Below are 121,896 nucleotides of genomic sequence, written 5' to 3' on the forward strand. Positions count from 1 at the left end.
CAAATATTTCTCTCATTCATCATCAAACAGACCTCTGATCTCATCATCCATAGAAATTGTTTCTGCTAAACGGGGCCACACACCTAAGGATTTACAAAACCTTAAGTGTCACTGTGATCAGCCTGAGACCCCACACATGAGGATGATCAGCCACTGTACTGTACTTTATATCAGTACTGCACATCAATATTGTTACGCAGCACACCTCACATGAAGGTTCTGTCTCTGCACCGATCACAAGGCTCGAAGACCAAGTGGAAACTTACAACATAAAAGCGCATCTGGTAATGGTGGTTCGATATTTTTTGTTTTTTAATCAGAGGAATACCAAATGAAACTAGACAGACAGACAGACAGACAGACAGACAGACAGACAGATAGACAGACAGACAGACAGACGGACAGACAGACAGACAGACAGACAGATAGATTATCGTATTCAAGATGTTTGATGGACTCCCAGTCCCTTGATTCTACACTGGAATTGCATGAGGGCTAAACAATGGGTTAATGGAGAGACTCCATTACTCTGGGCTTGTGGACACCCAGGATGTGCCCCAAGAATCCTCCCAAGATGATGTCACGTCGCTCCTCTTATTACTCCGAGCAGTTCATACAACATCTCGCTTATTTGCATGTCAATCTTCCACACTCTGCATATTAAGATCCCACCAGTCCTCAGAATCCCTGACCCTTTCAAGCAAAACTTCTGGCCCCTAGGTGTCCGTTTGCAGCCCCGTGCGGCCCCTTCCCACCAGTCAGCTAGCAGCCATCTGTCTGTTCATCCATCTCCGTGCCCGGCTCATTTGGCCGCCCAGTAGGACCGTGTTGATTCTTCAGTGCTGGTGAGCTCTGCTTATCAGACCCATGCGGAGGGCATAATTAGTTGGTGAGCTTTTGGAAGAGCCTGGCGGGTCCCGGAGCAGCCCGTCATACGCAGGATCTGGGGTTAAGAGGTGGCCAGCAGGGCTTGAGAGGTGGTCCCATTATTCCCTGCTAGCAAAGCAAAACCGGGATGCAGCAGATTGATGACAAGATCATGAATATTCTGACATTTCTAATGAAATCCAGCTGCGTCAAGAGTTTTGTCTAATTTCAAACTTGGCTGTTGGTCAGATTATTCCGTTACACGGCTATGTTTTTATTTGCTGAGGTTCAATTGGTATCAGATATTGTCCACAACATGTCGACAATGGCCCTCTGGAAACGTTTTGATGCCACATCAAAAATGTGTTTCGGGACAAACTTCAGTAAACGTGAACTGAGCTACTAAGGGTCTGTCAAAGCGGAATATTGTGTGTATCAAATATTTTCGCACTGTTTTGTAAAGTGGTGTTCTGGATACCTATTGCAGAGTGAAAGTGACTGTTTCCATCATCATTTAAGTTGAATGAAAAAAATCTAGTAGTTCCATTAAGAAAGGCGGGAGGCAGAGCCGGAGAGGGGGACCTCACTTGAACAATTAGGTCACTTGAGTGAAGCATTATAAAGAAAGGGGTTTTGGGGTCATGTGTTGGAATGGATGAATGTAGATCTGTGTCTGTATGTGATGTATATGGTTCTTTTCTAATTAGCCGGAGAAGGGCATCGCAGAAAACCTCTTTGCCTAAAAAAGTCATGCAAACATCCGCTCAGCCAAAAATGTGATTTGACAGAACAAAGCCAAACATGCCTCATTTATATTAGTTTTTGGGATGGTCTGTTGTTGGCACAGATTTATATCCATCTTTGCATCTCTTGTTGAAGCTCCTTTAAATTGGCCCTGTCAAAATAGCAGCCTGAGAACCATTAGCCTGAAACAAGTCTGCCGTGTTGAGACATCCTGACAGGAAATCTGAGTGGAATTCATGGAAAATGACTTTGACAATGAAAAATGCATTTACAGTAGTTCACACAGTGTCACATCAGCCTCCCATGTTTCCATAAACATATTTATTGAATGCCCAATGAACCAGAAGCAAATAAATGATGAAATTATGTTTTTCCCGTATAGTACTCAAAGACCTCTCAATTGCATTTTAGCATATCAAGGGACAAGCAACTCCTTGCAGTACTTCTATTGGGTTTTCCCACATTACCATGTACTTGGGCATTAGGATGAATGCCTAGGTGGAATACTGCACAGCAGCTCCAGTGGAGCATTTACACAGCAGTGAAGCAGACAAGCGCTTCCACTCGAGAAACCTTTTTCAAAAGTTGCCGGATTCGGCAGAGACGTGTTTTTTGATCTGCTTTTTGTCTGCGTCTTGTGTCCGCCCCCTGACACCAATGACACCTGGCAGGGACCACTCAACACACCTGTCAACAGGATTCACCATTTAGCGTTCCCGAATATAAGCTGCACCCACTATATCAAAGAAGAAAAAAGATGGCAATATATTTATACGAGCAACGCAAGAATCTCATGGACTTTCTGACCACTTGCAACACAGTCTATCCCAGCAGTCATGAGGCAAGAGGTGTGAATCCACCCTGGACAGTTCGCCAGTCCATTGCAGGACACACCATTCCCACACAGTGATCAATGAACCTAGTCTTTGGACTGTAGGAGGAAACAGGAGAACCCGAGAAAACCCACGCAAACATTTGTTTACTGCAACCCAACATAGTTCTGTCAAGAACATTCTTTAGGATAACCTCAGAGGCTCCGAAGGCTCTGTAAGCTCTCAAAAACATGCCAAAAGCAGAGCATTGTCAACATGAATGGTCCCTCTTGTGCTGATAAAATCTTAGCTTTACAATAGATACAAAATAATAATAATTAAATCTACTGACAGCCCCCAAACAATCTTTGACTATTTGCAATACAGTGAAAATGTTTCATTGTTGTCCATGTTCAAAACTCTTCTTGTCCAAAACTCAGGTATTTTTCAACATCCTCACACCTGTGAGCCTCCCCGAGTGTCTAAGTGGGACTTGGTGTATTTGTACATAAGAAGACCTTGGAGACGCACGCACTGTGGCGAACAAGAGCTTCGCTTAACCTGAGTGTGAGCACCGTTCTGACTGGGCCCACCGCCCCGACAGGCTCCATTGAAGAGATGAATGGCTGCTCAGCGCTTCACTCAGCGGTGCGCTCATCTCAGCGCCACCGTTCATGTGGCTTCAGGTGTGTTTGTTCATGCAACAAGGTCGCCCAATTAGGTATTTCTTTTTCTCCCCCTCCTCCCCGTATCTACATCACCCTCTCCACTCCTCCTCCTCCATCCCCAGGCCCACAGGCAGGTGATTATAAAAGACCAGTCCTTCCGCCAATTTTGCAAATTTGAAATGAAGGATGACTTTTGGTAAGTGGTCCCTTCATCTCGGGAACAAGAGGTGGCTGTTTTCGAGGGACTTTGAGACGGCAAACTATTGACAGAACCATGTCATGGGACGTGCTGAAGGGTGAAGTTGATTATTATTCTTTCAAAGGCCTTTTAGTTGACGGCATCCCTGACAATTCAGTGAATCCCACTGCTTGTAATTGTGTGACCAGATCAGCACATTTTGTACACACATACCGATGCTCAGGGCATCTTTGACAGACTTTACTCATCCTTCTTTTCTCAAATCTGTATAGTGTAAAACTTTACTTCTTCAGATGTTTCATGATAAAAGACTCACAGCAATAGCACGGTTTAAAAGGAGCGGGTGGATTTTACCTGAGGAATCAAAGACTTTGGAAGCCGCAGCTCGGAGCAGGACATGCAAGGCGCCATGCTGGCGAGGTGGGGATTGATTTGAAGGGGATCGTCCGCCTTTCAAGCCTTTTTGCACAAACGCGCACGTCATAAAACATGCACACACACTCGCGGTAATCATTCAGCGGAGACGTGTGCAGGTGGCTCAGGAGACTCTCGGAGGAGAGAGTCAAAAATCCGAACTTAAATGAGAGGGAATGACCGCTGGCACTGCGGCACGGTGTTGGGGTTTGACAGCAGCCCCAACACAGGCCACTCTGACTAATTGGGCTAATTTGGCAGCAAGGGAAGAAAAGAAGTCTCAAAGGAGCAAGTGGCTACTCTTTTCATCATCTATCTCGCCTCATCTGAACCCACGCTCGCTGCTAACTTAGTCCTTTCTTTCCTGCTCGCTGGCTCCACTGCTCACTCCCCCATTTCACTTTCTCTTTGGCCTTGCTTCGTAATTGAGCCTCATGTTCGACTGAGGGGGCTCTAAAGTCACCGCACTCCTTTTCTCAGTCGCCATCTGATGAGAGTGGTGGTACTTAATGAGCCCTCGATCACATCTATATCTCTATCTATCTATCTATCTATCTATCTATCTATCTATAGTTGTATGACATTTATAGCTTTAAACACCTTGGTATATAATAGTATTCAATAGAAAAAGTTGCTTAAAAACGCAGACAGATTGACATCGTGTATCCTATACAGCAGTATCTATAACCCTTGTGTCTGGCATTTTGAATGGCATTCGACTTATGTCCAATCTGACTTACAACCGGTTACGACGGATCCCACTCAGGTATATATATATATATATGCAGTGGTACCTCGGTTCTCGACCACAATCCGTTCCAGACGGCCGTTCAAGAAGCGATTTGTTTGAAAACTGAATCGATATTTCCCATTACAATGAATGGAAAAAGAAATAATGCGTTCCAAGCCTTAAAATAGTCTTTTGTAAGAGTAAATGTAGAGTGTCTGCTGCAGGTGCGCTGTTCCTCTATGTGTGTGGCCGCTGCATGTGGGAGGGGTTGCCGAGTGAGTGACGTCTCTCCAGAAGTGAAGAGGTGCCCGGTGCTTGTCTAGCTCTGAATGTGCGCTTCTGTGCAGTTTGGCTGTGACAAAGTCATAAACCAAGTCACACTCTGTCTGAGACTCGCCTCATCCCTGTCCCAGCTCCAGCCGACAACAGGACATCAAACCCTGGAGTGAGCGCTCCAGCCTTGGATGTGACGAGGAGCACCTCCCCTGTGACACTCTACCGCGGTCCAATGCAGAGACAGGAAAGGTTTTACACCTATATGAAGAAAAAACAGCCAGTAAATGTAGCTAACGGGACACATCTGCATACAGAGGCTGCGTTATACACAATAACAGAGTGCGTTGTGGGTCAGCTGATCCACGTTATGTTTTTTCCGACTTTTTTCGGGGGCGTTCGAGATCTGGATTTTCATTCGACATCCGAAGCAAAAAAATCTCAATTTTTTATTTTTTTTTTTTTCTCAGAAACATATTAAATACATTACAAATATTGCTTGCAAAAAAATCCATCTCTCATGTTTTTATTGCAGCTCAGGTCAAAGTTCTAAACTGTGCTCGAAAAGTTGCGATAAAATCAAATCCTGGACTAAAGACTTTTCTGCCAACTATTTCTGACCTAGCTGGGAAAACCCATTTTACTTATGAACATATAACTTCCCTCTTCCTTATCCATGCCACACAGCGCAAGTGAGCCGTATAACAGCGCTACAGGAAGTCAGCGGTTGTGAGTGAGATACACTGGGGAAACTGTTGCATATAATTCTTGTTTGAAGTAGTTTTTGTGTCACATCTACTTCTCAAACTGATAAAACCAGCAATTATGGTGATGATCATAAATTGTAATAAAATTAAAAATGATAATGGAGTCAAACCTGACCAATATGCATCTTTTATGGGAAGAAAATGTGTATACATTTGGGACAGCTATATTTCTGTAACATTTTTATTGACTGTGAGGCTGCATTCATTTTTTTTTTCTGGTTGATGCCAGCATGGTCGGAAAGCTTGGTGTTTGGTGAAAGATTGGCATGGACACCACATCCCATAAAACATGAGATTGTATATAAAAATACGGGGAGATATAAACACACACCCTCCTAGAAAGCAAGTTGGAGTTCATGCCAAGGGAAGAAGATAATCTGCTTTGCGAAGGTTCCTCAAGGCAGTGCAAAGTCTATTCTCCTCCAATATCAATAAAGCACACAGGCAATACATTACAGATGCGTGTTTGGTGGTGGAGCTGCTCTGAATTTAATGTAATATGGCTCCTTTTCTGTCTTTTGATGCGAAGGATTCATATCATTTTGCTCCTCACTCCGTAGATGAGTGATAGTCTTTGTGACATGCTTCCCGAACGCTCTGCTCTCCTTCCTCTTCCTCCTCTTCGTCCCGGTCCTCTTCAGCCGTTGGCACTGGCAGACTCACTGGTCATCTGCACCAGTGGGATAAAGGGGAGGAAGGGTGAGTTTGAGACACAACATATGTTATTCGCTTTCCCAATAGTGTGATGCCTCGCAGGGAAATTTGTGCTATCGCATTATGACACAGAAAATGAAAGAGGCTCCATTGTGCCCCTAGATGGAGTGGCGACAGCCAGAAATAATATCCAGAGTGTAGACATTGTGGGCTGGTGACAGCTGGACCGCATGGAGACATCACAAACAATATATCCGACTTCAACTTCAAAAACAATCATAGCAAAGAATGGAAGAAAAAGCAACACTTGGAGAGTAAAAGATGCATGCAGAGGAAATTACAAATTGTAAAGTCTTTTGTTCTTCTCGGTCTGTCGTTTTGAATTTGTACATGGGAAAAAAAAAGGAGAAAAATACACATCAATACAAGCAGGGGAATAACAGATGATGTAAGGTTGGGAGATGGGGATGGAAATGGCCTGGAGCGCTTACTCCCAACCCCATCCAGTCACAGTTTCTGGCATATTGTCACTGCTCGCTATTCTTAGTGGCCGCTTCTTTAAACAGGCGACGGGAGATTAGCCCATTTCACTCACAACATCCAGAGCAAATTACTACATTAATTAAAATCGTACTTCATGAAACGAAGCGACGGAGAGGTGAGGAACTGAAACACTCCGTATATATTGGGGAGCTCTGCTCTTTCTCCAGACTGGCAGTTAAATGAAAGAAAGTTCAGTGTTGACAAAGCTGGCTGCCAGCCCAAACACTGAAAGCACTGTGCAGTACAAATGTAATCCGTGTATTTATGCACATACGTGATCACACAGATGTGACACGTGCAGGCGATGTACAGGGCTTCTGTAGGATAAGCACTTGTAATCACCCCCTTTTTTGTGAGGCACGGGGCATGATGTGCATACATATTTACATCCATGTATTTATACATGAACTCAAATCTTTGCACAGAGAGCATGAAAGCTCATCATCGGAGCCATGAATTTACAATTACTTGAACGCGTGGATGTAGCGTGTTGTGTGATCTGGTGGATTAAAGCGTGAATGGGGAGGTCAGGAAGTCACGCTTGCGTTCAGCTTTAATGTGCGGGTTACGGGTAAAACAAAAGCCTTTCTCAAGTTAAAAAGCATCTTTGGGATTTTTTAAGTCTGAGAATAGCAGGAAGATGTGTCCTTATGAAATCTTTCAGAGTTCAATAGTTCCTTGATCGATACCACGGTTTAACTGTGGTATGTTCGGCGTGCCAAAATCTGGAAATGAAATTGATTTCCAAACTATTTACACATATATTTCCATTTATTTATCCTTTTTATTCTGAATTGTGCATTCCACTTGTATTTCCATGATTGTTTCCTTAAGTAGTTAGTTATTATTTACAAAATTATGGTACTGCAAATATTCTTTGGGCTGCCGCCTATAATATTGATAAATTAAAATGTAATACAAGGACAGAGTAAAGTCTTTGCGTCAACTCTTAAATACAAGTAGTATTAAGTAAGAGCTAAAAGAAATCAAACAAAATGAGGGAGATATTTTCTCCTCAAACACTGGGCAAACATGTTTGGGCCGCTTAGCAACAGAGAAGGTCGTGTCGGACTGAGAGCTCCTCAGAAGAAGCAGCAACAACAATAGCAGTTTGCCAGCTCCTGCAACAACGCGGTCACCTGCGCTGATTTTCTAGCATCGCGGCCAGAGTTCTCGCACCTGGGGATCTCCAGCACAAGTCAGTCGTCCATAATAGTGCTGTGCTGCCAAAAGCTTCTGTTCGGTGTCACAGATCTGAATTTAGCAGAGTCAAACAAACAGAGGTGAGGAGAGAGGTTCAGGTGAAGGAGACAGCAAAGAGAAACACACTGCAGCAGCGGCAGAACAGGTACAGAGAGAGCGTGTGAGAACTTTCTCTTTTCTTCTAAGGTAGTTTTGACTGTTGAATTTAGTTTCTTGTGAGTTTCTTTTATCACCTTTTATACATTGTATGACAACATGTAGAAACTGTCTATGTATTTATGCTTTTGACTGAAGTAGTGTTTTGTTCTTAAATCCTAACATGCTGATGGATATATAGGTATAATTACTTTTTTAACATTATTAATGTCAGTCATGAATTCAAACTTCAAAAATAAAATAAATAAAATCTAATGTAATCAATTTAATCTAAAATACAATACACACTCAGTGTTGAGGAAGCGCTTTATGTTTTTGATCCAAGAACGATAACAAATTCAGGGCCAAATCTTGGGAGAACTATATGAACAGTCAGCAGTTGTGATGTCTTAAGCACATTGAAGACCTCTACGAAAGTCTTGCAAACAGGTTCACCAATTCTTTTAGGGCATTTTTTTCAATTTCAATTTCAGAAGCTCAACCTTTTGAGTGCATTTGTTTTATTGATTATTATTGTCTATATGGCGCATGCTGGATAGACAAAGATAGAAATATTTTCAACATCTTTAAATGTCTTGCTTCTAACACCCACATATCTGGATAATCCCACCATGGTTGCCGGCAACCATTGTTTATGAGACGTGGTTGCTGCTCTTCTTGGATAACGCCACTTGGTGAAAAAGTGTTAGCAAGGCCACATTAATGTGGAGGAACGTTGGAATGTTTTTGCAAACATAAATTATTTAAGGTGTACGATATAAAAGATACATTTTCCATGTATACGTGTTACATATTGTTACATAGAACAGTTGCCACCAATGATTGCCACTGAAAAAAACGCAATTGAATCAGAATTTACTTATGAGCTAGGATAAGATTTAAGAATTGGATTTATGAACAGGTAGTTTTCACCCTACTGATGATTTCTGACCATCCGATCGTGACCACTCCCCCCCTCAGTGGCATGGGCTGTCGAGGGATAACCAGCCTGCGCAACCTCAATATCGCTACGTACACGCAGAGCGAAGGGGTCTTCAGTCAGTCCGATGCAGGGTCCAGGTCGCCCCCTCGCCTGTCTCCGCAGAGACGGCAGGAGCAGATGTGATGAGCTGTGACAGACCTTTGACGAGTAATTGCTCTAATCACTTGACGGCTGAAACCCCGCACCCCAGTCTCCGTGCACATCTCCCCCTCGCTGCTTACTCGCCAACGCTTCAACAACACCCGGGTGTCGGCGAGCCAAGCGGCGCCGGGACATCTCTTCCGAGATGTCAGGCAGTGATCAAACCGTGGCTGTTGACACACACGGAAGGGTCTCTGCAGAAGATGTGACCTCTTGGTGCACTGGCTGGGAGACGGTGTGAAGGCTTGCACTCACCCACCAAGGTTTTAAGCGTTGCTACTGCGTGTTTGTCCAAATAAGCACATCCTAGTCAGTCAATCAAGAAAAACAAAAACACCTGATACATTGTCAGTTAATACATTTATTCACTTATGTGAGCCCGACCATGGACTGTCGCCTGCCAGAATCACGAAGCCGCATTAGTCATCTATAGAGAGTTTTTGCTGGCTTCCATTGCTTGACAACTTGGCAATGCTAGGAAAATTTGAGAAATTTCAGACTGTGGAATGGGCAAATGATACTCCATGTTACTACTAAAATGCAGTCTACCAGTTTATACAGATAGTTTTAATATTTTATACCACATGCCATAATTGTAATAATTTATACTAGTTTTACAGATGTTTTATGTTTTCTGAAGATGTTTCATGAGTCGGTGGTGTCCAGTGCAATACTGTTCGCTGTGGTTTGCTGGCGCAGCAGATTAACCGTGGGGGACACCAACAGGCTCAACGAACTCCTCCGAAGAGCTGGTGACGTGGTGGGGGTGACACTGGTTATGGAGAGAAGGATGGTCCGGAAACTAAGGAGCATCCTGGACAACATCACCCACACCTCTATGAGCTCCTGGTCCAATACAGAGGCACATGGACCAACAGACTGAGACGACCCATCTCAAAGACTGAGCGCCACAGAAGGTCCTTTCTCCCTGTGGCAATAAAACTGTACAATTCATCCCTGAAAAAATTACAATGAAGGATTTTTCTTGAACTGCATTTTTCTTGCAAATTGTTTCTAAGCTCTTTTGTGTAGCTTCTTTGCACTTTATAATATTATTTCTTTTTTTTTGTCCTGCAAAGTCCTGCCTTGGCCCAACCAGAGCCATGGACTATGAAACAATCATTTTCTTCATGAGCACCCTTGGGCTTCACCTATCGCCAAAATGAGCTGCTGCTCAACTAGTGCAACGGAGATGGAAGACTAGAGTGGGACTATAGGTAGGCCTCTCGCTGTCAGCTCCACTCATAGGTACCTCTGCTCTCATGGCCTTAATTATATGTGGGTTGTCAGTGCTGGTAGCTCAGTCAGCCAGTGAGAGCCCGCGCCATGGAGGAGTATAGTTAGTGAGATTGGGGGACGTGGACGAGACAGAGATGACAGGCAGGCTACCCGTTCAGTTGCTGCGAAGACATCCCCCGCCCCCATCGTTCCTCGTTGGACTGGGCCAGTTGACCGGGAAGGTGAGGTGCTCCATCTCGCCGGGTAATGATGGAGCTGTCTGTCTCGGTCAGTTACCTCCCGCCTTCAAAACGGAACACCCCAAAAAAGGGAAATCGATATAATGCAGCCCCATTACATTCTCTTTTTTTGGCGGGGTCCTGGGTGATTTGTGTGTACTTAGTCATGCCCACTGCACACATAGTGGGGTCGTCCTCAGACAGGTCACGTCGGGTAATATGTGAGATTTTCTTCCACTCTGTTATCACTTTATTGCGATATACCGAGACATATCTTGATAATAGGGCCAACAAATTTCTGGTTGCCTTGTTCGAGAGAACCTTACTGGCAGATGGGGAATAATAACATCAGTAAAGAGTTCACAAAAACATTCATTTTAATCACATTTTCCATTGTGAACTGAACTGTGAACTGTGTATTTAGATAGTCTATAAAGAACTCTTTCCCTGCAGCTCTGGGTGCCATTTCACCATTCTCCCCAACACATTCAGAGTATGGAGGAACTCTCGTTCCAGCAGTTGATATCTTTTGTCATTGAGAAGATTGTGAAGTCCTTCACAAGTCTCTCTGCCTGTGCAGGCTTCATTAAAACATTGCAGTGCTCTGTGTGCATGTGGGCTGCTGACACTGGTTGTTCCCTCCCACAATATGACCTGACTAGGCTCACAACTTAGATGGTCACAGTAGCTCGTGGTCGTAAGTGTCTTCCCTCTCTCAAAATAGTGGATGTTACTTTGAATGTTACAGAATTTTACCAATGTAATCTGAGTTGCCTCTTGAGAACCCTCAATCACTGTGTTTACATGGACCACTCTTATCAGAATAAATGTCTGATCAGAATGAAAATTCTTCATGTATTGTAAACACGTATTTCCGAAATCTGCTTCTGAATTAAGTCTTATTTGGATCAAGAGGGTGGCAAATACTAAACAACACAATTAATATTAATATTATTATATTAATATTCATATTGTTATAAGTTTTGACTTCCAACTTATCATATTTTTGTTCATAGCCAGCGAGAGACAAAGATAGTATTTAAACTAGATGAAGACAGAGTGATGTTTTGAAGTTGGATTAGTTCACTTTAAGACAGCAAAATTAGGACACAGTAGATTCAACATCTGGAGACTTGCTGCTTTCGCAACGCAACCGGTAGACTGAACATCCTGGTAACAGAAAGTGAAAATTATACTTAATATATATAATGAATACTGCTATATACTGTGTATATATACTATTTATACATTATATACTGTGAAATATAATGAAAAGATGCCGATGGTCAGGTCATCCTAACAGCAAGCACTGGTGCTGAACACAGACGATTGTTAGCTTCTCCACCATCAAAATAAATAAACGAAAAACAAACAAGTAACGTGAATTTCTCTGCAAATAGGCATTGTTTCGCTCCAGGAACTTTGGGCAAACACCACAAAATTCAAGCAGGAGTGACGCGGATGGTGATTTTTCCTCAAATAAATCTTCCCTCTGAACCCCGCCAGCCACAACTGTACCCCAACACAACCCTCAGGGGCTCAGACCCCTAACAAGCGAGCAAGCACCTGATTCTTCACTGGTCATCAAAGGAATTTAGTTTTTGTTTCTAAGCGTTATTGGCAAAATGGTTCGGTGTAGCGATGTAAACGAAAAATGCACCGACAAAAACAAGCAAAATCTAACAGCAAAACCAAGTTTGCTTGAGTTAACGTGAAAACCAGCAAACTTTTCAAAATGAACTGTGGCCTACAAAACAATTTAAAATGTATTTTTATTTTTGTTATTTATGCAACAAGTTTATATTATCTTCTCCTCTTTCAACCAACCATGGACACACAGATACAATTTTGGTTGTTCTGTGTGTTCTATACTATTGTGATAAAAGGTCACATTGGTGAAGAGTAAAAGTATAATTCTGTGTACATCACCAGAATATAACTATAGTGGTTAAGATACATAAAATCTGCCAAATCACTTCCACCTGCTCTTGAGTTTGTTTGTGGTCAGCATTTTAAATTTGGCCGCTGACATTGACCCAAATAGAGTCAAATGAACAATATCAGTTCCGGGTCATTACACTGCTAACTGGGGTGTCAGACTGAAGGCTACTCAAATGATGACATGGTTGGACATCTATTTATCCAACTATTGATGTCACAAATAAATACCATCCAATTTCTGGCGCAGTATGTTCATGTCTTTGTCTTAATACCTGTCTTGATATGTTTATTGCCGCTGTTTGTCTTCCCTCCTACGAAATCCCTTGTTTCTGAGGCGAATACATCCCATAATAAATCACGATGGCTCAAGATTAACAGTAGCAAATTACTCATGAAACAAAGGTCTCCCGGACAGGAATAGTGCAGCGGCCTGGGCGACGTGTCATAAAGCATCAGGGTTAACGCAATCACTCACACGCGCACAGATCCTGTTAAAATATTGCAACTCTAACAGATGGTTGGCGAGGATTCAAGGGATTTTCCCTACAATGTGAGAATGAAATTATAGCGCCATAAGGTAATGGCAGTATTCATTTTTCAATATGTGACATTTCAGTATCAGTTGTATATCAGTTTGTCTTGTGTTGTTTGATAGCTTGTGACTTCATTTTTTATATGTGTATGCTGATGCTTTGTGGACATCTTTGATGTTTGTTGTGCATCTTTTATGTCTTAGTGTGACTTTATGACTTTGTATCTGTGACTGCCTCTGTTGTCATTGGCTGCTGTGACACATTGAATTTCCCCACTGTGGCACTAATGAAGGCCTTCTAATCTAATCTAATCTAGTCTAACAGGAATAAAGAATAGGAACAAGTAGAAGAAGATTAATCAAAGTCATGGAAGACTCCTTTAGGGAGAAAATGAAGCAGGTGGCCTTTATTAGATGGAGAACCTTGAGACTGTGGTGGAATGATCTACTATCCAGGGTGTCCACCGACTTTCACCAGTCGAAGCTCCGGCCCATTGCAACCCCGTTGCTGCAACCCCATTGCACCAGGAATAGAAAAGTAGGGCGTGGATAAATTGCACAAAGGCATTTGCGTCAATATAACAATTTAGTTATCAGAAATCCAAATCCATTTGTGTCGTGCTGTAATAATTCCCCTCACCTTCAGTATTTAAACACACAATACATGAGGATACAAACCAACATTGGTTATTTTATATCTACACATGTCAATATTTCACCCCAGTGTCTCGATTTCTGCCTGAAAAAAACGGGAAGCTCTCAAAGGGAGTATCCATTTAGCAATGACCATCCTCTCCTGCACCGATTCCCCAGTAATAAGCTTTGAGTTGGGCTCCCATCGGAGAGTTTGCTTGACAATTTGACAAAGTTATCTCAAGATAAATGGGTTACGGGTCGTAGGTGGCACGAAGGGATAGAAGCGGGAAAGCAATGTGACTTTTTTGCCGCTGATGTTTTGATGGAGGATGTGTGTAGCCTCCAGCTTTGGCAGGTCACTGCAGGTAGTTTGTTTCTGGCTGTATCTGCAAACAGAACCCCGTTGTGTGCGTGTTTTCCCCTATTTGTAAATCTGATAGGTTTATTAAGAGTCAGATTTGCAACGACAGAACATGGAGCATGAAGCGCCACCAGCAAATTTGGAGAAACCTGCGGCAAAGGTCATGAAGTCAAGCTAATAGATGGACACAATTGATAGGCTCGGAAAACTGTGCGCTTCATATCCGCCGTTCATACGCCATTTAAGTAATAACCAGCCCTGTCTCTCACACACACACACACACACACACACACACACGTGTGCAGGGCAGCACCTAGTGCCCATCCAGACCTCTTTTTGAGCTTTTAAACCCTCAGATAAACAGGCTTTTTCTGATCCCGTCAGTTCATGTTATCTCTTCTGACGGTCAGCCAGTCCGCCACTGTGGAACAAATTAGGCCCTTAAATGTCAGAATTGCTGCTCTTTATTAAGTTAATTAGATGCTGTGTGTACTTGGAGGACAGGAAAGGACGACAAACACTGAAGAGGACTGACATCATGGTAAATAGTGGATAACACACATGCTGACTTGCACGATTATGGGATTGTAAAAGAAAATATGAGATGGTCATTATACTTACAAGAGCAATGTGTTGTAGAAAAGCCATGTTTGAAGTCAGAATTACATTGTGGTACATGTCAGGACTTAGAATAGAAAGGTCATTTAGTTTTCCAGAGAATGAAATTCACGATATTAAATTGACGTATCTAGTCTGAAAGCAGATTGACTGCAGTCAAATTTGCAAGTAAAAACATATGATAGATTAATGCATTCAATCTTACAAAATAATTTCAAACTCCCACGCCCTGTCTACATATCCAGAGGGGGCGAATATATTCTTTATTTATTTTTGTTTTTTACATAAAGATTGTATTTTCCGTCCATATTTGGCTGTGAACTCGGGGTCATGGCCGAAAGAGCAAGCCCATAGACCCAAACAGGGAAGAGGATTTCGATCATCTGATTCATGGCTAACATTGGTTGGTAGAAGATGGTTTTACACAAAATGGTGCTTCTCTAAGGTGCAACCATGCAGTCCGTCTGTTGGAGAGGTTCACCATTTCACCCTGGTTTTGCAGCATCTCATTGTCTGGTCTAAAATAGCAGAGGTTCCGGAGGTTAGCAAAGAAGGATGACAATGAAAAACCGTATTGAGATCAATATTTGTAATTACAACAGTGATGATCATTTTGATTTTGGAAATCGGAAAGAAACATATTGAGAAAACCAGTTAGGGATGCTGCTTGACGTGTAGAAATGACAATAACACAGACAACAGCCAAGACGAAGATGGAAGTTGACAAATGGTAATGGAAAAATGGAAGCAACCACCATCTTTTTTTTATGAAACACACTGCCGCAGAACATGTACGACAATACATCAACATGCAACACTGAAGGCTGCTTATCTCAAAGTGCCAAGGTTCCGAGAATCCAGAGAATCCAAACAAAAACCATGCCAGCGTGAAAGGCCTCTCCATGGTTCAGTTGGCCCAATCCTCCCAGACTCACGAACAAAATCACCAAATTATGGACATTAAACTTCTCCCTTGTCAGGTTGCCGGCAATGAACAAATATAAATACCAGTAACACCATAAACCTTTACAGTAATCTCTGAAGATCTCAGGTTGACGGAGCCAACATCACCCCTCCTTTCGCAAAGAGCAGGTCCTCAAAACATCAAAACTAATGGTGAGACTTCAGAAAAGAACAGTGAAATAGATCATCTATTTTAATATTATAATATATATAATAGTTTGAAATGTACTAGTACTTGAATATAAGTTAGTTATATATTTGTTTAATTTTGTCTCATTCCCACAACTGAAAGCGGACAACTGATCAATGCCTCACAGACTGTATTAATCGGTTAGCAGTGAACAGAAGAGGGCGGGTCTAATAGCTGGTACTGACTGAACCGACCTTCTCATATGAGAGCAATCGTTCATTACAGAGCTATTTCATGGTGTTCGTCACTTTGCAAGCTTCTGTCTTTCATTCAGCTGTGCGTTGGAAGGAGGAATGGCCTCAGGATATATTGTCTGCTCAGAGCTTGAATGTTGTCATGCTAGTTCCCAGTGATTTGCCTTGTGCGATTCAAGACTTTGAAAAATGGGAAATGTGTTTCGCAGACTGTGAGAGAGAGCTGAATGCGATATCAGTGTCAGCCCGTACAGGATGTTGCTGCAGAAGAGCAGACTTCTTTTGCAGTTCAAGTAGAATCTTAAAGCACATTTTATGGCTCATATTGGCGGAAACGTTACTTTGAAATCTGACCGTTAATCTGGGTTTGAGAAATCATTGAAATGTTTTCGATAAAAAAGTATGCATCACCCTTTTTAAAGAATAAAATATTAGCACATAAAAGATAAGTTAATTGATAATGTACAGAAATGTGGTCGCACAATTATACAAAAGAACATTAAAACATCGAGCTAATAATAACAGTCTTTATCTTTTGACTCAGCAATGGACTTTGTGACACCATTCAACACAACATCAGCCACAATGGTCATGCAGGCTTCATGATGACACTTATAAATGCTATTCAAAAGGTGAAATCACTGAGTGCAACACTGAACAGATCTACTGTAGTTTCAGGTCGTGAATGTATGCGCTTGTCTAGTGAGACGATCGTGTGGGAGGAGTTGAAGTGGTGCTGTTAAATTAAAACAAATAAGTAGTGGACTATTAATCATCATGACTATGATATTTTGTAGAATAAAAGAACATTTTCAATACAATCTATATGACATTCCTGCTTCAGACACCAGTCCTGTCCTACACTTTTGTTTTTGTTGAAATATGTTTTTGACCGTTACCCTGATTTGAATTATTCACCCTACATTTCTACAATATGTAAAGTATCCAAACCTTCATGATGGCAACGCGCCTGCAACACAGCTCTGTGATTCTCTCCATACTAAACAGAGACCTCTGGGCATGACAGCAGCCATACATTATCGGCAGCGCAAACACACACTTCATGCCTGGTACGTCTGCAACCCTCACACGGCACATAGCTCCACATATAACCTCTGTTGCATTATTTTTCTCCTTCAGTGCGCCAGTCACAGGTGAGTCCTGAGCGCTTTCATCATCGCCCGGCTGTCCAGCCGACTGGCTGCAGTCTCATCTGTCCCTGAGTTGAAATTGCCAATAAAGAGGGTCTCATATAGATCACCCCCGACGGGGCTGGCGACCTGTCATGCAGACCATGATTCCTGGCTCACAGACAGTGGAAGAGGGACAAATAACCCAGTGAATCTCTCTATATCTATTTCTCCACCCTCCCTGCTTCTTTCACTCGCCCTCCTCACTAACTGACACACACACACACATTCACACTCACACACACACGTCCACTCCACCATCTCAAGAAGGCCATAAAGTGCCAAACGGAAGGGATATACAGGACATGGTCATAGGAGAGACAAGTGTCGGCCTGAGCTTTTACTTTACGGCCTCAGAGGTAGTGAATCAACTAAATGGCTTAAAGATATGAAGATAGATGAGAGGAGAAGAATCGCTCTTAGCTTTTCTGTGAGTTATCCTAAAGTATAATTTTGAGTCCACAATAAACCACACCGTCTACTTCTAAAATTGAAGACATTTCATTTAATTTTTTTTTCTTTATAAGACACAGAAAACAGACACACTTCGATAATGATATATATATATATATATATATATATATATATATATATATATATATATATATATATATATATATATATATATATATATATATATATGCGCATTTAGAGGATTTACAAGGTTTGGATCTTAGACCCTTTCTGAATACATTTCCACATTCCAAACCAAAACTGGTCTATTTATATTGTCAAAGCATGGCGAGATAAATAAGAACCTCCGATTCCATTCTTTTATATATAATTAATCATAGGTGGATGTTATACAGCACTTCCTTAGATTCCAGTTAAAATGGGAAAATACTTTTGGACTTCCACTCAAATTTGTTTATTTGGAAGCTGAAGTTGGTTTGATGACATATTTTTAAAATCACTAATGCCTTTGCAGTAAAAAGAGATCGATTTTTAATGCAGTTTTCAATTCTGCCCCCTTTGAAATCATGAAATACAAACTGAATTGAAAATGGAATTATATGGTACTGACATGGAAATCTGAAAATCCAAAAGAGTGAATGCACTCTTACTGTACAGAACATGGCCTTGGACATATGAAAATTGTTATTGTTGTAATCTATGAGATAAACGTGGAATAATAGATGAAAACTTTTCGACAACTTCTATGTCCAGATGAAAATATCAGCGAACGAATAGACGTAAACGTGGTGCTTTTCCTCTTTTTTTGATTGACTATAACGCTAAACAAGACATCAACGGCTCTTTTTAATCCCATTCCAGATTATTATCTTCATTTTCCAAGGTTTCAATCAGATTTTATGAAATTCAGCTGTTGATCGGCGTGGTCTCTGTTTTCTTTGACAGACCCACAGTGCATCCTGCTGGTGGAAAGAAGAACAACACTCTCGTTTTGAAAAGCGAGAGCGTGCGTGTGTTTGTTCACGGCATAATCCCAGATGAGTCGCATGACTTTTTGCCCAAAACGAGGTGGGAGTTTCTCACAATAGTGCACCTCCACATTACAGGTATAACTGATCTTGTGTGAATCATGGACAAGAGCCTGATGGAAACCTGCGTGGCCATTGGGCAGCTTCAACAAAAGACAATCTGACTTTTCAGAAGCTATAATGATCAAGATCTTCCCTCTGTGGTTGTTTGTCTAAGGGGGACATGATAACTATGATGAGCAGGAGGAAATTCACTGCTGTAATTAATAGTCTTAAGTGACTTATGCTGGCTGGGAGGCAGGAACTAGGTTTGTTATTACTGTGAGCTGGTGCTGTGTCCCCCAGCATGTCCCTCAGTCCTCTGGGTTGGCATGTAAGCAGAGGATGAGGAAATGGAGAAAGTGCTTTATTAGTCCTCCGTTTGTCTTGGGGGGCTTCTCCTGATCAGACTATCTCTGCCCCGCACACACACTCCAGCCTTCCAATGTTAATCTCGTGTTAAGGAAAAGACATGAAATGCCGCAAAATGTCACCACTCCACCCTTGTCACTGGCTTGTAAACCTTTCATTCCCGTTGTAAACATCGCCTAACAAACACTCATTTGCATGGGAGCGTGTGTGTATGAGACGGAGTGGGGGGACCAGCTTGTTGTTTTTAGCCTTTGGGTGCCAGATTCTACAGCAGCAGGGTGGTTCCTTATAATCCCATCACTGTTGTCGTCATGAAGGCCCAAAGGCCGTGCCGGGAGATGCCACATTTCTGGCATCCTCTGACTCTCCGCCACTGTAGGAGCCAGCAGCTGCACAGCCAGAAGAATGTGGACTCTGAGTGGTCTACAACAGCTCAAAGTGGCAGGGTAACAGATTCGGTCTGGGGAAGGTATCAGTCATGTCAGTCAGGTATCAGCTATGTCATGAAGACAGGACTTAAAGATGCAACTTCGTTTGGTCTTTCAGATTAAAAGGATGTAAATGAAAAGATTATGATCAATTGATGATCATCTGAGACTTATTCCCGATACCTGACTGTAAATCCCAGCATGATATTAATGATATTCTTGATGGTTGTTCCTAATTATTGACTTCTTATGCCAAAATAATAGTGTAAAAAAAGCATATAAAATCCAATCTATTCATATCTATGATAATAATTAAAATGTGTTCATCCAGAACAGAAACTCTTTCCATGTCAAGAAGCACAGGTTCTTCTTTTCGTCTACTTCACGTATCCAACTCCAGGCTCTGGGGCCAAATCTTGGCCTGCCTAGTTATTGTGTGTGGCCCACAACAGATACGTCTGTCGTAAAAATCTAATTTAAAATTAATTGAAAGTGCTTTGAAGAAGCATGACAATATTGTGACCTTGAAGATGTTTTATGAACTGGTGGCATTGCCTTCAGTGATTAAAAGGGACATAATAATAAGTACATAAAATACAATAAACAACAAAGTTTGTTCAGCATGTTACTTGGTTACTGCTGAAATTTTGGCCACCGGCGTGTTTGAGTTTGACATCCCCACACCAACAGGGTGAAGACCTTGTTGCATTACACCTGGCATGTCATGACCTGTTGGCCAGGGGTCAGGATCAGAGCAATGAGTGTCTGCAATGAAGGTCTTTTTTTTTTTTTTTACTTTGGCCTCTGCTGTTCCAGATATGCTATGCTAAAGCAGCACCGACACAACAGAAGATTGCTCTCCAACATCTACTTTTCCTTTCGGCTTCTCCCTTCAGGGGTCGCCACAGCAGATCATTTTCCTCCATCTCACCCTGTCGTCCCCTTCCTCTTCTCTCAAACCTACAAACCTTCATCTCCTCCAATCTGTCCCCAAATCCTCTTTGTTTTTAACATCTATAATGGCAGCAAGTGTGCTCTCTTGATTGTGAAACACCAGACTTTATATCTGAAAAAGGTCAAGACCAAAGTGCACTGATATTCTTAGTGATTCTAACTTTCAGCGTTTGAGGGCAGAGGCGGCAATTTGACTGCTTACATCTGCATTTTGTCATCTCGCAGCTTCTTCCCGCACCCAGCCGCTTCACGCCTGTCCCTGGGTTTGCTTTTCGATGGGGATGCAACCGAGCACCAATATGCAATTTCAGCGATCTCTCCTGACAGCGTTCACGTTTAGCGCTCACAGCTGATCCCCCCCCCCCCCTATTTTTCGTTTGTGTAGTTAAAATACAATCGCAGGTCAAGAAAGGTAAAGGAGGAGACAGCACAGCCCAGCCAGACAAATCAGTGTAACAGCATATTGTGGGTTGCAGACCAGGAAGAGGTAGATATATGGACTGGGACTGGGGCTGTGTTTATGGCTATGCCTGCTCTGGGAAGCCCTGCAGCGGTATCCCTGACCCCCCACTGTAGATTTCCTTACTAATGTGACCCCATATTGCGTATCACAATCGACAAACTCCCACAGGCTACAGTTAGTCCTGGGTACTGAGGATCGCTGTCCTCAGCTCGCCTGAGTACAGACAGGATGTGGCAGCTTCAAGGCATTTAGTTAAAGGAGACGCTCTTTAGCGCTGCGGGCATGTATTTATGGAACTCCTAGTCGGTTAAAAGTGTATGACGTGCTACAGCCTATAACCCATCTGGGGAAAACGGGGAAAAAAATAGTGAAGTAGACTCACATTGTTCTGTGGCATCTAATCATTTGTGATAGTATGTGTACTCATTCTTCTAATTAATCTGTTTTCTGGGACAGCGAGATCTCAACAAATTGGGTTTAAAAATATCATCTGTTCTTTTATATTAAGTGTGCACAGTGAAGGGCCCGCGAATGAAAGTAGCTCACATGAAGCAAAGCAGCAGCCTTTATTAGCGTGAAAAGACCAGAAATTCAATTTCAATTGTGGTGAATGACCTATAGCATGACACTCGCGATAATTGTGTAGAAGCTCTTAATTAAGTGTGTAGAATGACTTTGATTCAGAGTGGCAGGAGGACTGACAGACGCATCTCCTCCTTCAGTACTGTGTTAATGATAGGTTTATGAACAGGGATTTTAACAAAAACACTTAATAATTTAGATTTTGTCAATTATGTGTGTGCGTGTGTTTGTGTGTGTGTGTGTGTACCTGGTTGACCCTCACTTGTGGGGACCAATTCTTGACAAAAACAAGTTAAGTTAAGGATGAGCTGATAAGGAAGAGCATTATGGCAATGAGAGGTCCTCACAAAGATAGAAATACAAACATGTGAGTGTGCGTGGATGTGTGTGTGTGTGTGCGCGCGTGTGTTTGTGTGTGTGTGTGTGTGTGTACCTGGTTGACCCTCACTTGTGGGGACCAATTTTTGACAAAACACTATCATTTTGAAGACCTTACAGCATTTTTTCCTGGACCCCACAAATCCTAGGCTCAATTTGAAGATGTAGACTTCAAAATAACTTGGTCATTACAATTAAGTTTAACGTTGGTTCAGAGTCCTGGTTAATGTTAGCCATTTGTTTAAGTTAAGGAAGAGATGCTATGGAAGCGCATTATGGCAATGAGAGGTCCTCACAAAGATATAAATACAAACATTTGAGTGTGTTAGGATGTTATACCAGCTTCAATTTGAGAATAAATAACTATGTCATTGTAATTAGGTTGCTGTTTGGTTCGAAGTCCTGGTTAAGGTTGAAGGTTGTTTTGGGTGGTTAAGTTAAGGATGAGAGTCCGGGGAAAGCATTACGGCAGTGGGTGGTCCCCACAAAACTGAAAAATACAAACGTGTGTGTGTGCGTGTCTACTGATACTTGTGACTACTTTTTGATTCGTGAGGACATTTTTTATTTGTGGGGACATTTTTGCCAGTCCTCACAAGGCAAAGCTTGAATTTCAGGATGAAAACTTCAAAATAGCTGGTTCAACATAATTAATTACTAAAAATAATCTTGTTTTGGATGGTTAGGTTTAGGGTGAGAGGGAAAGGGAAAGGTCCTCACAAAGACTGCAGTACAAGCGTGGTTTATCTATAATCCTGCGGACCAATTCTTGGCAAAACACCTCCATGTGAGGTGTATTTAGGGTAGTGCAGTGTATAAACATGTTCAGTGTAAGCCTCACTTTTAGGATGAAGACTTCATAATAACTAGGTTATTACAATTGGCTTTTCATTTAGTCAAGTGTCCTGGTTAAGTTTAGCAATGTGTTTTGGGTGGTTAGGTTGGGTGAGAGGCTGGGGAAAACAGGTCCTATGTAGACATAGATATAGATATAGATATAGATATACAGTAGATATACAGGGTAGATATAGATATACAGTAGATATAGATATACTGAAGATAGAGATAGAGATATAGATACGGGACGACTTTTTCAAACATGTTACATATATTTAAACGTGTGACTGCTGGCTGTCTGCCAAACATAAGTAATACACTTGACTTAGACATAACAGAGTTGTCAAATTATTGTTCTTCTGTAATTCCAAGTGTTGTGACCCATTTTATTCGTCCTCACAACAGGGGGCAGCAAAAACGCCCTAAAACATAACCAGGGTGGGATTCTTCCTGTCCACTTTGGATGTCACTTCTAGAGGGACAGTTAATGTTTGTTTCGAATTACAGTCTATACTACTGTCTAAATTACATTTTCACGTCAAGCCTCTTAAATTTTAAAACGAACCGCATGAATGATGTGCATATGATTGAATATCTGATTATAGGGCCCTGGGGTTATTGACTGGACCATTCAATTGTATCTTTTGTCTGCTTGAAACTATTTTGAGTATTTGTTTTTTTTTGTTTGTTTTTTTTTGTATTTTGGAATAATCTGCATTGGTTGTGTATTTATTACCATGCTGTTGCATCAAAAAGACAATACTGTTGAGCCGTAGACTTCGAAGTCAACTGTAAACTGTTGCTTTGCAGTCACTATTCATCTAAACACAGAAATACTTGAAACACAGTTGGACAATATGAGTACTTTGGAGTGAATTTGGATTGTCAGGTGACATTTCACCTGACAGTCGTACACGAACAGCCCTGCGTAATGTCATGGGCGGAAAACTCAAAAGTTTAACGTACAATTTGAAGATGTATTGCTGCAGGACTGAAACGTCATTCTTCAACTTGACATTTGATTTTATTTCAGTGAAGACATGGTACTTTCATTTTGAAAAAATCCAGTTTCCAGAGTAGATTTATTTTATACCTATTTATACATGTATTTTTTGTACTTTTCGTTATTATAATTTCAATTACAGTTGTGACGTTGGGTATGTATTTACTCTACATAGAGTAAATATAGGATTTGCTTAATTCTTTTCCAGCGTTCTCATTGGAAACAAAATGTAGAATAAGGTTAAAAGTATCACGTTTTCCTTATTGTAAATTATTCCATCAAATTGTGCTTTAATCTCTGATGCAATGTAACAAAGACTCGCACGCCGTTGTTATTGGTTAAACCTGGGGTCACTCAACTTCAAGTGGGCTGGACTTAGAGGCCGCCTGTTCAATCAGCGCAGTCGCCGTCTGTACCGCTCGTCGAACAGTCACAAACATGGCGTTACGAGAGCTGTCGTCGCTGGAGAAATACTTAGGATTAAAAAAGCCGAACAAATACAGCACCCAGGGGGATAAAAAGGTGACACGACATAGTTTCATGGTGGTGGACGTCATTGTTTTTAACTGCTTCTGGCTACGAGCGGGAGGTTGACAATGCAGTAGTACACTTGCGATGTCTGCTAGGCGACAAATGCTAACAGGCTAGTGAAGCCTCCGGATCCTGCCGGGAGTTTGAATGAAAGGCACATTGCGGGAGATGTAAATTAAAGCCGCTACCTCAGGTATAAGCGCATATTGAGCCTTTTATTTGAGTTTCATGTGCGAGCACAATGTGGACGTGGTTTAAGTATTGCGCATGCGTGCTGCGCTGTTGGAATGGTGAGAGTGGGTCGCTGTCACTTCTGAGCATCCGAAAGTGATAACAGGATCAACTGGCTTTATTGCCTTGGTGCGCGTATTCATGAAGGGTTTGGCTTTTTGTTGAGCTACTGTTTCGTCGCCAACAATCTGCCCCTCCCTTTTCACAAATAACGAAGTAACCTCATTATAGTTGACACGCCGCTTTATCCGGTAATGAACCAGAGAAGTATTCGACACATTTGCGGATTTATTCCCATGTACTTCGATAAATATTTATAAGTGGTGGTGACTTTCTCATTTCAATATAGCTTGTCGAAGTATGTGCCATGTCAGTATATCAAATTATTGCAGGTGGCAATTTGAATGGAAGTTACATTACTTTCCAGTGGAGGTCCAACACTCTGCCAAAAAAAAAAGAATAAATTATTAACTTAACACCCTTGTATATTTATCAATCTGAATTGTTTGAGACAATCCAGTGTAATGGTTTGGTAGTCCAAAGCATCACCAGGCTTCAACGCCTGGGAATTACCTATTTCAAGTCACCAAACGTATAATGGCATCATTGGTTGGATGAAAACTGGTAAAAATTAACACCCATCCCGCCATGGCTGATCTGTACAAGTCATCTCATCTAATGTTTCCCTGGATAAAATGTTTTCATGGTCTTTGTCTTTTTAGACTCCTGTGCTTCAGAAAAATAATGGCCCTGCTCTGACGGGACTGGTCACCATCGCCTGCCATTTGGCAAAAGAAGCCAAGCGTCCAGACCTTTTGGGAGACTCTCCTGAGCTCAGAGCTGTGGTTCAGCAGTGGTTGGAGTTTAGAGTCACCAAGCTGGATGGCTGTCCCAAAGAAGATATTAAAACTATACTAAAGGTAATTCTGCACACAGTTGCACTTAAGGCTTCACCCAATGTATAGGAGTTAAATTCAGTATTTGTTATTCAGTGTAATGAGGCAGCTTTTGTCTGTTGATGATTGCAAAAATGAGTGTTGGGGAAAAACATCACTATGTCGTGAAAGTTTGTGTGCTTTCAGACCAAATGTATCTTTATTTTTTTTGGAATGTTTAGTTTTGTTGGAGACTTGTATAAAAATTCATTTGGTCCACTAGGAACTAAGATGGTCACGATACAAAAATTTAAAACTCACTATCGCTAATCGAAAATACTCATACCATAGGATTAAAAAGGAGACATTCATAAAAAGGCCAAAAAAATGTACATGAAAAATAGAACCACATATCAATAAAATATATACATCAAATAAAATAACGATTAGAAAATGTGGAAAATAATCATAATAAAACACATGACAAACAAGCTTTCACTTACAGGTTACTTCAACAAACACTGCTAGAATTGGCTGCAACGACTTCAACTTCTCTCTACTTCAGTCTGCATCTTTAATAGAAGAAAATATGTTTGAGTGACATCAGGGCGCTGAAGGCACGTGGCTGTGGCTAACTGCTACTAACAAAACCAGCATTACTGCGGACCACCGTACAGACAAACATCAGTTATCATTTGAAAACAGTATGAAGCAAACAGGAGCTTTACTGACTTGCTGGAAACCGTCATGATGTGGTGCCACCTGAGTCTGTTGCTGACACTGCTGTCAGCACTGCACGCATGTTCGCTGTGCCGGTTCCCTGCATGCATAGTAGTATGATACCATTTCAAATGAGTAGCCTGTCCAGATTTGATGTTTTAGTAGTTGTACGATACCTTTGACAACCTAACCAGAAACCGAGGGGTTCTATTTTCACCACACCAGGGATTCCCAAATTTCATCTTAAGTCATTTCCCTCCAATTCACTGTAAGTTCTCCAACACGCTCTCAAAGCATTTAAATAATTTTTCGATGGACTGGTGACCTGGTCAGGGTTTCCCCAGTCTCCTGCCAAATCTGCTCCGGACTCACTCGAGCATCAATGTTTTGAATTAAATGGCAGCCAACAAACTTTGAAACCTCTGTCTTGTAACAACACACGGCAGTAAGGGACTGATGTGACATGGCCCCCCTGACAGGGAAGTGCCTAAATGTGCCGGACACCAGTCATTGAGAAATGGATCTTCAGCCACTGGTCGGCTGGACACTTGGCGCCTCTTGGCACTGTCCTGTCAGTGTTAAGTGTCTGCATTGGTGTGTGCGCGCGTCTCTGTGTGGCACGTTCCGCGGCTTCGTTGAGGAGTCATGCTGTGTGGCAGCATGTTATCTGGACAGGCCTTTTAAACATTTTAATGGTGCCACTTACAGAAGGAAGTCGCCGTGAGCAGCTTCACTCTGGCGCCCGGTGGCTCCCTGTCCTGCTACTTTAGCTGCAACTTTAACACTTGTTTCCTAAGCAGCCGTCAGTGTGCATTATATTATGGAAATGACGATAAAGATGGTTACTCCTCACCTCAGGATGTAGATAAATTCTGAAGGTCATTTGTGTGTATCATCACAATTCAAGTCATGCATTATAATTGTTTCCATGGCAACACTGCTCTTTTTTTTGAAGCTTAAGTTGGAAATTTGAATAAATTTGATAAATTAAATTGTAACAATATATAAAAAATAAACAATCTCTTGGCAAAGTGATTTTGTATAAAGTTAATTTGATTTGAAGTCAATTTATCGGAAGAATAATCTATAGAACAAGTTAGAATAATCGAACTCAATGGGGAGTCACCACATTATAAAGTTAGTTGTGATCCAGGTGTGAGTTATAGCTATGAAGAAAAAGTAATAGAAAAACATTCAGAAACAGTTCCCACGGTGTCTTTGCATCCTTTTACATTTAAATCCTATTGTTTGCCTAACTGAACACTGGCGTCTCCAGCTTCTGTGTGACCTGCATGCCAGGCGGGGGTAGTTGGGGAACTGCTGCTCCTATGATGGTCGACTGGGCTTCCACTGAGTTGCTGTAGGCTAAAAAAAAGGCAAGGATCTGATTGCAGAAGAAAAGGAAGTCTGCAGTGTTCATGCCTTGTTTGGCATCATCCACTCTTGCCGCACAATAACTCCATTTGCCCCCAAGATGCTCAGTGTGCGTGGAGTGTTCCCCTCACACAAGTGCTAAAGATGGTCCCTTCCCCTGGGACCAGCACTTCCATGCACGACTTTGGACTGAGGAACACACATCGTGCCGCCCAAGTTTAGGAGGGCTTCATTAGATTCGCAAGTGAGGATTGAATTCATTTAGTAGTGGCGTAAACAAACAGCATCTGTGCTTAGTCGACAGTTATGGGTAGAGATGCTCTACACCCTCAGGTTACACATTATTCCTAGTCACATAGCACACGCACACCAAGATCCAGACTTATACCTCACGCACCCACAGACATGTAGGTTAACACACCTGCTGTTGTCCTCTCGCCGTTGTTTTGTTAACCAATGAAGGACGTCAGAAAACAACAGGATTGTTTATGGGCATATTAAACCCTATATTTGGTTTCAATTCTTTACGTGCTAACATCTTTCAAGGTTAATGCTTTTCAAGATCCCAATCCTCTAAAAAGTTTTTCTTTTTGTAAATATGAGTATTGATTTTCTGGGTTTGCACACATGCAATTATTTGTTCTGGTTCACTCAACGTGTCTGTTTTGCAGGACCTCAATTGTTACCTGCAAGACAAAGTTTACATGGCTGGAAACCACTTTACCCTGGCTGACGCATTCATGTATTATGGGATTCACTCACTAATGGTAAGCTGTTTCTGTTTTACCCGACGACTTGAAGTTCACTTTGTTGTGAAGCATTTGAAATGTTCAAGAACAACAGATCTAACACTCAATATTTTTGACAACATGTGCGTGTGATCTCCAGTAATGGGCACCTCTTCCTCTTTATTTTAATACAGCTTTGATTCCTACATTCCTTTTTTTCTTTGATTTATGTGCAGTCATCACTTAAATTTAGCTGAAGTAGGATCTACCAACCCAAATGAAGCGCTTAACTGTGAGCAAGGACTTTAGACACAGCCTGAAGACAAACGCGTGGTAAATTATAAAAAGCTTAATAAAACAAATCGAGGATATCACATGCAAACCATGTCTGTGTTTGTGGCGGAGATGGACAGCCGCTACAGCCACCAGGCAGAGCAGCGTCACTTTAGCTTGCGATCACCGTGCTTCTTAACCTCAGGGACAAGAGGTCGCAGAAGCCAGCCCTTAACCGCAGCCTGTCCTGATGTTCAATTCACGGACGTAAGATCACACAAACATTCAACCTGACTGATGACAACATGGTTGGAGGCTGGGAAGCTGTCTGCCTGGGGACGAGTTTCCAAAACCTACTTCATTAAAAAATGAAACGAGTCTAATTGGATTTAGTTTGCAAGGACAACCTGATAAACAACATGACAAACAACAGTTCTTTGGTTATGATTCTTCAAGTATAATCACCCAGTGTTATGCACATCAGAACTTTTTTTTTATCCTGTTACTGAATCTTTACATGTTGACCAAATAATTCCACTTAAGGGAAATAATTTACTTGAAGTTGAAAATACTTATGTACGTTTGTGGGGAAGAATGTGATAAAAGAGGAAATATTTGATGTGATGTTATCAGGACATTTGTAACTTTGGTATGCTCACTCAAAGTCATCTGTATTTTTGAGTATGAATCATTCTACATAGTCTATTTGCCTACAGCAACTGGAAAAGGCTTTCAGCTACCCATGTGTGATGATACTTAACAGTTAGTATTGGAAGAAGCCAAGTCACATGCTGGAAAACATCAACAGTTGTGTTGCCATCATGTCTTTTATACTCAAATATTTGCTTCTCAGTTGTGTTTTTTTTCTTCCCCCCCCACACAAGGTGGACTTGAGCATCCAGGAGAAGGAACAGTACCTGAATGTGACACGATGGTTCGACCACATCCAACACTACGCCGGCGTCCGTCATCACCTTCCTCCAGTAGTTGTGCTGAAGAACCGCATCTACCACAGTAGACACCACTGACGGGCCACTCATAAATACCACATTGGATTCAGACCGCCGAATGTGTGTTGTCTGAGATGACTTGGGATGTGTTTTTTATTTTCAAAATTCACTGTAACGTCCTTCCATATTGCTTCATTCAACTTGGTTACTTCCCTTACATTGCTTCCTGTGAACAGCCGCCTGGAAACACTTGTGGTACCAACATTTCTTTTGATTTCAAACACACAAAGCTCTCCAGGGTTAATGAAGGGAACATTTTTGCTCACAATAAAATATTTATAATGGTTTTATTGTCTTAAACTATTAACACGTGTCATGGAACGTTGGTTTGTGAAATACTTTCATGCGAGCAATTTGATTTGTGTTGAGCAAATGCTTGATTAAAAAGGGATCTTTTGTTAATGTTGTTTTTGTTTTGTTTTTTTCCCAGCCTTAGAAACATGGGGGTCGATAATGTAGTTAAGGCAGTCTAAGCTCGAGGTGCTAAGATTAGATAAAATTAGAACACCTGCTGTTTGTTTCAGAATATTAGGATCCAGGGACATGGATCCAAGATGAAGTTCAGTAGATTGTATGTTTCATTGCAAGCCTTCAGCTGTGCATTTACGGAGAATGGACGCATTAAACAATTTGAATTAAATTCTAACCAAATCTAAAAGTACGTGGTGACATTTGACAATAGTTTTCACATACATAGCTGGAAGTTTCCAAGACATGCCTGCTTGATTTAAGGAAACAACCCTTTGAATGGAGAGAAAAGGGTTTCAAAATATACAAATATTACAGATAAAGTATTATGGAACAAAAAAATATATGTTTAAGTAAATGAAAGTTTTCTCCATGATGCTGAGCTTGTTATGCTTCCTTCGTCCGACCTGCTGCCTCCAATGTTTCCTCAACTGTTGTGAATGCATCAGTGAGCTACTGTTAGAACAGACTTCCCGACACTTGCACCGTGATATTTTGATTTCACAGACCTTTTCCGTCCCTCAGATTATATCAATGATTTAACAAAGCAGCTGGTCAAATGAATGTGGTCCTTGTCAAACACCCCTGTCGTCTCAGTTGCACGAGGCAACTCTCTTCGTTTGGATTTGTTGGATTATTTGTACAGTTTGCACACAATACTACTTTATACCATTTGAACAGCTGAGTTTTCTGTCCATGTTCTTGATTACACCCCCGTCCTCCCTCACCCACTTCCTCACCACCAGCAGTGTGGGCAGCAGTGAGCAGTTGAGAGTCAGAGATCAGAGTGAGGCTCCAATCAGTCCCACTACCTCCACTGTTGATGCTGCAGGCCAGAGCGAGGGCAGCGGGCTCACCAGCTGCCACACACATCCAGCCAGCCAAGGCCAGAAGACCCAGGCCCTTGGGCGACAGTCAGCCACTGTGTGTCATTTCAACCCTCACACTCCCACGGGGCGACTGCAGAGAGAAGGACGAAGCAAGGCAGCGCGGGGAGGGAGGCCATGCGGAGAGAAAAAGAGCACCCAGAGGCCCGACAGATCTTTTTTGTGACATGAACAATGATCTGTGCCTCGGAAAGCCTCTCCGCTGGTGGCTGGAAGTCGGCTGTTCAGACCAATCCGGGGCTGAGTCATGGTGGTCAAGCGCGCACCTGTCAATGATCTCAGGAATTGGAGAGATTTGTTTATAGCCAACAATCTTTTGTCCATCGACGTGAGCAACAGCTGAGATTTTTAGCCAGATGCAATTGAAAAGTCCTCCTTAAAAGCAGTCAACTCTTTGGACCGTCATCTCAAGCCCAGTTTACCCACAAGTGTTTCCTGTGTTTGCTCCGCAGCAACCCTTAGCAAAGAGTTTATTCAAGTGTACTATGAGTCTACTTACTTTGTACTAAAAATGAGAAAGTATACTCCGAGTTTGCTTTTGACATACAACAATACTTGGACTCAAGCATACTTAATAAAGTCAACTTCAAGTATACTACCTTTTTCTTAGGTATTTTAAGCATATTATTGAGGCGCCCCAGAAGCTAACTGTGCAAAGGATCATGGGAGTGTGTGAATGGGGGTGAAAACAGAAAACATTTGTTATTATTGTTAGATACCTTTGCTGTGATGTTGCTGTGTTCTCATTTGATAGTTGTTGATAAGTGAATTGCTAAACTGTTTATCACTGTAAGTGGTAGATGATATGTATAGTCATACAGTATCTAGACATTGGATGGCAATGTACTCGGGGGACAGGCACGTTGCCATGTAGTTTTTGCTGTCATTGAGATATTTAAATATACATGAATAATTGCAAAGTGTATACCTAATACACATGTTGTATACTTCTTACTGGATACTTGGAAATATACTTTAGTGAATAAAAATATTCCATTTCAGTCCAAAGGAGTATAAAACTCTATACTTTCTAGTATACTGCTAGTGCAACATCTGGACGATACCTGTGTACTTATACTCAAGTATACTTAATACAATGAACTTCAAGTATTCCAGTTATGGGGAAATCAATGTGGCCACTCAAAATGGTGCCATCTCTGTTAGAAGTCACAGTGGAAACTCAAGGCTTCTATTCGATTTTGGCAGAGCACAAATGCATAAATTCAATGCAAGGTGAGCAGGTGAGGAAATACAGCACTGTAATAGTAGAAAACAATTGCCTTTCAAAATAAAACAATTCGTGAACTGAGCACATCTCACTGAAAACTCTAAGAAAGAAAACTAATATCAGGATGTCACTGTCTTCAACCTGTGCTGTGGAAACAGTGCATTTTGGCAGTCTGCTGTCCATTCACTGTCCATTTCCGAGGTCCCGACTGAAGCAAACTAGCTGAGCACGAATAGATACGCAACACTGCTGCAACGCATCTGGTCTAAGTTAGGCTTCATCAATGCAACCCATTAACAAGTAAATTAAAGTGGCTAAAATGGTTTGTTCTCTGACATTTTGTTTTATAAAAGTGCAGCGATTAGTTCTTTTCTGCTTTTTAAAATTGAAATATATTTAATACAAAACAAGTTGTTCGGAAGTTACACAAGGAGAAAGTCACTCGACTCCCGTGACTGTAGTTATTTTGAGATTTAACAGATTTATTTTGCCCCAGCAAAACCTGATCAGCATCTAGGATGTTCTATTTTTACATCCCTCTCTAGCAAACATGAAGATCATGGAAAGAAAGCGCCTCATGTTTGTCTGAGTTTCCTTTCCTCTGTTTCAACATCCTTCATGTTTTTGTTGTTCCCTGCAACCGAATTAAAGTGTTTATCCTTCAGAGATCTTGTCCGCTGATGTAACCGGCGTGTTCATCCTGAGCCAGGACACCAGAGAGAACCGCAGCTCATGACCCTCAACTTTCCCACGTGTGTGCTTTTCATGTTCCTGGGCCACAAGACACAGCGATTGTTCAATAAAAGTTCCGTGCGACCTCTGGCCGAGTGTGTGTGGTGTGATGGGGGAGATGAGATGGAAAAAAATAGCCCCAAGTGATTGGAGGAAACCTTGTGACTGGATGGGACAATTTATGGTCGGGTGTTTTGTTATAAAGACGCCTTTGTTCCCTTTTGGTTGTGTTAAGCTTTAATCTGATTTCTGCTTTAAATCTGCACAGTTTAACTTTTTTTTTTAAGTTTAAATCAATTTTTATGCAAAGCCATAGCAGTCGGACAAATTGTCCCCAGTCGCCGTTTTCCTCGTTAATTTTATGAGTTTAAATAATTGTTTGCGGTGAAGTAATAAATGTTTTCACACAGCTGTTTTGATGAGTTTGTACCATCTGATGTGTTTTATTTCACCCGGGCCAAAATCACATGATGGTTAAGATGGTTTCATGCAAAAACAAATTCATTAAGACATTGATTTGGCATAGATAAAGGAAATTTTGGAGAAAAAAAGTGTGCACTAACCGTGAATGCACATCCAAAGGTTAGCTTTAATAGTTAATTGTACATCTTCTGGGGGCAGAAAAAGTAATTTATTTGGGGTGGCACGGTGTGTTTCCAAGAGTGTGCACGGATGGCTGTAGAGATTGAAAGGAGACGGCGACATCACAGTGCTGAGCAGCACCTTTTCTTGGCCACACCGGAATATTTGAGACCAATCTGGGAGCAGATTCCAGAATTGGAATCCCAGAGGTGAAGGTGAAAACACAACCCTTGTCAGAACATTATTCTGTTGTATTTGTCACCTCCATCATAGCAACATGAACATCACATGTGGTCCCCCCTTCATTGGATGAACTGCTATGGATTTACAGGGCAGATAAGAGGGTGAAGCACGTTGAAGTATTGTGTGATGTAGCACGCTAATGTGACAAGTGGGACAATGTGTGAAGTTATATAACTTGTGTATGACTGCTGCACTGTTCCAATTAAACAGTGATTGTTTTTTTTGTTTTGTTTTTTGGCGGGGGACCTTAATAAACCGACCATCAGTGTACAAGACTACATGTGAATTTGCAGACTGGACAGGTTAACACATTGGTATTCAACTTATCGGATGAGTTTTTTGTCCCTCATAAATGTATTTCTTTTTCATTTAATCTGTTTTTTCTGTTTCTATTTGTTATTTACTAAAATAAACAATTGAAATACTTAGTAATAATTTGTCATATTATCTAGAGACAAAATATTTCATTACTTTTAGATATTCAATACTCATACTTCCTACTCATTGTCTTATTTATTTATTTTTTTAAGAGGAATTTTTTTTTTCAAAAACAAACTCAAACAATATCATAGTCTTCAGTTTTAGACAATTTTATATTGATAAATTCTCATTGTGGCCTTCTTGTTTAGTTTAGTAGTAGTAGTAGTAGTAGTAGCAGTGAATAATAATAGCATAATGTTACTTTAAATGTAATTATATAGAAATGTCAAATAAGGTATATAATTTTTATATAATCAATATAACTGTTACGTGTCTAAGTTATTGCTCAAGTTAACTTCACTGCTTTGTTCTGATGAAATTTTCATCATGGCTGGTGGCAATATCTCACATTACTCATGTGTCAAAGTCTCCCAGTGGGGGCCGGCTCAGTTGGAAGACCTCTGCAGGTGACAAGTGACCAGCTACAAAAGCAATGGTCAGGATAAGGGCATCGGCTGTGGACGTCGGACGTAGCCTCCTCATCTGACCCTGTCTGGTTTCCATCGGCAGCTCTGTAAATCTCCTAAGAATGGGGTCAGGCTCCCACATTTCCAGTCGTATAATAAAATGAAGATTATATCACACACTCATTTTCAAAGAGATAAGTACTCAGATTATTATTACTTTTTTTTCTTAAAAGTGATCATGTGTCCAGATCTTAACTCAACTTAATGCTGATGAATTTCACACTGACTCTTAGATGAGTCAAACCACAAAGTTAATCACAAACAATTACACAAGCATTGTGACAGATTGAGTTCAGATGTGGTTCCGTTACATCCATATTGGAGGAAATCGCGGTCAAACGGAACAGATGGGTATTGAGCCGCGATAAGTCAACGTGGATCAAAAACATGAAACGCCAAAACTTCTCTTTGCAACAACTTCTGAGAACAGTTGTTTTCGCTCCAACATAATTCATCTTCACCCAAGACCTTCAACACTTCCCAATCACATCTGCACCCCCCCTCCCGACCCCGCCGCACCCACAACAACAAACACATCTGCCACCACCCGTCATTAATTCTCCTTATCAACATCAAGCCGGAGCGAAGGCATCGGCTGCGACATCTGCTAAAAGCAGGCGGCCGTCTCTGGCTGACTGATGCAGTGGAACCATCAACACCGTGTGGTGGGGAGGCAGGCGTTAGCATGTCATAAACGCTCCTGACAGGAGCTATCGAGTCTGCCTGCCGCGCTCTGACACTTTGTGACAGTGGTACCATGTGGCCGTAAAGATGGCATCTGATTGTCTTGTGCAATTATGAGACAGAGGAGCTCAAGGACGAACGTGTGTTTGCGAGATCTCATACCTGTTAACCTATTAGCTCCGCGTTTTTATGTACTGTTTCACCTCACTGTTTTCATGTTCACCACATGATTGGCGTTTTAAAAGCCCCGCCCCACAACCGAGCAACTTGGAGAGGAGCGACAACCATCTCAACCTTCAGTGGGTGTGTGAAGGTGCTGTTTGAGTATTGGGGGAGCATTTTGCAAACACAACTTTGAACAGACAGAAGCACAAACAAAACACAAAAGAAGGAACCAAAAATAAGTTCACTACTTCTACTCATTCTTTTCCAAGAGTGTATATAATTATACTGAAGATAAACTACAATTGTTAAACAAATACATGTGTTATTTACCAAAATAATGCAGAGAAATAATGTAACAGATTTGTTCCCCATTCCCGTTATTAAAAAAAAGTCATTCAAAAATCCTTTTTTGTGTGTTTCAAAAGGTGTGACTGCATTCTGCAGACACAATTGGATATAACAAAGAATGTAAAGACAAAATGTGGAAAATGAAAGGAGGTGAAAAGCCAACTCAACATGAGGGTTTTCAAGAAAATGTTACTGACACGGCAACTATATTCAATGTAACTGAAGGTTAGCAACACCCAAAGGACTCAAACAGAGAAAAAATGTAATGCACACACACGCCCAGTCTTATGTTTTGTGAGGACCTCTCATTGCCATAATGCTTTCCCCAGCCTCTCACCCTAAACCACCCAAAACAAATGGCTAACCTTGACCAGGACTCCAAACCAAACTTAAACCCATTTATAATGATCCAGATCTTCTGCAGTTTTAATCTTCAAATAGAAGCCTAAACTTGTGGGGACCGCCAAAATGTCCCCAGAAATCCATAATGTCCTCATAAGTTGGTGTGTAGGTGTGTTCCCACAAGAAAAGTTTATTCTCAGTTCTCAAAAATATAGGATAAAAGTTAACAATTACCAGAAAATAAATGAACAAAAATAAATAAATCATCATATTGTCAAGTTAATATTTAATGTTCCTGCCATCAGCACAAATGCGAGCATGAAAACTGTTTTCCCCCACTGTACTTCATTTATCTTTGGATTTATTGTTTAAGTTTGTTCTTACTATCACTATCAAATATAGAGTTATCAAGTATAAGCGTGGTGGTAGTAGGAGGAAGAAGACAATTACACACCACCTGCCTCTGTAATATTTTGGATTACAAGCTCGTAGTAACTTGCTTATCTGGCTAAGATGCCAGGCCAGACAAATGCAGGGTTTGTTGAAGAGATAGAAAAGGAAAAAGTGTTTGGGTTACACTTTAAAGTTCTTTGAAAAGTGCTGACATGATTTACAAAAAAAGGTGCTTTCATGCTTTCATCCATTATGAAATGTAACGTTTTGCAGACTGGTCTGGAGCGTAACGTCTGCGACAATACAGTACACATTCACTTCATCACGCCTGCCTCACAGCTCTGACTGAGGTAACTCTCGTCTGTTTGTGTAAGTGTAAACATGAAACTTTTAAAATACTGGTTATATACATTGGGGATACACAAACTGAACATTTATAATATATATTTTTTAAAAACATGTAAACAATAAGTAAATATGTTTACTTATTTATGTTTAATGATCAGTCCTGCTTAACAAGATGCTAATTGGTATTTATAATGTATAATAACTGAGTAAACAGTAATACTTTCCCTAATCTTAAGTGTAAATATTGTAGATATCTTAAGTGTAAATATTGTAGATATCTTGTCCAGCTGAAATGACTTAAAACTCACTATTGCCTGAATCACTGATAGACACAAAAGAGAATTTTCCTTTTAACTGGTAGTTAAATGTGAAAATCACATGAATCATATATAAGCCATTTTATTGGGAACAAAATTGGGGATGAGCAACTTTTCTAAAGGTAAAACCTTTATACAAGCAAGACAAGTGGCTCAAAGCATCCAAACTTTTTCTTGTAGAACCACTTGTTTGTCAACAGACCTTCACACATCTATTTTTAACATTCTTTTTATGGTATCAAAATGAAAGTTTCAAAGTCCTTTTATATCTTCCCAAAAACCCCAATGCATACTTTTTTTTTCACTAAAACTCATGCAGCATGTGCCTAAATGTAAAATGAAATTCCATCATTGCAAATTGGTCTCAGTAAAAATACAAACCAAAGTCACTGGTATTTATGAAGCTTTTTTCAATAAGTCAACAATTCTTATTTATTTATTAATCCTTTCGTTTCATTTTTTTACTTTGGTGTTTCAGTGTGAAGGTTGCCAAATAAGACCTCATCCCAGGTTGCATAAGGATCCCAGGTGTGCCGCTCATCCAGAGGTTTTACGAGATGTTAGCGCTCAGCACATCAATCAGAGAGATGGTTGGCTGCTCCTGCACGTAGCTGCTAAGGTACATATGTGTGACCCCAGGCTAAGAGAGCGCACATCCACACCTCAAGACTCACTCACACACACACACACGCACACACACACACACACACTCTATAGGATTATCATTCTTGAAGCTAAGCTGGTCCACTCACAGGAGAGGCTGGGTTTAACCACCCCATTCTTTGGTTTTGGCCTTTCGCCGCAGGGTGCAGGGTCACTCCCGGGTGAGTGCCACTCAGCTGATGGCCTTCACAAGGAGCCTTTTAGAAGTTGGAATATTTAGAATTCTTCTGGGCAAGTCTGAGTTTGTGACTTCCAGGTTTGGTGAACTTGACCTCCGCCTGTTCAAAAGACTGCCGCTGCCGTGTTGTGTGACCCCAGCATGGTGTCCATCCCTTTATTCAAATGTTCTGCAAATTAGCCATACATTTACTCCCCCCCTCCTGCTCTCTCCCACCCACAGGTCATGCCACTTAAGTGCAGCTTGCCCCCCTGCTGTAATAGGTTGTGATAGGGTGCCTGCAGGGGGGTCGACTTCTCACAGAAAAGTGATTCTAAAAGTAATTGCAGCTGAAACCCTGTGACAGGAGGGAGAGAAAGGAGAGAGCTGCCGAGGGATGACGGCATTTAAAATAGGCATGGAGGTTATTTTGGAGGTGGAGGGTGTGAGGGAGAGATTCCTTGGTGGGCAGAGAGCACTGCCCTCAGCCAGGTCCTGTAATCTGACCTCCATGGGAAAAAAAAAACCCAACTCTAATTTGCATATTCTCCAGCTCATCTGCATACATCACTGAGAGAGCTGGTTTTTATTCCCCATCTTTAATGGTTATCACAGTTTGGGTTTAATCTGAGACGACTAATTTATTTAAACCTGCAGTCAGATGCTCTGCTGCCACATTCGTTTCACTTTAGACCGCGTCTCATTTCACTAATGATTAAAAATAAGCGGACTGGTGACAATTTAGACGAACATAAATACGCTCCCGCGGCTTTAGCGCCGAATATAATTCCGCTGCATTAATGACCCAAGCCACTGTAAAACTGTGTGCAGGTGATGAGGTGCGGCTTTTCATCCTGTTGTCTGGACAAAGTGCAATTGGAAATTTGTCTAGATTGGTGATTTTATTTATACATTTTCTCCATTAAATTTCTAGAAATGTTTTACATTTTATCAAAATATTGATAAAAATCAAATGCAAAAATGTTAAGTCATGATATGCTGTTTTATTGATGACTACAAGTGTCCATTAAAAATGAAAATGTAAATGTTAAAAAATGTAAAAACTGCTTTCTTCTATCATTTCTAATACTGATGTTTAGTGTGATGCTGTCACTGTTCAAGGGATTAAAATTCAAGATAAGCAGTTATCGCGATAAATGTAATTTCGGCCATAATCATAATCAGAATTATCACCATAAATACATGTTCATTCTATTCCATGTGTTGGACACATGACAGTCTCTCTCTCTCTCAGTTGTTAGTGGAGTTTGTCTCCAAAATCATTATTTGTTTATGTTTAACTATAATAGTTAACTAAGTGTAGAGATGAGAAATTCAATGTTTCACGTCTCTGGTAGAAGCCGCTGGTGTCTGACAGACTGCTCTGACAGCTTTATTTAGGGGTTAAACTGAGCCGTCTGTCTGCTCTATCTCATGTCTCTGAACAATTTATTTTAACTATGGACCAGACAGGACACATTTCCGAGATGCTATTGAAGAAATATTAGAAATAGTGTGAATAGATCATTTAGTCATGTTCTATTCTCAAAATCATGATACAAAACGTCAGTCCTTTGTCTTGGTGATGAAAAACCTTTTCACAATTGTGTCTCCTAAAATGGTTGTTTTACATTGCCTTACAGAAGATTTCACTAAGACTTTGACCGTTTCGGAATTTGTTGATGGTCCCTAACTGATGTCGGGTCGTAGCATTAGCGGTGCCTGCATGAGTGTGTCCGAGATCAGAGTCAGAGTCGACCAATGTCATTATCAAAAGGTTCCCTTTATTAAAAAAAAGTTCAAAACTACAATGGTGAACCAAAGTCCACCACACTCTCCACAACTGTCACACGGCGATATCGGCTGTCAAACGCTGCGGAGCTCGAGAGCGCGGCTCGCCGTGGCGGCCTCGTCCTGTTCACGTGTGCAAGTCCAATGTAACGAGTGAGTCGCATTTATCGAATTTATCTGCATCTCACGATAAATTCATTGTCATCGTTGAGAATGTGTTTGGCGGTATATCGTGTGCGATAAGTCAGCTCGTATTTTATGTCAAGAATAGCATGATGTGATCACGAAAACTGTGGTTCTCACCTGATGGGTCAGAGCCCAGCAGTGCATCGCTAGCTGTTTCCTGTCAAAAAAGATATTCTCTAATTTTTGTTTTCATCATTTTTTTCAATGAAAAAGGTTTGTTCTGCTTCAAAGACAGACCTGTTAAGAACCACTGCATTACATCACATGTGATTTGGACTTTGATTTTTGGGAGGTGTAAAAAAATTGCAACTGTCCATTTCAAACAAAGTTACCACCGCTGATTATAATATATCCACTAGGGGGAGCAGCCCAGAGTCAAAGGTTTATGTCAGCTACAAACTGCAAAACAAATCTGGAAGTATTGGTGGAAGTATTGATAATGTACCTCTTGCACAAAAGATGAAATGGAGCCAGCGTTGTAGAAGGCTGTTAAATATATTGCAGTTGGAGAACAGAGATTTTCCGCCACTCTTATGTCTTCTATGTCTCTCATTATCTATTGGGAAAAAACAGCAACACCGCCCCCACGGTTTCCAGTGGTACTGCTCCCTTTGGTCCGTAAGCTTTGTGGAAATGTGCAGAAATACGGACAACAAAATGCAGAGCATCTGCATCCCTACGTAACGTTGAACATTAATGGGCCTTAAGCCTTTCACAATACATACAAACAAATTTGTGTAAGATTTGTTCATTCACAAACCAGCTGGCAGCGATCTTTATTTAAAAGCAAGCAGTGTGAGCAGTGACAAGCATGAAGAAGTACAAGACCAACTCTGGCTGAAAGGTTAAAGGGAAGCCATGGGGCAAAAGTATTTCCAATAGTTACATACTATAAATGAATCGAAGCCTTTGTATGAGCGCCAGTCGCCGGTGGGTGAAGGGCCAGGACTGCGACCCGCACCCTCCAACACAAGCCAGCAGAGGTGGGACGGCGATTGATAAGCTAACATCTCAAAGTGCATCCACGATTCTGAACTCTAGACCCACAGGGGTCAAAGCAGTGATCGTCCTGGTGTTGAACATTTGATGTGAAGATGAAAATACAAAAAAACACTTTTCCTATTCAGGCTAAATTTGATGGCACATGACACACAGCTGATCGCTGGTCTCTTTGAAACCCCACCGCAAATGAGGAGACCGTGAAATCGACATTTGGACAAGAGAACACAAAGTCATCTCTGTATCTCCTGATCCACTAATCTGTTTCAGAAAATGCACGCAAACTCACATCCAGTGCAAAAATATTTCACACATTTTTGACTCGTCCAAAAACCACAGGTCTTTGAAGTGAAAAAAAAAAAAAAAGAATCTTAAGGGTACAATCACAGTCTCTTGCTCTGGACATACACACACACACACACACACACACACAGTAGCATGCGACTGCCTCAGGGATGAAGGTGGGAGGGTGAGGAGGCAATGAAAGATGCTTTTGAGACAGCGGGATGGGTGAAGAGAACAGAGGATGTGGGGTGCTGATAGATTGCTGATAGCCTCCACAATGGACGCTACTGTGTGCCGCGTGTAGCTCCAGGACGATCTGCAGACATGGAAACAAATACACACACAAGAAAAAAATAAAATAAAATAAAAAATATATATATTCAAATGTCCCGTGCTGACACACACACACAGTCAGAAACATATACATGCATACAGAGCTGCCATTATGGTCCCTCTTATAGGAACAGGTCATGGCCAGAGGAGAGGGAACTTCTTCTCAGCGCCGGAGGACTCCCCTTGTGACTTTCACGGCTGTCATCTCCCTCTTTACAGCCTTCATTCATGTACTGACCTTCAGGGTGTGGGACATGTGATGAAGCCTCACACACAAACACAGACGTAATTAATGTAAACTGATGCACAGATAGTGTAGGAGGTAATAATATGCCATGTTATTCGCCTTAATGTGGTTTCACAGTAAAACCCATTGGAAGCGACAGAAATTCCTACCAAGTGTTGAACCAAATTGTAATATCTCTAACCCCCTCTGACCTGGGAATGCTTGGGTTGAAGTTGGGGACGAGGTCACTCCATGTCTCAGATCAGTACAAACAGTTTGGTGTTGACACAAACACACAAAGTGTCCCATCATCTTTGTGGGGACCAGCCATTGACATAATGTTTTGCCAGCCTCTCACCATAAACCTAAACATTCATTCAGTCTTAACTAAACTGAAACCCACTTATAAAGTTATTTTGAAGCCCCCCATCCTCATATTGAGGCTTAACCTTGTGGGGTCCAGGAAAAGGGTCCCACAAACACTTGAGATTGGTTACACTTCTCTCTTCAGAGATCAGCCTTCAAAACCTTTGTGGATGGAAATCTTAAACCAGAACACCATCAACCACTATTCAACATCATCCGGTCATCAACATATCCTGAGAATTTCATTTTCATTGAAACCGTTCTTCCATTTTTGACTTATTCTGAGTACAGACGGAAGAAATGATAAACACCGACTATCGCGGAAGCTCCTCTCCAGGGAAAGATCATAGGTCAGAGAGCACTCGCTAAGAGGTCGGCATCAGACATCAGGTTATTTGTTTGTTTGTTTATATAATTCAAACTCCAGTATTTGTATTTCTCTACTTGAAACATGTTGTGTAGCTTGAAAAAAAGTTTGGTCATTTAATTGTTCTTAACTCTGAGCTTGTTTTTTTTTTGTCTCTAGAACAACTTGACTTACTGATATGAATCTAAAAATGATAAGCCAGTGTTGGATTACCTTATAGGTAAGAACAGTGAAACGTGCAGGACATCATTTCATTCGCAGTTTATACCTAACCAATCCATTTTGCATCTGTTTTTTCATGACACTTAAGAATATGTATTAAGGTTCATTGCATTACAATCCACCTCTTAGTTTATATATAATTTGTCACAAGATGAAAATGTTGTGTCTTTAAATACACAGCTGCTGTTTATGCATTGCTAAACAAGTTGTTGAATTGAGCAGCAACAAAACTACGGTATATTTTAACTGGTTTTTGACTCTTTCTATGTCAATATCGATTTACATTAACACTGAGTTTAAACACGCTCAGACACTTATAACAGAGTCTGAAGAGTGACAGGACCTTCCTTCAGGAGAACAGACTGTGGTGGTCATCGGTGCTAAACTCCTGTCAGGTTCTATCGTGGGCCTGACACACACACACACACACACACACTCACCAAGGAATCAACATGTTGTCACACGAGCAGCGTCGTTGCTGGCTACCTCCTGACAATTATCTGTGTCACCAACCCAAAATCCAACCAGGCCATTAGCGTTGCATCGTGTCTGTGACAGATTTGACTCTGAGGCTTTTGCCGTTCCTGAACAGGCCATCGCCATTAATTTTTGTATTTTAATAGTGACTGTGCCTGCAGCTACGGCTGTTTATCAGAACTCATGAGTCTATAAATAAGAGTGTCATGCGAAGTTTTTTTGGAAAGAAGAGCAAGACTGCTGAACAAGTTTTATAACTGTGATGAATGTCATGGTGAGTCATTGCTGAATCCCACTTTGTAGGTCAAAATTTCATGTACAGGATTTAAAGGCACTGTACATTATATAGCTGGAATGTTCATGTTTATTCTTACTTTTACTTTAGTTTATCAATTCTTTGAAGACTTTATGAACTATCCATTCATTCACCATATTTTATTTTACTAACGCACAGCCTGGTGTAAGAACAGCTTCTCTCCACACACAGGACAAGTTTCAACCAGACCCACAATGGTCGGCTCTCTGGACTGCTGCGCCCCCTGCGCTCCCTCTTCGGCTCATCTCCGCCTGAATTGCAATCATGGACTTCAGTGCAACTTTTCCCACCTGACGTCCTCAACATCTTGTAGGAGCACTTTCCCCTCCCACTTGAGCAGTTCATCAGAAAACTCTGCTTTTTCGGTTGAGCTTTTCATGATACATTTACTCTGATGTGGATGCTCACTGAGGAAACATTTAAAGCTTTGTCGAATGTCATGTTAGATCTTGTGCCTGACATTCACGGCTGTCGTACAACTGGGACGGGAGAAAGGTACGTCAGGAGAAAGTCTTGGTTCAGATGCCTTTCCCACTCAAACATGCTACATCTCTCCCAGGTGACTGCTTAACTCTGGCAGTAATTGAAAAGTTGCCCCTGGCAGTGTGTGTGTATTTATGTGTGTTACATGTGGGTGTGTGTGTGGACAAGCACGCAAGGTTCCCATGTGTGCCCGAGTAAGGAAAGGGCTTTTGTCTTTCTATCTGAGCATCTATGTATAGTGTAGCATGATATTATATGTATTACGGATGAGCACAATAATGCAAGCAAAGGACACTGCGGAGATGCTGAAACTTTTTCCGTTGGTCAAAATAAGTGCTTAATTCGGTGATTGATTTTCATGCGCGGAGAGTTTACTGTCACTGTTTGAATCACCTTGTTATTTTCATATTTATAACATTGTGCAATACAAATATATTCTTTTGAACTTCATTTATTTTTTCTCTGGAACATTGCCGGAATCCCACATGTATACTGACTGCTGTTTCATGAAACTGAGTTTTGCTTTAGTTTTTTTAAATACGTTTGCTGTCAATCGATTATTTTTTAATCTCAATTGATCGCACTAGAGCGGAGTTAACTTGCGATTAATGGCAAATAAATCGACCATTTTGTATACATTTTAAATGTAACTCATAAGAAAATTTCAACAATGTTCTGCTTTTAGCGTGTTTTTAAACCTCGTCTTAGCCTCTGAAGTGATTCTACCGAATGTTCTTAACATAATGTTGAGCTGACGTTTGCGTGAGGAAAGCATTACTGGCCACACTGGTGTTCCATACATTTAGAACAGATACAAAATGTGTCATTAATTGCAAGTTAACAGAGCTTCAGTGATATCCACTGAGATTTTAAATATTTATCTATTTATCTTATCTGTTGACTGTACTGTTTTTTGGTTTATTTTGCTCTTTTTTATCTGACTGTGCTCTGCTGCACAATGTGTAAATTCCTTCCCACCTGAATGATCCAAATTATTTTATTTTGAATTAAACGATTAAAGGGATAAAAAAAAAATATGAAGTTTGTCATAGTTTATCTAAATACTAAAAGTGTGTTGCAAAACTAAGTGGATCTTCAGGAATAGGTGCCTTAATTTACACTGTCGAAACGCCCACCACAACTTGAGCTTCAAAATTGTTCCTACTTTTTCTCAAAAAAAAAAAAAAAAAAATTAACAACAATTTAAATACTCACCCAAATCCCCCACCCCATCCACCCCCTTCTCTTTGCTCTTCCACGACGAGGGGCCAAATCTCCTCAGCATTTCCAGCCCTGTGAGCTAATTTGACAGCTCACGGGGGTGACGCTGATTCCACTTCGCAGAGACAGGTACCCTAGGGCTAGCCAGCTGGATCGCAGTGGATGCTTACAGATTTGGCTTTAGCTTCATGCTGGGTGTCATCTGTCTCTTTGGTCTGGCGCGGGATAATTTTTGTGTACGTGCGCATGAGTGTGTGTGTGTGCCCGCCCTGACATCATGTGCCTGAGCAGTTTGTGCCTGGCAGGCTTTGTCTGTCCAGGTTGGCCATCAAACACAGCCAGCATGGCCCTAATCTGACGAGGCACTGCTCCAAACATGCCACAGCAGCCCGAGAAGTGCATGTGTGTGTTACTGTGGGTGTGTTTGAGTTTGTGCGTGCGAGACCCCAGGGCAGGCCCCCCTTTTTTTTTTTAACTCCTTCCCTTTCTCTCCCGCTCTGTCCCGCATCCAATATCACCCCAATGCACAAACTGAAGCGAAACTTCAAAAACCATCAAGAGAAGCTCTGTCAAGTCTTCATCCGCCACTTCACATCCTCAACTCTGCCTCCGCTGATGTTTAAGTTTGCTGGCACCCAAGTATTCTTCTCGCATTGCCGGCACAAATACATGTTTAATTTGGAGGCTGCACATCCATCTGTCACTGCCACACTCATGCAACATCAGTTCACTTTATTTCGGAAACATCACAATTGTAAAATACAGGTGTGTGAGTTGAGGTGTGTGAGACTCTGAATTGACAACTTTAAAATAAAGAATAAAAAAACACATCCATTGCTTTTTGGACTGTGAGCTTCTCATTTCGAATGTATCATAAATGGTTTTGGCAATGCAAGAATTTGGAATCTTTCAGAGGCTGCACTCTCAGAGGTCAAAAGTGGGCAAAAAAAGTGAAAAGTGCTTTCAGGAAAATAGTTTTAGTTAAGTCCAACAATGGTTTATTATTGTCCTGAGCAGTTGCAAACCCCCATAATTCAGTCCTTCCAATATGCCACGGAGCCCCTTTATCGAGGCCTGTTCATTCAAAATGAACTATACTGTGGCTAACAGTAAGCGTTGGAACAGCTTATTCTTGAATCAGGAAGTGTCATTTGTTACACAGACAAGGACTTTCTTTGCACATCACACATTGCTCAGGGTGGAATTTGTTCACTAAAAATAGGCTGGGAGTTTATGAAAACAACTGAAAAAGCTAGCCAAATTTACTTTCACAGATGGAACTGCATTTCTTAGGCTTCTACCCTCGAGGATTTGAGCTGCTGGGGTTGTGTTGGATTTATAGACCCTAGTGTCTAAATGGTGTGTGAGCTTTGTTTGGACACGGAAAAGTCGACTTTCAGGTTTGCTGAGGTGTTGCTACCTGATATAAGTGACTTCTACACTGAATATTGCTATGATTTCTTCTTTATACATTGTTGAGTTTTTTTTCTGCATGAGCAATGAACCGTGTTAAACAGAAAAGATATAATTTGTAAATATGTGAATAAGATATGACCGATTCATGTGGAAAAGTTAAAAACAACCATCGCTACGTTCAGTCGTTTCAGTAAATCTTTGTGTTTACAGTTTTTTCACCAACATATTCAATCCTGGTAGTGCATTTTTGGGCCTTTCGAACCTTACGATCATATTTTGATTTTTAATTGGAGAAAATATTATTTGTTTTTGTTGAAGGGACATTTAAATCAAGCATTTAGAGATGGCCCCAGTCCATGCGTGTTTGCACTTGAAAGTGCAACAGCTCGGAGATACAATTTAGCCCACAACAAAAGAAGAGATATCCTGGTCTGGTTCTGCCGCAACCCAGCATCTGTCACTTTGATTGCCGGCACTTTGCGGGACACTCTGCCTCAACAGGTCTGGAGTCTCTGCCAGCCTGCTGCCCTCAGTCAACTTTCTGCCTCTTGAAAAGCGAGGCCATTCCGTCTTAATGCTGGGACAGGAGAGGACAGGGGGACAGCGCCCCGTGGGAGAAATGACATTGCGGTTCCATTTAATCTCCAGGACGAGTCTCGAAATAGAGGCAGGGCCTGCCGTGAACGCTAATCCTAAATGACACACTGGTCTCCTCAAACTAAACCCACTCTGCATCCTCCCTCAATACTGATCCCAAACTCAAATAAATGCTCACCCCTTTATGGTTTTAACATTCATCTGACAAGCTTCTGTTGTCTTTTTCTGTAAAAGGGAAGATGAAAAAGAGGGAAGAGATGTACATATGTTTTCAGAGTCCCTCCATCAGGCCTCAGGACAGAGCGTGACAGCGCCTCTTATTTTTCCACATTTCGACACCATACGTTCGACTTTGGCTTTTCAAATTCATGTTTATTTGTTTGCTAAATATTATGCTTAGATGGTGAGTATATTACTTTTATTTTTCTAGATTTTATGATAATCCACAATATGACATTATGAGTCCTCCGTGTATGGGGCTCATATCGTCTCCCTGTGCTGTGTGGGTTTCCTTCTGGCGACTCATTTTCCTCCCACAGTCTGAGACTCTTAATTGTTGTGAGTTAGTGAGAGCAGCAATTTCTGCGTTTGATGGGCTGGTGAGCCTTTCCAGGGTGTCCCCTGTCTTGTGCCTTACTCTAAATAGACGAGAGAAGCCGCAACCTTGCCACTCCAGACTCTGGAATTAGGTTCAGCAAGTGAATGAATGAATTGTTGGAGATGACAGTAATAGTATTTTAATCAGAAGCACACATTAACAAGAGAAATACACCTATTTTATATGTTTGACAAAACAAAAAGCTATTAAACAATGATTTAAAATTCAGAAGTGGAACACCCCTAGAGAGTTTCTGAGAGTCAATTGCCCAAAATAAGTCACTTATATGTGAAATATTTAAAGGAAGGGTGAGTCAAAAGGTTAGAATAACAGTGGAAACACAAAAGCCGCACTAAAAACGATTACATTTTTGCAATATATTTGGTTTCCACGCACTCTTTTGGATCCTCTGACACGTCACAATGGTCAGATGTGGAGTGTGCTGGGCACATCTAACCTGCTTAGTCAACATGAAATTGTAAAAATGAGAAAGCGTGCGAACACAGGCAGATTAGACAAGTAGGTAATACGCCACTGTAGTGTAGATTTATTCACTTGTTCTTCTCTTCCATGGAAGCATTGCCTCCAGCAGACAGAGGGACCAGAAAGTGATGGCGATGGTCAGAATGGATGGCCTGTTCCCTGTCCAGGGGAGGGAGGGAGGGAGTGAGAGAGAAGCACAGGTAGGTGGGCAGCAGGTCTTCCTCCATCTCCCCACCCCCTCTCCAGCCCAGAGGCCTTGGCATCCAGTGAGTAACACCCCTTCTCTCATCCTAACCATTTCCCCATCACCACCCCCCACCTGTTCGGAGCTGCGCTGCAGTGAGTGGCGTTCAGTGTGTTGTAAACACAAAGCAGCGGCCCCCGGCCCTCCGCCTGGACCTCGGTGTCAGGACCCACATGATCTAAGTGAGAGAGAGTCCAGGAACGGAGAGCAGAGAAACACAGAATAATTATACCCACTGGGTAATGTGAGTAGCGTCCTTACTGGGTCTGTGTGGTGGAGCTGATATACAGGAGCGTCACCGGGGCGAGCTCGAGAGGCCAGTGGGCATGTTTGGTAAAGCACACTGAGAGACCTCCCACTGCATGGCTGAAGCACCGTTTGTAGAAGTGCTGCAGGACATTCGACTGGCGAGCAGCAATACATAGGGGGCCGGAGAATGCTGATGTGGATGCAGCACTAGCTGCAGTGCGTGTGTGAAAGTGTGAGAGAATAATAAGGGAGACATAATTGAAGAATCTGAACAGATAACCATGAACATAATATGATACTATATTGTCCGGTGAAAGTAACCCCTGCTGAGAAAATACAAATACTACTATTGTATTTATCTAAGCATCAGATCAGACTTTTCAATATCTCATTCCTATTCTCATCATGGTTCTACTTATGAACATTAATCTTGTTAGTTCATAAATTTTACATTATAAAGCCTTCAAAGGTCCAAGAGGAATTGGAAGATAATTTGGTTCATATGTGTTAAATTATAATTAAAAAGAAAAATAGATGACAAGACTGAAATAATATCATGCGCAAGCATTGTGAGGCGGAAAAACTGTCTGTACTGTGTCCAAATCACCAACTTTGGTGCCTTAAATCTTAAAGGAATGAATTCAAGGATTCATATTTCAGATCCAACAGATCAGATTTGTGGGAAGTGAAACAGAATTTGCTTCTCAGAGCAGGAAACATGAGTTACTGTGCTTGAAGGCTGCACTTTTTGACCTCAGACCTCAAAAAAGTCACATGGATTCTTGTGCTCACACTTCTACCCTACTACAACTGAAGTTTGCGTACATCAAAGGTAGCACTCATCACCTTAAGTGGAGAAACATTTAAGAATTTATAAGATTAAAAACAAACTCTTTCAAAATATTTTTTCATTCACATTTATCAATGATGATCATAATTAGTTCTAAAAACTATTGCCATTGGTTTAATCTTAATGTTGTTTTAATTCTCTTTTTTTCATACCACTGCTTATATGCTTCTTTTGTTACAATGACGCATGTTTAGCTTTTGTTTGATCATCTTTCATGACTAATGGCTTATAAGCAACAAGTCACAATTTATTCACAGAATGTGAAGTAAGTTTTACATTTGATTTCAGATCGCTTTTTACATGCTCTTTGACAACATTTTTTTTATTTTTATTAAGCTTTCCAAAGACTATACGACTTAAAAAAAAAACAAAAATCTGTATAATTTGATTTTATGCTACATTTCTCCCAAATATTGAATAGTACTGCTTTTAAGCAGTGGTCATTAAAACAGAACGCGTGTTCTCATTTTCATGCCCTAAACGTTCACCCTGAAGAGCTGTGAATAACTTGCACTAATGAACAAGAGATGCATGTTCCTGTGGCAGAGGCTTGGCTGGTCGTGACATGTTTGTTGTCACCGGTCCTCTTGCACTTCTTCACACAAACACAAAGCAACAGTTTGTTTTCATCCTCTGGCTGTTGATCAATCATCTCATCTCTTTAATAGGCCCAAATCAGACTAATGGTGCATGCAAATAGGTCTTTTACTAAACAGTGTGGACAGGGAGGAAACTTAAGTGGTGTCTTGGTGAATTCTGCCTAACCAAGCATGACACTCTTAATGCTTTTAAGGCTCACAAACAAACTTTTTTACAACTCCCATGCAGCACTCGCCCCAAACAACGCCTCTCACCACTCTGCCTGAATCATCTGCATCGCTCTTCCCACAAGTCATGTCCCTATTTTATAATTTATGCCAATATATTTGCATTTTAGAGACAGCAACATAGAAAAAACATCCAGTCTGAGGCGCTGGATTTCCCTAATGCGAGGGAGACTTAGCAGCATCTAGTGGTGACTAGAGGTATGACAACTCAAAGTGTATCCCTTTTTCGAGAAACAATAAATATGGTTTCATTTCTTTTAAATTCTAGCTAAATTATCATCCATAAAATGTTTCTTATGCTATTTGATTGTATTTTATGCTATTAATTTCATTTCATACAGTTTTGTTGTCAATTACTGCCAGCACTATGTTGAATGAATCTATTGTTGGCAGCACTTTTGGCACCTTGGATTTTGTATCTGGGGCAAACAAACAACCTGATGAATAAATGAACGACATTAACACCCTTTATTATTCGAAGAAAACTGCATTACAAGACTGACCTCTGCTGCCTTTTATTTAAACTGCAGTGCATCAGATGATCAAATGAAGCGCCTCCATTTTCATCAAAAACCTATTCAATTTAAGGTAAAAAAAAAAAAAAAAAAAGTTAAATATGTGTAGTTAATTAAAAGGGCACATGGAACCGTTGTTGAATGAAGAACTAAATACATTTCCCACGCGGGTTTGGTTCCGCCTCGCCCCGGAAGTAGTAGCAGTCAATATTATGAGCGTCAGCTGACTAGCATCATGACTTATACTCTGCACTGTGGACTGAACCTAGAAAAGGTCTCTTTATTTCAGGTTTAACTATAGAGACAATAGAAACGTAGATTATACAGTCTCACATTCTCCCACAAAGCTTTCTGTTTCCTTCGAAAAGGTGAAGTTGCCAGTTAGCCGGCTAAGCTAACTGCATAACTGTGTGAAGATGGAAAAGATCATGAAAGGTAAGTCAAGCAAAACTTTACGCTGTCTCACACAATGGGATTTTACGTAGTTTACTCACAAATGAGGGGAATTTAACCATAATCTTGCGAAATACCACACTGTTGTTTGTGCACACTGTTGTTTGATAACTTAAATATGTACCATTTGCTATGTTTCATGTTTTATATTACCATTGAACGTCTTTGTGCAGATGTGGGAGACATCCAGTCTCGCCTGTTGGACCACAGGCCTGTCATCAACGCAGAGATTCGCTACTTTGTGAGGGAGTTTGAGGTAACAGACTCTTTGACTGACGAGTATTAATAGTTTTTTAGTTCCGATTTCTGATTGGTTGTTCCGTATTGTATGGACGGATCTATATGATGTAGCAGCTGGTTGTCAACATTTTTGGTTACCTCCCTTTCTTGGAAAGATGGATCACTGATTTTCGATTCCATTCTATTAAAATAAAAGGGGTAGAAAACTGCTTCATTACAATTCTATTTACAACTTTTATTATGCATCTATGTTCAAATACTTGTCTACTGTATTTGTTGTTTTTGTCGCATCGCATCTATCGAACCAAATCGAAATCGACATTAACCCCATTGATGTCTGTCTGGTCAGGATAAGCGAGGTCACAGAGAATGCAGACTGTTGGAAAACCTTGATAAAATGGCGAGGGAGACAAATGAACAGATGGTGCCTGAAAATATGGAGGGCATGAAGCAGCAGTTGTCAGATGTCATCAAACGGCGTAAGTTGTTCTGTGCAAACCATCCGTGTGTTGTTGATATAACTGAAAGGTGACCATCGCATGATGACCTTGTATTATTTGGTGTGCTCTGATCTTTATTTATTTATTTTGATGGCTCATCTCTGTATTGTGTTCTGTGAGTGCAAAACACGTACAGTAGATCACATGTACAAAGCAATTTAAACAATCCAATTTTACCTCTGCAGAACTGGTTAAATATGCACAAGTCATCTGGTATATGTATCACGACTTCACTTAGTTTATTCCTTTTCGTTTGCCCCAGTGGATGCTGCAAATCACATGGCTTCAAGAGTCCAGCAGAGGGAGCTAGAAGCACATCAGGTAAAGGCGCTGTAGGTTTTTGCTGTTGACTTGTGAAGTGTAATTGTTCTAGTAGAATCTTTTTAATGTGTCTGTGGAAGCTGTTAACGTGAAACTTGTCTGCCCCCTGTTGCCAAAGGGGAATGAATCCATACATTTTGTAGTGCATGCGAGGACACATATCAGGTCAGTGGTAAGTTGCTGTATTAGTGACTGCGTTTGTTTACACTGGCTGGCCATAAGGCAGACATGAACCACCCAAAGTTGCAGATGATCTTTTAACAGGTTGAATATCTCTTCACTGAACTAACATAAACTCAAAGGCTGTCTAATCCAATCTTAAGTAAGGATATTTACCTCACTTGCCGTGCAGTAGAATGTCACATAAATCTAAGTACCTGAATGAAAAGTAAAGTACAACGTGATAAGTCACCTAACCCACTATCATTAGTTGACTAACTAAGATGGATGAAAGGCCACTGTGAGTTTCTTCCCCGTGATGTGGTGATGAAACCACTGTGGATGCTGTTAGCTTGATGTGTATTTAGGGTCTTAAGGTGCATAGAGGAAGGACCTTCTGTGTAACACAGCCTTGTAAGTGCATTTGTTCAAAAGTGCAAGAACAGTGTGTTATGCTAAACAAACATTATGCTAGTAAATACTGATGAGAAGGAGTGAAGATGCCTTGTTTCTCAAGTCATCTATTTTTGAGTATTAACTTGGTGTCCAGATCCCGCATTGATTGTTTATCTGATCTTTATTTGGCTCCTCTGACTTTCCCTGTGTCTTGTCCTCCAGAGTGCCCAGCTCCAGACCAACAAGGAGCGTTTAATAGAGGAGTGGGCAGACTTCCTAAAAGAGCAGCAGAGACTAAAGGAAGAGGTGGACGACGAGCACGCCAGGGCGGTTGGCGAGCTCAGCACTCGGTACAGTGAGAAGAAAAAGGACTTGGACCTGCTCTCAGAGTTCTAATCACTCGAGGTGTGAGAGAAATCGAGAGACTTCACGTTGGTCACGGCAAGAAGGTTGAGAGTGAATGTGTTTTAGTGTGGCATGCATGTGTGGTCCCTGCTAAAGGCTGGTTGTGAGTTATTGCCCTATGATTGATGTCCATTTGAGGTTGGCAGAAAAAAAAAAAACATAAATCTTCGAGGTCCTGCTGCCACACAAGAGTCAACATTTTCCAAATACTGAATGTGAAAATGTGATTAACAACGTGGCATTTTCACAGGTCATCAAACTCACGTGAAGTTTTTACCGTTTTTAATGGATGCCTGCCTAAAGACGGCGGATGATAAATGAGTGCTCAGCCTGAAAAAGAACATGGGGATTATGACCAGTTCAGGCCTGATTATTGAAGGTTAGCAAAACTGCTCAGAGCCGGTGTTGCAAGCACGCAGGCAAGTGTTGTGGGAACACTCTATGCTAAAAAACACCCTCTTTCCTGCTCCCCTTTTACAGTCCGTAATATAAACACTGTATTAACTGTGACAATCCAAGAATGTAAAATGTGTAGCTGGAAACGTTTTCTTTATCTGTCCCTCTTTTAAATAATATTGTACGCACATGCAGGCTGCTTTTCTGAAATCGAGGTGGCTCAAGCCGTGAACTCAAACCCTCTTGCGTTACAGTATGTCATGGAACCATGTTTGACCAGCTCGCAGATTGTTGCAGATCTATGTTGGAGAACCATCTTCATCTACATTTTTCATATGAATGGATAGTGTTTGATGAGCAGAGCATGAGGCAGCATCTCAGGAATCCGATTCAGAACCATATCGTTGGATAGTACAGAAGATCAGGACCAAGAGTCTGCTGTCCTGACCCCACCACAAAACCAAGTCAGAACAGATGAGAAAACACCAGAACTTTAAAAAAAAGCCACAAGTCTGTGATAAGGAAAACATGGCTTCATTTAGGTTTAGATAAAGTTGCATAATCCAGCAGTCATGGATTCTCACTGGCATGAGCTGAAGTTGTCAGAAGGGATGTGTTATTATATGATGCCCCTGAAATGAAGATGATATTGCACCCATTTAATGGAAGGCTTTTTTTTAAACCTGGTGCAGAGCAAGGATCTGTGGTCCATTCAATGGTTGTTTTGTTGAACTCCAGACAATGGTTTGGGGTTAGACAGGTTAGTGGAAGTGTGGGCTCACTGGCAACATTCTCTTGCTGAAAACACAATGTCAAAAACACAACAGACTAAATATTTATGATCCATTCTCTTTCTTCGTCTCTAAATGTGCACTTGCCAGTAGGCGTGTAAAACGGCGATGACGAATAAAACCACTTGATCCTGTTTGTGACATTTGTGTCGGTTTTGTTTAGTCCACTGTTGAATGTGAGATCGCGGAAGCGCTGAGACATGCCAGCGCCAGTTCACAAAATGTTGTTCCCCACCCTAATGCAGGAACATGACCAGCAAACAAGAGGTGACAAGACGGAAATGTGGTCATCTTTGAGCCAGAAGACGCCTCTTTAATCTGCATTTTCCTGCTTTTTGCTATTTTAGAGTTCAGAGAATATTATTTGGGTTTATCTATAGTACTTGTCGCAACACTTTGAATTCTACGAAATGATTCATGGTGAAGATAAATGCTAAACATTAATAGGAAACTGCTCACATTAACTCCACGTGTCTGACTTCTGGCTGGTGTTTTCGCCCACGGTGTCTCTTGGCTAGGTTGGGTGAGCTTCCTGTTATGAAGGGATAGCAGCACTTTTGAGCCATCAGGACTCTCCTGCCTGTGCCAACATAAATGCTTTAGGGAACTAGCTGCTCCCAGCTGGAGTCCTATTGGAACACAGGGTGCTGATAAAGGGAGAATGTTGGTAGATAGAACCTGGAAAAAATGCATTACAATAGAAAAAATGAAACTTTACCTCACACCAGCCATTCCTGAGCTTGCTAGGCTCCGGAAAACTGCATTAGGAAGTTACAATCGTTCCATATTATCCATGTTACCCCGATAAAATAGTGAGATAACCTGGCTATAATCGCAAACAAATTCATGTTTTTATCTTAAGTTTTAAACACAATTTTTCAACACGCTACCAGTCCAAAAAAATGTTGGTTCTCCACCCTGGCTGGCCGCCACTCTCTCTGCTTCCACAGCTCAGTGACATCAGAACAATTCTAATTCCATTAGCTACAGCAAAGTTGCATTTTTGCCCTCTGATCATTAAGTTGTAAATGTGTGATAACCATGGAGTACACCTGTGCTTATCAAAGAATTACGGGTGAGGAAATCAATTTGCTGTGCTGGTGTCTTTGCTAATAAACAGAAGTTACCTGAGTACTGTTCGAGGTTTTAACAATGCATATTTGACTGATGTAGTAACGCCAGTGTTGAGCAGGAGAAGCTCAAACTTCCAATGTGACTACAAAGCTCAGTGAAACCAATATGTATTTTGGGTTGCCATGTGAGGCACGAGCTCAGTTTGACGACACGCCTGTTCCTCTCATCTGGATAGACGCACGCCTCGAGCTGATAAAACAAACTCTGGTGTCCGCTTTTTTTTTAAATTGGAACATTACAGGGACTAGCAACGTCGCAGACAGGTGACCTTTGACACCTTGGCAACTGAGGTTGCACTGATGAACAACCATTGAGCATTGGAGGGCTGTCGAGACCACTCTTTCCCACCTTAAAATTCATCTTAATATCATGTTTTTTAACATGTAATTTAGGTTTATTTTGTGAGATTGGATTGAGATGCATAGTCTCAATGTCAACTCTAAGAATCATAAATGTGTTTCAATTCAATTACTTTTCAACTACAACCTTAAATACATACTGGATGTCAGTATTTTAATGCATGTTAGGTTGCTCATTTAAATGTTACTTTCACAAGAGAAAATATATATATAGAATATAAAGAGCTATATAATGTAGTCTGTGGTTGTGTGGTGTTTGAATGTTCGCTTTTGTTCCTTCTGTCTGTGGACGTGGTAACAAAAGGTCATGAACTTCCTTAAAGAAACAAATAAAAAAAGAAGCCATGACCTCAGACTTCCACGGTTTCTGCAAAGCTGACAGCAAACTTTGCATTTCCAAATATTTTTCTTTAGGTCTCATTACCTTTCAGTTGAGTTGACTGATGAGAAGAAGCAGGTGTCACAGCGTTGGAACAATAGGAAGTCAGACGTCGGTCCCCCCCTCCCCTGCTCTACTGACAGCTTATGGGAGTTTCTGGCCTTGACAAGCTCGGTCACTTTATTTCTTTTGTGTTGCCAGACAGGCCCCTGTTACTCAATTACTAAGGAGTTCGAAATGAAAATGCCGATGGACAAAAGCTCAGTGCGTCCAAGTTAATAACCAGGCATAACAGCACCCTGAGGAGTCAGGGATGCTTCCTGAGCGGATGCTAATGCAGGCACTGATATGAATTCTTTGGCACTACCAAGTGTTTACCCAGCGATGGCTACATGAGCGAGGGAGTTGAAGTAAAAAAAAAAAAAAGATATTCCTCAGAGGAGTGATTGGATGGAGTGCTGGTTAGCCTCAGACTATGCTAATCCGCTCACTGAAAGCTGGGTGGTTGGAGTCCAATCCAAAAGGTTGTAATAAATTCCAAGTCAAACCACTAGCATTTATTGTTACAACAGGTTGTATTGAACCAGCGAAAGCATTTTTGTGTGTCTGCTAAGTTTCACCAGACAGTCTTGTTAATAAAAAGTCTGTTTCCTCCGAGTCAGAGAAACACAGATAAGAGTCCAGAAACAACAAACACCCTCCTCTCTCACATGGTGAACAATACGTGGAGAGGATGCCGTCGCGGGATGTCCTCAACCCCAGACCACCAGCCGCAGAAACGCGCTCAGGAATGTCTGGCCTCCCTGCCAACCACATACTCCGACAAGCTCCTGTTTTCTACACCACGCCGTTTTGTTTTAATCACGACTTCTGTCTACTCAGAGGAAATTCTGAAAGTGGTGAGGGCATGATGAGAGCTGCTGTTGTATCTCATCATCGCGACAGAGAATTGGAGTCATGTGTCGAAAGAAGAGTGGTCCTGATCACCCGTAGACCAACATGCGTGCTCATCTATGATTAGCAACCGAAGCACGAACAACCTAGCGGGGGAGTTAAGTAGTGGCAGCTGCAGCTGAATACCACACAGTAATGGTGGTGGCTACGATCATATTATGGGGGTATAGAGCTGCACCAGTATTGGCTGAGGAAGGAGGCATTTTCCTGGTTGATGGTGTTGATCTGAAACTCTGCAAGTGAGATGGTGGCATGTTCAGCAGAGTGACTGAGAGGTTACCAGTTCGATCCAAGCTCCAGGTGAATTTGTGTCGTGTCCCAGACCCATGTTTTATCCTGCTGGTTCACTGTGTTCAGTGTATGATTTTGTGGCTGTGTGGACAGCATTTTGGATTGTTAGTATGGCTGCCACTATATCACAGTCATTCATGTCTTTGCATTTTGGTCGTTGCAGTCAGTTGTGCAAATGTTCCTTATTCCCATAATATATGGACGTCAGGAAAGTTGCCTTTTCTGTCTTACACTGACGAAAAAGGCAACCATTAGCGTCGCATATTGACGCATTGGCAGCACGGCACGTGGGAAGAAAAAGATGTAAGGTGGGATTAGGGTAAGACATAGGATGGTGCTCCATTCATTCTATCTTCAACGACGGAGGTTAGTGCTGCATTCGTTCCTGGTATTGAGAGAAATTCATATTTTTTATTATTTTATAAGGATCTTTTGAGATAATTGACTGAATTGAGTCTCACGCCGATTGCTTGGCAGCCCTGTCCAACTGTGAAGTCGGGCCGAGCATACATCCAGGACATGGTTAAACTGTTCATTGAGTTCACTGAGTCGCTGTTCCCTTGCTGAGAGAATCATCTTGAAAAATGAAATCAAGTGGTGGCATGACCCAGCTCTTCAAGATCAAGTGTGATGGGTTGAAATTTAATTTGCAGCTATGTGAAAGCTTTAGGTGAATTACAACACAAGTTTTTGTTTTTTTAATCGTGAGTGGAGTGTGATTTTTTTTTTGAGGTGACACACGTTTGTCTGTGTTCTTCTGGAAGAAGAGGACTGTGTGTTTTGGCATGGTCTGGGTCCGCTGTGGATCCTTCTATATACTCACTGATAGACATGAAATATATGTAGCCCTGAGAAAACCATTAGTTTTGGACTATGCTGATCAGATATTTATAAATAAATGTCTGGACGCAGGCTGGAGAATAAGTCATATAGCAGGGATGGGAAACATAAAAGAGGATTCATGGCCTTGCTGCTGTGGTCGTAGTCTCCGGGAGTAATTTGTGCAGCAGAGAAGATGTAGAATATGTAAAACCACAGGGACTTGGCATCCGCACACTCAAAATCAGAAACTGTTCCTTGAAGAATTTAGGGGAATCTGAGGCCATGCCTACAGGGCTGTTCCAAAGTGAGACCACCACTTTTACCATTGCTAGTCTTCCTATTAAATAAAAGTGATGCAGCTGTAAAAAGATCTGGGAAACAGGTGGTTCCCACATTTCACGTACACCATCAAAAATCACAAAAAGCAAACAAAAACTTGATCCTAAAAAAAGCTAAATTCCCCACTATTGTGGGAACTCGAGGATGGGAAGTGTGAAATCACCGTGGGATTCACCACTCAGGGACAGAATTCCTCCTGGAGAAGAGCAAAAAGATAGGCATCTTGAAAAGAGGATTTACTCTAAACGTTTTGTTGCGTTTCTTTCTCTGTTGGACTTAAGCCAAAATAAAAAAAATTAAAAAAAACGTGAACATTTCAAAGTGCTAACCCAGCGTATCATTTTTTGGAGGCAAAAAACAGAGGCAACTTTTGTTCCATTGTTAGTTTGGAGGAAACCCAGACTGGAGACGATGGAATTTCTTCCCTGTTGTTCTCAGAACCTTTGCACCCCCTTAATAATCTCATGATGAGATCCCCAAGGAGCATCTAATATGCCCCCAACCTCCATCGTGAAACCAATAAATCAATCACAAGTGCTCGACAATTGTGTTTAAAGAATTGGGGAACCCCTGCGGTGGCTCTATTGACATCTGGGGACAAAAAAATGTACATTCATTTGTGTCATTGTATTTTTATACGTGACTCCCCGTCGCTCTGCTTTTCACAAGGGAGTCGCAAAAAAGAGCTTCAGCTTTACCTTTCACAAGCACCGGGCCCTTTCTGCTCTGTATTGTCTCCATATTCATGGTTCATGGTACAAAGCACATGGGTTTCTGTTGAGGTCTCTCGTTGTTCTGGTCCAAAATGCTCATATAATCTTCCTGTTACATAGTGAGTTTCAGTTATATCAAGGGTGTATTCCTGATCCTGAAATCTGAAAAACGGTCAATCTCTACAGATCACTACAGACGTGTGGTTGTGATTAAAATTGGGTGGCAGATTATCTTACAGGCACTGAAGTTGATTCAAGTCTGGAACCCACAAAATTTGGTTTGAGTTTGCGATCTGTTACATGGTGGACGTGTCGTATTCTGTAGTTTACAAATGAGCGGGAAGTCAAAAAAGGAATGGAAATTCAGTTCAATTCAATTCAATATATGCAGTGTTCACTCAGGTATAAGCCAGCTACATGTGTTCAGGCGACACTCAACACACACACACTTGCTGATAGGTGCCTTTGTAGTTGTCTTCATTGTCAGTAAGGCAACAACACTGCGTTGTTTACTCCTGCCTCAAGGTCCTTGATCACTGACGGCAACATGAATAAACGTCACAAAATTGTGTGATTCAATACATAACATTCACAGCTCGCAAGTCACAGCAAATAATACGGCCCTATGAGTTGCCACGTTCTTGGAGTCAGAGAAGGAATCGCAGAATTTACATGGAATATCGCTGGACTTGACTTAATGAGACTGATAAAATGTTTTGTGTGGAAGAGGGACGTGTGTTTAGGGAAAATGGTGCGGAGGGACACTAGTGTAATCTTGTCTTGTAGTCTGTCTTGTAGTCTTGTTATGTAGTCAAGACTGTCTTGTAGTCTTGTAGTCTTGAAGTCACCAGGAACAGTTTCGTTCCTGGTGCTGTCAGGCTGCTGAATGTTAGACAGTAGCAATACTGTTTATTTGTTTATTTTTACATCTTCTGGACTAGTATTTATCTAATATTTATTTATTTATGGACATATAGTTTTGTTTTTGGAAACCGGAGGCCTCAGACCGAAATTTCGTTGCCATAATATTGTGATATGTTTTTGTGCAATGACAATAAAGAAAGTCTAAGTCTAAGTCTAAGTCATAGAAGCTCGGCCGGTCAGCGAGAGCGCTCCGCCCTCTGTTTGTATGGAGTGGGTGGATGTTTGCATTCATCCACCTTTCAGTGCCAACCCGGTCCTCTGATTTACATGAGCGTGAAAATACACACTCTGCAGCTATTCTCCTCCAAACGTTGTTTTTGTAATTTTTGTCTATTGAGTTCTTTGTAAAGAAGTGGGTGCTGGGATATGAACACAGTCAGGCACCCTGCCATGTGTTGTTATGAGCGTTGAATGTTTTGGTATTTTACCTGCCAACGACGGTGTTTCGATTGGTCTGATGCGCTCTGGACTCAAGTCAAACTTTAGAAAAATCGGCCGCAGTCTGAAAGAATAAATGCTGCGATATCGCTCAGTGAAACAACATTACTGATGTGCATGTCTGCCTTAAAAAGCAGCAGGTTCAAAAAATTTATATAATGGGCTAAACATTTGCACGACAGATACATGTGTGGTGAGTAAGAACTTTGCACACTTTGCACCCTCCAACTTCAGTTCTGTTTAAACTTGTATGAACGCAGACTGGTTCAATAGAAAGCAAAGGGTTCTGAGGATGTACACCATTTCCAGATCTGCTGTTTTGGCTCTGAAGTTCCACTGAGGGTCACCAAAATGACCAATATTCACTACACACATTCTCTGCCGATGTGGATTTTGTGGAACAGTTTAACGTTCAGTTCGTTTTAAACCAACAACGACTTTGAATGCATCATGATAACATACACACCCTTCATCAAGGATTCTGACAGTGACCTTTTCCACATGTACCAGACACTGTCCCGTTGGTAAATGTGTCCGACAGGTTCACACCACCATTGCCTTGTGAATGAATCAGCTAGTCCTTGACACGTCTCTTTCAACGACCCATCCAATGCATAAATATTGTTCTAAACCCAAAAGTGTTGTTGAGGTCTTGCAGATGTGTGGCAGGGGGACAAGTATGCTCTCACACAGTAGAGCATGAGAAGATGGGACTGTCACATAGCCAGAGAGCCAGTGTGAGTGAGACAAAGTTGAGCAAAGTGAAGGGTGAAGAGTTAAAACCTTAATGAAGAAATGCCAATTAATAGTAGAAATAAAAGATGAAGAGATGGTATCTTGGCCTGAAGATGAAAGTATCCACCGAGCAGCACCTGTTGCAGCTCTGCGGCCAAGTCAAACACTCCAACAGGCTCGGCGCGTTTAATGGCTACTGTGGAGCGACCTTTACTGGGTCCATGACTGTCTGAGCAGATGCTCGCAGGTCGGTCACCCACACAAGGGCTTCCTTAAAATCATTACGACTTCTGAAGTTTGACACAACACCGTGTTGACAAAGATCCGTCACACCTGCATTGTGCTCACGTCTGCTCGCTCTGATGTGGCACAGGCAAGAGTTATGCTTGGACAGCAGTCAATATGCAGCAGCGAACAAATCATCCCAGGAAAAACAGTAAACATCTGTTTTGTGACTTGGCCACCTATTTTTGGCAGTGTCAGCTTGACTTCAGCAAGGTTGGGCCCCTTCTTATAATTTCCATGAGCAGGACTACCAGTAAGTGGGTGACAGCATGGGGGGAAAATAAAAGCAGCTTTACGCAATGACGGCAGGTAGTGAGGGTGCACTTAAAGTGTCAAGCTGCATGTCCAGAAGAGAAAAAAAGAAGGTTTAAAATACGCGCTTGCCCCAACAATCTGAAGACTCGTGGTTGTTGATGACCTGTGTACCTCAGCTGTAACAATTTGGTCGAGAAATATCACTGCACCACCTCGAGCTTTGTTAGCTGATGATGCAATACACACATGAAGTCACAAAAATGGCTGCTCCTCTATCAAATATAAATCTGTTCTCAAATGAAGACCAAGTTGCAGCTTCACTGTAGACGGTTCATGTCTGGAGCTGTGCCTTTTATTTCACCCAAGTAAGTTATACATTTAATAGGAATCAGTCAGAATGAGACTGAGGCATAACATTTGTGGTGAACTGTAAACAAAATGAGTAAACGGCAAACAGATAAAATATATAGATGTAAAAAAATATAAATATTTTTACTTAAATTTGAGCTCATGTAATGGTCCGAACATAAAAGTAGCCTGTTACCTTTATATAGGTTATGGTAAGCTGCGCAACTTCGAGCCGGAGTTCTAGTAAAATCCAAAAATCTAATATAACCGCCTTGCCGCTGATGCAATGAAAATATCACTCAACACATTTGGTGCAGGCAAAACAATAAGTTACTATTGCGGTGAAATGAGAAACCTTGGGTCCTCTGCTTTGAGAAACCAGACAAGAAACAAAAAAACTCAAGCACAGCTGTCATGGCAACCGTCAAACACTTGCCCCTTCATTCACTCCCGCTATTTCGACAGTGCTGCCCTTGCTCACTTTCCCAAAAATATTATTGTTGCAAAGCACTTTGTTTTCATCCCTTTCTCTCCATTTTCCGTCTCCCCCATTCCTTCCTGACTTCCTCTCACCCACCCAGATGAAAAGACAAGGTGTTTGGGAAGAGGGGGATTGTTCCAACCATGTGGGTGAGTCCTTTCCTTTCCCAGAACAGGTGTCTGCAGCGGTGGCTGTCTGCAAATGACATTGCTTCCTCTTTTGTTGGTCATATCCTGTGTCCCGGATACCATACTGTCCCGAGTCCCTATGATCTTGATGGAAACACGTCTGGTCTGATTGCACGTCCAGGTGCGGGATGCAGCTGGGAGCAGTCCTCAAAAGACTTGTACTACGGGGCAGTTGTCAGGACCGAAAAAGATTAATCTCACCGAGAGAGAATTTGTTGACTGAATTTTCCAGAAACCTACCAATAACCTGAATCATTACAAGGTGTTCTCTTTTATTTCCACAAACATGGGATTCGGATTATCACCCAGCATCTGTGGATTTATTCAACCTTCCTTTCATAACTTCATCTTATCTATAACAGCTGATATTGAGAACACTTAGAGGAGTCATGTCATCCTCCAATGTATTGTGTTCACTTAGAACAAATGCATAAACAAAACTTTAATAAAGAAGATACCAGTACTTAGTAATGAGGTCACATGAAGTCTTTGTTTCAGGATCTTTCATGAAAAGCATTCCTTGCTCAAACTCTTGAGAGCAGCAACGTGTACAGTTGTCACTCCCTTGCGTTGCTAATGAGTGTCTCATACTCTGGTTGTCCATTCCTGCCTCATGACGCTCAGTGACAACATCCTGTGATTCAGCAAAACCGTTGACGCCTGTCTTTATTTGGGAAGAGGCTCATGCAAATGAACTACACATGGGTGTTCCTGGTATAACTGTTATTTATAGTTAGAATTTTGGATCATTTTCCCCATATAAACTCAGAGATACTTTCCCTCTCTGGCCAAGCTGGGTGCACCTGAGGTGGCAGCGGCCAGCTGACAGCTGTAGATGGTTGTTATACAAGTAACATCCGACTTACGACCGATCCTATGTCGGATTGGACATAAGTGGAATGCCATTCGAAATAGCCGACACGAGGGTTATAGGTACTACTGTAGTGGGAGATGGCTGTGTGAGCGTGAGATGCTGGGATACTGTGCTGCCGTAACTGTTGTACACGTTGCTGGGATGCTACGTGCTGCGGTGCCAGACACTGAATACAAAAAATAAGCAACTGCTGGCCGTGGTCGTAAGTATGGGTGGTTGAGCCGGTTGTACTTGTATAGGGAGCAGGCCTCTATAATGGTGCATGACTGTAAAAATACAAAATGTTTATCGCATTAAAAACATTCTTTAAAAAAACAGAATTTATATTGTTATTTTCAATAAATGTGCTTTATTAATCATCGAGGAGAATTAATACACAATAGAGTTGTCAATATAACAGTTTTTGGCATGAGTGCTGGAACATTCTTTCCGTTTCATTATTCCCAATAACACCTGATTCACTCATGATTTTGTTGTTTCTGGTCCCTGTATTTCCAAACTGTTCTGTATGGCTTTGTGAAAAGTATTAGCATCTTGTTGATGAATTCACACATCGACTCCTTCTCTTGAATCGCCTGCTCTCACTCCATGTGATTAGGAAAATAAACAGAAGGGCCCTCTGGGGATCAGTAATCTTTCTTCTTACCTTTTTCACCTCACTGCAGCCTGTCTGGCGCTGTGCCAGGCAGGCTGCAGTGAGTGACCAGTGGACACCCACAAGTATGCAGCCCCCGCATCACAGCCCAAATGCAAAACATGTCCGTCGCAATTTAGTGATATCTGTGTGACACGCTGGGATTAAATAGCCATGTGTGGTTACTGGCTCGCCATGGAAACAATAGAGCCCCTCTGGGAGGGTCTGGTCCGTGTGTCGATGTTATTTATCATGTGCAAAAGTCAAGGAAAATAATCACATATATCATTTTTCACCTCCTTTTAACTGTAAAAGAGTTTGTGTTTCACTAAATGCGCAGCAGCTGGAACTTGCGGAGGAAGCTGGGAACTGAGGGTCAATGGAGGATGTCGGCTTTTTTCTTTTAATACCGCAGCTTAAATAAACGTTAGCGGGTGGGAGCCTTCGTAGTGCTGACACCTCTATGTCCGCACAGCTGAACAAAGTGGAGCAGGAGTATGATCAGATCAACTAGCAGAAATCATCGGGTCATTGGACCTCATAAGTAAGGACGGCCTCGACGTCTCAGTGACGTAGCACAGCTCAGTATTGTTCATTTATAACCACCGTCATCACGTTCTGTGGGACATTTTACACCAACACTAACCTCAAAACTAGCCATCTACACACTGAACCCAGCAGTGCTGAAACTCACATTTTGTCATTCTTCTTTCTCACGATAACTTGACTCAACCACTCAGGCCAGATCCATTAACAAGTTCCATTTTTTTTGTGGATGTATATGTTTCATGCGTTGTAAAAATGTGGTTTTAAAATGTTAAGTGTAAAGTGTTATTTCATCATGAAAATTAAATGGAAAATAGTTTATTCATGACTGTGTGGTTAATATTATTATTTTTTAAATGCATACTGACAAGTATATAACAATTGAAATCAGTTGAGGAATGAAGTGGGGATGGCATCAAAGACGCTAAGAAGACAGTAAATGGTCACCCCCTACTTCAATACACTAGTTATGCAGCCATCAACATTACCGTCTGTTTCATTATAAGATGGAAATGAATGCAATATTTGCACAGTATTACAGATAACTTTAAACAGGCCAGTCACCAAGTGTAAAGAAGGTTCACAGATGTAGAGAGGTGTTGTGAAATGGATCATTTATTACTGTAGATAAATGTGAATTATTATTATCATTAAGGTCTAATTTCTATATGAATCATTTGTTTGTTTTTGTCCTTTTTCTAAGCTGGAAAGATTGTGTTTTCCTACACGCTATTCAATTGTTCTAATGAGTCAGGCCACTTTGAAGCCCTGGTTTAATTTATCTTTGTGATGTCAACACACAACACTGACCATGTTCTCACGTAGTGAATATTCTCAGTTCAATCGCTGTGGTTTGTCCTCATTCACACACAACGTAGTGAGTGAGCTGTTTCATTGAGTAAATATGAGCTGTATTAGTCAGCAACTGTGCCAGATGACCCACACGCTAAACTGAATCAGTGCGTCAGAGCGATGGCTCAACGCCGTCACCATCCTGTGGAAGCTTTTGTGGGTCATTTTATCACCGTCAGGATCATTCGTCATTTATTCTGCATTTAATCTGTGTGATCTCAGAAAGCAGCCGACCCTAAGTACCGGCACACGCTGAAAACGCTTGAGAAAGTCCTATAAAGTCCGACCGTAGCGGGTACATGGTAGGCTCATTTCCCTCCCACTTTCAGCATATAGACATTCAATCTGGCCGGGGGCTCAGTGGAAGAGCTGAGGCAGTCTGGAATATCTGTGACAAAGTGGTGCTCCACTGTCTCCTGCAACACTGCCTCTTTCCATGCTGTAACATCTTCCCCTCCCTCATCCCACTCTTCCTGTTGCTCAGATGAAAGTGAAGAAGGTGCATGATGACTGAGAAATGCGCAGCATATGGTTCTATTTCTCACCAAGAGTATATTAAAAGGGACCAACTGTGCCAAAAGGCTGTCGATAGCCGCTCTGCGAAGGTGCCGGGACAGAACTGACAAGCTGGATTTACTGCGCAAGCAACACGACACACCGCTGCAGCCCCCACAAGAGGCTCTATTTATTCACTGTTATAAATTGGATTAATTATATTTGCCTAAAAATGTTCTCACTCTCAATCCCCTTTCCAGTCAGGTGTGGCGGCCAATGTGACTCACATCTATAACCATTGCTGTCGAAATCCAACAGTCCATCCGTCATCCAAACCGACGGTGGTGTCACCTGAGCTGCGGTGCCCATGTTTGTGTAATTTAGCCAAAACTGAGTGTTTCTTTTCACCCTTATTTTCGTACTATGTCATCCCCTCATGCATGTCTTAATAGATCTGTGACATGAAGCACTGGTTTGTTCTAGAAAGACAGTCTTTAGGTGTGAAGGAAACTTGCGCGGGCTGCCAAACACACACAGTCAGCCATAACATATTAGAGCATTCAGAATCACCTAATAAGAAATCACCAAGTGCCTTTTAAATCATGCTCTTTTGCAATAGCTTATCGTTCAAAGCCTTGAAACTCACTTACTATTACTCTTGGCCGGGATGAGGATCAGCACCTCCAAGTCTGAGGCCATGGTTCTCGACCGGAATAAGGTGGTTTGCTCTCTCCGGGTCGGTGGAGAGTTCTTGCCCCAAGTGGTGGAGTATCTCGGGGTCTTGTTCTTGAGTGAGGGAAAAGGGGAGCGTGTGATTGATAGACGGGTTGGTGCAACGGCAGCAGTGATGCGGTCGGACCGTCGTGGTGAAGAGGGAACTGAGTCACAAGACGAAGCTCTCGATTTACTGATTGATCTAGGTTCCCACCCTCACCTATGGTCATGAGCTTTGGGTAATGACCAAAAGGATGAGATCGTGGATACAAGCGGCTGGGCGCACCCTTAGAGATAGGGTGAGGGGTTCGGTCATCTGGGAGGAGCTCGAGGTGGAGCCGCTGCTCCTCCACATCGAGAGGAAAAAGTCAAGTCTAAGTCTCTCTAAGTCTAAGAGGAAGGGAAGACCCAGGACTCGCTGGAGAGATTATGTCTCCGGTCTGGCCTGGGAACGCCGCCGGATCCCCTGGGATGAGCTGGAGGAGGTTTGTGCGGATCGGGAAGTTTGGGCTTCCTTGCTCCGAATGCTGCCTCCGCGACCCGACTCCGGATAAGCGGCAGAAGAAGGTGAAGGTGAAGGTATTATTCTTGTTCCCAGTAGCACAAGCATATGGCCATTACATATGAAACATGCACCACATACAGTTTTAAAAGACGCAACAGTCTTTTAGGATGTCGTGAAAATACAATGCAACTATATTGAACCGTATTTTCACATAAAAAGCACTTATTTTATGGAGACTACCAGAGTCAGCTGAATTGCAATTTTGAGACAGGAACATTAGAAGAAAGAAAAGGGATGGAGGGATAAGAATTTTACCCTCACAGGTATCCGTCCTGGATGACGCCGTACCTCCACGTTTTCGTAGATCTACAAGTGTACGTCACTACGGGAAGCGCTTGAATCTCCATCTTCACTTGACCCATCCATTTCATATATAGCTCTGAAAAGCCTGCCAGCATAAGCGTGTCCTCCCCAGCAGCAGCCGGACACAGAGCAGCCATGGCACCAGCTCTCATTTGCACTCCTTCGGTTTTGTCTTTTATTTATTGCATATTGCTGTTTGCCGGTGTGCTCTGTGATCCTGCTACAGAAGAAGACGACCATGCCAAGCACACCTACACCGTAGACATGTTCAATGCCGCTGTGCCCACAGCGCCGCACTTTGTCATGTTTTATGCTCCTTGGTAAGTTAAGTTCTAAATGTTGCTTAAACCACTGCTGTTTTATTCATCTTAACGTGGCTCTTCGCAAAAAGCATAACGCAATGCAAACGTGGTGCAGAACTGATTCTACTGTTTGGCATTGTGCTTATTTTATTTCACCTTTGCCGGGTAGCTTTAGCAGCTTTGCTAACTAGCTTAGCTGCAGTTAAGTTTCTTTTTTTCAAACGATTGTTCGTGCTTTGCACAGTGTTTGGAATGCTTTTGTAATACGACCCAATAAAGAGTTATGTCACCACTGCTATGTAGTTCAAAGTTACAGTTGGCCATCACGGCTTACGTGGCACGCTGCAGTTGCTCGGGAGTAGAGGGGTGTAAAATGTCGGCCCGCGGACCCGACGAGGTCCTTCAGACTTGACCATAGATTAAAGAGCTTTATTGTGTCAACCACTCTATAATCGTAGGCAAGTAAGAATTATCCTCAATATTCTAACCATTTGCTGCAAACATTATGTTCCATTCCTGTTCAGCACTCCTTATATCAAGACTTATCCTGTCAATGTTTTAATTTTCTAAGGATCAATTGCATCAACCGCATTTTGAGGAGGTGCTGTCATTCTAATTTAGACAACCATTAAAACCGATCACTTACAGCAAGCCATGGTAGTATTTAATGCATGTGAACGTATTATAAATTTAATTTAAATCCATGTTTTGCCTCTGCTCCCTACAGGTGTGGGCATTGCCAGAGGTTGCAGCCGGCGTGGAATGAGTTGGCCGATAAATACAACGGTATGAACGATCCTCCAGCGTATGTGGTGAAGGTCGACTGTGTTCAGGACACCAAGTTCTGCTCCAATGTCCACGGAGTCAGAGGTTATCCAACGTAAGATGTCCAAACTCACCTGCTTTCATTTAAACATATGATGGCAAAAACAGATTGTCTTGCCCCTGCTTAGCGTGTCTAGATAGAACGAATCAATTCAGAAAAAAGGCTGGTTTTGTCTGTCATTCATTAACAATTGGCTGTTATTATCTGTCCTCCACCTTTGAGTGAAGCAACAATTAGTTAATTATTATCTCAGTTCTCCAAACACTAGTTTTATCTGTAATAAAAATTGCGGATGTCATGTTAAAAAAAAAAAAAAAAAAGATTCCCTGGCTGACATCCAAATTCATTTTGGTGTTGTGCAGGCTGAAGCTGTTCAAACCAGACCAGGATGCAGTTAAGTATTCTGGACCAAGAGATCTCCAGTCTCTGGAGACTTGGATGCTGAAAACCCTTCAGGAGGAACCTGCTGTAAGTCACCAACTTGTATTTATAGTCCTTTCACATACTTTGATTTGTGTAAATATGTGAAAAATCCCCTCAACAACGCCTCAATTGGAAAATGTATTCTTCTCACAAAAGCACATAGTTCAAGCTGATTCCCACCAGAAAGTTGAAAAGCCATGAGCTCCGTTTTGACTGGCTTAACCTTGTTTTGGTCGTGAAAGATGATTTATTGGTCCATTTCCTTTTCAGTCGCTACATAACCTTTTTAAAGCCAAGTTATGTGTTAGCTTGGTGCATCCTAATGAAACACTAGTAAATGGTTTTGGGCAGGAATCCTGATGAGTTTGCTGTTTTGTGTCCCTTCAGGAATCTCAAACTGAACTTGAGCCCCCGAAGGCTCCAGAACCAAAGCAGGGAATGTATGAACTGACTGCCAACAACTTCAAGGCTCACATTTCTAAAGGTAACACGTCTGGCATATTTATTCAAACACTGTATTCGGATTTTATCCATAAGGATGTCTTCTTTCACCCAATTCCATCCAAAGTAGCACCTTCATGCCTGTCTGGGAAGTAGTTTATATTGTTGCTTATGTATGGAAATGACGAATGTAATTGCGTACTTGACATTTGATCAGGAACCCTTCAGCCATAATTCACATCTGTCAACACACCCAGACTGTGAAACCCGTCGCCTGTCAGTCGCTTTCTTTTTTTCCCTCTCAAACAAAACCTTCCAAAATAAACACTGCTGGTGATAATTGGCTTGTTGGAATTACGGCTCATGAGTCTTGTTGAGGTTCAGTGTTTGCTTTTTGGGAAAAAAAAGAAGTTTTTTGGATTTTGAGACCAAAAATGTCATGATGTCAGCATATTGTGGTGCTGTTTATTGGTCCCGGCTATGCATCCTGGCAACGAAGCGGCAGCAAACTTGTTAATTGTTTCTCATCACTGCGGCAGTGCAGCGTTTGTTATAGGAATCCTTGCACTTCTCTGTTGCTGCGTCCTTTAAAGCTCACAGTATTCTTTTTATTGATGAAATTCTTTCTCTGCCTTCTTTAGGGGCCCATTTTGTGAAGTTCTTTGCCCCATGGTGCGGTCACTGCAAAGCCATGGCCCCAACCTGGGAGCAGTTGGCCACCAGCTTCGAGCATTCTGACGACGTCAAGATAGGAAAGGTGGGTCCTTCACTTTCCAAGTCAAGATCCACCCTGCTGTCACAAACTAGTCCATAATCCAACTTCAAGCCACTTGTGTATAAATGGGTGCAGTCCTGGTGCTTCTTATATATTGAACAGCTATCTTTGGTATGTGTCTTCAGCTGTGGCACGTTGAATTCCCCCACCAATAAAGGCCATCTAATGTCATCTGTTCAGAAATGGTACCTGTGAGATCAATCGCCATTTTGAAAAACCCATATGTATTTCCGTTGTGTTGTGCTTCACTGACTTTGGGCCACAGATTTTTTTCTTCTTTAATTTCAATTTCTGGGACAGAGGAACAGCCATCCACTGTCTAATATTGAAGGTCCTCAAATTTGGTTTGGTGCTCTTCTCTCTCCAGGTGGATTGCACACAGCACTATGAGGTCTGCTCAGAGAACGGCGTGCGAGGATATCCCACTCTGCTCTTCTTCAACAATGGACAGAAGGTAACGGCTGCTGTTTTCACTTTCATGTTCTTCTGGTGGATTGTACTTCATTTGTACTTAAATCCAGTGAAATGTGTTTAAGAAATGATTTGTAAGCCCTGTGTTGACTTGTACTTTATAATGTGATATATGAGGTTTGATTCAATATTGGTTATGAACTAGAAGGAGCATGACTTTTAAACACATAACAGGCTTAAATTGTTTGAATTAGAAAGTTGTCAAAGCGAAACACTGCTGTAGCATGCCCCTCCTAACCCATAACCAAATATTACATTGTTCATTATTACTATTTTGTACACAGTAGACACACAATAAGCCCATTTTTCGTTGTATTATTATTATTATTTTTTATTTAGAAAGGACAAGAAGCTTAATTGGTCTACATAATTTTCCCTCAAGGACCTTTCCTGCAAAAAGAGTTGTTTCTGTTTTGATGGTTATTGTCTCCAATGCTGGAGATAGGAATGCTAGATAACCACTGTTATTAGTTCAAATGGTTGGACTGTGATCATCTCTGCGTGTGTTTCTACAGGTCGATCAGTACAAGGGAAAGCGAGACCTGGACTCTTTCAAAGACTTTGTGGACAACCAGCTGAAAGCCGTAGTTGCTGAGGATGTCAAGGATGAACCTCAGGGTGAAGTCAAGTCCAATGAAATCCCTGCTGCTGACGATGACGAGGATGAAGACGATGAGGAGAAGGTTAGCGCAACTTTTCAGGCCACCAAAAAATGCTGACCGGCATCTGAATACCAACTCTCTCTTCTCTTCAGTCTGCAGTGTTGGTCCTGACAGAGGACAACTTTGAGGAGACCATTGCCAAAGGAGTGACATTTGTAAAATTCTACGCACCATGGTGAGCCTTCAAAAGTCTTTGAATGTGTACAACAGATATATGGTTGAATTCATTCAGTATGATATGACCTGAATGTGAACATCAGAACCGCGTAGCTGAGATGCAGCAATCGCATGCCTCTTCTAAAGGCTGTTTGACTGGTAGATCTTCATGCACTACTCACACTTCACTTTGAGTATGAGTTCAGTTAGACTAGTTTTATTTTATATGTCAATGCATTCACCCCACATTTTTTGTCAGCCCTAAAACACAGACAAGGAAATGAAAATGGAATTTTGGAAATGAAATGAAGTCAGTTTTCAGGTCGTATTAAAAGTGACAAAAGTCAGAACTGAGAAATCGAACGCAGGATTCAAACATGTAATAGCTTATGAAAGAGTCAGTGAAACAGGACTATTGTCCTGGTGATTCACTCGGAACAGGCTGGTTCTAGTGAGGTGTGTGTACTCGGTTAACTGCAGATTACAACGGTACACAAGTCATGTTTCCCTACATCAGGTCAATTGTTTGTGGTGTGAGAAATGAAGTGATTTATCTCACCAGGGCGCTGATCTTGTCGCACTGGGACCCATGCTTGGTTCTCACAAGCTTCTGTGTATCTCCTGCTCTTGACTCCCACAGATTTGGCTGCTGTCACTGAAGTGCTCGGTCAGGTGGTGGTCTTCACTCCTCACTGTAATTGATTATGACCATACAGTTTTGTCTGACATCTGAAATTTGAGGCAGTTAATGGTTATGAGCGTATGGCTGCGCTACTATGTTTCTGAATACTGACACTGACAAGTTGGTGACTTTATTAAAGGAAGTTAGTGGTCATACATGAGTGGCAAGCTGAGACTATTTCTCTTGTGCAACCCAACCACTCGGTTTAATTTACACCCCGACCACAGTGTGTGGGTTACGTGCGTCTCACCATGTCCTCCCTCACAGGTGTGGCCACTGCAAGAACCTGGCCCCCACCTGGGAGGACCTGGCCCTCAAGGACTTCCCCGGACTTACCGACGTCAAGATCGCCAAAGTCGACTGCACCGTGGAACGCACAGTCTGCAACAAATACTCTGTGAGTACACAAACGCTGAGTCACAAATGTCACCTTTCCTTAGCTTCATAACACCTGACTCACATTTGCAAGCAAGTTGAATTTGCAGTTCTTTATCTGTGTGTGACATCTCTGTCAATCATTGAGCTGAATTATAGAAGTGGAAACTTGAGGTCAGCTGCTCGGGTGTGTTCAGAGTTCAAGAGCTGGAAATGATAAATGTCCGCACATTACCGTGTGTCGTTTTTATTAGCCAAAATGTGTTTTTATTCAAAACTACTGCCAACAAGTGTAACATGGATAATGAGCCGTTATTGTGCAATGACTGCATTAACAGCTAGATTTGGTGCCCCTGGCTGAGCTATTTAGGGTTGTGCATTAAAACAACCTTCATGCATCATTTTTGTCCTTGGCGACCAAGTTTCTCCCCTCTGGCTCTTTGTCCATATTTCAGGCCCATTTGTTTGCATCAGAGTGTCACTGTTCACTGATGTTGGAATCACTCTTTACTTAACTCATGAAGGACTACGGAACCCTTTCCCTAAAAACCTGGTTAATCTCTAAAAACCTCCTTCATACTGATGCGTGTTTGACATAATGTCAGCACAGGAATCGCATAGTAAATTGTAAGATGTAAATGAGAAAAACATTCAAAAAAGTCCTTGTCGTATTTGGCCATGAACGTGCTAGTGTTTGTCTATCATCGCTCAGAAGTGTAGTCAGTGTACTCATGCCAAGAGGTGCAAACTGGAAGGCCATTTAATATCAAGTTTTTTTATATTCATCTGAATATCTGTGGACACGCTAGAAGTGACGTTCTTCCTTTTATGTTCAGATACAAGGATATCCCACCTTGTACATCTTCAGAGCGGGGGTGCAGGGAGACGAACACCTGGGCGGTCGGGACTTGGAGAGTCTACACAGCTTTGTGATGAAGCAAACAAGGGACGAGTTGTAAACCATGGGCTCCATCGTCCCCATTGTCCACGCTGCATATTTGGGTTGTAGGACTCCAGCTGCAACCAAACTTTCTGTTTCCACTGCTCAAGGGGCAAAATACTGTCAAAGGTTGGTGGGGTGTGGTTTTTGTGTTACTGATGTGCAACTTCAAATGGTTCTTGAGAACAAAAGTCAAGTCGTCGAGGCTGCAAACCACTCAAATAGCACTGTTCAGTCAGGGTTTCTGAAAATGGCTTGTCCCGTACAATGCTGGGGATTTGAATAAATAATACTTTTTTAAAGTAAATTTTATAAAATCGATTGTTGCAGTCACTTTAATGTGAAGCATGATGTTGAGGGTACTTCTAATCACTGCTAGCCTATGAGAGCAAACTCAGGGAAACACCAGCCAGTGAGGAGGTTTCATTTCCACCACATGTAACACACCCACCAATCACTTCCTCCTTAAACTTGCTGCTCTCAGCCTTAGACCTGACATGTTTCTTTCATCAAGCACCTGCTTCAACAGCGATGTCTGTGTTGTCTGAGGAGATGTGAACGTCAAGAGTCTGTCTGTCAGCTCAGCTGAGTTGTGTTTGTGCCAATGAACGGTCTCTCTTATACATTAGAGTTTGTTTTACCACTGAAACTCACGACAAGTCACTCTGAGGGCACTGTCATGTTATGGCCATGGTGTCGCCAGATTCTTTGACCTTTGTGATATATATATATATATACACACACACCAGAATATACAGTACATGTACGAGAATGAAACATTCAGACCAAACTTTCTTTTGTCATTAAAAACTTTATGGAAAGCACGTGGCTAAGAAACTCCAGTGACAGAAGGTTTTCTTTTTTTATTCTCCTTGTGAGTCATGGGTTGTGCACCACCCATGAGATTTGTAAAAAAAACAAAACAAAAACATAAGTGAATAATGGCGCGTTGTAACATGAGATTTCATAATAAAACTTTTTTTCCAAAATACATTATGTTCCTGCTTCTGTCTCTTTATAAGGTATGTGTTTTATCTTTTAATAAAAGGTGCAATAAATAAGCTGGAAATGTACAAGTATTTACAAAAAGAACAAACCTAACATGATCAAAAATGTAAACAGCAGCTTACCAGAGGTATATTTTGTAATTTATGATCGATTAGGCACACATGGTATCTATTAAAAAAAATGGCATCTTAGCAGTATAAAAGTTTGGGAACAAAAAGTCAGTCAAAGACCGCGAACCAGCTCACAGTAACATGTTCAATCTGGACTCAGAACGAGGCGATTTCGCGCTCTCGGAAAATGCAGCTAAATTTAAGAAAGTTGGCGTTGAAAAACTGCCTGGTCGGCTGTTTTTCACACAGAATGTTTTCCTGCAATCTCTTGATGGGCTGTCAGAGGTGGAGGTGAACATGGAAAGAGCCATTTGTGGTTTGTCGCGCGGATAAGGCCGAGTTCTTCTCTTCTTTGGAGAAAAACATCAGTTCGGCCACAACATGCATCACGATGAACCCGAAATGGTGGATGGCAGCTCGGCGTGAGGCTGGCAAATATTGACGCTGAGGGGATATTTTGGAGCGGTGCACTTCTAAAATTACATGCGGTTATTTTGGTTGTGTCCATATTATATTCTGGGGAAAGCAAATATGGCTTCAGGACATATCACATCAGCATTCTTTTTTTTTTTATATTTGCAGCATCTGGACCAAATTGGTTTGACGTTGGCTCTTAATGTCATCAGAAGTCATCTTGTTCGACCAGAAGTTGTGTGGCGAATGAAGCAGCACTTGCGAAAAGTAGTCCTGGTCCTTCCTTGCCTGCTCACACATTTAAACCCTCCCCAGTGTCCACAAAAGTTGTCCTCCACGACTAAGCTGACGGTTCAGGTGGATGTTTCCTGCAGTCTGAGGATCCACAGAACGGCTTCTAAGAGCCTGGGAATTGGGTCAGTGGCAGCCACAAGCTCGCACCACCATGTTCTTGTATTTCTTCAGTATAACGTTAGAGTTGTCGTCAAAGTAGAGCACTGATATGGCGTGGAGCTTGGTTGGGGCGCAGCATGGCTTCGGTACATTCTCGGGGTTCATCAGGTGCACCTGGAATGAACAGAAAAAAGTATTATTTTCTTTAATATAACTTTTGAAACCATGTTTGAAGTTAAACAAGGCGCTTTGGATTACGAGGTTGAGGACTATAGCGAAAAGATGTACTCAACAATTGCGCTGTAGAAGCGGGAAAAGAGAGGAAATGGCAGTGTAAACTCACAACAACCTGGTCAGTGCCAGACCTTTATTTACCAGTTGATTTAAAGGTATTTTCAATTCCAACTGGCTCAGATGTGTCGATGCAGAAAGGACAATGTGGAAAAAAAAACTCTTCGCAATTACCTTGCAGAATCTAGGAAGTGATTTTTCACTTTTTCATGATCAAATTATTTTAAGAAACTTGTTCCCCTTTCTAATATCTTTGATTTCTGTTCACGTCAAATTGGACAGTTAGTGGTTTAATGTTCATTTTTAGCCCTCATATATATGTAATTTCTCGAAAATGCTATGTACATTTTTGGGTTATTTTCGTGAGACACCTTTTGTCATAATGCTTGTCAATGAACGCTACTGAAATAGATCCGTACAACAGTTATGACATCATCTGAGCTGTTGCCTTCAAGTCAGCCATTCAGAATTGGGCTTCATAAAGTGTAGTCGTCCTCTATTTCTCTCACAGTAGGCACGAGGCTTTTCAGCATTGACTGAAAAGCAGAGAAGTGTTTGGGATGTTACTTTTATTGCTGACAAAATAAGATCACAGGTAAGTAGCCACTCCAGTTTGAAGTGCACCAACTTCTTTTAACACTAAATCTAAAATAGAAAAACGAAACCTTCAGGAGGTCTCACCAGTGTCTGAACGATGGCGTGGTTGGTCGCGTTCATGTGGGCATTGAGCGGGAAAGAGCACTCTCCGTCACAGTAGTTGGCTGCGTAGCCTTCAGGCGCAATGATCCAGTCCTGAGGGCAAAAGAGCACAGAAATTATAGCGTGTTTTGTATTCCCCAAGGTTTTATTACACTTGTGGAAGTGTAATTGCAATGGTTAAAATACTTCATTTGGACCTCTGCGCAGTGATGAAAACTCAAAGTACAATAAACGGAAGGTATTTCAGTTCTTTATAAACGTATTTTTACTTTTCTGAGACGTTGACCCACATGTTCCACATGAGTCCATCTGCCGTCTGCGGAGAGGTTCGGCGTTCACCTCGTCTCTGAGGACAAATCCCTGCACAAACACTTGTGTCTGTAGAATCACTCAGGGAAGTAATACTTCTCTCTTCCTTCCTCCCGCTTCACTCTGATAAATTCCCTGCATGCATGTTTCACCTCTTTCGTACTTGTTTTCATGGCTTTTATCAAGTGTACCTTCCTGTCTGTCTCAATAACACGTTTGTCTTTCACGTCCCCTTCTGTCCCACTCCTTCTTGCCCAGCTGGTTTCCTGTGTGTGTGTGTTGGCACTTTCCCTGGAGATGTCAGTACTGGGTTAATGGCTTTTAGCTTCTGTGGAAGAAGGTACGCAACTTTCCCCTCTTTGTTGACTTATTCCAGTGCCGGGCCTTGGTAAACACTCAAAAAGGACAGAAACAAAAGGAGAGACTGGAGCCTCCTGGAACTGCAGCTCACGCCCATACAATCTAAAAATAGAAGCCGTTGTGTGTGTATAATTAAGAGATCCTGTTTTATTGCTGAACACTTGACGGCTTGAACAGAGTATTTCTGTAAACATCACATTCCTCTCCGAGTTTCTCCCTGAGATTCCAGTCGTGCTTGTCATTTAAAGGGCCCCATCCAACAGTTCCAGCTCCTCCAACTTGTGTACACGTCTAAGTTGTTGTGTTCCGTGTGTCTTGGTGTCATATCACAAGGTTGCTCCCATTTAATTCCGACCCGAAGTCGACCTCTATTATCAGATGTATGATGTCACAACTTGTGACAACCTTCTGCGACGGCTGCTCATAGGTAACCTCGGCCATGATGCTTACACGTCGCTGCGTATTGGCAGTTATCAGAGAGTGATGCAGTTTTACTACATTGAGACAGTTCAGTGTCAGTTAAGTCAGCACGATATTGACATATCTTCAGAATTTATTGCCATGGTCAGTGGGGATCCCACCAACTAGGAAAGTGCTTTGGAATAAAGTGCTGACAAAAAATAAAATAAACAACAAAGGCTGATCACGAATTCAACAGACGGCCGAGTCTCAGTCTGAAACATCTCTCAAACCTTTTTTTAAAACATATTTTATTCTTCCTACCTTTCTTTTTTACCAGTTGATTTAAAAGGTATGTTCAATTCGAATTGGCTCAGAACACTGAGGTGTCGATGCAGAAAAGACAATGTGGAAAAAAAATTCTAAAAAGTGATTTTTCTTCTAAAGGTGTTCTGAAGTTTATCAAATTATTTTAAGAAACGTGTTCCCCTTGCTTCCAATACCCTTTTTTCCATTACATTTTTTTATGTTTATTTTTAATGTGTTATAAAACTAGTGAATGTCCAACTTAATGTGATCGTTTTCTAGCCATAGCAGGCCAGTGCCATCGAAGAAAATTAGCTGTGGTGTCCATAAAACAAACCAGATTTAATAGAACTACCCCACCAATTCATCACTGCTTGGATTTCATAAACATTGGTGGGACTTTTCCTCCTTTTACATCACTCTGCGTTTCTGCACATGGAATTGTGTGCCTGTCTTCGTTGTCTTTTGAATCAAATGAGGACCACAAATGGAGCATTTACAGTCCCAGGTGTATGTGAATTACTTCTCAAACTGGTCAGGAATTTCTGCGCCAATAAAAACAACTGAATTGCCGTTACTGTTTCGTATGCGGTCGTGCTTTTGGACCCCATTGTTGTGATCAAGTTTTGTTTTTACCTCAATGGATTAGAGCAAAATACTTTTCAAAGCAACATGCTTGTGCAGCCACTGACTTCCATCACAGGTGGCACACTTGTAGATGACCGTAGCGCTGTGAGAATGAGTACTCTGATGCATCCGATCTTAAAAACCTGAGGTTTGAATGTGGAATTCTTCACAGAGCTTTAGTGACACATACCTGCCAGCCAAGCTCTCTGAAGCTGACGTAGAGCTCATGTCGTCGACAGGCCGTCTTCTGGTCGCTGCTGTTGTACTCTGAAAAAAAAAAAAAACACATTAGAGAATGTACCCTGCGGTTTGGGTCCCTCGTGTTGGCTGGAGCACAATGACTTTTTTGAAAAGAATGACCAAAAAGTCCAGTAAATGTGACCCGTTGCGCAGGAAATCTGAGGACCTCACGTCATGCGCCGGGTGGAGAGCCGGGCGAGGGCAGTACGTGCTCCACATTCAACTCATCGGCATCCAAATATTGTCTGGCCTCTGCTCAAGTTGTGACACGGTGGTCAGTGTGTTCGGGGAGTTCCGTCTTAATTATCTCGCAGAACGTCCAGGTAGTTTGCTTTTCATAGTCCTGGAGGTCATGGCTGGCATGGGGCACCAGTAATGAAGTCATGTTGGTGACGGCAACTTTCCGCCTACGTTTTTTTTGACTCCCTCCCAGCTTCTTGCCCCTCTGCTTCAATTATTTTCACTCAAGCATCGGTTGGAACGGCAACAGGAAGAGGTAAACAGCACTGCGACGCGAAGCAACATTTACTGGATCGGCGGGCTCCAGTTTTAGGGTCTGAAGACGTCTGACCGGAGAGGGATTCCAGATGTTGAACCTGGGTCACACTGTGGGATGAGCTTGAATTTCAATCTTCTATCTGCTTGATCACTTTAACTTTTATTGAAATGCCGAAATCACAAACCATCTGAGATTGGCTTCCTGGTGGCCAGGGCACCCGGAAGAGTCATGCGGCGCGACGTGAAATCTGCCTGCTCATCTGAGCTGACACTGCCGGACACAGCTGCTCACACAGCTTTTCTTTGATGGATCAGATAGAGCAGAAAAGAATCCATCTCTTAACATATACTGTGTGCCCATCCCTTGACAACGCCTTACTTTCTTCGCAAGTCGGTTTGGTCTCTCTCCGTTTCTGCTATTTTGACCTCCAACTCTCCACCACTCTACCTTCCTGGCGTCCTTTTTTCTACAGACTATAATCCTTTATTTTTCTTACTCATCCTCCCTTCATTTTTTAACATCCATACCATATAAACACTTCTGATCCTTTGTTTTTCATTTTGATTTGTATAAAATTTCGCCCACCAGTGCTCAGCTGTCACCAAACACATCCTTCCTTTTGGTCTTCATATCACAATCCATCCAAGTGGCTGATCCAGTTGTGTCAGATGCTGATGCCGTTCACTGCCATTAACCCGTTTTTTTTCCGGGATCACAGGTGGTAGGAGTCTATGCCAGCTCCTCAGGGCAAGAGGTGTCCTCTTAGCCAAAAAGCTATTTAAATATGATGCTGATTTGGTTGGTCAGTGCAACATTTACCCAGCTAGGAGATTTGTTTTCCATAAAAGCAACTGGCATAGTTGCACAGACTTTTCCTTTGGAATCGTTTCACGGGAAGGTCAAGTATGAAGAGTCATAGTTTGAGAGGCAAATAAGGTTGCGGGTTTCTCATTTTCTAAGATGTGGGACCGCCACACACTTTCCTGCGTCAAAATATTCCCTTCACAATAAAATTCAGATTTTATTTTTTTTTGTTTCTTTGTGGAAGTATTGACGCCATTGGGGGATATATTGTACTTGTAGGGGTGTTGATGAAAGTACTCTGTGAACTGCGCTGTGCAACTTAAATGTTGCTAAACAGAATGTAGGGCTGGACCAAGCACAGACACTTGAGGGACGCCACAGTTGATTCGGTCGCAGTGGAGGGATAAACATGCCTTTTACACCTGAAATGCTTCAAAACACCAGGAGTGGAAGCCAAAAAGGCATTTATTTTCTTTACCATACACAGTCATCTCGTGAGGTCAACAACTGCGAACAGTCAGCTGATTTCCAGAGCAGAGACTTCCTTCCTCTGCAGTGGCTCCCTCACTGTAAACATGGAAATATGAAGTTTAAAATGTCCGTGTTGTGTATGCGTGTGTGTGACATCCAGGGAGTGTTTGCCCAGTGCACAGCCTCAGTGTGTGTGTGCACGCAGGAAAGGTCATGTGGTGTTCATCCTTCCTCCCAGTTGACTAACTCACTCAGCGCAGCGGCGAACTGCGTTGAACAGATTTACTGTACGTGGATCTTCAAAGATGAGAAAACAAGCTGGACCAGCTGTTGGAGGGTTTAACGTTTTTGTTTGTATCAAAACGCATTCCTTAATTATTGCACACTTCCCACTCGTACACTTTTTATTTTATGATCATCAACATGTGTCTCTTGTTGACATCAGACTCTCCGGAGGACTGGGATGACCTCATCTCAATTGATGCCTGTCCAAAAATATTTGGTCTACATTCGACTTCACCGTGGATGCACACAAAATAAGAAGTGTTCTTTTATATTGTCGAGAAGTTACATAACAAGAAGAGAAAATGTAACAAAAATCTCTGACATGGTTTGGGTCCAGCCTGCTGGATTCCATTTTCATCTTAGCATAAGTGTCCCACATACATTTTCCTTCAACCTTGTGGCCTTTAAAGCCCACAGCATGTACAGTATGTGGGGCTCTTTAAGAGGAATAAAGCTGATATTTACAGTTGGCTTTCATGGAGTGTAAAGGCCCAGATTTGTGGTGCCCATAAACCACATCTCCCCTTCCTGCCTGTAAAAATTTAATGCCACACTGCTACCGCTGAGCTCCGGCTCCCATGACGCGTCCATTAATTTCTTTTTCCTTCCTCTTGACAGAGAGCAGAGGTGGGAATGAACTTGAAAAATCGCACCGTAATTACACTGTTGTAATACCCCTGTCATTATTCCAATTACCTTCCAAGGGTGGGGCTTCGATTCAGCAAGTCGCCTGAAACTGCTGAATTGTGTTTTGGATTGACTGTCCACGGAAATTGTTTGATATGTTCAGCATTTTCATGTGACTGGTTTTCTGTCAAGTGAAGAGACGCAACATTTTCATAGGATAAATCATCCATTCTCACTGACCCATTGTCTCTAAGCTGAGCACACCACAATGTCTTGTGGTGTTGGCTCCATGAGTGTGGAGTCCCAAGCTTTGACTAGCAAAACAAAATGGAGTGACACTGAAGACTGAGATAACGGCTTCTTTGGCAAAGAAAAAAAAAACAACACTTATAAATGTGTCACAGCTAAAAAGTGCTTTAGTCTAGAAGCACACGTTTGAATGACAAATAGAAATATAGTTGTCAATCGACAATAACTGTGTTCGATTGACACCTTTGATCTGGTTCTTGTCGACCATCAAATGGTCTTTTAATTTTTTTTTTTTTTTTTAATTTAAACTATAATTTATTTTATTACTTTTAATAACCTATTTTTTACTGTCATTTTTGTCTCATTTTGTTAAACGTTTTGTTTGAGTTATAAAAAACAAAAATGTCAGCATCTGCTATGCATGATATTGTGTTTGTCTTTTCTTTGTGCTCAACAAAATATCTATACACAGGTATTGTTGCTGTGAGCATAACATTTAGAAGTTAACAGTAGAGTAGAAGAAACACTAAACACATCTGTTATAATGTGAAAGCACAGATATACCCACAACTGGTCTGTGTCTGTGGATCAGAGGCAGGTAAAAAGCTTTCACATCAGTCATACTGGATCTCATTTTGCACTGCAACAGCTGGCACTCATGTAAAAGTCAATCTTTTAAGAGCTAAATGTATTTATCAAAGTTGTATTCCTGATTAAACATTGTCAATTTACAATGGATTCTGTTGAACTTCTGACGAGGGGTGAATGATATGGACAAAATTTCATATTCATGGATATTCATTGCCGATATCTTGATAGCAATACAATCTATTTGACTATAAGTTTAGCAAAAACTGCCATAGCTTTAGATGCCGGACGAGTGGGGAAAATTGAGATTGTTCATTTTGCGATGTCTTGAATATTCATATCTCAATATAGACACCGTAACAATCTATCAAGGGATATTCCGCCGGTTCACACCTCAATATCGGTTATCTTTCAGCCCTTCTTCCGCTGTATTTTTAATGAATAAACAATACCTAGCTGGTCGCTCCATAAATGCAGCGTTTCCGTACATTACTGTCCTTGAACCCAGAATCAGGGAGGCGAGAGTCCAACCCCCCTCAAAGACATGAAAGGCAAACGTCACTGCTGTGAGTCTTTGCACTCTTTTCTCTGTCCGTCCCTCCCTCTGAGTGCGACTACTGAAGTTTATCTTTCTTCCTGTCTTTCATCACAGAGGTTATTAAACCCTGCGAGGGAGCTGAGCTGCGTCTAATTACTCCGACGGTAAACAAAAGGAGGTTGGGCGGAGAAGCAGCGAGGAGAATGAGGAGAGACAGAAGAAAAAACACAGCTGGCCCCGCGCCGTGTTATTACATTTCGCTAAGCGATACTGTTAGCGTGGTCACTCTTTTAGCCGCGTCGCTAATGACTAGTTGAGCTAAATTACAGGCCGTCTGTGCGCTGCGGGGATGTGATATTCCTTGGCCGGATGGTTGTGAACGTCCCAACAGCCTGACCCCAACCTCACTGCTGATGGCTGGCATTCTCACCCACAAACCCCACATTTCCTTCAGAGGTGTCGCACTGTTCTCTCTGTGAATATTAGAATCTGCTCCCGCTCGACACACAGAATATTTATTACAAACAATTCAGAAATGTGTTGGTCTGAGTTTGACAGCTGGTGTCATCTGGAATGTATTTGATTCATTTACAGACCTTTTTGAATGTGACCAAAACAACAAAGATGCAGGAATGGGGATTAAAAATGCATGAATGTAGCGATAAGACCAGGATTTGGAGGCTTGTAAAAATGTGACCGCCATTAAAATGAAATGTTTTAAAAAAAATTCAAGCCATGGATGACATCGTGATCATGAGTGGTCAATGAGCCGACCGCAATGTTTATTTTTAACAGGCCTACAAGAGGTCAGTGTGAAACTATAAACCTGACCAGGAAGATATTTATTTCGGAATTATTTTAGCAAATACATTCAACTTAAAATACCTTTTCAATTTCATTTTTTGTGTTTATTTTTGCGTGTTATTAATTGGAAGTCACGATACACACTCATCTGGAGAAAGTTATTTCGAGAAATATTTTTGTCCATTATTCCTGATATTCCCAAACTTGGTCGAAAATCTAAGTCAGAAAAGTGTGGATTTTCTGCTCTTGGGTCTTTCTTCATATGGAGACAGCATCTCAGGGATGTTGCTTCTGGGTCGGATCGACAAACTGTCTTCTGTAGCTTTACTTACTTAGTAATGAGTACTCTGTCACTGGCACTAATCTGTTATTATTTTATTATTATTTATCAATCTATTTATTTTTGGGCATTTCGTTTTGTTTTTGGAAACTGGAGGCCTCGGACCGAAATTTCGTTGCCATCATACAGTAATATGTTTTGTGCAATGACAATAAAGAAAGTCTAAGTCTAAGTCTAAGTCTGTCAGTTCAGGTGAAGCTAAGATTTATCTTTTGATGTATGTTCCTTTGATGTATGAGCCTCTTTCATTTTGGTTGCCAGCATTTCATGTCCTTTTTTTATTTGAGGATTTCATGTTTTTCCCAAAATATATGAGTGATAAGACAAATCTAGGAAAATAAAATGTATAGTATAATATCAATATAATGAATTATATTGAGTTATCTCCAGTATAAAAATACAAGAAAAAACAAAATTCAAGTCACTAAAGGTTTGACTTCTATTTTGATTTTATGTTACCTAGTATCCAAACTTTGCTGCTTTGACTGAGCTGGTTTTCACGGGAGCAATTGAACACAAACAAGTTCTTAAGATCTGATGTTATTGGGGCAAACTATCAGTAGAAGTGCAGTGGTTAATTGAATTACTCGGTGTGTAGACTAACAGTAAAGCAGGTACAATAACCTAATTTTGCTGCTCCCTACACACACATGACGGATGCTCTCCCCATCCATCCTGTGCTCCCCCAATCTCTGTAGTGAGTGATGCAGTATTGAAACCATATGCCCTCCTGAATTCCACATGGATCCTCCCATCTTGTTCAACCCCAGCGGTCCTGCTCTGGCCGCAGACACTCTTCTGTCGCGATGGGGGCCTCCCAGCTTCCTGTGTTGGATCTAAATATTTACACTCCTCTCCGTCCCGAGTGGCGAGGCGGAGAGGTCTTGATGTTTTGGGTTATGTAAAGTCCAGTCCTCTAGGACTCTTTTAACAGATTGTCCTTGTTAGAGCTGGTTTTGTTGGGTAAGACTCAGATCACAGAAGAATAAAGATAAGACTTTGATGCAACGCGAGACTCCGTCGCATACTTTACATTCTATGGCTGTTATTCTAGGTAAGGGACACCTAGTGTAATTCCATCCCCTGATTCACATTCATCTCTGAAGACATAACAGATTTTAGGACATCTGAAGCCAAAGGTGACAGCTGCATAAAGGAGAACAGAGTTTTTGAGCCAAAAATGAACATGTGCTACATCTCCAAGTGTCTTGTAGCATAACAAATGATGAGCCTTTGTTCTCTGTTATTGCAGCCAAAGCTTTCATCTCGTGCAATTACCGAGAAAAGACCCTGCAGGAATTTAACTTACAGCCTCTTGTGCTAACAGCAGTGTGCAGTAACCTACTGAGAAGGTGAGGTGCTTCGAAGAAACTCACATTCAAGCCAAGAGGGAGCTCAAAAAAGGAGCAGCAGAAAGGGAAAAATACTCGAATACAGATGGAATGGTAATTAAAAAAGGAAGATGAGCACAGGAGACAAACTGCTTCTCAGGTAGAAGGCCAAAATGTGCGGCTGTGTTTTCTGGCATCCGAAGTCCAAAACATCACCAGGACTTGGAGCATGGCGCAGACAAGTCACGCTGTGATGTATTTTTTGTCATGCTACCTGCTTTCAAAGTTTCCTGAATCAAGTCAGAAGGAGTCACTCTGTCAGCTCTGGTCATAACATCAGGCATAAAATTAAATGTTATTGACAGAGCCTGGTGATATGTTTGCCTCAGCGCTGGAGCAAACCTGTGTGCCTTGTTACGCTCAGCTAGATGGATGCAACTTATTCAAAAGAGAATTCTAAAGCAGTAAATGTCAGTGGTTGCGAGTATCAACATGACTAATAATGTGTTGACTGATGCTGATGAATGAAGTTTAGATTTCAACACAACATTTAAATGAACTGTAAAATAAGAAGCAGAATGTCCTTTCTTGTTTCAGCCACTCATCGTTTTTAGGATCACTATTGGTTTGTGGTTAAAGAAGTTTTACTTACACAAAGGTTGACAGCACTCTTTTGAAAATGGACCATTCAGCCAAGCTGCTGTCATTTCTGACTTACACATCTGACTTACGAACTGTTCAACTTACGTCCACTCGTACTTATGACCACGGCCAGCACATGCTGTTTTTTTGTCTTTACACATATGACCAGTAAAATACACATATTCCCACTTCAGATGGTCCCATAATGAACAAGATCCACATATGCCTGATGCATTATTTCACAACATTCAATGTTTTCCCGTCATACAATTCACATTTTCCTTCACTTTAGACTAAAATGATGATCATAACACTTTCACCATTGGTTAAGCAACACAAAGTGGTGAAGTTTATCTTAACAGACCTGATCTAACTACCAAAAAGAGCAAATGAATCATATCCACTAACTAGGTCTTTTTAATAGCGAAAACATGTACGTTTTGTGTGGTGGTTTACAGCGGGATCGGCATATACCATTATTTTCATTCAACAATTTCGGCTTTAAAAAGTATAAGGGGCACAATTTCAATGATAAAATGAAAATATATACAGGGTAAAAATTCACATTTCTAGTTGCTTCTTGGATGTGGGACTTTCCGAAAATGAGGAATTTGGCCATGTTGTTTGTAAGAATGAGCAAACGTGAAGGGTTCATAGTTGCAATGACACTGACAAAAGGCATTACATGTTCCCTTCTTCAATGAACAGTCCTTTTAAATACATCTTGACAAATTGCAATACTTTGAGTGCTCATGAAATGGACTGGTCAGAGGAGGCATCACTCTAGTATGGTGACCCAAGTACCTTTCCGAGGCAGGTCATATGGCACCCGAAACACCAGCTGGAAGGAGGGTGAAACCATCGAGAATAATTTCCAGCCTCAGCCCTCAAACTTGCCGAGGAGAAAACATGAACAACAGGCTCAGTGAGCGCTACCTTCATGCACGCCGGTCACTTTATTAAGCTTTGCAGGTGCAGCTTGAAGCGCCAAGTCTCTCCAGCATTACACTGCAGGTGAAAGGTGAATGGATTAGGGATTGATTTAATTTGGAATGTCGGCGGAGTCATAACATGGAGCTGCTCATGACATCATCGCTGAAGACGGACTGATGAGAAGTTTTGGAGGGTGAGGTCACCTGTCTGTCAGCGCTGTCTGTTTCCCGAATTGCTGGATTATTACATTATTCTGGAAACTCACACCTTCTATCAGAATGTATAGGTCTTCAAATAGGATCCTCTGGGTCACACAGGAAACATCTGACATTTATGGCTGGAAGTTCCTTCACTTCAGACTGAAGTGCGGTGAAGGGAATGAAAGCAAGAGAGTTACAACTCCACTGCTGTTTTCATCAAACTGGCTGGAACATCAAGGCCCTGATATAAACATTGCCTAAGTAGAATGCCGAGAGTTTATGGAGCCACAGTGGAGTCCAGCAACACATGAAAACACCCTTCAGTGAATTGCAACAGGCTAGTGATCAGTGGCAAATGTGCTCATTATAGTCTTGGGTCAGCTTGTGTTGATGATATGATTCTGTGCCAAGTTCTCTGAATCACCTGCGAGAGCCGGTCTGGATCCCTCCTGAGTGGATCTGTTGCGGTTCTGCTGTCGACGTTTGCCGCCAGTGGAGCGAGAAGTCCGGATGTGGACTTCACTGACCTTAAAGAATGCTACCATGAAAGGCTGCTTCTCCAACGCACCGTCTCGACCCACGAGCCCAGCGTCTTTGTAACTGATGCTTTTCCCTGTTGGCAGAAGAAAAAAAAAAATTTTTTTTTTTTAACTTCTGACACAAAAGGCAAATGAGAAGACTTGAGTCTTACCGCTGCTGGTTTCGACGCTGACCTGAAGGCCCAAGTTATGTCCCGGGCTCATGACCCAGAGGTTGCTAGTAGCAGTGATTTCAAACTCTAACCAGCCCTCCTCGGTGGCCCAGATCCTGCGAGACTCCAGCAGGAACAAGTCCGACTCCCTAGAAGCAAAAATGAGCTTTACCTAACCAGAACAACTAAAAAGGAAGTACCGGTAGCTCATAAGTCACCGCAGAGAAAAGTTGTACACCACCCAGCTCTTAATGTGAAGGTCCAGTTTCCTTTGTGCTACTTTGCGCCAAGATCGATCGTTTATTTGAAAGAACCTGTTCTTAGTGTCGAGGAATGCAGCTCCTCTCCTGCCAGGACATTCATGGTCAAGTCTGTATCCTCTGCTCGATTAAAATGTCCTCCCCCGGCTCCTCAAGGTTTTACATCAATCACAATAGTTTTTGCACCTTTTACCCCGTTTTATCCGCTGACTTGTGTTCAGTCCTTTCCGTCCATTCTTAGATCTTTAAATTGCTATTACTCTGTGACACAAAGTATTATTATTATTATTATTACTCCATTGTGGGAAGAAGTGAGGACTATCTCATATTAATAATCGGGCTCGACCAACAATGTCAAACTCCGAATTATCTTATCTCCTATTTGCTTATACTGAGAGATAATCCTGGGGTCTGTGGAGCGTGAAGAGAAATTTGTCCCCATAACTGTCTCCTCGTGAAATCATGAAACAGGCTTAATATTTACAATCCAAATATCTGCATGTGTGCGGGGGAGACGACTCTACCCACATCAACTGTGACACACAGTGGTATAAAGGAAACCAGCTGAGTGAGAAATAAGGAAGCAAAGTTTGTTTGTGTTTTGACAGCAAACAAAAATTGTCTTTAATATGAATGGGTAAATTCAACTGCCATCTGCAGCAATCCTGGTCAACGCGGGTCATTTTAATTAATTAATTAATTTCTATTGATTGATTTTCTTTGGGGATTTTTCAGTTAAAATAGAGCACCAGTCCACGTCCACGCTCTTGTGTCATCACGCAAGATTTTGGCTCGGAGGACGAGCTTCTAGACCAGTGGAGGGACAGAATCTTCACGGGTGTGTGGTTTGCTGTGAGATACCTCACCTACCTTGTGCACTTACTGTGCAAGAAGGTCTTTTTTTTTTTCTAGTATTTTTATTTCTTAGCACCTTTTTATCTTCCCTGCACTAGCATTGCATGTTAATAGTGCTTTGTGTTCTCTGAGAGTCAGTGGTCCTCCTCATCTCAAGCATTTCATTGCATCGCAGGTCCTGTGTTGAAAGTATATGACAAATAAACACGTCTTGAATCTTGAAGATTACCAGCACACACAACAGATGCTTAATAAACACCAGACTTCTAATCACCATGTGAGAATGTGTTATGACAGATAATAATAAAATAATGATAAAATATCTTAAGACTTAAAAAAAAACGTTACGTGTGTATCCAACTTTATTCGTGTTGTGTTGGACTTGGACTCGGATTATTGGTCTCTGCACCCGGGTTGTGATTTGGTCCTGAATTAATGTTATTTTTCCGCCAAAGTCCAGAAGATTTTGATGATCAACAATATGCTACGCCTCAGGAGCGCAAATGTGTTGTTTCCTTGTACCTGATGTAATGAATGAACTATTTTAAAGAGGGTAGTAACTTATTTTTCTTTGGGGAGACTGTCACAAATAATCGGTCTGTGGATCCGCAGTGATCGGAAAATCATGCCATCAACTTAAATTCTAGAGAAAATACCAATCTTGCTTTGGACGTGCCAGCAGCATTGATACAGTACGGGAGAAGCTCTGAGGAAGAGAGGAGCGCTTGGTTTCTCTCAGTGTAACAGTGTCATAACAAGATGACAGGAAGATGAATTGCCTCACTTACAGGGAAATATGCAGTCGCACTGTTAGGTTCTCCACTGTAGATTTGACCGAGCACTAAATCTCTCCGAGGGAGCGAAGGCAGGATGAAGCTGAATCGTTTTGCTGTGAGGCTACAAGTGAATCAGAGGAATGTGTGGCGCGAGGGAGACGAACGATGGGACTGTTTAATGAAAAGAGAGCGGTGGACATGTAAGGAAAAGACAGAGTATGACAGATAAGAGGGCCTGTCCTCCCACTGTCCCATTACAGTAGTAATAACACAGCGTCAGGTCGGTGCGTCCCTCCTCCTGGAGCAGCATCAAAGCCTCGCAATTATCCAGGTGTTCGGAGAATCCCCCCGCAGTCATACATCGGCAGGCCTTCCTTATTGCTCATTAATTACAGTGTCATAGCCGCTTCCATCTATTGTCTGCTTCCATTTCTTACACACAAACAGTGCCACGTCACCGCTCGGCCAATAGTTCATCACAGCATGAGGGTGCTGTGTTTCCGCCTCATCTGTGCCACCGCAGTTCACCTGGTGGAGCACAGCAGGCGTCGGACATAAGGGAGCAGGCTGCCGCAGGAGCTCTGCTCCTTCCTACAGTAAAACAGCTATGGACCGACTACCTAAATGAGGCGGAACATGGGGTTAAGGGTTGTTAAACACACGTCTTTTGTAAGCCTTGACATTGTTGCTGAAAAGCTGCGCCATGATTTGAGGGAATAAATCACAGGTCAATTTGCTTTTCAACAAAAAAGACAAAGGTTCTCAGTAAGAGTAAGAAAATAACTACAATTGAGACCATTCAGCACATGACTGAATCACTCAAGTTGTGCAGTGATAGAAATATGCGTTGGCGACCAACAAAACCTGCTGTGTTATTAAGGAAACTCAACAAATCATTTGTGAGTCAGTCAGGTTAACATCAACAGATTTTTTTGTTGACACATTTTTCTATGGAAGCCCATTTCTGCCAGTAAAAAAAAAAACAGTGGGGGCAAAAAAAAAAAATCATCAAGCAAAAGAAAAAAAAAAAACAAGCAAAAAAAACCCAAAAAACTATTGTTTGTTTTTGTTTGGTGATTTTTTTCCTCCCACTGTTTTCCTTTTTTTTTTTTTTTTTTTTAAGAGAAAAAGTGATGAAGACAGATATTGACTATCAAGCTCAGACCATACTGCTCTGTACTCAAATACGATGAATTGGAATAAAGGATTTAGTTGCTTGTTTTTGTCTTTTATTAAGTTAATATTTTTGTTTTGATTAGATTTTTGTTAGACAGTGAGAACACAAGCACCTTTTCTATGATCGCAGGTTTGCCCATTTGTTAATTGCAAAAATGCTTTTAATTAATGATTGAATGAGATTATGTTTTCATTGTCTGTCTCTGTTGAAAATAACTTGTGTAATAGACAGATTTGGGTGAGATTCTTTGGAAATATGTGAAATTGGACAAGGAACAAATGATTATATTTTAGGATCACATTTTTTTAAAAGGATTCTTGCAAATGTTTCGACAATTGTTCCAGATTTGGATTTGGTCACAGGATTTTTTTTTTTTTTTTTGTTGGAGGGTGTTTGAGGATAGTGTTGGAGGTAATCTGAAGCTGCTTGTTGGATGTCTGCATAGTTTATGTGCTTCTCTGTTTTATATTTCGTCTTCAAAACAACTGTGGAATAAAGCTGAACCATGATACATGTGAAATGGGCTTTGGCAGTGGGGAAAACAGAGGTAACTTGGGCGTTTTTTCACATAATCTCCCACATTTTTGAGATTGTTTTCAGCCACATTCCTCGCCTGCTGGTAGCGAAACCGCCACAATCAAATGAAAAGTACAAAGGGTGTCAGGCTAATTAAGCGCTCTATCATTACAGCTCTAGTCAGCAGCAGGAGGAGTTCTGGGAAGTCAGCAGGCTTCCTGCTGGTGGGACTATCACAACAGGCCAAATATACCACACCAAGAGTGAAGCATAGTTCTGTTATACTCATATGCAGGTGAATCACACTTAAACATCGCGCACGTTCACTTTCACTCCCTTATGAAGCAGGCGATTTTCCTCCACCTGATGTTCATTCATGTTATTTTCTTCAAGGTTAAAATCCTGTCCTACAATAATACAGGAATCGGAGCTATACAGACCCTTTAATCTCCAAATATCAGCAAAAATAAAAGGCTTTACCTCCAGGCTGGCAAGCACAAACCAGCCATTGTAGGGATAAAAGGAATGCAGCGAATAAGTAGCTCTTGATTCCCTGAGAAGCCCCTCGACAGGCAGGAAAATATACTTTGTCAACATCTATAGCTGAAGTTCTGAGAGCCTTTCAATCTATGGATCTGTGAGAAGATCAGTGGCAGCTTGAAGTTGGACGCGTAAGACCCCACCCAGAGGTGCTTTTGATTCTTGTCATTATTCAACACTAAGTGGAAAAGCTCTCTAAGTCCAGAGCTTTAGCTGAAGTCACCGCCACAGAACGGCTGTGTCAATTTCCTACGTAAAGAGTGCGTGCATGGGCCTTTAAACCAAACATGCTCGGCGACATGTTAGCCTATAAATACATATCAGAAATTCTCCTGGTGTTGGTGTTGGTCCTCAGTAGGCGGGCTTGATCAAACAGAAATATCATTCAGAAATCTTCCTGGCTGTTTGTCTAACCCAGCAGATGCAATGTAAATGTTTGGCATGTATTAGCGGCGCACATCTGGGAGACGGGAGGGTTTTGAAGCAGAGCTATTTCTGTGAGACATGGTTTTGCTTGATTTTATGTTAGAAACAGAGCCAGAGTCCCAAATGGACGCGACTCAGAAAAATGGAGACGAGTCAGAGAACCTCAGAGGGAGACAATTTATAGAAAGAAAAAACTCAGTTGACTGCATCATCACAAAAGTCAGTGTGCTGTTCCCGCACTTATCACCAACGTCTTTTGAATGGCAGGTCAATTGGGGATTTCTCAGCCTGCTGGAGACTGAGGGGTCACCAGGCGAAGTCCCACCCCCCCAAGGAATGTGACTCTTAATAACCATCTCAAGTGTTTATTTACAAACTGTGTTCTCCAGCGTTCAGCTCGGACTCTCACTAACTGGATCAGTTGGTGTCACTTATTTATTTTTGGCACAATATCATGAATTCTGATCAGAAAATAGCTGTGCTCTCTTACCTGCCCGGGTGCTCCTTGATCACCTGGTAAACTCTCAGTAGGAAGGTGTCGTTGCGGAAGCCGCGACTCACACACTCCTTGTACAGGCGAAACTCGGCTGCGGTGACGGCTTCGCCCTCTGGGATTTGTGTGAGGTTGAACTTGAACTCTTTGTGATGACGGCGCTGCGGGGACAGCTCCCTGTCGTACTCCACTGTCGGCGAGACACACAAGAGTCACAAAACCAGCAACTACACAGCAACACATGAGCTTTTAGACAAATGAAATCTGCTCTTATTTAAGCTCCATCATCAGCCTCCTCCTTTTTTTGACAATCTAATATAATGAAAATGAGCAGAAATAAGAAGAAAACCATTTGTTTTTGTTGATATACTGACAGAAAAATGTCGTTCAAAAACGTTTGGCTTGAATTCTGTTGCTAAAATAGTTTTCTTTCCTCTTCATCTATGCCATGATAATTTATGTGAGTCGCTGTAGCCCTCACAGGCCCAAACCTTCACCGAAGCTTCCTGCAGCTAATGCGGTTCACAGCTGTGGACCTGCTTGATGGAGGACCTGCACTCTGCAAGTCTTTTAGTCTCTCTGACTTTTTCTTATACTGTTCGATGCCCCAAAATAAAATGAATAACTTAAAATATCACCACTACCTGTTTATTATTTTTCATTTCAACCACTTTTCTTCCAGCCTCCCTGGTTTAAAAGGGTGGCAGTGTTGTAGTGGTGTGGTCAGGACTGCAGACTCCTCCTTGACATGGACCTGAATATTAACCCTGACTCAGCACTTCCTCATGTCATGCTCATCACACATGGGCGCATCAAACACAAACCATCACATGTGAAACTTGGCAGTCAAACAGTAGACGCTTTTAAAAGCAACATATATTTGTCCGACGTACTGTATAAAAAAAGGCCGAACTTAACACGCGTTTTCATAACCCTTATTAACATTTGAGGGCATCAGAGGAACAAAAGTAAGGCTCCTTCTAATCTCTATAATGATAAAGCTCTCTCTGGGGAGTCCACACTGGAGGTTTTCCTCCCACAGCAAAGAAACCCTGGAGACCGTTTGATGGACAGACGGGGCATGCAGAGGAAAATGAATACAGAGAAGGATGGTGGAATGCAATTAGAAGGTAGAGAGACGTAAACTTTTAACCATGAACCATGTGCTACATCCTGCGCTCCGCACTCTAATTGGACTAAATGGCACAGGCATGCACACTCACACTCGCTATTCTTACATGGTCGCAGTCTTACTGATTTAGATGCTTTTTCTTATGCGCCGCATGAAACCACACGCGCTCATGCTATCATCATCGCCACAGCCGTTTTCACTCAGTGAGGTTTGACAGGCGGCAGTTCCACCGCCACAGACTGGAAGTGCAGACAGACTGGGAACCGGAGTTGGTTTTATGCAACTTTTCACCTGCAAATACTCACTACTGTGTAAGGCTACTTCTTCAGGGCTCACGGGAGGAGAAGTTCAAAAGTCCAGGTCATGTTTATTTGCTTTAATGGGAAGGTTATAATCAATAAAAAAAGCATGTTTCACCATATTCCACGGACCTTTTGAGTCCCTAATAATATATCAAAAAAAAGTGTGTTATTAATATATTATTGTTCTGCAAAACACATCACATCACTAAAGTTTCATTTTTTGTTGCTTGACTGTGCAGTCGGAAAACAATTTAATAAAGAAAAAAGAGATTTAATTGATCAATTTAAAAGTTAGATTTAATTGTATTGGTGATGTATGTGGCACTTGATAATGACATGTCACAGTATCTTGAGAAACAAGGAAATATATATATCAAAGACGACGCTGTGCATCAGACTATCAACTGCTTCTGAACTCTGTTAAGCAACTCATTTGTAGCTTTTTTTAATTGAGTTGGTGGCAGTTCTTGATCACTTATAATAAACAAAGGAGAAGTGGGTGAATAGAGATGAATCCTCAAAAAAAAAAAATGGACCCCCACAGTACTTGAGAAAAATATCAAACTTATATCATATCCAACTTGTCTTTTCTAGAAATTGCGCTAATAATTGTGTTAAAAGTGTTATTTTGCCAGTAGACAGATATGATATGATGAGCTCCTTGAGGAAGGTAGAGTAGTTAAAGACCAATGGTGTCTGTCCGGAAAACACAAGGGATGCATCAGTGAGCAGGTCCACGTGACAGCTCACTTACGCAGTGGAAGCATACAAACTGCTCCTCAGGTGTGAGGACGGTCTAATAACATTATGTCATTGTGTCGAAACCCAGCCAGGAAGGTAAAAGCTTCCCTATTCAGAAGTATAGCATGACTTATAACTTATGTTCATTTCACTGGATTGACAAATGTTTAGCTTCTTCTTCTCTGTATTAGAGAGCTGGGTTTATAACTCACAACCATGAAAGTTTGTTTGTTTTTTTAACATGGAAAATCCATTTCCCTGTCTGATCACTGATCACACACTCAGTAAAAACAGCAAAAGCATATCGAAGCGGAGAGAACGTGTAAAAGACGTACACCTCATTCAGCTCAAGTATAGGCATGTATACATGTCTGTGAGTTAAAAGTTTAAAACACTTGACCATAGAAGTATGAAAATGCTGTTTTGACTCCACCCTGACGTTTACGCTCATGTCTACAGATTCCAGGCAAATTTGAATGCATTCTAGTGTCTGTAATGCTGCATTTTATTTTCAGTCAGATCCCTATTATTATCAATGGCTGTCGTCACACCCCTCTGCATCAGAACTCAACATTTCACAGAGACTTTAGCCCAAAATAAATAACAGCAATAACTAATGCGTTTGTCATCAGTTACTTCTTCCCGCCAGCTCAACAGAAACCACCTATTGTGTCAGCAGTGTCTTTCCCATCAGCGTCAGTGTGACTTGTATCCGATATGACAGTTATCATTCCATCATTTAACTGCAACCTGCCCACACAGACGCACACACACACACAGACGTTGGATTATGAACAGATGTCATGGTACTGCAAATGACTTTACAACACTCCGTCCAACACCCCCGGGCCGAAAGACCAGCAGCTCTATATTTTATAACCCCCTCGACAGGCTTTCTTGGCACAAGAGCTCTTTGATAAACCCGTGTAGGTGTAGCAAAGGTCAGGAGGAGTTTCTCATATATGCAGAGAATATTTATCGTCTGTGTAGAATGCGTGCAGCAGAGCTTGGGAAGTCGAATATATGCCCTTGAAATAAAACATTCACTAGGCATTCCATCAGTATAAGTGAAGCAGCGTCTGGTCTAAAAAGGAAAATCATGTAGACAAGAGTGCAAATGTCCATTTAATCTCCTGAACAAAAAAGCAACACATCGGGTAAAAAGGTAAACCATGGGAATAAACCCGAACCCCTTCAACTGGTTTCTTTCAATGCAGCTCAGTAGCAGGTATGTTTTGTACCTCTACCTAGATGGCCAACCTCCTCTTCCAGACAAGACCACCATGCACCAATTGGGTGGTCAGTCTGACACTTTTGGCCCCAAGTTGGCCCCTCAGGACATCACCTCTGTTGGGCTCTTCATCTTTGTAAATTTTAAATAGGATCCCAATGTGATATGTCATAGGTTCAGTGCAGCCTATAGGTAGGGCTGGTCAGGACAGTACATGGACATAACTCCTGACATAAACGGGAATATCTCAAGAACAGTCTACTTTCAAGACTTCCAGCCTTCATCATCTTCACAGTCCACAAGCAATGTGACGTGCAGTAAGTAAAGAACTCAGGGGTGCAGGACCTCACGTTTTGATGTTCTTTTTGAATGCGAGTATGACTTAACAATAACATATTGTACTAATGGTATCAATCGGTTCAGAACACTCCGAGACTGTGGAAATGATCGATGCATAGGCGTCAGTTTAGGGAGAGACTTTTTTGCCAATGGGTCATTTTGTCCCCACCACACACAAATCCTGTAATCCATTGTGACCGCAATTATTTTCAGTACTATCGAAAATTTGGATATTCCTGAATGCACCATCCACATGTATCCGAGATACGTAGATCTGCGGTTTACCCGAGAGAGAAAAGAAAGCAGCGAAGGCACATTGGAGCCGTGACGTACGTGCTCCTGCGGACCATCACGTGTAAAAGACACATACAGCCTGATCAACTCAAGGAGCTAATGCAAGTAGCTTGATCTACGGTGGCCTCAATTGGACAAAAGGTGAGTCTTACTAGAGAGAGATTCATGACAAAGGATAAATATTTACGTAAGATAAAAAGTTATGTATAACCTTCATCTTGTTCATCAATCGACCATCAAAAAAACATCTGCTTTTTGTTATAATTCAGCCATTTTTGACAAAAATTCATACTACATTTAACAGGCCAAAATATGGTGAAAATGATATAATTATTCCACCCTGCCTGTGTTCTTTTCTCTTCTCCATGTTATTCTTCAATCTGTTCACTACTAATTCCAACAAGAAACAGTTTATACATCATCATTATTAACCGCCAATCCTCCACAAATGTTGAATAACTCAACACCAAAGCTTTCAAAGGGTTTGTGCATCCAAATCCCAGAGGAGAAGACCATAACTTATCTCTCACTCACAATTTGATCTTATTGTTTCCCAAAATGTGTGACAAAATATTTTACGACCAGAGAGGAGGAGGGGAAACTACTCAGCTCTTGGAGGAAAAACTACTTTGACAGTGGGTGAAGAATGTATGCACCAATTTCACAGAGCGCTTCTTCTGTTTCCCTCACCACATGAAACCTAAAAGCTCTCCAGAGTTCATTTAACAGCTTTGGACTCTGAAATTAATCACAATTTAAATGGCTGACCACAGACGTGAAAGTGAGTCCAGGCAATTAGAACAATAAAGTATAAAGATATATCAAGCCATCACTCAAAGATGTCCACAGTCTCCTTCACTGCAGCGTGTCCAGCGAGTGGCCGGCGTTAAGCGGCGCTCCAGCTGTTTCTCTGATTTCTCAGCTTGAAATTCGATTGAAAGCTACGGAGGATTCACATGTAGAATCAAAGGAAAGTGTTCACACGACTACGCTCTGATCTACCGTGACGTGATTTGTGAGGCGCACACAGGGATTCAGATTTTGGGACGGAATTCACTGAAAGTGATTTTAAAGACGGTGCAAAAGCAAAATGCAGCAAAAGTGGTGAGGATTCAAAGCAAGCATGTAAGTGTTTATTCACCTGATTCCTCGGGCCAATACATCACTAGAAAGACAACAAAGGAAACCCTCAGCGGAGTTGATTGTCTGGGATTTTTTTGTTGCTTTTAAGGAAGAGTCAGGCTTTTAGCTCCGAGGGCGTCTGGGCGTCTGCAAAACATGAAAAAACGGACGCCCGATTCTCGACCGTAGCTTGGCCGCCAGGTTCCGCTGCTATATGGCGGCATCTGGCAGCCAAGCTACGGTCGAGATTTGGGCGTTTGTTTTGCAGACGCCCAGACGCCCTCCTAGCTAAAAGCCTGGGAAGAGTATTAACTGCAGTTCAAATCCAGCATGAATCTTAATTCTCTGTTTGCACCCATTTCCTTTCTTTGTGGACATTCACCCTCATGTGGGTGTCCTCCTGTTCCATTGGTTTGCTCCAAAACCATTGGATAATGAGTCAGTCTAGGTGTGAGTGGTCACCTGTCCGTGTGTGTCCACTCATGGACCTGTTCAGGGGGACGCCAGGCTCCTAACCCTTGTAGCAGGGACAGGCTGCAGCCCATTTGGTCAAATGAATGAAAGACCACTACATCACTGTACAATAGATCCAATCCTTTTAGTTCAGAGAACATTAGAAAACTTCCCCTCCATGCATATACAGTATGAATGTCACATGACCAAGACTGAGTTTATCTCCTGGCATCTACATCATGTTGAAATATAAACACTTTAAACTTATGGAGGCAATCCACGTACATCCAACTGTATGCATTATCTCGAGTTTCTGTTAAAATGTGTGTAACTTTTAAGGTTTCAATAGGCTTATGTTACATAATTATAGAGTACACATTACAGACAAATCTTAAACCTGCTGAACTACATTTAAACTGGTGATATATGAAGAAATGGGCCCAACAGACACTAAAATAAAGTGATAAAGACAGTGTTTTCTTTCTACTCAGAAATTCAAATTAAAGTGTGAGGCAACATACTGTAAGAGGAGGCAGAAACCAGGGCGAACATAGGAGCACACGGCTCGAGACAAAGTGGTGCAGACTGAAAAGGAATCGCGACAGCAAAGGAACAGAAGATGAAGGAGGGAGTAGGTCCGAGCTATAATTAGAGAAGAAGAAGACGGAGACAGTGACTGAGCGAGTGAGATGGACAGTGTGCAGATTCACTCTGCGATGATGGCTGACGCTGCTCTTTCATTTCCGAGACACACGAACACAAACGCAAATACCATATTTGTTTTTGTTTACTGTGAGTTCGCTGCATTAAGAAAACAATAAAAGCAGCGTGATGATGATGATGATGATGTTACTTGTATGTGCCACTGTGTCCTTGTTCCGTTCCATTTTAGAATGAAGTTCCAGTCTTATTGGAGTTTATCTATCACTTAAATAATCCTTTCCCACACCAAAGCCCTGAAGACTATTTTCACTAGAAAGGTTAACACTAAGGAACTCACTGAATCCTTAATACCAGATGTTTTACACATACAGATGTTATTTAATGTCTTCACATTTTACTCCTGACCCACAAAGGATTACAACCAACGAGAGGAGACAAAAACAGGAAAGTAGAAGGATGGAAAGGAAGCAAAGAAGCACAGCACCCTTCAATTATGGAATTATCAGGTCATACTGACTCCTGTCAGAGACTCTGCAAATGGATAAACCAACAGCAAATCTTCTTCGCGTCCACGGAAGCACGAGAGGAATCCATCTGTGTTTATGCAATCACAGCCCATAATCGGCCTGTTTTCCTTCTCAGACACCGTGGTTTCAGAGGTCAGCTGTATCTTCATGGCGGCCATTTATCGTCAATCCCCCCCGAAATGCCATCCAATTAGAGGTTCGGCTGCCAGATACAAAAAGCAAGAGTTGTAGTTTATAGCATCAACCTGCGTCTAGACAAAAACATCTGATTCAATTACCAGGATGTAAATACACCAAGGTCATGAAGTGAAAATGTAAAATTCCATATTACGACAGGCACTAAAACACCATTATGTCTGTCTTCAAAGAGGTTGAAGGACATGACCTCCCTATATAACCTGGTGCCCATGGACCACAAGTGACCACCACCTTCAGCCCTTCAAACTATGACACTGACTGATCTGCAGTGTATTGTCCTGTGGCTATTTACATGATGAATGCATTATGAGTTTTTTTTTTTTTTTTTATAACTACTGAAATATCTTTGAGTCAGGACTTCAGGGCTGTCAATAGATTCAAATTATAAGCTCAATTAATCGCACTAAAGATCAATTAACTCACTATTAATGGCAGATTAATCACACATCTAATATCTCTTTTAAATGTAACTTGAGGCAAGATATATATATATGTATATGTATATATATATATATATATATATATATATATATATATATATATATATATATATATATATATATATATATATATATATATATATATATATATATATATATATATATATATATATATATATATATATATATATACACACTGCCTGGCCAAAAAAGTGGCCACCTGGATCCTGGATGTGGGGTTGCTGCAGTTGGTCAGGTGGAGGTGCTCAAAGAATGAGTTCAGCTGACCACCTGAATATACTGAATGACCGGGTTATTCCATCAATGGATATTTTCTTCTCTGATGGCACGGGCATATTCCAAGATGACAATGCCAGGATTCATCGGGCTCAAATTGTGAAAGACTGGTTCAGGGAGCATGAGACATCATTGTCACACATGGATTGGCCACCACAGAGTCCAGACCTGAACCCCATTGAGAATCTTTGGGATGTGCTGGAGAAGGCTTTGCGCAGCGGTCAGACTCTACCATCATCAATGCAAGATCTTGGTGAACAATTAATGCAACACTGGATGGAAATAAATCTTGTGACGTTGCAGAAGCTTATCAAAACAATTAGGGTTGGGATTCAATAACAAAAAAAATCTAGTTAATTAGAGAATTTGTGATTAATTAATCTCAATTAATCGTAGTTTAATGGTATTAGAATATTTACTGGCTCAAATGATGGACCCATATATGCATTTAAACAACAAAATATTGTTTATTTTGCATCAGTTTGACAATAGCACAATAAATCACGATGGTGACTATATTCAAGTTTTTATATCACCTTATTTAAACTAAAGCTCTTTTAATGTCTTGAAAATATTTGTATAAGAATTTCAATTTCATAAGAATGTCAAATACATTCAGAGTAGTGGAAACCCTGGCCATTGTGTAGTGAAAAACATCCCATGTTCAGGGATTCCTCCATGTTTGTTGCTGTTGTTATCATCCTAGCTGCCACGTGTCTTGTGCATCAGTATGACCAGTGGACCAGGAACTCCTGCACTTACAAAGGTTCCCTGTTGTCTGGAGAGCAAACTGTTATTAAATTAAATTTAATTTAATTTAATTTAATTTATTTTTTGTTTAATTAATTTATCGTAATAATGCTGTAATTAATCATAATTAACTCTTAAAATAAGATGTGAACTGAATTGAATTTGATCTGTCTTTTTTTATTTTTTGTGACAATATTAATAAATGGAAACATGATTCATCTCACTCTAGCATATATAATACAATGTACTTATTATATAGATTTTGTTTGTTTATTTATTTTACCCCTGTGGAAACCTCATCTAGTTCTCTGAATTAGTTTAAAGTTTAACATGAGCATCTCGGGCTCGGGTAGCTGTTAAAGCTTCATGATTTCCATCGGGTCTCGTGGGAGTCATCTTCCTCATCATTTAGTGGGATCTGTGCATCTCTGAGTGTGTTTATGTGTGGGTATACATCCTGCACTCTGATCTCCTCCTCTGAACCAGCATCAAAGCGCTGACCTCCGCGATGCATGTACGAACAGCATCAAACACAGTGACACATCCCATAAAAGCCAGGTAACCCGCAAGGCAGACACATTAGTCCAGGGCAGGATCTGTGGCAGTAAAACCAGCCCGGCAAAGCATACAGAACATAAACCACGTAATGACAGTGGACCCATCACGTACCCGGTTTAAGAGGAGGACATTCATTACGTTGGTGGTGAAGTGAAACTGCGTATGACAACAAATGAACGACATTTCCTGCTTTGTAAACAAACGTTTCTGTGTCATCTCCAACCTCCCGAACGTAGACAAACCTCATGACCTCAATGGACAGACATCCGTAAGAACAAACGCTCATCTGAGTCATAATCTCATTATAAGCTTGGAGAAGTCAACTCGAGAAGAACCATGACACACACCATCCTGAGACACATAACCTGGGCATTAGCTCCAAAAACAGCATCCCCCGTCATCACTCGGGTGCATTCCATGTGAGATGATAAAACAAGATGTGGACTTAATGTCTTTTGGAGGTATTCAAGGGCGCACAATGTGTGTGGGGTTTGTGTGACCAACTAAGAAGGCAGGATAATTTCCCCTAATTGCTGCTCTGCAGGAGCTTTGCTAACAGATCGACATCCAAAGTATGACTGCTGGCCGACGTGGTATCGGTTTTTCCCATCGACAGACTGACAGCTGAGCGGTAGCCATCATCGGCTCGACACTGAGCCTCCCTGTGGCCGGACATGTCATACCTGTGTGTCAGTGGGAGATATGCTTTCCTCCCGTCCAGAGCTTTTATTCAGGATTAAGATATCGGACCATTAAACTCCAGGACTTTAGACAAGGAGGACATAGTGGGAGAGAAGGTCTCTCCCTGTCTCAGAAACTTAACCCTATCTTCTTCTCCTTAGCACTAGGCATTACCTGAACAATGACCAAAAGCACTACACTTGCTACTGTACAGCAGGCACGTTCGTGGGAAGGACACTGCAACGGCTACAGAGACGGTGTGGAGCATCAAGTAGTTATTGTGGGTCACGCTCCACTTTAAAACAATAGCAGGGCGTTCAACACATGGTGGTGCTCATGTGCTTTTCAGCTTAGTGAGTTACTCATGTATTTTTGCACTGTTTTGCTGGGGAATATTTGGAACTAGTGCCTCCAATGTTCAAAGTATGAGCTTTGTGTTTGTCGCCAGTGTTGAACATGAATGATGTGCTTCTTCTATGTCTGCATTGCACATTGAATGAGTGACTGAAGTGGTGTTTCAGGGTGAAGGAGGAAAGAAAACAGAGTTAAGGCATTTGCTTATACACTCTGGGACCCGGATCCAGGACGAAAGGCCGATCGAACTTCCAACTTCAGTGTTTACCACCGACTCCATGACAATGTCAGTACAGCATCTCTGCACATGTTGACAAATGGCCCTCACAGTTTGAGAATTTTATAAAGAGTTGAAGCCCAAATCACTAGCAGATCGCTAGAGTTCAAGAAAGTCCAAAAACACACTTTACTTTTGTGCTAATCGGTTTATCAATATCAATAAATTGCCACCATATTACCTTTCCTAACATAATGTGAGAATCTCTTCTGACTGAACAGTTATAACAGACAATGTTGCCTTTTGAGAAACACTAAAGGTAATTTATGGTCTAATATGTGCCATGCCAACCAATAAATTACGATATATACAACAGGTCAGATTGTCAGGATTAACTGTGCTTTCGTAACCAAGGGATACAAGTATGTTTCATGGATTTGGCAGATCGTTCAAGTCGTATATAACAACATTTATTTATCCTGACTGATTATTGGTATTAAATGAAACCCCTTCTACACATGGAAAGTCAATTGCAACGTTCTAAAACGCTATAAAATTGATAGTTTATGGAGTAAGTCGATGGCCATGACATTGAGAAGCCTCCTCCTTTTTTTTTTTTTTTTTTTTTAAGGAACCTCTGTCCTTGTTCTTTCTGCACAATATTCTCTGCTTGATGTTCAGCTCTATTTCATCGGTGATTTATGGGAGCTGCTGCTTTTCTTCTGACCACAGAAACAGCTCCCCTGGCTTCCCCCGTAGCCCTGTCACCTCTTGGTCCGACGGCAATGTTCCGTAAACAGTCAGGGACCTTCTTGGTTTGTCAAGTGAGTCAATTTTAAGCAAAAACATGTTTGTGGGCTTAATAGTAATTTAAGTTTTTTTCCGGCTATTTGGATCCAGAATGGATTTAGCTGACTTAAGCTGCACGACGGGTAAACTCTGGACAAGTCATCAGTCAACATGATTCTTGACCTTTCCCCACCACAGAATTAATGGAGCGTACCTCTTCCCAAAGCAGGATGAGGTACGAATGGAGTAGCAACACACACGCACACACACAATTCCAATAAAACTTTTTTCCCAGGAGCCAATTAATTTTCCATGGTAATAAACTGACAAAACCTAGCTTCAGGAAAACTCTCCCGACGGTGACAAATGAACATCTCCACCAAAGAGTTGATGATTTCTTTCACTTTTTTTCACACTACTGGATCAACGTTGCACCGTTTGTGGGTTCTAAAAATCTACATTACAAGGACAGTTCTTCTGGACAGTGCTATAAAGAGGAAAGTTTTTTTTTTTTCCAAATCAGAAAGCAGGTTTGTGTGTGAGTAAGTGTATGCTTCACCAGACTGGTCAGATCCCAGATTTAGAGGAGGAAGCAAGCGTCAAAGCCCAGAGACAGATAACTCCTGAGAGAACTGATAAATAACAAAAAAATATCCGTGAAAGACAAAAAAGCAGCTGTTTCTTAAAAAAGAAAAGGTATTTGCGTATTGGCAAACAAGCCGAGGAGCCAGCTCACTCTGTTTTGAGTCCTGTCGCTCCCGAGCTGTTTTATTCTCAACAGCCATTCTCACTGTCACATCTTACAACTCAACCCCATTGCATTTTCGCATTTTTCACTCACGCCACAATGCATTTTAGTGGCTTTGAGGTGAGGAATCGGATCCGTTGACAAATCAGCAGAGAACGGCTTCAATCTTCCCCCAGGGCCGACTTACATCTGAAGCTCGCTGCTTGTTTCACATGCAGGCGTGGATCCAAAACCAGCAGTGGTAACCAGATACAGAAATATAGAATAAAGTCGGTCGGTCTTGGAGTGCAAATGCGAAAAGCTGCCTTTGTATCTTACAATCCATCTTTTCATCTTGTCAACACAAAATCAACGAGCTAAAATCTCGGTCTTCGTTTCACTTGAACTTTAACTGGACGACACAGAGGCAAACGCGGGTAAACCCCAGAAACTGGTGGTGGTGACTGAAGGAAGAGCAGGGGTTCTACTCTGAGCCTCTCATCGTTGACCTAGTTACTCACTAGGGATTGTCCCAATTCCATATTTTCCCAAAAATTGGTGCTGATTTGATTTATATAGCTACTATGATTTTTTTATCATGAAGATCACAAAACAGTTTCCCACAGACATTTGGTCATTGTGATGACTGTGGTTGTATTTGTGTATTTATAAAGAGCATTGTTCACTCCATAAACATACAAAGCAGTTCATGTGCAATAGCAAGGTGCCTGAACAGGTTCCGACTGTAATAATTTGGGGGCTAAACTGTATCCCTTATTGAGAGCCTATGTTATCACAGACCAATGTGCCAACTTTCCCTGCAGAGCGCTAACATGTTAGCACAGGGCTGCCAACTCTCTCGTAACCAGCATAAAACTCTTGCAAAAGAAATTGACCCCCCAAAAATATTGCCATATATGTCAGAATCTATTTTTCCCCAGCCCTAATTCATTACACTTTTTCTTATACAATTCTTTCATGTACCAGTATCACAGTCTTGAGTACCAGCCAATTCCGACCCTTGTGTTTTCCTTGCCCTCTGCCCGATATCCCTGCATGAGAAAAGTGCAGGAGGCTATTTTTTTGTGTGTGATTCATCAATTCCACCCTAATACATTGGGCATGTGACAGGTCTGAGAACTGTTCCCCAACCTGCACCTCTGGGCTTCACAAGGGTAAACACTGTATATGTGTAATCTCCAACATAAGGATATTTTTGGTAGGTTTAATACATCAAAAACAAAAGAAAATCAATGTGGGCTTCTTCTTCAGTTTGATATTTTGAATTCAGAAAGACATGTGGCAGAAAAGTAACCTATGTGCTGTTTACATATTCTGCATTAATGTACAGGATACAGTGATGAAATATAAAATCCACATACATTGATTTAAGCAAGACTAAAGTACAGCTTGCATGGAGCCTGGCAATAAAAGTTTAAATGTTCCTGGGCGGTTTCAAAGTTCATTCTAAAGGAAGGACTGGGTAGAGTTTCCCTCGTACATCCTCAGAGATAAGCTCCTTTTATACTTTTTTTTGTTTTCAACTGGGAGTCTATTTTCATTTTAAGCATTCCAATCATGTATAACATGTCACCATGGTGATCGTAACACCAGAGACATGTCAATCACTATCACTGAGACGCTTCGTTTGAATCTTCTTTCAACTCATTCCGCCTTTGATATCAACATCGAATCTTCTTCTCCTTGCGTCATCATTCCATGACAATCAAGTTGAATATCTCGCCGCTTTGTCCTCATCTCTTCCTCCCCGTGTTCCCTCTCCAACTGTTTTCCTGTCAGTATCATGTTTGGAAAGTCAACTCGGGGGTCAGCGGAGGGCTCGTAAATTTGTCAGCAGCAGCGTGGTTGAAAGGGAGGCTTCTTGCTCTGCTGGGTCAGAAGCAGCGGCGCTCACATGAGGCCTTTCTCTCAGTGCGGACCAGCGCTTGTTTTTTCAGGCATGTCCTTGTTTGAGAGACAAGCATCCTGGGAATATGTGTGGGGCCGTGAGGTGCAGAGCTGGTCATCCAAGGAATTGCTGAAGACTGATGGCTAATTTAATCGCTGAAGTCGCAAAGATCCATTCAGTTCATTCCCATTTACCTCCCATCTCTTTAATACTAACTGAGTTCAGCCAGCTGCCTTTCATCTTAACACAGACCTGTCTGTGCCAGCTGCACGACTTGGTCCATCGTTTGACATGCTTTTGACATGCCAAGTCCTTAGCCGCAACACTTCAAGATGAGCATCTTAAAACCTGAGCTCCTGCGATGGCCACATTCTCAGTGGCGCCAGACCTCCTCGCTTTGCTTTGCAACACCTAACAGGATCGACCGCCTTAACGTCGGAGCCTGAAGGGGGATTGAAGTCATTCAATGGTTTGTGCAAACAAAAGCCAATGAGCTTCAAGAGCAGACCCATTAGCCACATGCCTTGCGACTTGCAGAAACCCGCTTATTGCACAGCCCCATCCTGAACCTCCTCTGCACGGTTGGATTGGCCAGGAGTTACATAGATATTCAAAACTTAGAATTTTGAATGTTCAAAAAGGATTTCAAGGGAAAAACTTTTTCATTCAGATGCAACACAATAAAGACCTGGCGACGAAAGGATTCGAGCAATATCTCAGACACGCCTCATCAGGGATGCTACAAATCAGTAATAGATGTTTCTACTAGCTTTGGGTGTATCGCCACTACAAATTGCACAATGTAAACACAAAGACATTTATGTACACATAAACGCACATAAAGCCCGCAGAACAAACACACACACTCCTACTTCCTCTGCTCCGTCAGCCACCAGAGGCTTTAAATCACCTTACATCTTCCACAGTTTCTCACCACTCAAGCATCCTCTGGGTGTTTTTCTCTTCCCTTCTCTGCCTTGTCTTCTAGATAAACCCCAGCGTCTTCGCCGAGGAATGCGAGCGAGGGAATGTTTGTCCTGACACTTCAGCCATTCCTGACTGTCGTTGTCATCTCCATTACCAAAGGGTAAACGCTGGGTTCATTATTGTCGTGGACGGAGGCGACTGGCCACACAACGTTCAGCGGTTCACAACCTTTCTAACACCAGTGGGGGGAAATTCCAAACACATACCGACCAGTGTTGAATAAAAGAGCTTGAGTCCTGTACTGTGCCCTGCTTCATTTTGCTAATCATCAAAGACATGCAAATAATCCCAAATACCCACTTACCCAGGGTGCATTTTAGACACCGAAATGAATGCCTTCATTCAAGCCAGGAACTGAACAGAGTTAGAACTGTGTCTTTCATCAACTAAAATACTGCGCTGAGCAGCAGTTTTCTCTATTATCTGCAGCAAATAGTGTGAGACCAAGGTTCCCCCAATGGTTTTGCTGTCTGGCTCCAGGGTCACATATTAGAGGTGTAACAATATATCAGTTGATAGTGTAATACCGCGTAGAATCTGTACACTATATCAGTATTTAATAAACAAATACATGGGTATGTTTGTGTTTTTGAATTTGTTTTCACCTTTTTCACTCCCTTTTCAATAAACCAAAAAATTTTTCCCAGTTTGAAATGTGAGTCAATACGAAGCTGTGCCAACAAAACCAGTAGCATCACAGATAACGGCTAATGTGGATCAAGTGGATGCTGCTCAGACTTCTTGTAAAAACTACAAAATTGTAAGATGTCTGCATTTTGTGTTTTGCTCCCTTGTTGGCAAATATTACAATATATCATCATACTTATAGTATCATAATATTTAGCATTATATCGAATCTTTTTTTGATTGATTTTTTTTTTTGAGAAAAGGATAACAACCATTTAGTTTGCATGAAAAAAAATAAATATGCACATTTGCATGACTATTTGACTTGGGCTCCTGTATTCTGCAATAGGTTTTGAGTCAAGCTTTGTCTCATACCCCGCCTTGGTCTTGGCCTCTGTATGCTCCGGTCTCGACACCGTCTTAACTACAACCCAACTGAAAAGGCAACTGAAAGTGCGCAGTGCAAACACATTCTCGCTCCTAAAGTGTAGCACATGGACAACCTTCACATGGATTTTCACATGCAATGCTGAAACATCAGGTGTGTCAGTTGAATGTCTCCCTTCCTGTGGCAGTTTGTGACGTTCAAAAAGAATGGTTATGGATAAGATGAGGACACACAGGGGCACCATATGTGACCAACTGTGCCAACTTTCTGGCACGGTGAATGAAGCTCATGAGGACATGTAGTTCTTCATAGACCAAGTAACATGAAATTGGTATTCCAGAGCAGAACCTACACATATCCACCCAGTGGCTAAATCCTTGCCCCAGCCATTTTTAACGTGTAGTCAGGTAAAGCCAAAGCACTGTCGCAGGAGGGGAAACATTTGATTCAGCTGAAAGAGTCATGCATCAACATGCAACACAGAATTTTTGGTGACGAATAACAAGCCAGTTCAGTGTCATGATTTGCGCTTAAATATGATGTGACACTCAAGTACCACAAAAAGTGTTATTGTCATTGGACCTTCTCTTTGCTGCCATTGAATGCAATTGTATATGACAAGGTAAAATATTAATTTTGCACCATACGTTCACAGTATCTTAAGGATGAATGTCTAGTGTCATATATTCAAGTTAAACTAGACAGACTGGAAGGATGATACACCCCAAATGATGTTTGAATTGATAGCCTGGGCAGAAATCCATCTTAATTTTGCCTCAGGCAGATGTTTGTGTAAAGTCCCAGCTGTTTCACATCAACCTGCAAGCGTCATGTTGATTTACAGCGTGCTGATATCAACTGTGATACCCCTGTGTGTCCACATGTTTCCTCGCTGTGCGTGAAGATCCCAAAACCTCCACAGGCAACAGGTGGTTTCAACTTTCAACAGAATACATTTAGTTTTATTTGCAGTTCGTAGCACAGAGTTGTGGGAAATTGAACACTTGTTTGCATCTTTGCCTCCCTTTGCAGCTCTTTGTCTCCATCTTCCACATATACAAACGTCATGCATACAAACACAAGCTTCGCGCAAGCACACACACACACACACTAATTCCTGGTTAATGATCTTCTCTGCGAAGACAGTTAAACTCAAGACAAAGGCTGACAGCTTTACAGCATTTTAAACACAAACCAAACACACACTTGGTCTTTGCTCGCCCACCACAGATGCAAAACCCCTCCCCACACATGCAGGGAAATGAGACACATGCCAGGTGGGATAACACTCAGCAGGACGTGATTGAGAGTTTGAGGTAAATCACTCAAACTTAATAAACAGTGCTCCTTTCCAAAACAATGAACTGGTTTGTCAGATTTTTAATTGATATGAAACAAAATACAGTCGATCACCATTGTACAAATATTCCATTTCTAACAATAGGGCATGTTTTTGGCACCGTAAGTCCTGCATTCCTCGCTGATTCCATGGCCCTAAACCATGCTGCACCAGCTGGGTGGTATATTTACTGCTATTCATTTGTTCATTCTCTCAGGTTTCTGGAGGACTTTGACTACTGCCCCAGCTACAACGGATGAAGACCATCACATGTAAACCAGGGTGTTCAGGAGGTAAAGGTATAACATGTGTGCCATAAGGCACAAGGCTTCACCTCATTTCTTCTCCGTGTGTAGCTGACACAAAACTAGTCGGTGTACATGCTGACAGTAAATGAGAAGGCTCTTGTGCAGAGGACAGGGGTTGAGGTTAACAGTTGGTTAACAGTGTGACATGAAAGGCCATGTTATTTAGCCTGGACAGACAAGTGAAAGAGCATAGCAAATGAAAACAGAATTATGTGCATCTACGGTTAGCTATCCACGTTTCAGTTCACAAGGGGTGATGGCATTGTGTCAGTGTTTTTACTCAACAGACAACACAAAAGTTAGGCACTGATGCACCAAGAGTTAAGTTGATCTATGAGTTAATTGGAAAGCCAGGGGTGATAACAGAGTGGAAACTATATGTCACTATATCTGCCACTGCATGAACTCAAACTGCATCCTCTCAACATCTCTTCTATGAGTCTCAGAAATATGGCTGAGCTCCTGATGTTGCCAGAGTTTGGTTCTTTATCTTATTGGGTTAGGTTCAGTTTAGGTTCGATGAGCTCAAGAGCTCGTGTCAGCCTTTTGCAGATGATGTGATATTGTTCACTCCAGCAAGGCGAGGTTGCAAACTGGGACTGGGATGGTTTGTAACTGAGTTTGAGATTCTATGTTGGAAAAGGCCTGAATGTTGTTCCCAGGTTGGGAATAAAATCTGTCTGTAGCTGGTAGGAGGTCAAACATACTTGGTAATGAGGATGTGTATACCCTGTATACCTTTCAGTTGACGTTGCGACCTTCACATATGGTCAGGAAACTCTGGGAGACAATCAGAGTAAACCAAACTCTGCTCCAAAAAGATGCCACAATTCCTGGGCATCAAGTCAGGAACCTTCATGAAGTCACTCTGGTGAGGTGGTGAGATCTGGGCATGTGTAACTGAGTGGAATGAAGACACACTGGGGATATTTCTCAGTTGTCCTGGGAACATCTTGATATTGCCGCAGACTTCTGTTGCAGCAGAGACCACCAGAGAATACAGAGACCAAGTCCATGACCAAGACTTTGCGAGCCCGAGAGACCAAGTCAAGACCAAAACTAATGAGGGGGCAATACCAAGACCAAACTGAATACAATATTATCAGTCTATTAGTCATATAGATGCACAGATTCATTTCTTACTGCAAACGAAATGTAGTCATTTTTGTATAAATAAATCAAGATCTGAAATGCTTTCATTGAAGCAAACCTTTTGTTTGTTCTGTATATTTACTTGTATTTTTATTTGTACTTTTTTGCTTGGTCTCGCCCTCTTCATTGGACTTGGACTTGGACTTGGTCTCTGCATGCTCTGAATCAGTCACAGGTTTTGAGATCTCCAACGATACATCAGACATTCTGAAGAAGGTTTCTGAGGAAAGGCAAGTTTGTGCCTCTTTGCTCGACATCGAATAAACTGTTGAAAATGATGGATGCATGGACAGATGGAGTCACTCGTGGACTAATGCCAAGCAACTGCATTATTATAAGATAATTCATAAGATAAGAAATGTAGTGTCAGAATACGACATTTGTGGACGTACAGTGCTTGTTTTAATTCCTAAATGTACAAAAACTTGAACTGCACCACATATCTTTACATGTAACTATTACACCGCGCATTGAATGAGGTTATCCACGTCCGACTTGAGGTGCAGCGAAGCAAAGAGCAAATTCCTCACTGTCTGCACCCAGAGGTGATAAATGTTTGCTGCTAATCAGATGTTCAACAAGGGTTATCAGTCTTGTTCGATCGATTGTTGCCAGCTGGGAGCACGTTTAACTTCACCTCACTTCACACTCCTTCATCACATGCCACTATCTTTCACACGCAGGAATGTCTGCGGACGAGAAGTGACGAGGAGAGGAGAGGAGGATAAATAAAACATTGAGATGGAATCTTGCTGCCTACACCAGTCACAACTGCCGCCTTGTGAAGTTGAGGAGTTATTATGGCGGGAGGAAGGGGAGATAGGATCAGGGTGGGTGGGCATGGGGGGGCGGTCAGGAATGATGCGTTGATGTGCGACCGAGATGACTCGAAGTGTAAATGGAATGTTGCGTTTATAAATGAGTGCACACATCTCTAATGACCCAGCTAGACGGCTAACAGTGGGGATCCTTTTAGCACGCGAACACAAACATACGTACAGACTGCTGCTCTCGGGAATTTACAATACTTACTATAAGATATATTATATCTTATATATTATATATAAAATGTGTTTTCCTCTCAAATTTCATCGTGACCAGTGACTGACTGAGACTGACCAAGCTACAGTTTGGGAGGTCTGCTCCCGACAGGATTCCGCCTGAAACATGTCAACTTCTATGACAAAAAGGCCGGAAAGTTATTGTCCACTCAACATGTTTCCTACATCAATTCTGCTTGTTCCTGGCGAGTGATTTGTGTGCTGTCAACGATCCTGACAACTGATACAACGCAAACAGAAAGGAAGTATTTTCACTGTTTCTGTAACTCAATAAGCAAAATTATTTGTATATCTTGGATCGTTCTTCATCGCAGAGGCGAGTGAACTTGTGGCTACAACGAAACATCAGATATCGTAAACAGAGGAAAACAAACACGCAGATTTGTAGTTTGCTACAGTGACTTTTCTCACCGTTGTCAAACGTTGCTGACTTCCAAGTTTATGTCATCCTAAATATTTTGCATTCTTGACTTAACTTTTTTTAAACTCACTCTGTTTAGGGTTCACAGAGAGTGTAGATGAAGAAACGGGTGGTCTTTTACAGGAAGTGGTTCTAGATGGTTGAGTGACATTTTTCCCAAAGCCAGTTTTCTGCATCAGTCAAACCGTTGAAACATTGGCTAACAACATAATGCTGTCGAAGATCGGAGGCTCAGAGAAATAGAGACTAAGAAAAAGACATAAATGCAAATGAATCCATTCTGACTGACATTAGTGGAACTTGAAGGACACATTTCCTCTGTGTCTGACACAACTGTTCTCAGCAGAAAACCAATTTAAAGTTGGATCAGGTTTTCACCGTTTTTTGCCAACCATCTTTTGCCATCAGCACTGATCTATTAAAGCTTATTAGTGCAGGTGTATGTAGGGAAAAAGGAGCAGATGTTTGCGTCTGTAAACAACAGCTTGAAATAACCTCTGAAATTTTCAGGACACAATGATACCATTCCAGGAGCATGTTCCCGAAATCACCATGCTGTTGGCTCCTCAATGGTCAACAGCTACTCTGTAGCACACGTTAGACCGACTTGGTTTCAACCAGCCCATCCTCACTCCCATGGAGTAATACACTGACATTGGGAAAGTTGACTTTAGGGGTAAAAAGTTAGGTGTAAGATACAACAAGAGAGGGCGCTTCTTTCATGGTACGTTTAGTGACTGAGGCTGGGGTTAGGTAAGGCATAGGTCCTCCATTCATTGTACCTGTAACAATGTGTCAATGGCTATTTAAAGCTCGTCAAACTGCTGTGCGTTTTAGTCCAATGAGGGGTTACATAATGGGTTATAAATAGCAAATGACACTGCCATATGGCTCCCCACCTGAAAACATATTTTTAAATCCATTGACACACCTAGGTGTAGGCCTCAACATGCTAAGCAGAAGGCTACCGTTGTCGTCAGCATAGGACGCAAAAGTCCACTTTCCCAACGTCAATATACGTAAAAAAGAAGGAGTCAAGCTGACCCGGTTGCTCTTTCTCAGCTTCCTTCAATTGAGGAAGAGTCATGAAGCTTGACCCTATAAATGCACGTCGTCGACGACTCTGTTTCTCTTCAGTTTAACTACCCAGAGGACAAACACAGGAACGAGAGAGCAAACATCCATCCAGGACATCAATGAGTCCCGTTTCCAGGCACCTCTGCCTGTGCCCCACCAGCAAAAGGGCTGGGCTGAAGAGGCAAACCGTGGCGAGGAAAATCCGTCACAGTTAAATGCAGGTGACACCGGAACAACATTTGGAGTTCCTGCTCTTTGACCTGCGAAACCAAAGCCATTTCTGTGCATCCTTGAGTCACCAACACCGCAAGCAAACCACAAAACCACCAGACGTGTTAGGAATAGCACATTTTCCAAGAGCCAACTCTTTTAGCCCAAAAAGCAGCCAAATGTCACTCTCAGCTAATGAAGTAAATACTGAGCCCTGCCATGTTTGACTTTGACTGGGATGCACCTTTCTAATATTGGCAAGTGTCTCCCCAGGTTAACAGGTCCATTGACATGTGTCAGGAAAGTATCAGACAAACTTGGAACCATGTTGTTTGTTGACAAACATTTGCTGCTTGATAGTATGAATCAAAAAGCCAGAGGTAACTGGAAAAGCACAGATACATCTCAGACCTAGCCATGTAGCTCATGGTGATTTTCACCCCACGTCTCACATGTATTTTATTTACATGTTTAAATACAAATGCCTTTGAAATGTCAAACAGTCTAATGAGCTCATTGGTAGTACAGGTGACAGTAGTGTTCCCAAACACGACGACGAAAGTTGGGTCACACTCGGGCTGTAATACAGAGAAGAAGCTATAGAGGACCAGAATACCACAAAAAAAAAGAACTGCTCCGTGACCCATCACCAACCAATCCTGAAAGTATCATTATCATTACCTGTTTTCCAGTTATTTTGCAGCAGACAGACTGAAACCATAAAATAAATAAAACTCCTTCACTGTGAGTAAAGATTGGGATTAAAAAAGTGAAAAAAAAGGATCCAAATCAAAAACTGTTGCCTATTGACTGCCAAAGTAACAGAACCTCCGTTATGTTTGACGGACTTGTTGGCAAGTCAGAGTCACCAGTGAATAGCGTGAGGCAATAAACACAGGAGGCATGAAGGTGGTTACCCTTGAAAAGTGATAAGATCACCTGATTTTCATTGAGACACTGATGTCTAACACATACTCAGTGATGGCAGGATGGGAGCTGGGGAACATTCATTGACATTAGTGAGTGGGCTCAAGGCAACCAAGGATTCACGCAACTCAGCAGAAGCACAATGAAAATCTTGTGGAAAATATGCTTTTTAAATTAGTGTAACAGGGGTTGTGAAGAAGCCATCACTGTTAAATAGATAAGAATATATATATATATATATATATATATATATATATATATTCTTTTTTTCCCAGCGCTACAATATTTGAGATAAGAAGGATCTAAGTGATATTAAAACTAACCTTTGTGTAGTTGGAGAAATTCTTAAAGAATGAAAAAATTAAAAAAAAACTACTGTTGTTATATGATCTGTGGATAATAATAGATTCTTCATGAAACTATAAACCTTGTCATCCATACTCATACAGATTTCTCTCTAAAAATCATGGAAAAACGTATCTTATTTAGAATTATTTTATGCCATTCGGCCATCTTGTTTTTGGATAATGTGGTGATATCTCTATAAGAGGGCACAGGCAGTGTCCCTTAAAACAGGTTGAAGTTAAAAATAAATAAATAAATCATGAAGCAAAAATGTAATGTCCTCATATTGTGTAAGGAGGAAATTAAAATTATATATAACTAATCTGCGATATTTAATCATGTAGTATGTAAGTGTAGACAACAAGAAATTCAAACCTGTTCCTGCTCCAACAATGTATCTTTAGTCAGGTTGAGAACCCTTCTTCTTCTATAAATGAACAGTCAAAAACCAATGTGGTCAGTCATTGGCTTTGAATCTTCAGCTGACTTTAAATAAATCCATATGCATCTCCTGTTGAGCATTAGGGCAAGTTTAGACCTGGCTGTGACTTCACTGGACCTCACTAGCAGTGGCAACAGGACATCCGCGAGGCGTACAGCGACGAACAAGCTGTTAAGGGGGTGGCGATGGAAGTGGAAAATATGAGTCTGATCTCTATTATTTTCTTTTCTCGATGGGTCATTCCGAAGAGGTGATGAAAGCTCCGGGTGAGGGAACAAGAAGGTCGCCATGAATCAAGAAGTGAAGAGCCATATGCTCCACAGAAAGTCCACTTGAGACTGGATGTAATGCAGGGGCTCTTAAATCTGTCGGTGACCCCCCTGAGAACACTCTGAGCTCTCTTTCTGAGCTACTGACGCAGCTGGCTGTGATAGACATCAGGTTCAGGCCCAAACCTAAATCACCCGTCATCCTTTTATTCAAGCCAGTCCGTTGCCCAACCTGTCCATCATCGTGAATAAACCAGAGGAACCAGAATGAGGCCCAAACCTGAGGTTAGCCACTTTGATGGCCCAGTACATTTTAGCCTAGTCATTCATTCAGACATTCAATAAACCAAAATACAGTTTCATGTCAACTTTAAAGAACTTGAGGAGGTTGCACACTTGAAGAGGGAGGAAATGCTTATTCATGCTGGCTTGACCATCTCCCAAACTCCTCAGACGGCTTCATTATCTTACTTCCATTGTCTTCATTTGGATTTGTAGTCTCGCACGGGCCGCACATGAATGTTTTATGACAACAGCCGTCGACCACCCAGAAGTGTTCTCCAGTTGTCCACTTCACTCCACAAATAAAACTGTTGCAATCTGGCGAGGAGGCGCATTAAAAAGTCATCCGACAGCGATGACACACAGTAGTCGTGCGAGGCCTTATTTGCAAAGCAGATGGAAAGCCTTGGCCTGTCCGACATTAATTACAATCACATTCAGGGAGGAAGCCGGCCGTCCTCCGGGGCGGCGAGGACTCCTTGTACGAGACCAAGAGAAGGCAACACGATCCCCAGCTCACCGCGGAGGACAGAGAGGGAATCGTCAGAAGATGCACAGGACGCGATGAATCACAGCGGAGAGCCAGATGTGCAACCGCACAGGAGTGTAAACGCAAACTGACACAGCGCAGGGACAACCACAGACACACAAACACCACGCTACCAGCGTTACACCCCCGCGCACAAATCCTCTCCTTCTGTGCAAAAGTCTGGTTTTCATCACATCTGTGAAACACCAAGAATCGATGAATTTGCTCTTCATTGTGTTTTTTTTTTTTATCCATTTGTCCGTTTGCTTCCACTTATCGGAGTTTGGGGGGGGGTTCTTCAACATATTGTGGGTCTGACCCAGAGCTTCCACCCAGCTTCGCAAAACATGTCACTCCCTCCTCTACCTCTTACACGGCCTCGGTCTGCATCCAAACACCCTGAAATTCATTCCCACATCACTCACAGGATCAGCCATCAGTGGTTGACTTGTCCAAAATAGGTTTCGGTCCAAATAAGAGCGAATGAGGACGAGGACGTGAACCTGCGAACCAATGCTGACTCATGCAGTGAACACTGAAGAGCACTTATGTGACTCGGTCCTGATCGGAAGGATCAGAAAGCAGGAACCTTCTGATTTAATATTGCAGTCTGCTGATGCTATTTTTATGAAGTTAAAAAAAAATTTGGAAATGGACAGTCGCGCAGACAAGCCCTCGTCATCACCACAGGCATCGAACAGCTTCTATTTTCTAGTTGGAAAGAATTTAACTGACCAGACAGCTTTAACAGACGACGCTGGCACATGAATGGTACCGGACGCCTTCTCGTCTCTTCCCTCACTGATTCCAAGGCGCTCATTTCCAGCCTATTATATCACCAGATAGGTTGGACGTGAGAAACACAATAGGGCTGTACAGTGTGTGCGTGTGACTGACAACATCAAATTTGGGAAATGGGTATGCACTTTACCTCAATTCACAATTATGTGCCCAAAAACAATTCAGGACATGGAGGTGACGGCGCAGGTGACAGGTGGTGTTTTGAGCCACCATCTGGATCTTTTGAAAGGTCTGTAACTGTCTGTGGTGGAGAGAGAGTAGCAGTGTGAGCTCCCTTTCATGCTCTCTTCTACTGTGTCTGATGCAGGTTCCGGAATGCAACTGTCATCCGCTGATAAAATACAGTTGCAAAATAATCATAATAAATAAATCGCACAATAAGTGTGAGTCAACAGCTTGGCAGAGGTCGGCACTCTCTGAGTGCTTTTCTTATATTGATTATCAGCTTGGCTGGAAGCAAATGAAGTATAATGAAATGAAATGAAATGTATACTTTCATTTTCATACAATTAGCAGCGTGTTGAGTTACAGGGAGACACCCCGAGCAGGTTGCCAGCCCATCACAGATAGACAACCACTCATCCATCTGTATGGTTAAAGAATGAGGAAGGAAACCAGAGGAAACTCCCATAAGCTCATGGTGAACCTGCAAACCCCTCACAGAAAGGAGCCCAGCCCACTCCAACCTTGTTCTGAGGCTGCAGAACCAACCTCTTCACACAGTCTACTCCATCCATTTTTATTCTTCAGCTGAATATGTGACTGCTAAGTCATACCTTAGCAGTCACATGTAACATGAGAGACAAAAGCTGTGATGAGGCACGGCGTGCACAACAAGCTCATTTATCTTCAATTGACCCATCAAATAAACCAGTTCTAATTCACAATAATGAAAAAGCGTTCAGTCACTGCAATCCTACTTCACGTTCAAGGTTTTTAAAGGCAACCTCCAGGATGTCACAAATCCAAACAGACCTTGACCAAAAGTCACAAAAACATCACGTATGAGGACTAAAGCCAGTTTCCGTCAAACTTCTCTGGAACTGCTGCCTCAGATGTAACCAGCAGAAATCTACAGGTGGCATCTGAATGATGAAACTCTAAATTAAAGATTGTCCCGGTTCTTCTGGGTCTCCATGGTAACGACAAAGTATCCATACCAAAGTGCCACAGCGCCGTCGGGTTGATTTAGGACGTCCCTTTGAAGTGAAATATCCGCGCTGCTCTAAGGCGATTCTTGTCCACCAACTCCTTTGTTTATCTTTGTTTACAGTGTTCCAGTAAACACTGTAGCTGCTAATGGAGTCTAGAATCTGACCTGCATGTTTCAGGCTGCTGATGATTAAAGCACAGCTCTTGATCCGTGCTAATTAAAGACTTGGGAAACACAAACATCGCCATGGAACTTTACACACAAACCACCGGTGGCTGAGCCGGAGTTCCATGGTGGGATTAAGACTTTAGCTTTACAAATAACAGCAGGTTGATGGTTTTTACCACACATCATAGTGACTGGGCCGCAACAGTGGAATCTATTGAGGAAGGACGATGCAGCCATCGATCTTTTCACTGGATGAATTTCTGTCTTACAAATGATGAGAGGCAGGTGATAAACCATTAAACGTTCAGTCTTGTCAGAAGCATGTGAGGCGTGTTAGTTAAAATGAGTGAGAATAGGTTAGTCTTGACTGACATATGTAAAAACTACAAATCACATTAACTTATTTTATTATGTTATATGTTAATCTAATCTAAAATGCTGTACATGGTGGTGAGCAATTCACATGTATGTTAGCTTCTGGTTTCATTTTCGAGAGTGGACGGATTGTCAACTCCAGCTCTTTAAAGAATGTCATGGGTCAAGTCTCATGGAAGGAGTTTTGAATGGTTCGCCCTCTGTTGAGGAAGTGAATCATAAAATACATACGAATATTATGTAATTTTGGTATGTCAATAATAATAATAATAATCGCAGTTATTTGGTGAGTTTATTTTTCATTTTCTTAAACTATGTATCATTAATCTGGATCATTTTAACCTAATAATAATCCGTAACTACGCGCTCAACAGAATAAAATGCAATAGTGACTGCACTGTAAAACAAAATGTCACAGATGAATGTTATAAAGACAACTTAGTTTCATTTAACTTTTCGTGTTCCAAGTTGGAACTCATCATCTACCGCGTGAAGGCGAGTGTGAGTCAGTCATGGAATCAAAACTGGCCAGATGTGGCCAAACACCGTTCAAAATAAAATAATCAAAAGGAGTGTGCTGTGCTCGCTGTTCGACGTGTTTACGCTTCTTACCTAGGTTAACGAAGCTCATCACCATGTCCGCGTCATTGAGAAACGCGGTCTCTTGATAGGTGGCCAGATGTGGACTCCGCGTGGTCCGCAGCGACTGGTACCGCTCCAACACGCCGTCCACTCTCTCCTGGCTGAATACGGTGTTGTAGAGGTCCAACATGAAAAGTGGCGCTGAGTTGTATTTCCCGTGCGAGAGATGCGGTCTGGGTCTGTGCGGCAGTCCGAGGATGGACAGGATCTCCTTCTGCATCTCGCGCTTTTCGTGCGTACGCAGCCGCCGGTGGATGAATCCCGGGTGCGCGTCGCTGTGTTTCCCATCCAGTAGATAGTGACTCCCCGTTGTTGGGGAGACACAAAAACATGCGCTCAACAACAATCCGACCAGGACGAAACAGCAGCTGGTCATTGTGTGAGTCGACGACGTATGTTCCTGTCACCTTTAACAGACAAATCCACTCAAAGAAGGGTTGATGCGTAAACTCGGTCGGTGGAGGAGATCAGAGTAGCCCGCGATCAAAACAAGTCCTGGACCCTTGTTTCAAGCCATTTGAAATACTTTCCAAAGTAAAACACGTAGAACTGTGTGGCTCCTGTTCTCATTTCGGGTCCCCGGAGTGCGCGTCGCTGCGTCGGGACAAAGTGCATCCAACAGCCGAGTGCGTCAAAACTGCAACCCCGGTGCGCTCGTCTTCAAACGGCTGGAGACTGTGCCAAAAGTAGCCATGTCAGGCGCTCAGTAGAAACCTTCACTCAGCGGTCACCTACTCGTGAGACAGGCGAGAGTCTGAGGGGAATCAGCAGGTTGCAGTCCATAATATTCTCGCGCACTTGTGTGTGTGGAAGTGTGTGCTCCGGGAAGCCGCCCACTCGGAGCGAGATCATCGAGAGGCGGAGCTTCTTAAGACACAACCACAGGTCCAACATCACTCTCGCAAGCAAAGTCTTCACTACGATAAAATAAGTTCGTGCGCGCATGTGCACATCCGTTTCCTCTTTTTAGTGGAAGTGAAGAAATCCACCTGCCCCGTTCGAATCCAGTCTTTAGCATTTGTTGTCAACCTAGACTCATTTGAAGAGTATTGCTGAGTAAATGATCAAGACTCAAACAAACATTGGCAACCAAGTG

General features: G+C 41.8%; 4 protein-coding genes across 5 annotated transcripts; 3 read left to right on the forward strand and 1 right to left on the reverse strand.

The window, feature by feature from the left end:
• Positions 1–24,127: 24,127 nt before the first annotated feature.
• On the forward strand, positions 24,128–29,877 carry eef1e1 (eukaryotic translation elongation factor 1 epsilon 1). Its single transcript, XM_053859818.1, has 4 exons — positions 24,128–24,255; positions 25,218–25,415; positions 28,136–28,231; positions 29,350–29,877. Exons 1-4 carry the CDS (start codon positions 24,172–24,174, stop codon positions 29,491–29,493), a joined length of 522 nt encoding a protein of 173 aa, XP_053715793.1. The 5' UTR covers positions 24,128–24,171; the 3' UTR covers positions 29,494–29,877.
• A 21,368-nt stretch (positions 29,878–51,245) lies between these two features.
• On the forward strand, positions 51,246–55,028 carry bloc1s5 (biogenesis of lysosomal organelles complex-1, subunit 5, muted). The gene is made up of 5 exons (XM_053859976.1): positions 51,246–51,465; positions 51,657–51,739; positions 52,073–52,202; positions 52,486–52,544; positions 53,322–55,028. Exons 1-5 carry the CDS (start codon positions 51,447–51,449, stop codon positions 53,493–53,495), a joined length of 465 nt encoding a protein of 154 aa, XP_053715951.1. The 5' UTR covers positions 51,246–51,446; the 3' UTR covers positions 53,496–55,028.
• A 13,382-nt stretch (positions 55,029–68,410) lies between these two features.
• On the forward strand, positions 68,411–75,361 carry txndc5 (thioredoxin domain containing 5). 2 transcript variants are annotated; one of them, XM_053858574.1, is made up of 10 exons: positions 68,411–68,639; positions 69,349–69,501; positions 69,810–69,915; positions 70,258–70,354; positions 70,953–71,068; positions 71,454–71,540; positions 72,073–72,240; positions 72,312–72,394; positions 73,325–73,454; positions 74,269–75,361. In XM_053858574.1, exons 1-10 carry the CDS (start codon positions 68,455–68,457, stop codon positions 74,389–74,391), a joined length of 1,248 nt encoding a protein of 415 aa, XP_053714549.1. In that variant the 5' UTR covers positions 68,411–68,454; the 3' UTR covers positions 74,392–75,361. The 2 variants fall into 2 exon arrangements, with proteins under 2 accessions (XP_053714549.1, XP_053714550.1); XM_053858575.1 differs by lacking the exon at positions 68,411–68,639 and adding an exon at positions 69,118–69,278.
• Positions 74,912–121,601, reverse strand: bmp6 (bone morphogenetic protein 6). Its single transcript, XM_053858573.1, has 7 exons — positions 120,771–121,601; positions 93,571–93,763; positions 88,531–88,679; positions 88,264–88,452; positions 79,479–79,555; positions 77,270–77,380; positions 74,912–76,471 (listed from the first exon to the last, which is right to left on the reverse strand). Exons 1-7 carry the CDS (start codon positions 121,174–121,176, stop codon positions 76,322–76,324), a joined length of 1,275 nt encoding a protein of 424 aa, XP_053714548.1. The 5' UTR covers positions 121,177–121,601; the 3' UTR covers positions 74,912–76,321.
• Positions 121,602–121,896: the final 295 nt, after the last annotated feature.

This window comes from Synchiropus splendidus, chromosome 3, assembly GCF_027744825.2.
Source record: "Synchiropus splendidus isolate RoL2022-P1 chromosome 3, RoL_Sspl_1.0, whole genome shotgun sequence".
In the NCBI taxonomy this organism is placed as follows: Eukaryota; Metazoa; Chordata; class Actinopteri; order Syngnathiformes; family Callionymidae; genus Synchiropus; species Synchiropus splendidus.

Excerpts from the sequence above, each read along its gene's own strand:
- bmp6 (XM_053858573.1), bottom strand. The coding sequence starts at position 121,176 with ATGACCAGCTGCTGTTTCGTCCTGGTCGGATTGTTGTTGAGCGCATGT. Across the intron at positions 88,680-93,570 it reads ATCAAGGAGCACCCGGGCAG|GGAGTCGGACTTGTTCCTGC; the intron begins GTAAGAGAGCAC and ends TTTTGCTTCTAG. Across the intron at positions 79,556-88,263 it reads ATCCAGACCGGCTCTCGCAG|AGTACAACAGCAGCGACCAG; the intron begins GTGATTCAGAGA and ends TTTTTTTTTCAG.
- bloc1s5 (XM_053859976.1), top strand. Across the intron at positions 51,740-52,072 it reads ACTTTGTGAGGGAGTTTGAG|GATAAGCGAGGTCACAGAGA; the intron begins GTAACAGACTCT and ends CTGTCTGGTCAG. Across the intron at positions 52,545-53,321 it reads GGGAGCTAGAAGCACATCAG|AGTGCCCAGCTCCAGACCAA; the intron begins GTAAAGGCGCTG and ends CTTGTCCTCCAG.
- eef1e1 (XM_053859818.1), top strand. The coding sequence starts at position 24,172 with ATGGCGTTACGAGAGCTGTCGTCGCTGGAGAAATACTTAGGATTAAAA. Across the intron at positions 24,256-25,217 it reads GCACCCAGGGGGATAAAAAG|ACTCCTGTGCTTCAGAAAAA; the intron begins GTGACACGACAT and ends TTGTCTTTTTAG. Across the intron at positions 28,232-29,349 it reads ATGGGATTCACTCACTAATG|GTGGACTTGAGCATCCAGGA; the intron begins GTAAGCTGTTTC and ends CCCCCACACAAG.
- txndc5 (XM_053858574.1), top strand. The coding sequence starts at position 68,455 with ATGGCACCAGCTCTCATTTGCACTCCTTCGGTTTTGTCTTTTATTTAT. Across the intron at positions 69,502-69,809 it reads GGAGTCAGAGGTTATCCAAC|GCTGAAGCTGTTCAAACCAG; the intron begins GTAAGATGTCCA and ends GGTGTTGTGCAG. Across the intron at positions 70,355-70,952 it reads CAAGGCTCACATTTCTAAAG|GGGCCCATTTTGTGAAGTTC; the intron begins GTAACACGTCTG and ends TGCCTTCTTTAG.